This window comes from Pongo pygmaeus, chromosome 17 (genome assembly GCF_028885625.2).
Source record: "Pongo pygmaeus isolate AG05252 chromosome 17, NHGRI_mPonPyg2-v2.0_pri, whole genome shotgun sequence".
NCBI lineage: Eukaryota > Metazoa > Chordata > Mammalia > Primates > Hominidae > Pongo > Pongo pygmaeus.
The window spans coordinates 87,695,834-87,840,012 of record NC_072390.2 but is presented as its reverse complement, the minus strand read 5'-3'; the positions used below and the strand labels follow the sequence as shown (position 1 = coordinate 87,840,012).

At 38.0% G+C, this 144,179-nt stretch overlaps 1 protein-coding gene across 7 annotated transcripts; it reads left to right on the top strand.

Moving 5' to 3' along the window:
* Positions 1-26,501: 26,501 nt before the first annotated feature.
* Positions 26,502-127,793, top strand: CBLN2 (cerebellin 2 precursor). Of its 7 annotated transcripts, none has more exons than XR_010124199.1 (7): positions 26,502-26,614; positions 112,867-112,932; positions 120,929-121,561; positions 122,008-122,052; positions 123,209-123,731; positions 126,743-126,862; positions 127,141-127,267. XR_010124199.1 is itself a non-coding variant. In XM_054461362.2 (3 exons), the coding sequence occupies exons 1-3, from the start codon at positions 123,375-123,377 to the stop codon at positions 127,336-127,338; spliced, it is 675 nt and encodes a 224-aa protein (XP_054317337.2). In that variant the 5' UTR covers positions 123,233-123,374; the 3' UTR covers positions 127,339-127,793. The 7 variants fall into 7 exon arrangements, 1 of the variants encoding a protein (XP_054317337.2); XR_010124202.1 differs by having other exon boundaries at positions 122,005-122,052; XR_010124200.1 differs by having other exon boundaries at positions 26,505-26,587.
* Positions 127,794-144,179: the final 16,386 nt, after the last annotated feature.

The window sequence follows — 144,179 nt, the reverse complement described above, 5'->3', positions numbered from 1 at the left end:
ACGCTGGGACGGCCAAGGTCAAAGTGCTGGCAGATTCAGCTTCTGGTGAGGTCCACTTCCTGGTTCATCAATGGCTCCTTCTTGGTTCATCAATGGCTCCTCCTTGGTTCATCAATGCCTCCTTCTTGCTGCATCCTCACATGGTAGACAGGGAGAGGCAGCCCTCTGGGGCCTCTCTCACAAGACACCAATTCAATTATAAGGTCTCTGCCCTCATGACCTAATCACATCCCCAAATCCCCACCTTCTAATTCTGTCACATGAGAGATTAGGCTTCAACATCTTTTGGGGAGAACAAACATTCAACCCAAAGCAAGAGGGTAGCAGAATCACTCTGCTGCTAGTGCTCTTAGAAGACTGAATGAGGAACTGTGGGCTTTGGACCAAGCGATTAAGTAGCTGAGTTATTCAGATTGTCTCTCTTAAAGGGAGATTTAAGTGGAGGGTTGGAGTGAGGAACAGCATACTAAGGCATCTCATAAGAACAGTTTTTGAATCGGATGCCAAACCAAACTGGATTTTTATCTTAACTTCATCACTATCTCTTTTGTGACTTTGGAGATTTAATTACCTCTCTGAGCTTCAGTTTTACAATGTATAAAATAAAAAGGAGTGAGATCCCATAACTATAGAAAAGAAAAAAAGAAAAGAAAAAGGATAAAAATAGCTGAGCATAGTGGCTTGTGCCTACAGTCCCAGCTACTCAGGGGGCTGATGGAGGAGGATTGCTTCAGCCTGGAAGGTTGAGGCTGTAGTGAGCCATGATCTTGCACTCAAGCCTGGGCAAGAGAGGGAGACCCTGTTTCAAAAAAAAAAAAAAAAAAAAGAGAGAGAGAGAGAGAAAAATAATATATTTTTAAAAAGATTTTTAACATTTAGAAATTTCATATTGTTCCTGTGTCCCTGGCACATAATAGGTGCTTAATAATTTGCAGGTAATAGCTGCCTGGAACTTTCCTAGAATCTGGATCAAAAGGAGCTATTTCAAAACAAAAACAAAAACAAACAAACAAACAAAAAAACAAAAATCGCCTTCTGTCTCATCCTCTTTGAAACTGCCCTAAATTTCTCAGGAGGGGTGACAAAGATATGTTACACATAAAAGAAAGAATTCAAACTAGTCTGCAGGGGGAAGTAAAAGGAAATGCATTGGGAGATGATTGGACAAGCTCATGAATTGAGAGCAGAGGGAAAAGACAGTGACAGAACGGAGTCCCAGGAAGATCCTGACGGCATTCCCAGAGGACTCCTCTTCATGCCTCTTTTCTGAATCTCTCTGTGTGATGTTTCTCATTAAGACAGGATTTCCTACACTGTGGAAAACACTACCAATAACTCCTAACGTCTACATCTTAGAGATTCAGCTACCAGAGAGACTTTACCCATCTCTCCATGTACAAAGTAATGACAATAGTAATAGTAATGATAATAATAATAATAATAATAATAATAATAATAATAATAATAAACCTCAGGAAAGGTTCCCAATGTCCAGCCTCTGCCAATGGACCAGGAAGACATGGATTACAGGTAATATAGCATCTGTTTGACAGCCGTGTGAACTGGCAGTAGAGGTGGGGTCTCCTAGCAGAAAAAAATTAACAATATTCATCATTCTGGAAAGCAATAAAAGCAATACGGCTCAAGAGAGCAGAAGCAGTGACTGATAAAAGCAAACGCTGAATACCTTGTGCCTTAACCTCTCCACTTCACCCACCAGACACTGATAATAAAGAACAGCGCTGACTTTTTCATTTTGCTACTGGAGAAGAAGACATCTGTGTGAACCATTTAGGTTAAGGATGTAGAAATACTTAATTAATGTATTAGAACAAAAATGGAGGATGAAAATCATTAGTGTATATTGCATAAAGGGTTTATGGTTTAGTGAGAGTTTATTTGCTATGAGTTACCAAAAAAACGAGTAAACCCTTCTATATTTTAAAATATAATATCCCTCACTATAGTCCTAGAATATTTTTTTCTTCAGTCTATTGATGAGTATAGAAGAGTTCCTCCAAAAATTTCCAACAAATGGCTTTAGATTTGCATAGAAATCTATACTGCACAGACCATCGTGCTGAAGCAAACAAGTGGATTCAGTGAAGACACACAATTTAAATGTAAGACTACAATGAATGCAGGACATATGAATCATATGTGTTAGTATCCAGCAAACATCCATCCACATTGCTCTATGCTTAGGAAAAAACTATCAGACAAACCTATTGCATTTCCAGGCTGTGTCCCTTAAGATGCTCCTGAATAGAGTATTCATTTTCTGAACCCATCAAGGGGAGAAAGTGAAATGGATTAGCTACAAATTTCCACATATAGAGGGACTGATCACCTACTAAGTAACTAGCAATCAAAGTGGGCAGTCAAGGTGGGAACTTCCCACCAGGGCATGGGGTTGTACTTCAGAAAGAGTAATTTGCTGTGCTCATCTAACAGCAAACTTAGACATTACCCAATATCTGAGCATGCTGGGAAAACATTAACTCACATTTGGTAAGGCACCCATTACTTCATTACACTTAGTAAATCCTCACCTCTTCTTAGGGTTTGGCTGTGTCCACACCCAAATCTCATCTTGAATTGTAGCTCCCATTATTCCCGTGTGTTGTGGGAGGGACCTGGTGGGAGATAATTGAATCATGGGGGCAGTTTCCCACATACTGTTCTCATGGTAGTGAATAAGTCTCATGAGAGCTGATGGTTTTATAACAGGTTCCCCCTTACCCTTGCTCTCATTCTTTCTTGCCTGCTGCCATGTAAGATGTGCCTTTTGCCTTCCACCCTGATTGTGAGGCCTCGCCAGCCAGGTGGAACTGTGAGTCCATTAAACCTTTTTTCTTTACAAATTACCCAGTCTGAGGTAAGTCTTTATCAGCAGCATGAAAACGAACTAATACACTACTTTTTCTTGATTTTTTTCTCCTTGAAACCATTTGCTGCAGTTGCCATCTATATAGTATCAGCCAGAGTGTTTATCTATGATAAACGTACCTAAGGTTTTTATAAAGTTAAGGAAATTGTACTCACATTAGTGGTTTCTTTAAGGTCTTTCAATCAAGTGAGCAAACTATTCTTAAAAAGGAATTATTTTGTGCCTAGTCACAGAATTCAATACATAGGCCTACAAAAATCAAAGCACGAAAACTAATCTGCAAAAGAGTTTGTGGTTTTCTAAGAACATTTCTGTCACCTGTGGGGCAAACAGGAAGATGAGAGCTAATGTTAATAATGTCCCAGGGATAACTGAGTTGGTTTCCTTCTGTTGTAAGACTTGTGTACAGCAAACAATGGTTTTTCTTCTTTCTTCTTAAAGCAGAGGGCATAGTTTTCAATGAGAAAAGACAAAATTCTTCATGGAAGTTAGGGATGAAAAAAGTTTTTTTGTTTTTTTTTGTCTATTATTGCTCAGTGGTTTGAGTTTTCAAAAGATAGTTTGGAAGAATTCAGACTTCTGCAGCCTTGAGTGTGGAAAGAATTAAGTCCACAGACTCAATTGTGCTCATGTCACCCCTACTGACCTGCTGGTCAGAAGTACCAGCCACATATCCTGGCAGCTCAATATCAGACACCGCTAGACCCAATGAGAAAAGCAGTGCAGCCACCACTTCCTCAGTTCCTGTCCTTCCACCTCGTGGACGGTCAGTATGCTTTCCACTTTTATGTGTCAACTTGATGGATCATAGGGATCCCAGATATGCAATAAACATTATTTTGCGTGTGTCCATGTGGGTGTTCATGGATGATATTTTTCAGTTTTGTTTTGTGTTGCATTGCATTGCATTGTATTGTGTTGTATTGTATTGTATTTTTTTGAGACAGAGTCTCACTTTGTCACCCAGGCTGCAGTGCTGTGGTGCAATCTCGGCTCACTGCAACCTCTGCCTCCTGGGTTCAAGTGATTCTCCTGCCTCAGCCTCCCGAGGAGCTGGGATTACAGGCATGCACTCATGGATGATATTTACATTTAAACGAGTAGATGGAGTAAAGCAGGCTATCCTCCCCAATGTCGGTGGGCCGCATCCAATCAGTTAAAAGTCCAGATAGAACAAAAGTCTGTCCCTCTGCCAAATAAAAGGGAATTTCTCTTACTTGACTGACAAAAAGCTGGTACATCAGTTATTTTCTACTTTATGACTGGAACTGAAACACATTGACTCACCTGGGTCTCCTGCTTGCCAAATGCAGAGTATGGGACTTTTCAGCTTCTGTGATCATGTAAGACAATTCCTTATATTAAACCTCTTTTTTCTTTCTTTCTCTGTCTACGTCTTCCTGGTTCTGTTTCTCTGGAGAACTGTACCTAAGAGAGTGAACAAGTGACTCAAGGGTCTGCTGTTCTTTTATCTTCTCTAAGTTAGTTGCTTTCTTTTAATTTTATATAAATTCCCTGCGTCGATTTAAATTTGTTGACTAGTGAATGAGCAATATAGACACCCTTCTCTTCTCATAAACTGACAAAAAGACTTAATTTTTGTTTTGTCTCCAGAAGAATAAATTGTCATTATTAGTAGCAAGGATATGCATAGTTAGCAATAGATAAATTATTTTGTGTATTTTTCTTTCTTTCTTTCTCTTTTTTTTTTTTTTTGAGATGAATTCTTGCTCTGTCGCCCAGGCTGGAGTGCAGTGGTGTGATCTCGGCTCACTGCAATCTCCACCTCCCGGGTTCAAGCAATTCTTGTGCATCAGCCTTCCGAGTAGCTAGGATCTGGGACTACAGGCACTAGCCACCACGCCCGGTGAATTTTTTGTATTTTTAGTAGAGACGGGGTTTCACCATATTAGCCAGGATGGTCTCAATCTCCTGACATCGTGATCCACCCACCTTGGCCTCCCAAAGTGCTGGCATTACAGGCATGAGCCACCGCGCCTGGCCTATTTTGTATATTTCTTAAACACGATGATTCTATTTCAAATTGTTCTGTAAACACTGTGGTGGGAATAAATGTCCCCCAACAGCTTAAAAGGCAACAGGAGGTGATTCTAGCTCTAGTTAAGGATGGCTTTTCATTTTGCTCAAATTATCTCCATGCAGTTGGACAGGATTTTAGAAAGGAATGTGGGAAAGAGATTTGAGTTAGTGTAGTTACTGAACAGTCAAACAGTTGGAAAGAGGGAGAAAGAAGAATGTGGTGTCTTCTGATGGAAGAGAAATCCTAAGGGGGAAAAATAAAGGGGATATTTAGGAGAATTAACCCATCAGTGGATGCTGTAAGGACCTTCTTCTATATCTCTAAGTTGAAATTTGTAAAATTGAAGGTTACTGTGTGTTCCTTTTGGATTCAGACTTAATTTTCTTCTGAACATTATTTGAGAGGTCTGAGAGCCACAGGTAATCTTTAGATGAAGACAGAATCATTTGAACTAAAGCCTGAAGGTCATTGAAATATAACTGTAAAACAAGATTAGTTCCATTAATAAGAGAGGTAGAGCTGACCATTGGTGCATCTGTATTCCCAGCTACTCTGGAGGCTGAGGTAAGAGGATTCCCTTGTACCCAGGACTTTGAGGTCACCTTGAGCAATAGGACATCCATCTGCCAAAAAAAAAGGGAAAGAAATAAGAGAGAACCCTTCACTTCCTGTTTAAAGTGATGATAATTCTACTTATGTCAAGGCCAAGACCTTTGCCCTCTCCATTAAAAAAATCAATTATTGTTTACCATACACTAAAAAATAATATTCAGTCCTTTTATGTATCATCCATCTTATTGTCACATTGATACTAGTCTCCTTGAAATGTTGCTACCAAAACCAGGTGAGTAGTTACTTATTCTTTAATCTTGGGTTTTCAAGTAGAGAACAAATTTTGTCTTTACAATAATTTCTTATTTTATTTTTGAAATATATTTTGTGAACTGGCTTCTGGCAACGTAGAGATAAAAGTAGAAATACGTGCCATTTAGATGCTCAAATTGTGTTAGCATTTTTTGTCCTATGAATTTCTTATCAGTTCGCAGAAGAAAGTGTATATGCAAATAATCTTCGGAAATTGGTGTCTGTATTTTATTAAAGTGCATGATTTCAAAATTATTTTTAAAAGTTTAGAAAAATTTTATAGAAGGAATACAATACCTATAAATAATCATCAGCCACAAAAGCTATTGAAGGTCTCCTAGATTTAGTGAAAAGCATGTATTCAATGTTAATTCAGCCTGACAGCATGTGGCAGCATGTTGCAGAGATACAGCAAGGCAAAGACCATTGAAGATAATCACTTCGTTCAGCAGTAATTGGACAAGGGCTTGAAATCAGGTTTCAGTGCAGATACGGATTCGTGAGAATGTCAGAGAAGCAATGATAGGTATCAATCTCAAAATATACACATTATATTTTAATGATTTTTTTGTCTTTATTTTTAAAAGATGAAATTAGCTTCCTTGGCAGTTCCTATTTTTACAACATTGCAAAACATTTTTCACTTCATTATTATTATCATTATTTTTTAGGTCTTTCTTTTTTAGTCTTCTTTCTCTGTGTTTTTATTTTTTTATTTTTAATTTATATATATTTTATTATACTTTAAGTTTTATGGTACATGTGCAAAACGTGCAGGTTTGTTACATATGTATACATGTGCCATGTTGGTGTGCTGCACCCATTAACTCATCATTTGCATTAGGTATATCTCCTAATGCTATCCCTCCCCCCTCCCCCCACCCTATGATTATTATTATTATTTGAGAATTCATAGCCCGTCTCAAGTTACTCAGCCATTTTATGACTTAAGTTCAGGTAAGTGAAAGTTTGAACTTTTCTGTCATGGCTTCTCTCCCCTCTCAGATTTCTCCCTTTCCCCTTTTCTATCCTGAGGTGAAATCTATGGGCAAGGCTGATCAAGCCTGTGGACGTCAGGAGAAGGGCATCCGATACGGTTAGGCTTTGTGTCCCCACCCAAAACTCATCTTGAATTGTAATCCTCATAATCCTCATGTGTTAAGGGAGAGACCAGGTGGCAGTGATTCAATCACAGGGGCAGTTTCCGCCATGCTGTTCTTGTGATAGTGAGGGAGTTCTCACAAGATCTGACGGTTTTATAAAGGGCTCTTACCCCTTCGCTTGGCACTTCTCCTTCCTGCTGCCTTGTGAGGAAGGTGCCTTGCTTCCTCCTTGCCTTCTGCCATAATTGTAAGTTACCTGAGGCTTCCCCAGCCATGCTGAACTGTGAGTCAATTACACATTTTCCTTTATAAATTACTCAGTCTTGAGCAGTTCTTTACAGCAAAATGAAAATGGACTAATGTCGCATATTATTTGAATCTCTCCAGGTACTTCAATTTGTGATCTCTTGGGACAGTTAAGCAGGAGTAGCTCACATTCAGACGTGGAATTCATGATCAGCATCCACCGAGACTCAGTTACCTCCTCCTCTATCCATCCCTGAGTGCTTTGGGCGCTGCTCCACAGCCTCAACTATGGAAATCCTAACGTTTCACCTGGGTGAACCCCATGAGAGGCACACGGTGACTTTAATTCCTTCTCATCCTGATGCCCAATTGGAGTCATGATCATTAACAGATTATACAAGGTCCTAGAGATAGTGATGCATTTGCTGGAGGAAGCTAGGAGTCTTATCTTAACTTCAATGCACAGATGCTAAGCTATGGTTTTAGGATTGTAAGCCACCCTTTGTCACTTAACGTGGAACAGAGTATAGAGTAAGGCTCCAGGTGAATGATACTTATCCCTTCCAGTATCTACACCTAATGCCCACCAAAGGCAATGAGAGTGAAACAAGGACACACTTCTCTCAATGGCTTGGCTCTTTTCATCTCACAGTCCTTGGGTTCTTCTCCTTAATTCTAGAATGGCTTTTTTGGTTTCTTCCTGTGAGGTGGTATCTTAGTCCACTTTCTACTGCTGTAATAGAATAGCACAGACTTGGTAACTAATCAAGAAAGGAAGTTTATTTGGCTTACAGTTCTGGAAGTTGAGAAGTCAAATATTGAGGATGCAGAAATGCATCCTTAACATGGCAGAAAACATCACATGGTGAGGAAGCTGCACATGAGATTGAGAAAGAAAGCTGAACATATATATATATATATATATATATATATATATATATATATAAATGGAGTCTCACTCTATCACCAGGCTGGAGTGCAGTGGTGCCATCTGGGCTCACTGCAACCTCTGCCTCCTGGGTTTAAGCAATTCTCATGCCTCAGCCTCCCGAGCAGCTGCCACCACGCCCAACTAATTTTTGTAGTTTTAGTAGAGACAGGGTTTCACCATGTTGGCCAGGATGGTCTCGAACTCTTGACCTCCTGATCTGCCTGCCTCAGCCTCCCAAAGTGCTGGGATTACAGGTGCCAGCCACACGACTGGCCTGCTGAACTCATTTAAATCATGACTCCACTCTGGAGAAAACTCACTTTCGTTATAATGACATTATTTCATTCATGAGGAAAGAGCCCTCATGGCCTAATCACCTCTTGAAAGCTCCACCTCTTAATACTGTTGCATTAGTGATTAAGGTTCCCAACACATGAAATTTTGGGGGACACATTCCACATTCAAACAATAGCAGGCGGGATGTTAGGGTTAGATTATACACTGGATTATCCTAAACAATAACTTATATTATTAAAATTATAGCTTTAGATGCTCTCTGTCTGTCTTTCTCTCTGTGTACAGTTCTGTCTGTCTGTCTGTCTGTCTCTCTCTCTCTCTTCTGTATACAATTCTCTTTACCCATCCCAATAGAAGTACAGGCTTTGAATGCCTATCCTCACTATTATAAATTTTTAAACACACCTTTTGAAAGTCAAAGGTCAGCAGCAATAGATTCTTTATGTAAGTAGCATCTACTTTTCCTTTAAAACAAGGCATAGCTCATCATCAATAGGTGGAGAGAATCAAAACAACAATATACAAGGCAATTTAGAAATTCTGAAAAATAATTCAAATAATTATTTCTGCCACATAGAAGTCAAGGATTGAAAAGGGAGTATCTTGATAGTGACATGAAACTGTAGGAAACAAAGAGAAGAAAAAATCAGTTGTGTTTTCGTCTTTTTACTCTTTTGAGTTAGAAAAATGAGGCCAACATAATAAGAACAAGGAACAATATAATGAAGTCAAATTGCTCTTGATATTTGTATTAGTCAAGGTTTTCTAGATGGACACAACCAATAGGATAGATGTATATATGAAGGGGAGTTTATCAGAAAATTGACTCACATGATCCCAAGGTAAAGTCCCACAATAGGCCACCTGCAAGCTGAAGAGTCAGGAAGCCAGTCCAGGCCCGAAAACCTTGAAAGTAGGGAAGCCAACAGTGCAGTCTTCAGTTTGTGGCTGAAGGCCCAAGAGCCCCTGGCAAACCGCTGGTGTAAGTCTAAAAGCTGAAGAATTTGGAGTCCGATGTTGGAGGGCAGGAAGCATCCAGCACAGGAGAAAGATGGAGGCCAGAAGATGCAGGTACTCTAGCCTTCCACATTCCTCTCCCTGTTTTTATCCTAGTTGCACTGGCAGCTGATTAGGTGGTGCCCACCCAGATTGTGGCTGGGTCTGAGTCTCCCAGTTCACTGAAACAAATGTTAATCTCCTTTGGCAACACCCTCACAGACACACCCAGGAACAATACTTTCCATCCCCCAATCCAATCAAGTTGACACTCAAAGTTAACCATCACAATATTACTAAACAGTTTTTATTTGTTTGTTTTTACTCTCGAACTAAAGTGTTTTTGAGAAGGGATGACGGAAGTTTCTCTCTCTAAAAGCAGGAGGCTGAGAGAAACAAATAAAATAAGCCCAGAATTATGGATGCTTCATGGTAGTTTTGAGCTGTTCTGCTTATTGTCTGTGCTATGGTTTTTAGACCCATGTAAACATAGTCCTTTGGAAGTGAGTATTAATCAGGGGAAATAAAAAAGGAGGGAGAAAGGGCTCTCTCCTGATGGAGAGGACTCTCATATAAATACTTGGCTTGACATTCCTTTAAATTTCCTCCTTATGCCATTTTAATTTTCTAAAATTTTGGTATTTGATTCACAGCATACTTGACAGTTTAGTAGTTCTTTTGCATTTCACACAATGTAATTCATACTCTTCTAGGTATTGGGGAGTGCATATTCCAAAACAAAATGGAGATGCCATCCCTTGAGGATCTTACATTCTTACTCATGATAGTAGTAATAATTAATGAGTAAATCACAGAGAAATTCAGAGGCTGATCAATGCTTTGAAAAAAATCAAATGTAGAGTAAAGAGGATTTGGGGAGAGGGTTGCAATTTTCAAAATCGTGGGGAAAGTAGACCTTATGAAGTTGTAGAAACTGGAAGGAATTGACCAACTGGACACTGGAGGAGTGAGCATTTCATTCAGAGAAACAGAGGATGCTGAAGCCCTAGGGTGGGAAATTTCCTGTAGTGCTCCATGGATTGCAAGGGTACTGTAGAGTAGGAGAAATGGGTGAGGACTGGAGTAGCCAGAAAGGCCAGAGCCAGGTTATGGGCATTCTAATAGTGTATTAGTCCCTTTTCACGCTGCTGATAAAGACATACCTGAGACTGGACAATTTACAACAGAGGTTTAATTGGACTTACAGTTCTACATGGCTGGGAAAGTCTCATGGTGGAAGGCAAGGAGGAGCAAGTCATGTGTTACATGGATGACAGCAGGAAAAGAGATAGAGATTATGCAGGGGAACTCCTCTTTTTAAAACCACCAGATCTCGTAAGACTTATTCACTACCATGAGAAAAGCACCAGAAAGACTTTGCCACCATGATTCAATTACCTCCCACTGGGTCCCTCCCACAACATGTGGGAATTCAAGATGAGATTTGGGTGGGGACACAGCTAAACCATGTCAAATAGCTCCCTGTAAAGAGCATGACTTTTGAATAGAATCAGAGGCAGTGAAGTGACATAATGCAATATTTGAAAGGATTGTTTTGACTATTATTTTAAGAGTAGACAAAAGAGAGCAGAGGAACAGAGCTTCTAGAAGGCTTTTGCAGTAATCTAAGCTGGCTTGAAACAGCATGATACTTGTGAGTGTAGCAAGAAATTATTGGATTCCGGATACATTTCAAAGACAGAGCCAAAAATAATTTCTACTTTTTAATAGGCAGAGCAACAATGTTGTCAGGGTTTTCTACCAGTTTCATTGGATAAAAAGTATAAGAGAGTGAGGGTAATAAAAGAAGCCTCCAAGGACTTTGGCTTGAGCAAATGAAAGCAAGAATTTGACATTAACAAAGTTGAGAAAGCCAGTGTAGAGCAGGTTTATTGAAACATGCAGGGGCTGCGTGTGCATATATTGTACTTGGAATATCATTGGACATCGAAGGTGATATATCATGTTTTCAGTGGATATATGAGTCTGGATTTTAGGAGAAGGGCTGAGGCTTAATATGCATATAAAGAAAATCCAGGCCGGGCGCGGTGGCTCACGCCTGTAATCCCAGCACTTTGGGAGTCCGAGGCGGGCAGATCACAAGTTCAGGAGATCGAGACCATCCTGGCTAACACGGTGAAACCCCGTCTCTACTAAAAAAAATACAAAAAATTAGCCGGGCGTCGTAGCGGGTGCCTGTAGTCCCAGCTACTCCGGAGGCTGAGGCAGGAGAATGGCGTGAACCCGGGAGGCGGAGCTTGCAGTGAGCCGAGATCGCGCCACTGCACTCCAGACTGGGCGAAAGAGCGAGACTACGGCTCAAAAAAAAAAAAAAAAAAAAAAGTTCAGAGAGAAAGTGGAATACAAATAAAGTCATGATTGTACCTGACTTAGTTTTTAATGCATGGGGGATGTGCGATTCTATATTAATACGTGGGTAAATTAAGTCGAATTTTAAGCCCTTGGTCCATTGGGACCCGCCAGCCTAGGCTATCTCATCTTCCAAATCACTAACATGTTTTGTGTAACTTTTTGTTCTAATCTACCATATATTGAAAAGAACTGCCTCTGAGATTATTATATGAGAACTAAATTTCCGGATCTTTTCATGATCAGTAAAGATCAGTTCTTATATTTCATTGTTTTCTATTTCTCAGCAGCACTTGACAGTGTTGCTATTTCTCTTTCCTGAGACTGTTACTTCTTTCTTTCTTTCTTTCTTGTTTTGTGTGTGTGACATGACACTGGCCTGGCATTTTTCCTTGCTCAATGGCTGTACCTCCTCAGTGTCTCTCCCCAATGTATTTCCTCTTCCGAACTGTGGGTGCTGCAGAACCCCAGGGCTTAGAGTCCATCTCTACTCCTCTCCCCAGGTTAACACAACTTGTCCCTGGCTGTAGAGACTGGACCATCAGCAACGAAGTCCACAGCGCTTTCCAGGTCTAGCCTCTTTCCTAAACCCCAGCATTGTATATCTGACAGCACACTGGACATTGCCACTTGGGTGGCTAAAGGGCACCTCAAACTTAAATTGCCCAAAACTGTACTGTAATTTGTTTTATGAACAAATTTTCACAGGTCGTGCTCCCTTATTTTCTGTAGCCAAATGCTAAAATACCTTCAGGGAACCCTTCTCTCTACACCCTAGCTAAAAACCACACCTTTGTCAATGTCAAATTTCTTATATTTACGTTTGTTCACATAATATATCAGTACCTGCTATATAATATGTGTATCCATCTTTCTATTCATGATGTCTTTTTCCATAAAATATAAGTCTCATGAGGACAGGGGTTATGAGACCATATTCCCCTCTTGATTTCTAGATCTGGAGAAATGCCTGCAACATAATCAGTATTGGCAAAATATTTTTGACTGAATGAATAAGTAGGGATATAAAGCAATGAGTGTACGTAAAAATGAATACATGAATCAATCAATCCAAGTTCTGAGATTGTTTTTAATTTACTTATAATAATCATGGTCTTTCTAACTCATATCTGTCTATGCAAACTTAACTGTACAGTACTATGTTTGGGAGCACAGAGAATCATACCAAGAGGTGAGATATTTCTATGCTTAATACTCATTCTTGCTGGGGCTTACTTCACCAGTGAGAATATCTCTCTACTTTTTTTTTCTATAACATCTTATTTTTCATGAAGCATTTCTGATTGTCAGACACGATCATCACTGTCTCAGTATCCAGTACATAACTTGAATGTTGTACTTATCCCTAAATTATAATGATTTGTCGATATCTTTTATCTCTACATATTTAAAGATACTTACTTATTTTTGGAAATTATGTTATTTATTTTTATCAGAAACCCTAGCAGAGTTCCTGTTATAAATGTTGAATTAACCTCATTCCTCCAAGTCCCTGCGTCCATAGTCTCCTAGGTGGAGAGGTTCATGCCAAAGATTGTGTAGAATGATATATTGGAGTTGGGGAAAGTATTAGAATGTTTCTCACTATTTTTTTCCACCTCATCATTTTTACAATTTCCATTTTGTGTGTAATCTGTCTTATATAAATATATCACTACAGTAGTAGATGTATTTCATTCATACTTTGTAAATGCATTTTGTGAGTGGTTGCTTGATCCTTCTTTTCTGATAGGGGTGTGAACATGATCAAAGCGTTTGGAGGCTGCTAGTACAGGTTCTTGCAATGACTACACACAGGCTTCATTTCACACCTGTGAATATGGGATGGGGTCTTAATAAGTGCAATACCCAAACTGCATGAAATTGAGCCCTGGCTGTCTTTGGGGGTATGACTTAGCCCCTCTTCTTTGCCTTTCAAAATGCCTTTCTTTTATTTTCCTGTGTGCCACTTGCTAAGGCTATCAGACACTCACATCCATATGTGAGATCTGACTCTGTTAAGTGCAGCAGAACTTCAACATAATAGGTGCTGGCCATCTCCCCTATATTTTGCATAGTGAGTGTAAAAAGGACAACATATACCTCTCTCAAGTAGCTCTTCATAAATCTAGCCCATTCAGCTTTTTAATGTGTGTTTTATTTTTTTGCAAGCCACCCTGCCTGTTTCCCCATATTCGCCACATTCCTACCAGTGATACCCAGGTCCACGAAAATGGAAATAATTAGAGCTCAATTTATATATTGCTCAGGGACAAAGTCTCTGGGTGCCAGCTCTGATGAAAAAAAAAAAGGAGAAAAGAAAAAAAACAACATAGAACAACTTACTTTAACTGAATTAAACGGTGTGTGTGTGTGTGTGTGTGTGTGTGTGTGTGTGTTAAAATTTCCATCTCTAGTTAAATAAAATGCTAGCAATCAAGAAATTTAAAAGGCAAAGCAAAGCAAACAAACAAACAAAATACATAGTAGTGAGTTTTATTGGGTTCTTATCATTTGGCTTTTGGTGTTGGTTTTGGTTTTTCATTTGGTTGGTTTGGTGCAAGTTTGTGTTGTAGGAGTTCCTCCTCATCAAGTTTCCTAAAGCTTACTGCAGAATATTACGTGGTCACTCTGCTATGATGTAACTCTGAGTACAGAGAAATTTCAGACTGTACTTGTTTTCCCCAAAAGGCAATAATAAAATTGAAGAGAGAAACAGATATTTTTAACTTCCACATCAGTGCTCTTTGTGTTAAATTTTACAAAATGTGTATTTTTATTCCATTGCATTATGAAGACTGAATTGGAAAATGAATCCAGCCAGTGAATGGAGAAAAAACATGTTTTAGGGAAGAAATGGAAGTCCTTCCTTAGACAGTAAACACCAGAGGGGCTTGAATGGCTGCTCCACCAACAAGCTGGGAAAGCTGCCCTGTTGGAGAGTAGAGAAGAGAGATGTTCACACTTCCAAAGTGTTAAAGCAAGAGTGGGTTTTATACATTTTTAACAGTGCATCTCTTTAAAATGCTGCAAGATGTAGCCAAAAAGTGGAACCTATCCAAATCCAACAACTGATGAATGAATTAAAAAAATGTGGTATATCCATACAATGGTACATTTTTTTTTTGCAATAAATTAAATGAAAAATGGATTCATCCTACAATTTAGGTGAACTGTGAAAACATTATGCTGAGAACAGGATGCAAAGCAAAAGAGAGACTGTATAGGGTATGAGTCCAGTGATCCGAAATGTCCAAGATAGGCAATCTTTGGAGACTAGGTGGAGGAGCTACAAGGTTGTGTAGGGCTGGGGGTTAGGAAAAATGGGGAGTGACAGCCACTAAGTACAGGGTTTCATTTTGGAGTAATGAAAATGTTTCAGTCTTGGACTGTGATGAAGGTTGCACAATGCTGAGTACACTAAAGAACATGGAATTGTATGTTGTTAAATGGGTGTATTTTATGGTATATGAATTATTTCTCAATTAAGACATTAAAATGGGGAGAATGCAGACAAGAAATATTTTTAAACATTGTGAGGCTAACTTTTTGTAATAAACATTTTTTTCTTCCCATGTCAAAAATGAATTGACTCTAATTTTTTATGTGAAACTTATGTAAGATGACTACAAAGCAGTGATATCGCTGACCACATTTAACCATAGATGTTATGCAAACTCGCTAAATGTGTGATTGCAAGATGACATGACAAATCTTTTCCTAAGGAATAACAAGTCCATTTTAAAATAACATGCTTAATTTGAGGGGTGTCTTTTTAAGGGTTAAGGACCAAAACTCAAGTTAGCCTAAATGTGCATGAGGTAGCACAAATAGAAACGTATTTATATAAGCTATGTATGAATTATTCAGTGTTCAGACACCAATCTGATTTTGCATTAAATTACATTGATAGAGGCTACTCGATCCTGACACAAATTAAACATTTGCAGAGTTCTACCCTCTCTTCTTTCCCTGCCCTGAATGTGTATTGGGGGGTGACCTTCATTATGCACAGACATTCTTTCAATTTTTCCAAAAACTGACAGGTACTAAATTCTGCCTGAGGCTACTACTTTAAATAAAATCAACAGAATATGATTATGTATATTTGTAAGACAGTCTTCTGGTCATCGTGGGGAATACAAACAAGTGAAAATCCCCTACTCTCAAAGACTTTAACTGCTAGTTGGAGAGAGGCTGTTGACCAATAAGAAGTTAATAAAACTATTATCAGGAGACAACCCCTTAGATGACAACCATGTAAATCTATAAGGCAGCTTGATGTTTATTATATGATTTATTATATAATTTTACCTGAAAATATATAAAAGGAGTTAAGCTTGAGGATTCTGTAAGATAGAAAATCACATTATTTGCATATATAAAGGTGTTGACATTTGCCATTTAGCATTGTCTGCTGTTCTTCCTATTACATCTGTACATTTAAAAAAAAATAGTCTATATGGCTTCTACCTAGAACCCAAGCAATGGAAACAGTATTTTGGAGAATAATTTCCACTTTCCTTCAACTCTCCAATTCTTCCTGTCATTAGGCTCCTTATCATAGCGTTGATCTCACAAATAATAATTTATAGGACACTGGTCAGATAGTCTAGCCCCAACTCTTGGATTTTCGCTCAAACCTCTATTAGTGTACAAGTTCCCACACCAGGGCATCCTGTTCTCTCTCTCTTTTTTTTTTCTTTCTGATCATAAACACAAACTCTCTAGCTGTTTGTCCTTGGGTCTCATACATTTGGTGACATTCCCTCTGCTCACTTGTCCTCTTTTCATAGATCCTTTTTGGGGAGGGGAGTGTCCTCACTTTCTCAAGCCTCCTTCTTTATATAATTACCATTCTTCCCATCAGACCAACCTAAGAGATGCTCCATATTTCCCCCTCTTGCTCCTTTCTCCCCATCATAACAATCTACACTCTGTTATATCCATTTTGGTTTCAAAGCTTATACAAAATTATCCACACATAAATCCTCCCTGATATTTATTGCAACTTTGAACATACACATTGAGTCAATCAGGTGAAGTCTGAGCTTATTAGCCATGTCAAAAATCCTGTAATGTCAACGTAGCCCAGAAACCCAGTACTGTGAGAAATGAAATGCAAAAAGTCATTGTGATTTATAAATCAATATGGCACAGCAAACAGGATGAACCCAGGATCGTGGATTAAGTCTGGATGGTGTGGCTGATGTGGCCCCTGCAGCTGCAGAAAAAGAATCAAAACCTCTGGACTAGGTGCACAATTCTTTACTTTGTTTCAGAGGCTCGAGGATAGCTCAAGCCCTAGCACAAAGAAGCTAGGGCTTCACTTGGACCAACACACAGCTTCAGCACATTCAACCTTGTGAATATTGCTATTGGAAATCACTGATAGTGAATGAAAGTGGGAGAACCTTAACCGAATGATCATTTTTGCCAGTTTTTCAAACCTCCATCAGCCTTTGACATCCTTGCCCCGTTCAGAGATCAGTAGGGTCCCTTTACCTGAAAATTAAGAGCAATCCTGTCTGATTTTTTTTTTTTAAAGGGAGACAAGGGGGGTTTAGAACTGGTGACTAGATCCCTAAAAAGGAAAGGTCTATGATGTACAGTGGGTAGTTATCTTGATAGTCTATGGGCATAATATACACAGAGAGCTAGGACTCTTCTTTGAGTTTAGAGAGTGCTGAAAATATTTCCAGGCTTTTAGACACCAGGCCGGCTTCAGGACTGGAAAGGTGGTGTTACACTGATCATTCCTAACTCAGTCTGTGATTAACATAAAATAAGATTAAGACTTCTTTAATGAGGGTGAAAAAGATATTAACAACTTTGAAGTTAAATCAGCTAGAATCCAGGCAGGAGATGCTGGGAAGCTCAGCCTTGCATTTGTAGCTGTGAGGCCTTGTGGCCCGGTGATCAAGGAAGCGAGGAGACGGCAGCAAAAGCAAAGGAGCGGAGCTGGTGGGCAGGAGGCCGGGAGTCAGCTGCCAACAGCGGTAGCACCTGAACCTCCATGCCATAGGTAGCGATAGCCAAGGGACGCTGCTCATCCATGCTCATTGCCACACCAAGTATCTAAGATGCGGAGCATTTGGTCATCTGAAACTGGAAGGCTTGTCTGGTGCCCTACCTAAACACTTCTTGGTGTTGGTTACTCTTGAAACGTATTTACCCTTGGAATATTCTGAAATTCTCTGCATTTGCAAAATCCTTTAAGGACCAACTTCATACATATGTATTGAATCTAGCCTGTATGCAAGACATTTATAGCATGTTGTAATGTAGATATAATCATACCAGTGTCAAAAGTCTACTTACATTAAGATGTACAAAGGAAATACAGTATACATTTTTATTTATATTCTACATTTTATCAGGTCTACACCCCCATCCCACTGCATCCTAGGAAAATTAAGGCAGCTTCTCTGTCTCCTCTGGTTTTAACTGTTTCCTTTCCATAAATAATTTGCAACTATTTGAAGCTTAGTTTCTGTCCCAAACTGACATAAGTCCTATGACCTGGTTGCTCAGGAAATCATCAGTCTTTGAGAGTGCTTTTTTCCTTCTCCTGATAATGAGTCTGAGTAAAAACGTGGGTGTTATTGGGTACTCATGATACTTGTTGTTGCATCTCTGGGGTGAGATTCACTAAGTGGTTCCTCTGAGACCCTAGTTCTGCAGGTGTCCTCTGGTGAAGACCAGAATGCAATCAGGATCTATTTACACTGACCTTGTCAGGACCTACTGGTCCTTCTTCTTGTCTTGTCCGCACCATGCCTTATCTCTTACAGGTGAGGACATGTGGTTACAGGTGTCATTTGATCTCTGGCCTGCGGGCAGCCTGGCAGCCCTTTCTCTCTCTCGGGCTACTTGCTGTATCAATGCAAGGCTGTGGAAAGTTCAGAATCCTTTGTGTCCTACATGGAACTGGATACGGTTCAGGAGTGTTTTTTCTCTGCCCAGCCAGGCTGCCCTGTCATTTTTATACAGATGCTGCTTCATCTTCACCTGCATCAGGCAAATTCTACCTGGGATGGTGTCTCCTGCAAGCTTCCCACATGGGCAGTGGTCCAAGGGTGTTTCTCTTATTTTCGCATTTTCATTCAAACTACATAACATGGCATGATGGTTTTTAAGGGTTTTAAGGGAGATCTGCAGATTCTTTGACACTCCTTCACAAACCGTGGTGTTACACTTCCTCCCACTGAATATGACCTATCTCCAATGACTTGTGTCTAATGAGTTGATGAAGCCATGCATTAATTTTCCGGCTAGCCAGGCCAGGAGGAAACTGTTTCCGTATAGTCTCTGTCTCTCATTTGGTCTCTAAGTGGTGAACCACCATGTGAGAAGTCCAGCTACCTTGATTTATCTGCTCGAGGGACAAGGGGAAGAGGTCACAGAGAGTTAGAGACATTCCCGAGGAGCCTCCCCTACCCCATCCCCAGATGGCAGAGATGCCAGTGTCTTCCCAGCCTAGGTGCCAAGCCTGTGAATGAATGAGCGAGGGAGCCTTCTGATGATTTCAACTCTCGTTTACAGTAGCCCTGGGTGACGGTGTGCAGCAGAGCCTGCCCAGGCTACAGAGTCAAGTTCTTCTAACGCACACATTATGTTAAAAAGCCATAGTAACTGCACGACACCTTCAGCCTTCCCTCTAAGATGTGAGCTGGAGAGGGGAGGGCAGGATCTCGGTGTCCCAATCCTGCTCCTTCTTGATCAGTCTGTCATTCCCAACCACCAAGGATCTGAAGGTATAGGCTTTCCATCTCCTTCCCAAGTCTGGTTGAAGTTTTTCCTTCTTAAAGTCTGTGATTAAGTTAGCAAAACCTGCCTCTTGATATGTAAAAGGGGAGCTAAAGAACTTGAGACTTATGGGTAGTTTCATCTCAACAGAGCTGGGCTTTCAAGACTATTATTGGCTGTAGAATTCAAGGCAGTCCTCTTTGAGGTTCAAAGCTGATCTGGGTCTCATACTTCTGGAAAAGGTCTGTGTTCTCTTTTCATATAATCTTCTGCCTCTTTGCTTAGCCAAGGAGAGAGAAGGCAGCAAGGAAAGGCAACCTAAGGATGAAATGACGATGTGTCATTTTGTCATTCTTAAAATAGTTTCTTCGTTATACAAGGAAGCATAAAACATGTTCCTTGTCCTTGAGAAGCTTTTGAGTTATTTGTAGAGGCAAGAAACAAATACAAAGAACACATTGAAAACTCCCTGCATTGTTAGGTTCCAAATAAGTGATGCCAGCAGCGCTTGCATATTTCATGACATCATTTGGGATTAGAGCTATTAAAGACAGCTTCAGGAGGGTGGTAAGACTTGACATAGCCCTAATGACAGAAAGAGTAAAGAAGTAGGGAGGGTGTCTAGGTAGGAGAAGTGGTATGGGCAGAGGCATAGCAACAGGAAAGCAAGGAGGATGTGCAGGAAGGTGCATGGCTCCAACTGCGACAAGCGCTGTGTCCAAGGGGTGAAAAGAAGATCGGAGCAGTGAGGAGCAATGGATCAAATTAGCACCTGGGTAATTCCAGCATTATCCTTTTGGGTGTAATTAGAATCCAGGAAAAGACTTTTGGGCAGAGAGATGACATAATCAGAACAGTGATTTATACTGTGATTCTGCCCATAGTACATAAGAGGAGTTTGAGCTATCACAATGCAACGAGAATCCAGGGGAAGGAGGCTATGTTGCAATATATATAAAGCTCTTCAGACACAGTGTGGCAGGTTGCAGTTGTTCAATTATTATTAGTTCTCATTATGGATATCATTTTTATCCTGTCTGAGGGTGATGAAGAGAGAAGTTGTGTTCTTGAAGGTAATGGCAATCAATCTGGATTTAAAATAACAAGTAGAATTAGGTAAGTAGACATCTAGAGTTTAAATTCTAAAAATGGAATAACAAGAGAAAAATGGAAACAGGAAAGTGAAATGATTGCTGAGAACCTATGTGTGGGTCAGTTTGGTGAAAACATCGATCGAGAGTTTGGAGAAAAATTACCCTCAATATTCTGCTAAAGAATATATATAATAATGATAGCTTAATATGCTATGTGTACACTAAAGTCTCATATTTGTTTTTCCAGTGTAATCCTCACAACCACCAAGGGATAAGTAACACTATTACACCAGTGTTACAGAGGAGGAAATCCAGTCCAGTCACATGTTTAACAGGTGGCATTGTTAGTATAAAAACCCAGCTTAGTGTCATTGAGCCTGAGTTTTAATTATTCTCTTCATATGGCTTAGGTTTTAGTAAGTCCAGTAAAGGCTTTAGTGTAGGAAAGTAATATAAATAGGACTGTATTTTAGGATGATTCTGCTAGCTGTAGTGCATTGGATAGATTTATTACAGATAATTAGAAACTGGAGCACAATGAAGAGGTTATTGCAAGTATTGGAGATTTGAACCGTGATAGATGTCCTGGGGTTAGAAATATTTCCAAGGTAGATACACACAGGAGAGCGGATATTGAGTTAGTGAGAAATCAAAGACAATAATAGTGATATTTCAGAGCATGTAGGATTTTTTTTTTTTTTTTTGAGACAGAGTCTTGCTCTGTCGCCCAGGCTGGAGTGCAGTGGTGCAATCTCGGCTCACTGCAAGCTCCGCCTCCCAGGTTCACGCCATTCTCCTGCCTCAGCCTCCCAAGTAGCTGGGACTACAGGCACCCACCACCAAGTCTGGCTAATTTTTTGTATTTTTTAGTAGAGACGGGGTTTCACCGTGTTAGCCAGGATGGTCTCGATCTCCTGACCTCGTGATCCGCCTGCCTCGACCTCCCAAAGTGCTGGGATCACAGGCGTGAGCCATGGCGCCCAGCCAGGATATTGATATCAATATCCAATAGGAAATTAAGTAGGCAAATCTATGTTGCTAAGGGCCTGGGAAGGAAGAGGTGGAGAGGACAGGGAGTGGTGATGAACTTGACCTTGAATGTGTCTTAGTTTAAGTTGTTACTTATGAAAATGTAACAGAAATGTTCTACACGTTTTTGTTTTTTTTTTTTAAATCTTGAACTAAAAAGTCAGGAAAAACACTAGAGAGTATTCTACACAGAGCCTGTGAGAAACAAATGTGCAGCAACATTTGAGATAAAGAGAAAATACATAACTTCAGACTAATAAAAATCAACACAAGATGAATGATGTGAGCTACTTGCAGAATAGTTCCCAAAAATAACCCATTTGAAAAGTGATCACTCAGTGTTCTGGTGATAGAACGAGGTCATTTTCTGCATCTTAGTGGAAAGTCAGAGGTCTCTTATAACAGAAGTGCATCTCAAATCCAAATGTAACTAAAGTGACATAAGGCGGTGGTGTTGGTGATAGACCTAGCACAGGGAAGTGTTATAAAGATGGACACCTACCAGGTGGCTGTAGGAAACTCTGCATTAGGAGACTGGAGAGTGAGGTTGTCAGTGTCATTCTTGTACTGTCTGGCAGGAAGAATTCTCTGATGCTGATAACTAGTCCTGATTATCCAGATAAAAATCACCATCAAAGAGAGAAATGCAATTCATCCAACCATCATGGCTTGATCAAAATTTCACTGAAAAAATGTTTAACTCTTTTTTTTCTTTTCTCTGACAGCAACCTCCTGGTCATTATTTTGTTTTCAGCAGCAGGAAAGGGCCTTTGACAGCCACTTGGCTCTCAAACATCTCATGAGCTCACAAGGAAGGTTTCTTCCTTGGGTTGTCTTTATCACTGAGAAGTAGGTAAAAACAAATTTAAGAAATACCAATACAGCAGAGAAGCTACTGGATTTAGAGTGGCTACATCAAAAAGCAGACGTCCCTTAAGGAAAATCCTAAAAAAAAAAAATCTGGCCCTCTCCTTGTGGCTCTTCTTTAAACATAGCAAAGATAGGATAGAGTTAAATTCCTGGAGTAGATGAGATTGCCAGCGGGGTGGAGTGGAAAGTATGAAGATAAGAGACAGAGACAGAGGCAGAGAGAAATACAGAGCCAGACAATGGAGTTTAAATGTGGAACCTTGGAAAATACTGGTAATGGAATATTAAGAGGTGGAAATGGGAAAGGATGTGTACAAGGGTAGAGAGAAGGAACAATCATGAAGGGCAAGAAAACTGCCACATCCTAGTAGCCAAGGAGAGAAATGGTTTGCCCAGAGGCCAGGCACAGTGGCTTCTGACTGTAATCCCAGTACTTTGGGAGGCTGAGTTGGGAGGATTGCTTGAGACCAGGAGTTTGAGAACAGCCTGGACAACATAGCAAGACCCTGTCTCAATAAAACTAAAATAAAAATTATCCAGACATGGTGACTCACACCTGTAGTTTTAGCTACTCAGAAGGCTGAGGCAGGAGGATCACTTGAGTTAGGAGATCAAGATCCTGTCTCAAAAAAAAAAAAAAGTTTGGTGGCCAAATGCAGAAGATAATGTTAGATATGTGAAAATAAGTTCACTGAATTCATTGAATAAACACCTGAGAAACTCATACAGAATGGTTTGGGTGGGGGTCAGAGGTATAAGTCAGATTGGAAAGGCATGTAGTGAGGCAAGGACATGAAGAGTGGTGATGGCAGCCAGTTGTTTTTCAGAAGCTTGATGTTTAGACATAGATAAAAAATGAGACAGTGGCTTGTGGCTTGAGACAGACTTTTGTATGCTTTTGTAAGAGGGGTTTTGCATGGTGGAGGCGCACACGTACATGCATAACTCAGCGGACTGGCATGGAAAGCACCGATTGAGTCTCTTCCCCAGGGTGGATAGCCACAGTGCTTTCCCAAACAGAAACTGTACTTTACAACGGAGGCTGTTAAAGGAGATGTCCTTATGCTGGGACAATGCTTCTTGAAATTGCATTTTTAAAAGTAGATATCTATACCATGTGATGACAACTTTTTGAATCAATGTCACATTTTGAACTTTCATAGCCAGTGTTCATATTTCCACAATCTTCCCAATGCCAGGACATTGTATATTAGCAAATTCTTCATTGTGGTGAATGGAGTGATAAATGTCAGTTTCTTAGTTCTATTAAATGGGATGTTCCCCATATCTCTGTTGTGTTGTAGATGATACCTGGAGTCATTAACTAGGGCTTATCAAGGAAGTACTGGATAATTTGAGTGGCAGATGAGGGTTTTACAAATAGCAGATAAATTCAAGTGCCTTCTTTTCAATCTTTGTTTTTCTTGACAGCTCTGCATTATCTAACATTCCTAATGGCTTTCTTCTTGAATGCCCTCCTCCTAGGAATTTTACTTTCACATTGTGCTGACCTTATCTCTTTTTCCTGAATCAAATGCTCCTTTTTGTTTTTCTAAATTGTCTCTTTTCCCCTTTGCTTCCTCACTCATTTGGGTTTATGTCAATTTTCATCTTATTTCCTCTTTCCTCTCAAGATAGTTTTTCTCAATATCTCATCCAGTCTTACATCTATCTCATTAATATAATTTGTCCTTTTGTTGTATCAGCACTTTTTTTTGGGTGCAGCTTTCCAAATTTGATTGCAAAGTCCATCGTCCTTTTAACGTGTACATGCATAAAACTCAAATGTGTCATCTTTCCTGATTTAAAAAAGGAGAAGAAAAAAGCTGTTTGACCACATAAAAATATTAAAACATCTATGGTTCAATAATATCATAAGCAAATGAAAAATTAACATAAAATATTTTTATTAAAAATGACCAGGAAAAGAATTCATTCTTAAGAAGTTTTATAAACTTTTTTTTTCTTCTTTTTTGAGACGGAGTCTTGCTCTGTAGCCCAGGCTGGAGTGCAGTGGCATGATCTTGGCTCACTGTAACCTCCGCCTCCTGGGTTCAAGCAGTTCTCTGCCGCAGCCTCCCGAATACCTGGGATTACAGGCACCTGCCACCATACCCAGCTATTTTTTAATTTTTTTTTTTAGTAGAGATGGGGTTTCACCGTCTGGCCAGGCTGGTCTTGAACTCCTGACCTTGTGATCCACCCAACTCAGCTTCCCGAAGTGCTGGGATTACAGGTGTGAGCCACCACGCCCAGCCTTATAAACATATTTTTTAACCAACAACCCAGTAAAAAGAATGGACATGAGCTTATAATTTATAAAAGAAAACTATAAATGGCATTAAATGAATAAAAATTATCAATATTCATTTTCATTAGTAAAAAGTGCATAATTTAAATGTAATAAAAATATTTACTCTAAATAAGCAAGTATGAATAAGATAATACTTAATGTGATCAAAAATACAAAAGAACACTATTATTTAACATATATTAAATTTAGTGTAATTTTTTTCCTAAAGAAAATAATTATCAAGAGACTTAAAAACACTGATAATTATTGACTTGGTTTTTCTATTTCTAGGTTTTGTGTGGTTAAGTATAATCATATATATGCACCAAGACATAGACACAATCATTCCCACTTCAATAATGATACATCAGTGTGAACCATCCCTCAGAAAACATTTACCATGATCTTACCATAAATGCTAAGAGACCAAGTCTCACCCACCTGAACTGAGGTTGACAATTACATCATCTGTATGATACTCATATACCTCAATATTAAAATATCTTAGCATTGGTCCTATTAATTCCACAAGAGGCATAAACCTGGACATTCCAGGGAGATGTGTGGTAACCCAACTAGTCCAAAGCCCTAAATTATGTGTGTGTTTGTTCTGATTTGGGTGGATCCTCTACCTCTATCCTAATCCATGAGGTAGCTGACTTTGAACAAAGACACTGCATGATCATGACAGACATAGCTAAAAGTGTCTAGATTGTCTAAAAATAAACAATGAAAGTATATAAATGTCTGATTATTCCAAACTATTTTGTTTTGATTCCATGATTTTGAAATATCAAGTTTCGTGTAGAGTCAGTAAGAGTCTATTCAATGGGTTTCCATCCTGTATGATTAGAATAAAGCCTGACTAGCAACGTCTTACTTGTTGGTAGTCTTCAGCATACTTCATCCGAATATGCCATGCTTGTCGCCTACCCATCTGAAGACATACATTGTTATATACACACGTACACACACGTGAACAATATAAACTAAAGATTACAAAAGCACTCATTTGGGCCCAAAGTAGTATTTTTCTAATTAAAACCACTCCGCCTTAAGAAAAATTTGCAAATTCATGATTTGCATACCAGGATTCATTCCTGAAAGCTTTAATTGCTTAAAACTAATTTCTTGAGTACTCATTTCTGCAAAAACAAAAAAAGGAGCTTGCCTGCCTGAAACTGAACCTTCAAAATAAGATGAGGTCTCTGGAAATTCTTGCAGTCTGATCTGAGAGCTTGGCCTTTTTCTAAGTGGTCTGATAATGTGGTGTCAACACACAGGAGACTCGATCTAGCCAGGAAGCATCCATCAGACAGTCTCACATTGGGAAAAGTTGTCTGTTCTCTCTCAAATTCTCAAAATACTACTGGATTTTGTTTCTGGCTCACAATACTGCTTGCTTTTGGGTAGCGTAATATCCCGTTGCCAAATATTACACTGGCAACTCTACTGATAGCAGTGGATGTGACTTTGACAGAGAAACTGCCCAGGATGTTCTGTTGTAGCGTGAGGAGCTATGTGGCATATGTCATTTGAAAAAAAGCACTGCTTGAACAACATATTTCATAACTGTTTTTCCCTTGGCAAGTCTAAAATAGATATGTGGGAAATAGCAGATGAATCACGGGCAGCTTGAAATTTAGTCATAAGCATAAATGTTCTAAGAGTGTACAACAGGACTTTGTGTCTGTCAGTGAGGATAACAAGTCTGTCATTGGATAGATCCTAAGTGAAATTAGATATAAAAGAGAAATGAATTGAATTTACTGGACAACATTCTTCAGATCTGCCGGGACATATTTTCATTTTCTGTGAGTACTGGAATGGATTGGGACAAGGTACGTGTTAAAACTTTAGGCTAGACAGAACGTGAGCATTTTATCCTAGCAAAGGTCAGCTCCCAAAGACTGTGGAATGAACAACAAGGAGATGTGATAAATAATTAAGGACTAAATGTAATGCAAAGTACTTACTTCTGCTTTCTTAATAACAAGTATTCCTTTAGAACTTACTGGAAGCCACAGGCTCTTTTGCAAACCAATTATTTCAGTGGGCGTTTCATTTTCTTACATGTACGATACATTATGCAGGTAGAAATAGCAGGGCCCTCACTCTAAACTTGCGATTTCCACAACCCCTCCAAGCTTTCCTACCACAGTCTTGGGATGCTCACTTCCTTGGTGTTCACATTCTGCTCCGTCGTATCCTTCAAGTCTCGTCTCAGCGGCTGGCTCCTCATCAGAGCTCCGCTGTCTTCTTCAGCGCCTGCCAGTGAATCTGCCTCCTTGCCCCGTTGATTGTTTCCATTATTCATACCATATACTACTCTTGGAAATTATCTTTTTTATGGCTTTAGTTTCTGCTTACTGCTTTTCTCCCCTATTTCTCTCAGGGAATGAAAGATCCAGGAGAGGTGGGATGGGGGTTCCCCTGTCAATCTCTGGGTAATCGTGGTGCCTGTCAATGGTAGACACTGAATACATATGTTTTGATTTCACTGAATGAAGTCTTTACTTATCAGGTACCAGTTTCCCTCCAGGGGAAAATAGCACGTAACTCGGGCACTCACAGAGCCACAGTGATTGTGTTGACAAGAAAAGTCTTCCTGTCACAGTAGCTGTTCATTCACATGTGACATGGAGCACACTGCTGTCGCTTTCTATTCACGCCTGCATCTGTGCCCAGAAAAACCACCAGCTGCTGGGGTGTCAGGGCTGTGGCTCTGCTCAGAAAATGTAATCAGAGTCTTAGAGGCTTGCATTTGCTGTCACCAAGTTGACTGCTTAACAATCTGATTCTTTGCAATTCATTCTTCAGGGACTGGTCACTGGTAACCAGTTTATACCATGTAGATATGTACAAGGGCCATTTTTTACTTGTTCTGTGGCACAATCGCCCAACTTTGAGCTGTCTGCAAGTATATAAACTCATCAAAAATAATTTTTGTCTTTAATAAAATAGAAACATATGTGGAAAATACAATACAATTGTTTCTCAGAGTTGCTAAGTTTCAAAATTCATATAAGAGGAAAATAAAATTCCCCTTGCTTTCCATTCCCTACCTCATTGCTGCGTCAGCTGTTTTCTCATTGCAACTGGGTTTTTTTTGCAGTTTTGTTTTTAATAAACACTGATTATGATCATGATTACTTGCCTAAATGGGATAAACATTTAAGTTTTTTTTCATGTGTATTGAGCTTCTGCATGACTGAAACTGAAGTTTAAATGTGAAAATCCAAGGCCAATTTTGTTGTCAATAGTAAGAATGACAAGAGCTATAAAATTTCAAGTCATGAATGTTTCATACCAGGGTGTTACAAATGTATCTTTACTCCTTACAACAACCATGCCAAGTAGAAACAATTTTCATTCTACATGTGAGAAACCCAGACTCACGGTAGGACTGTGCCATGGAATTTCTTCTAAATTGGTTTCATTGTATATAGTTTCTCAATCTAAATATAAAGCCAGAGTTGGGTGTTATCTATTGCTTTTGAAGGGAATGAGAAGATAAGCTACCAAAAAATTTTACATGTACCACAGGGAACAGGAGACTTCTAGGGGAGGGTCATTGCCATGTGCATATCCACGTATTGTGGATGCTTAGAAAATATTTGTGCCCAGCTAGTGAAATGACCCAACTTTGATGAAGATACAACCATCCCTCACCCTGGACGCTTTTCATGCAGGGAAAGGTGCCCAGACCACTCTGCCATAAAGAACAGAATCATCTGTTTGGCACTTAATAATTAATTTCGTTTATCATTTTATTGGCTGTGTTTCGTTAACTTACTGTGTTGTGACTTGCTAAATAGTCAGTTGTGCTGTGTTGTATAAGGTGTACTGAGTGAAGAAAATAGATGCTTGCTTATGTAAAAATACAATTAAATAAAAATGTGAGGTCATTTTCAAGACCTATGTAACTAGTATTTGAATATTTTCAGTAAAGTGTTATTTAGATAATGTTCCATTTTATAAAGAAAATTAAATTTGAATTTGGATAATGTAAATGTCCAAAGATTAACACTATAAATATCACCGGGTATTTTTGACATAGATCATTTATTTGGAAATTTCTAAAATGAAGAAAAGGGTGATTTTTCTTTTTAACCGTGAACATCAAACTTTAAAAATAAATAAATTTGATTCAGGGTAAATTGATGTATCTCCCTCTATATTTATACCTTAAAAGAATTTGCAGGTAGGCAGATGTTGCAATCCTTTATAGAAACATTTATACTGTTTTTTATTTTTACTTCCCCAATGATGTGCATGAAGATAATTACATATGATCCCTAACACTTTATTTACTAATATGGCGGAATTAAGTATGGTTTGATAATTTGTTTCTTTTAAATGATAATCTAATGGATTCATTTTTCAATAAGGTATTTCCATCAAATCTAGTTGGACTTTTGAAGATAGATAAATATCTGAGTCTCTCTTGAATTTTGAATAATTTTGGTGTTTTTGAACTCTTGAAATATTTTACTTGATTTTAAAATAATATTTTTTTCATAAAAATGATGTTTTTCTTAAAAGGTTAATGTTTTTTCTAAAAATGTCTGCTCCACAGTCTTTTATAAAACATTGTTATAAATCAGTTGACCTAAGGAAATAAGATAAAATACGAATATGGAACAGAAAGCCATAATGTGCTGAAGTCGTAGATTTACAACTTTACTTTGAAAGGCATTCTTCATAGCACTTAACACCGCGTAACATTCATTCTTGTGCTTGTTAACTCTAGCCTCCATCCTATAGAATATAAGAAAATAAAAACAAATTTTTGTGTGTTTTGTTCCATTTTGCATTCATCACTTTGAACAATTAGAACATTTTAGATGCTCAGTAAATTGTCAAAAAAAAATTTGTTGACCAAAGTTAGGGACCTTACCTTGCTTTTCAAATACGAACAGTGAATAAACTGCATTAGAGCGGTTGAAGCTGATTTTGTTTTGAGACTGAAATTAATGCTACTTGAGTCCAGTACTGAAGCAGCTTATTTAACTAATTTAATATTAATTGAGCTCAATTGAGTGTTTAACAATTTTCCAAGTGGGAACTCTGTGCAGAAAAATATGAGTAAAGGCATTGCTCAGACAACCCATGCCCTCAGAAAAGCACTAACACTAACAAATATAAGCCGTGGAAGAAATGGCGGAAAAGGAAGGAAACATGTCTTTGGTCAATTTGATCAAAGAAGAGTGAGTTCATCTAGAAAACAAAAACTGCGTGGTTCATTTTGCCTGTTTGACTGCATTGGATTTTCCAAATCTCCAAAAGCAAACAGGCTTGCAGAAGAGAAGTGTTAAAGAAGAGTGTTTATCTGGACAACTTGTCACTCTTCTTATGCTTCGGGACTTGCAAAATCTGTATGAATAAGCTGTAAAATTTTATTTGAGCATCACTAAAGATTATTACTTTGTAGAAATATCTCCTGGCCACAGGAGGCCACTGTGGCTGCAATTATAAATCCCTGACACCAGCCTGCCATGCAGAATAGTGTAACTAATTTTTAATATTAATACCACTTGTCTAACACTTAGCATGTTATATTATAGAATACTTATCTGCATGTCCATCGCGTCCTTTGTATTGTAATTCCCTCAGGCCTTATGTGTTCCTACATTCCCAGGAAAGATACACTTTATATTATAATTTTAATAATTATTAGGATCGTATCCAATTTATCTAGGTCAACTCAGTATCGTATGTATCACATAGATTATTTTATAAGGAATAAACAATATTTAATTGAATTAAATTATATCATTGGCCATAATGGAAAGGTTAGTAAATAGATTGAAAAAGAAAGAAGAAATACTAAATCTCCTTCAACGTATTTGGGTAGATTCATAGGCTCCTACAGTAGTAACTTTCTACAAACTTACTGTTTACAGAACTTCTTAAAAACCCTTGTATATTCTGGAATGATGAACTTAAGGCATCTGTAAAATCAGTTCTAAAATCACAAAGGGATACATTTTGTTTATGTCTAAATCTTTATTGTGCATACCATATAAACATTTCCTTCTTTCAGATTATTAAATTGTTGGTTATTGTTTTAAAAATGAATTTTTAATTTTTTATTTAACATAACTTAAAGAGAAGTTTGTATATTACAATAAAAGAAAATTTCTCTAAAACAGGATTCATGAGTAATTTAGTTTGTCCCCTGTGTGATTGCTCTTTAAGAGTTTTATTTGTATTTTTGAGCAATCTAGATTATTTATTTTACTCTCATCAAGATTCATAAACAGTAGAATTGTTGACTGATTTGATTGCTTTTACAATATTTATTAATCTATGATTTTACAAGAAATGAATTTTGAAGTAAAGAAGAGGTCAGATGTGTGTTTATATATAAAATTCAATTTGCAGTTTAAATCCGCTTAATTAAAATGTTTAAGTACACAAGTTTAGATTATTTGGAAGTGTTCTGTGAAAGCTGAATCAACAAAACAGAGGATAAGGCATGTTTAAAATTGTTATCTTTACACAATAACTGTTCTGATTACTTTTCATTAGTTTATTATAGCAGAATGTTTAGAAATTATTTCAGTTGTGTATTCAGGAAAATACCTTTCTACCTATGCATGTCCTTCTTTGCTCTGTGAGTTCTCCTGCTGCTCCAGCTATTATAGATACAGTAATAAGCTGGTGATGTTTTAAGCTAGCTACTATCCTGTTACTACTGTGTTTTTGTATTCAACTCAAAAGGAGCATTTCTTATAAGTAACAAATGTAGCCGTGTGTTGGGAAAGTGGTGAGTAACACAGGGCTCTGGTCCTAGGAATAGTCATACCACAGTGGAGGAGAAATCCTATAAACGTAGACATGCAACACAATGTGTTAAAAACTACATTAAAGGTATGCCCACAATGTTTTAACAACACAGATGCTGAATGAAGTAAGTCTGCTTTGCAAAATTTGAGCAACTCTTTGTAAAATAGGTTGATTTCAGTAGATGGAGAGAAAAATTCTAAGGAGAGAAAAGGTGATAATGAAATATCAATGACAAAAGTAACAATCGCCGTTGATTTTTTGAATACTTAGTACATACCCGACTTTTTATACTATTACTCAAAATTAGGTAATGAAACCATCAAAGCGACTTTTTCATTTAACAAACAAGGAAATTGAGCTATAGTTACACTAAGTGAATTGTTTAAAATCACATTGCATTCATTTCTTCATTTATTCATTAATTTATTCAAAATTTATGTCAAGCACTGTACTAATTACCAGGGATGTGGGACCTGCCTGCAAGGAGCTTCCTATCCTGTAGATACAGCTACAAAACAGCAGAACCAGCTCTTTGGGGGTTCTCTGGATACCAGTCTGTGGTCTTGATCTGCATGGGCAAAGAGAGTTTGAAGTAAACTAGTGGTCACAAGTGTGACTGAATATGAATACCAGTCTATAAATAATAGTGCCTAGAGGGTAACATTTGAAAGAGATATCTGAGCTAAGTTTATTTCTATCATGTTAATGAGTTTGGACTTCACCTGGTAATCTGATACTGTAAAAAGTCTAAAGCAGGTGTGTGACATTATCAGGTAGAGTCCTAAGAAGACAGTCATGGCCACATTGTACAAGAGTGATTAAATGGAGGAGAGCTGGGAGACAAAGTTTACAGCATGAAGGCAGCAAATGAAAACATAATCACAGATGATTAAGTTATTTATAAAGCATATACATACACCCATCAGTGGAGTTTGAGGTATTTAAACTTGTTCTGTGTTTGGAATGAAAGCTTGCTTGATTTATTTTTGACTTCAATTAAAAAATACTTTTAAATCACTAATTTTTTCCTGGGGCAGTCTTATATATTGAAAACAAACAAACAAGGTAAAACATTACCTTATCAAAAAACAGAGACCTCATTTAAAATTTTCAATCTGTCTTTTATAATTTGTATGAATGATGTTAAACTAGTTACCCTTCAGGGCTTCCCATATTGATTAATTACACACACCTTACATATATAAATATTGAAAATGCTTAACAAAGAGTAAGTAAATTATTATTGTTCTTGATCATTACTATTTTTCAACTATGAAAAATACTAATTTAACTCTTGATTGTTTTCATTTATAATATTAACTAAAAAATAGTTTCTAACTTAGAAATGGATTGAGATGAGAGGATAAGAAAAAAGCAAATAGCCTAAACTAGAGATAAGTCTAATTTTAATTCAAAAAGGCATATTTTAGTACTGTCAAAATCGTCTATCAGATGATGATATTAAATTTCCTGTAAATTACATATGTCAATATTTGTAAGCTACTGATTCAGACTGCATCCCTGCTACATTGTGTAGTGCCTAAATTTGTGCATGTTTGAACTGTATTTCCTGAGTGTATTTCAGATGAATTTTTGCAGCTCTACTGCTAGTGAGGTGTTTTGAGAAAATTTGGTGTAAGGCAGGAGTGTCAAGCTTTATGAGGGTTGGGTTTTGGCAAACAATGGTCCTGAGATTCTAATTCCGTGACTTCTATCCCCAGATTTGCCTAACTCAGTTGAGATGTGACACTGTTATTTTCCATTCCCTGATTCCTTTAGAGATACTGATGTGTGGGAGATAAAGAGTCACCCCGTGTTTTCCAAGCACCCAATTCCAGAAAGTGCTTTGTGGATTTGGAATAGATTTTAAAATGAATAATTGTATTAGTTGAGATTAAGCAAAATAGGGAAAGTTTTTTTTTTTTTTTTAATACACACTAGCCTTTTCCATTTAATAGCTACAGAGCACCTATAGAATCAGGCTTCAATGTTGTAATTTGCGGCCCCAAGAAAGTCAAACTGGGACCATATAATTTGAACCAACAATAGGGATCAAAACAAAGTGAAACAAGCTTTCCCTCTTGTCTTCTTTCCAGAGCTTAACTGCCATAAATAGCACCTGAGTTGATATATTCCCATAAGAAGGCCAGTATAGATTGCTTTAGAACGTTCCCGTTGCTAGGAAACAAAAAATGCCCATTAAAAAAAGAATGGAGCAGTCTCTTTACTAAAAAAGTTTGCGAAGCATCTAATCTCCTTGTTAGTATGTTTGTGTCGCTGAGGCCCTCCACAGGAAAGTGTATTCCACCCATTTTCTTAGAGAGAGAGAGACAAGCATCCTATTATTAGACAGGTAACAATTTTTCTTCGTTACCATAAAGATTTTAGTTTTAAGGCAGAAACAATTTAATAACAGCTCTTACACTTCTGTGCTTGAGAATTCAATAAGGCCTATTTTCACACAGCAGGCATATATGGCTTGTATTAATTTCAGAGTAAGAATGGATACATTATTATGTGTTTGAGTAAAGTAGGGGAAAAAATTGTAGTGCAAGAATGTTGATGTCCTTCAGTTCCACAGGAAGGAAACCAGCAAAGAATTCAACAGATATTAAAATGATTGCAGAGGAAGAAAGAGTTAGTACCTATGAAAGGACATTGGACTACAAATCAAGAGGTTTCATGTTATAATCATATCTGTCAACAGGCTAAGTGTCCTTGTATGTCAGTTAAACGGCTTGGATCTCAATTTTCTTGTCTAAATACAGAAAGCCTCTCTCTCTCTCTCTCTGCATGTGTGTGTGTGTGTGGGGGGGGGGGGGATTGTGAGTGTTGTGAAGGGAGTGTGTGTGTGTGTGTGTTGGAGCAGTAGATATTACCAATTTAATCATCTCTTCTTTCCATAATTATTCATTGACAGTTTATTTCATCACTGTGCTAGAGAGATTAAACAAATCGCTGACTTTAGGAAGTCCACAGTGTAATGACAGAGATAGACAAATAACGTATCAAAAGACAATTATAATGCTAAAAGTAAGAACAGGACTAATCACAATATTTCACTTGGGTTTTCATGCATGAATCCTTTCTATGACCCACTTAAGCTTCCTGTCCACCTTTATACCCCCAGTGCTGCTATCTGGACATCGAATGATAATTCATTTTGTGATATAAAAAGTGATACCATGCTGGTATATAGTCTTCCAGGGGATTGACAGTTTTATGGGCACAAAATCTTAAGCATATGAAGCTAATAGAATTCATACATTTTCAGCTAGTGTAGTCAGATACTTCTACCATATCTAAAATTATATAATGTAAGATTTTGTTTTCCCTTTTTAAGCAATAACAATTTAGCTGTTAATTTTATAACTTCCACTTTGGTATCTTTGGGTTAAGAGACAGGTTGGCTGGTTCAAATGGATTTCCAGTATCTCTGGAATATGAAAAATATAAATATAAAAATTGTGGTATCAGAAATATTTAGAGATCCTTGGAATTGTTTATTTGAAATATTAAGAATAATGAAAATATCTATACAATATTTTTTACATTGTCTTTTCTGTTCTTTAAATAAAGTTACCATCCAGCATTTATGTAATCCTAAGGAAAAAGAAGTCAAGTTACTAGAGAAATATTGCCATCTAGGCTTTCCGAGAGTCCAAACATTATATTTGCAAATAATAAGATGTTTTGAGGGGCCTTCAATTTAAAAGAATTAGCAATAAATCCAGTCAATATAAATCATGAATTCAAAATTAAAGTTAGATTTCTTCTTTTTGCTCTACCCAGCATCTCTGAAATGTTTTCATAAAACACTTGTAATCTGCCTTCTTCTTCTTTCTACCTAGAAGTCACTAGGCTATTGCTTTTTTTTTTTTTTTTTTAATTAATGAACTGCCTTTTTATCATCTTCTTTGTTTTCTTTATCTTAATTCCTTTACTCTTATAAAGGATACTAATACTATACATAAGTTTGGGAGTTTTAGTTTCTAGGACATGCTTTTAAATTTTTGATTGTGTTTGTGTGCTTCTTCAATGTTCTCTCTGGTTTTATAAAGCAAACCAAGTAGAACAATTATCTTGCACTTCAAATTCTGCTACGTTGTTAGTGTAGTTGAAACACTTAAGCACTTGTTTTTTATTAATCAATAACAAAAATGGATTTCATTATTCTTAAAAGAAGACCAGTGGACTCTAAATTTCTACCTGTAAATACAGCAGATGGTTGGGAAGTCCTCGCTTCTTTGTCTGGGACTGGAACAGCTTAGTTTAGTAAGGTAAATGAGGTCATTTTGTTTGGTCTACAAGGGCATATTTAATAGGGTCAAGGTCATAGATTCCATTCCACTTCAATTAGCTTTGCCCCTTTTCATTTCCATGGGCTGAATTTCTAAGTACAGATATCCATCCAACAAATAAATCTATGCACAGGCCAAAGGGGAAATAATGAGAATATGGAGAGGGATCCGTAAAAACTTGTCACAACTTAAGAAAAACAAAAACAGCTTATAAGCCAGCAGCTAGGAAATGATTGAATAGTGGCAAACTGACTGATTCCTAATGCCAAGAGGATATTTGAAGATGATGCATAAGTGCCTTCAAAAGTCAAACATTTGTCCATAAATGTAGAAGACTGTAGGGGACGAAGAAATGTGTGAAACAGTTCCCCCTTCAATGAAGGACTGTGGTCTGAGATGATTCAAATGCTGTTGACATGTCCCTTCGGCTCTCAGCCCTTTCAGAGACTGCCTCACCCCTTTCTCTTGCGGGAGCAGCCCAAATCCATTACCTGATTACTGTGAGGCGGGAAGGAGTATAAAGGCCAGGCCATCTCCGTCCAATGCTGGACAATTCAGACAGGCCAGTCTAGCCCTTGAGCTCCCTGAGAGGTCAGCTGGGGCTGTGATTGGTCCTGAATGACAGCTCAGTTTCTCCCTCTGTCAGTTTTTTTGTCCTTCCCATCCTTCCCACACATATGGATCCCAAGAGCCCTCCTTAATAAACATCCTATGTACTAAACTCCAGTGCAGAGCCTGCCTCCTGGAAAACCTGACTGTTGCAAATAGTTTTTCAGTTTCTATTTAATGTCAGAACTGGCTCCATAATTTGCAAGTTCCAATGCAAAATGAACACACAGGGGATCTCTTAAAAATTTGTAAGACTCTAGATGGTGATGCAGAACATTAAACCAAGTGTGGAGTCTTCTACAGGCAGGACCAATATGATGAGACTGATTGCATGCCCACCAAGGCAGCCCTATTGAGGTAGAAATCACTGTTGTCATCAAGAATTCAGAGACTATATAATCATATTTCTGATGATTTACCACAGGAGATAATACAAAGACATAAGAAAATGCAAAGAATGGGACAGTTTTAGAGCCATGCAAATAAATTCCTGGTAATAAAATTTGGCCATAGGCATTCTATTAAACACATTGACAAGAAACATAATTTTGTAAATTACTGCATGAAATAGAACAACAATATCTGAAGCTATAAATATAAGAAATAGAACAAATTTTATTTAAAATTTTGAACTTTTAACACTTGTAGCACAAAAGACAGTGAAATTACTTAAAATTTTAGAAAGGCTCTGATCTTATGTGAGCTAATGTCATGATTAGTAATATGTGCAATCACCATTCAAAAGGTTTTAGGATCGTGCTTGCGCATATTTTGATCACTCCCTCTTAATCTATTCTCTTGCTATAAATACAGTGTCCTCAAAGTATCTGCCCCTCGGCCTCATGGCCCATATAATTGTTACAAATAATTACTGGGATTTGGTGAAGCACAACCAACTGTGGTGATCAAGATGCCGGTATTCAAAGCAGTAGACAGTATTCAAAGCAAGCAGGGCTCCCCATTCAAAGAGTATTTGAGCAACGCATAGTCCTATTAGGGCCTGCCATGCAGCAACATCTTCTTACACAAATTATTATTATTATATTACTAACAAAAATAGCAACGCAATTATGAAGCCTTCATATAGATATCAAATGTTTCCTGACACATTTCCTTTTTAAAGAAACTCCTCGAATAACATATGTTCTGTACTGTGTGCTATGCTACATTTGCTGAAGAAAAGCAAACAGTCAAAATAGCATCCCGAATATATTTATTTATCCATTCTGCTATTGATTGCCATTTGGGTAAATTTTAGTTTGTGTCTATTAGTGATCCAATGCATATTTCTCCACTTGAATATTCAATGAATATGCAATAGATACTCATTTTTTTTAATATTCTGTGTTTTTACACATGGAGTATCACACAACAGTAAAAATAAATCAACTCCAACTGCCTGACACGATATGGATGTCTCACAAAAATAATGTTGAGTGGGAAAGGCAACATGAAAGAGTACACGCTGCATGTGTCCATTTATATAAAGTTCAAACACGGGCAAACAAACCTGCAGCATTAGCAGCCAAAATATTGAAATGAGGTGAAAAATCCTTGGGTTCGGTTTGGATCACTCAAAAAGAGAGGCTGAGCAGAAGGTTAGATGAAAGCCACAATTCAGTTTCAAGACTTTCTGCCTGAGCTAGTGGTCATCAAATCAGAGAATCACCATTTGTTGTTTTGTCTTCCTTTTGGCTCCTTCTGGGTCATGAAATGGACTTCTTTTTGTTGTTGTTTTTCTTTTTTTGAGGCAGAGTCTCGCTCTGTCGCCAAGGCTGGAGTGCAGTGGTGCAATCTCGGCTCACTGCTACTTCTGTCTCCTGGGTTCAAGCAATTCTCCTACCTCAGCCTCCTGAGTAGCTGGGATTACAGGCGCCTGCCACCACACCCAGCTAATTTTTGCATTTTTAGTAGAGACGGGGTTTTACCATGTTGGCCAGGCTGGTCTCGAACTCCTGACCTCAGGTGATCTACCCGCCTCAACTTCCCAAAGTGGACTTCTTTTTTACACATCAAGGATTTGTGACTGTTTTTCAAGTGAGTGTATGGCTAAGGGAATACTTTTCATTGATGTCACCAAAAGAACTCCAAACTAACCTGACTCTTATTTGAAATTCTACTAATACCAATATTGTAAAGAGTCAGATTTTTTATGACATTGTCCCCTACTGATTAAAAAAAAATATTCCCAGGGAAAGTAATAAATTACAACTTCTTCTTTAAGAGAGAGATCATTTCTTATTCTTCTTTGTAAACCCAGTGCCTTGTACCAATTTTTGACAAAAAAATAAAAATGAAAAACGTTTGCTGAACGGGAGATAACCCTTCAGTCATTACATGCTGCCATGAATGAATCCCAGATTCTTTCCTCAGGAATATTTTCTGTTATGGAGACGTTGCTCTAACTGGACCACAAAGCTGGGGAGTGGTGGTCAGCTGGGAAGCTGTGATAAATGACTGGAAATGGACACTGAAAATATGAAAACAAATTGTGCTTTCTGCACAACTTTGCCAAGGAGTAGCCTCAATCACAACACATCCAAAATAGTATAAGAACATCTTCAGCATTTGGTCTAACAGACAAGAGTGTATATATATATATATATATAATATATATATAGAGAGAGTCATATATATATATAGTCATATATATATAGAGTCATATATATATAGTCATATATATATAGTCATATATATATAGAGTCATATATATATAGTCATATATATATAGTCATATATATATATATACTCTTCAGCATTTGGTCTAACAGACAAGAGTGTATATATATCTATATATATAGTAATACTATATATAATAATACTATAATAATATAATCCTATAATAACAATAGAGTAATACTGTATATTTATATATATATAGTATTACTCTTAGACTCATTTACTTACACATTCATTCATTCATGTAACAAATAGTTGCTATGGTGTGTCATGCATTGTGTTGGTGCAACTGATACAAGAATGAACAGAAAAAATATCATGGTTGATGCACTCCTAGAACTTAAAATCTAGGGATAGAGATAAAATTTTAAGAATCACACCAATAACATAAAACTACGAAAGTGGTAAACATTAAGAAGAAACAAGGAGGGTCCCAATTTAGAGAGATGGGGAGGAGGACGGGGAGAAAGGCTTGATTGTTTGTCCTCCTGAGCATCCACAGCCCGAGTTACTCTCAGAGTTAACTGGACAGAGACATGAAACTTAGCCTTAAATACACAAAGTAGTTGTGGCTCAGCCGGCTGCTATTTTTCAGATTCTCAGTGTGCCTCTCACCCCTCTGACATTCGGACTCCTGGGTGTTATTTTCCAGAAGATTTTGAGGTAAGCTCTCTGTATGAGTTAGAAAATACGCTTCCCAAATCACCATATCCTTAACAAAGGGTGGTAAAAACCTATCTGATGATAAGACTTTATGGAAAGAGGCTCACTAAAGCACCTTCACTTACTTGTAATAATTCTAAAGTTGGGAAAACAATTTCGTTTTTTTCTTTACTTTTCCTAAATTTTTTATTTTTTCTAAAGCTGCTTCCAATTATCATTTTCCCCATACATTGGTATAACAGGATTTAATACCAGCCTCTTTTAGTATTTGACAATTTTAAAAAACTTTTTATTAAAGTCTTCTTCTCCCCATATTTAAATAGTATGTAAAGTAAAAAGAAATTGCAAGGTGCATTGAGCACTAATTGTCAGACCAATTATTCAATACACACACACATAATTATGTAAGGAAAACATAAGCTATCTCAGCAAAATTAAGCATTTTTAATTGTTATATGATGTGCCAAAGACAGGAATGAAAAAGATAATTAAGATGATAGGTTTTTGGTTTTCTTTTTGAGACAGTCTTGCTCTGTCACCCAGGATTGAGTGCAGTGGCACAATCTTGACTCACTGCAAATTCTGCCTCCTGGGTTCAAGTAATTATTGTGCCTCAGCCTCCTGAGTAGCTGGGATTATGGGCATGTGCCACCACACCTAGATAATTTTTGTATTTTTAGTAGAGATGGGGTTTTACCATGTTGGCAAAGCTGGTCTTGAACTCCCTACCTCAAGTGATCCGCCCGCCTCGGCTTCCCAAAGTGCTGGCATTACAGGAAGATAGTTTTAATTAGGGTAATTGCAATAGTAAGTGAAACATCTCAAAGAAGAAGGAAAAAACATGAGGTTTTACAAAGGAAAGGTTGTTAAGAGGGAGGGTGGAGATGGGTCTGGAGTATGCAAGGGCAGGATGGTCCTTTGTGGTTAGCCATTTTCCTAAATTTAAAAAAAAAGAGGGGGTTGGATTTCTTAACCCTCATTGATCTCTGAAAGTGCTGGACTTAGACAAATTCAGCATTGTCAGTCCTCCTATGTGTCCACTGTGAGTCACTGAGCAATATTGAGCATGTCATAGACTTCCTGAATGAGACGAAGAGTTTAAGAAATAATCACTGAAAGGCTCTTGTTGAGGATGTTTCTAAAAAATTCAACTGGTTTGCAGAAACCTCTCGTGAAGGTCCCAGGTGACTTTAGCTCCCAGAGAGCAAGTTATTTACATAAAGGAGGGATTCCTGAAATAAAAAGCAGAAGTATTTTTAAGGGCTATACTAAAGATCCAGGAGTTGAACTCCGAGAGCGATCAGTCCAGTGAATTCTAGAAGATTGGTGTAAGCAGATCCCTTGTCATGCTGCAGCACTTCTTGAGTTTCTTGAAGCTCTCAGGCTGGGATGCTGATGCCCTTGGTAATGTTGTTCACAATCCAAGTCCCCTCTCATATGAGGGCATGCATGTCCTGAGCATTTCTTCAAACTACATTAGTAGTTTATAGACAAGCAGCTTGTCCAGGGCGAACTCAGGCCAGTGGTGGTCTGCAGCATGATGAGGTATCTGAGGTTTATACAAAGTCATCAGGCTTCAGCTCTTAGGGCTTCTTCAGATCCAGAGACAGCTTCCAGGCCACAAAGAGACCCAGTAAGGGATCTGGACAGCTCGGTTTTAGTCTTCAGTGACTTCAAATCAAGTACAAATGAGAAAAACTGGAAAAGGTCATTTGGAGGATAGTCACCTGATATTAAAGAAAATACAGAAAAAGGGAGAATTTTATAAGGATTGTCAGTTTGGGAAAGGTAACATGTTCCAGCCCAATTTGCAGTTAAGTACCAACGCTCCTTTTTTCCATAGGGAGGGTAGAAATCAATTAAGTGTTTACCAGGTCATGTGGTTTGGATTTGTGTCCCCGCCCAAGTCTCATGTCAAATTGTAATCTCCAGTGTTGAAGGAGGGGACTCGTGGGAGGTGGTTGGATGATGGGGGTGAATTTCCCCACGATGTTCTCATGATAGTGAGTGAGTTCTCACTAGATGTGGTTGTTTAAAAGTGTGTAGCACCTCCCCCTTTGCTCTCGTCCTCCTGCTCCTGTCATGTAAGATGTGCCTCTGATCATGATTGTAAGTTTCCTGAGGCTTCCCCAGCCATGCCTGTACAGTCTGTGGAACTATGAGTCAGTTCAACCTTTTTCCTTATAAATTACCCAGTCCCAGGTAGTTCTTTATAGCAATGCAGGAACAGACTAATACACCAGGCAAAATAGAGTGTACATATATGTAAGTTATATTTAATTTATAAAGAAGTAGAACATAGCTCAAAGACAATGAGCAGGGATAAAATCTGATAATACGGAGGGGTGTACTGCATGTGATACACGGTTTTCCATTGAGACCTGTCATTTTTCACTACAGCATTTTGATCAAAAGTAACCTCAAAGACAGTGCATTCTTAATCACAAAATAAGGCTGGTCTCTTTAGATTTGGCCTGATTATGTACACAGGTACAGCAAGAATGGTAATTTACCACACAGGCATTCTTATGTTTGCTGTGCTGGAAATTTTTATAAGGGATCTCAGATCGGATATTCGGGAAGCCTGGGAATCTAAGGCAACAATTCAGCACTAGAAATTTGAGCAAATTTCTCTCCTTTCTAGTTTTCAAAATATCCTGATTTCTGGACTTGCCAGTAAGTCACTTTTCTTACTCACTCATAAGGGTGAGAATCTTATAAACTGAGTGCCAGGCCAGGTTTCCAAGAGGGCATTGTAAGCATTGGCCCCATAAAGTCAACCTTAGCTTAAAGTATCTAGTTGCATCTGATTAAATGAGCATCATTCTCAAATATGACATTCCAAGCAAGATCTTGGTTGCATAAGCAATGTTTCTAATTGTGTTCTTTTGACAAGGACATGCAAATAACTATATTATATAATGTGAATGTATGCACAGAACTATATTGCTATGAAAATAAGAACATTCAAGAGGTTCACAATTCTGAGAGTGTTGGGCAAAGAGAAAAATATTTCGTTTAAAAATGTTTCATTTGAGTTTACAAAAGCAAAATCTACTGCATTGTTCTGAGTTACAGATAAGGAGAAAAGTCTTCCTATATATCTATAAAAATAGAAAATTAAAACGCCAATGATACCACAAACAAAACCCACAGCCATCCCTTTTCAGTATCTTAATCCAATGTAATTAATGTGTGTTCCACTCGATCTTGGGTTGACAGTCTCATGAATATGAATCTATCAGTTTCTCAGCTGTTTTCTCAACTGAAAAACTGTTTTTTTCCATCAGTTTTGGAAATCTTGGCTCACTCCACTGGTAGGTTCTCATTTAAGCAATGATACCATTGGAAACCTATGCCCAAACATACATGACATAGTCCTATTTTGCAGGGCTCTGATACAGTCTCCTTAGTTGAGGATGGAAAATTCTGAGCTGTAGTAGATTACCAGAGCTTTCACGGAAGCTTCAGGGTAAAACAAACAATATCTGGAAATGACCAAAGACTTAAAATGGCTGTGGTTAATTTCTTACTTATAAGGCTAAAAAGTGCAAGGCCTGATGAGATTTGTTTTAAAAAATAATTCAATAGGCAAAGAAATTTTGTTGTTTTTGTTGTTTACAACACAAGGTAATAAAGTCAATCCAAAAAGGTTTTAGACAGAATATTTATAAACATAACAATTAATTATTGTCAAAAAGAGGAGATATTCTATGTAATCTTTACAAAGAAAAAGCTCAGATATTACATATACTAATCTTGATACATAATATAACACAAATATATCAAGCTTATAGTTCTATCAAAAATATCACGTAAAATATTATAGAAGTCTAGACTAGATCCTCAACACCTGAGCATTACTAAAACGTCATAAGTAAGTCATGTAAATTCTTAGTCCAAAACCACTGGTCTAGAAGATACTAGATTCAAATTAAAGAGGTAAAATTGTGACCAAGTCAATACTTAAATACCTAGAATTATTAATGATAATGCTACGGTGCTGTTGTCTAAGCCAGGCAAAGCAACACCAGACTCTAACAAATAAAAACATATGAAAAGAAAGGGCACTGGCAAATTTCCATGTAATTCCAATCCAGCGTCCATTTTCTGAGATATTTATATTAACAATATTTTATCCATAAAAACTTCACCTAGGGAAAGCTCAGGATCTCTTCTAACTTTCTAGCACTTCCTATACACTTATCAGTCGTAAAGTATCAAATAGATTTGATTATTTATAGCACTTTTCTTTTTATAATGTGAAAAAAACACGTTTATGACTGGGGCCATCTGGGTGGTTTTTAAGACAGATTTCCTAGAGAAAATAATAATCCAATTTTGGAAAGGCAAAATATCAAAAGTTGTTGGAAGATCTGAACACTTGAACAAGTTCATATTGATACAATGATAGAGGCAGGAAGCAGAGAAATTCTAGGCAGATGAGGGTGGGTCCCTGGCAAAACCCTGCCTTCAAGCAGAAAATCCTGAAACCCATGGCCCAAAGTGAGAACTTCCATCCCTGTTTTTCTGCTCCAATGTTGCCTTTTCCTATACTACCGACAGCCCACTCTGCCCCCAATCCTGTGCCTATAAAGACCCCAGACTCAGTCAGAGAGAAAGGGAGAAGCAGCTGGACATCTGAAAGAAGGAACTTGACTTCAGAGGGAAGGCTTGATGGCTTGATTTAGAAGAAGAGTCCTGCCAGAGATGGCCAGACTTGAGGGGAAGATTACCTGCCCAACCCATTTCCTTTCCAGCTCCCCTTCCTGCTGAGAGCCACTTTTTCATCATTCAATAAAATTCTCTACATTTACCATCCTTCAATTCGTTCCTGCTACCTCATTTTTCCTGGATGCCAGACAAGAGCACGGGAGCCACAAGTGTGGATACTCAAAAAAAGGCTGTCACACTGGCCCTTTGCCCTCGGTAGTGGAAGGCAGCCACCCCATGCAAGAAGGCAAAGGGCTTACTGAGCTGTTAACATTTAAGCTGTCCATGGATGGCAGAGCTGAAAGAACATTCTAGCACGCGCTCTGGGGTTTCAGAGTTGAACATCCCTACCTGAACACTGCCGTGGGGCCTGCATGGAGTTTGCTCCTGCTGGTGCCCAAAAGCAGACAGCTGGGTCCCTTACTTGCTCACCCATGTGTTCCCCCAACAAGGGGTGGTGAGCTGAGTAAATGAAGTTTGTTCCTGCCAGTGCCTAAAAGTGCTCACTTCAGTTCCTGTACTCATTTGCTTGCACACTCCCTCCCATGAGGGTTAGACATGGGTGGACTGAGGAAACAAGGCACCTCTGTCACAAATACCATTAAGGGATCAAGAAAATATTCTGCTTCAATATGTTACTAAGAAATAATAATTGGTTATCTATTTAACCTAGGGACAACAAACATATTTTAAAAGTAAAACTAGGAGTTAAGATGATCATAATGATACTTAGCTCTTCTATAAATGAGAAACCTTTGTTTTCATAAATTATCAAGGGCAAAAACAATCGTACAAACCATGGAAGGTTACTTTGGTAAGATGGAATCTTAGCTATCCAGGTGGATTACACAGAAGTTACAGAAGAGAATTTTCTTTTTTTAAGATGCATTTATTCAGCATCGTGATCAGATTATTACATTTAGCAATCAACAGCATGGGTATAAAAAATCATCTATATTAAAACCCTTTGTTGGAATGCTTTGTACTTTCCACAGAACAGAAACTAAAACACCCTGTTATACAATCAATCACAAATACAGTCCTTGAGATTTTGCCCATACACATGAGTATTGGTGGAAAACATGTCTTCTTTGTAGCAGCTAGGCCCTGCCACCACTGTGCTTGGCTGAGTTCACAATTCTGTTGTAACCTGTAGCTTCCCCATCACTTCTCTGGCTCTCCTCTCCTGCTAAGCTTTGTTTCCTGACTGTAATTAAAATCTTCTGCCACTGCCATAGCTACTGCTGCTACTGGAACCACCCCAGCCACCTTGGTTTTGTGGTTTGGCAAAGTACTGGCCTCCACCACCATAGGGGCTGGAGCTTCTGCCTCCAAAATTTGCTCTCTTCATAGGTCCAAAATTTGAAGACTGTTGTAATTGCCAAAATCACTGTAGCTTCCACCACCTCCAAAATTGCTTCCATCATTACCAAATCCATGATGACCATCCCCGCTGCCACCATATCCACCACCACCACCATGGCTGCCACCAAAGCCACCATGACTGCCACCAAAGCCACCATGACCACTGAAGTTTCCTCCATGACCAAAGTTGTCATTCCTACCAAAGCCACCTCCATGGCCACCGCTAAAGCTTCCAGAACCACTTCAATCTCTTTGGCTGAATGAAGCACTCGCCATCTCTTGCTTTGACAGGACTTTCCTGACTTTACAGTTGTGGCCATTTACAGAATGGCATTTCTGAATGACAATCTCATCCACAGAGTCATGGTCATCAAAGATTATGAAGGAAAAGCACCTTTTCTTGCCACTGCCTCAGTTGGTCATGATTTCAATCACTTAGATTTTTCTAAACCGTTCAAAATAATCTCTTAGGTGATGTTCTTCAGTGTCTTCTTTAATGCCACCAACACATATCTTTTTCACAATTAAGTGGACACCTGGTCTTTGAGAATTTTTCTTGAGACAGCTCTTTGGTTCCACAGCTCTTCCATCCACCTTGTGTGGCCTTGCTTTCGTGGCTGCATCCACCTCCTCCACAGTGGTGCATGTGACAAACCCAAAGCTCCTGGAGCTCTTGGTGTTTGGATCTCTCATGACCACACAGTCTGTGAGTATTCCGCACTGCTCACAATGGCCCTTCAGGCTCTCATCGGTTGTTTCAGGGCTCAGCCCTCCAATGAAGAGCTCCCATAGCTAATCGGGCTCTTTAGGAGACTCCGACTTAGACATGACAGCAGGGGGAAGAGAGACCTTAACAATGCTTCCTTGGCAGCGTCCACGGGCAGAAAGGAGTAAGCTGGCAAAGAGATCTCATAAAAAGGAAACTTTTATAGCCTGTTTTAAAAAGACCAATAATATAAGAAAATTTCAGTAGAACAGAGAGAAAACCAAAATCTAGTTTTACAGCACTAGAATGTTTGATACTCAAACTCTACTTGAAAATCTTATAAATAAACCCATCAAACCTTAACCGGTTTAACCATAACAGCCAAAATTCCCTTTCTGATAACTTTCTAAAATTTTTTCTTCCATTTAATTTTTCTTCCTATAATTTTCTTTCTCTCGTCCTGGAATAAGCAGTCATTTTATTTTACAACATAATTACTCTCTTTTTTCTTAACAAAAACTCATCCAGTATATTTTGCATACCAGATTGTGCCTCCTTTCCACTATTACTACTAACTGAGTCTCATTCACATATATAGATAATACGTTTTCACAACATTGACTTCTACTTCATAGAGAAAAACAGGAGGAAAATAATTGTGAACTATCTGTACTCACACCAGCATTTCACAGCATCCTATATGGTACAACTCCTCAAAGTGGCAAAACTGAACAGGTTCATCAGCATTTGCAAATAAATTTCACCTTTCTATACCATGTAAAACATGCGAGGCAAAATGTCTACATACTTAAAATTATGTTTAGTAATTAATGGTTTAATGTTTTATCTTTCTTAAGATGATCTTGATATCTAATAAAATTCCATTAATTGACTCAATTCAGTATCATTCCAAGGCTTTAGAAATTATCTTGTAACTGATATACTATAAAACATGCTTACTATTAAAATAAAGTTTGTCAGAATAATGATCTGATTTGCTTATATAACATACATACTTACTTTTTTTCATAATTTTAACTATTTAGTAGAATTCATGGTAATTCATTCAATCAGTAAACACGTATAAGTTTATGAAGAGCATGCCCAAGGAGAATAAGAATGTAAGCTTGTATTATACTTAACACTGGTAATTCAGAGAATACATAGATGTCTCTATTGAACCAACAATGTTATACTAATCTATCTTGCCAAAGGTTTACTTACATATGTGAGCTGGAATTTGTAAGATGTATTAAGATGTGTGAGTTTGTTTCTGTAAGAATGTGTTTTTAAAGTATATTGAAAGTCAGCCAGGTGTGGTGGGAAAGTATTTGAAGTTCAATTTTCTTAATTTCTGAGAAATTAGGAATATACCATTTAAATAAGCATTTATTTATCTCTAAGCCAATCAGATTAGGACTGTGTTAAGAGGTTTAATGATTTAATTCGACAATACCATTTAGGAATATATTGCATACATACCATAAGAGATAAAGGTATTTCTGAATTTTAGAAATATAAACACACAGACACACACAGAAATTCAGCAGTGGGTTAAACATAAACACAGAAACACAAAACGAATTGCTCTATATTAAGCAGTTATTCTCTTCATAGAAGGTATGAATTTTTAATTGATTGGAGCTCAAGATAGATGAAATAGATAAACAGAAAAGACTAACAAATTAGATTATCTGTCATTCTTTACTCCACAGAGAAAAGATCTTTATAAACCATTAATCCATTTATAGAGATTGCCACATGCTCACACAATAATGGAAAAATATTGCAGCATCCATACTCAAACAAATACTCAAAAGGAATCAAAATCGTATCCTTTCCACACTACCAGTGGGCAAGAGTCCAGAACAAAGACCAAGAATCAGACTCACCATTGTGTTCCCTCATCGTGTTCCAATGAGAAACAGAGCACAAAGCACACCAAAAGCCTCCAGACCTGGACAGAGCAAAGGGGGACCCAAAGGCGATTTCCTATATGACCCAAGCCACGGCACCCAAATAGTGAAAGAAAAAATGCACCAAATAAGGAAATGTTTTTGTTCAGGCAATGGTATTAGGAACATATTCATTAAGGAATATCATCTCTACATATAGGGAGGAAACACTGGGCCTTATAAAACAAGGGATTTCTGGAGGAAGACTAAAGCAGGTCTTATCTTGGTATGAAAGAGCAGAGTGGTCAGATATTAGAAGCCACTTTCTGAAATGCAAAACATTGACTGATTTCAAAAGGACAGGGGGGTTTCTTAACCTTGATTATTTTCCAGGAACATAAGACTCGGGTAAAATTCAACATTATCAGGAACACAGTGGTGTTTGAAACAAGAGGAAACTAAAAATGTAATTCTTAGAAAACTTCTGAAAGCTTTTTTTACTGTTAAAAGTTGACAGGAGTCCTTAGAATTGAAGGTTAATTCATAGAGGAGGAAGAAAGTTAGAAACCCTTGTAAGATTTATTCTCTCAGATATTTAAAAACTAATACAAGTGGATCTCACATTTCAGAAGACAACTTCACAGAATAGTCAGCCCCTGAAAGTGAGCCGAAGTCTTCTAATTTCATTCTAGAATGATCGGTTAGAGCGCATCATTTGTTATATTGCAGAAATTCTCTTCACATCATGAAATAAGTATGTTTGTTGCTGGTCACGTTTCATAGATAATCATAAAAAACAAAGCAAACAAAACAAATGCTTAATATATATATAGTGCAAGAGAAACTTGTATTTCAATATTAGTAAAAGCAAATCAATAAAAAGCATTTTCTATACCTTCTAATTCACATCTTATAAGATTTTACTTGGGCCATGCGTGGTGGCTCACGCCTGCAATCCCAGCACTTTGGGAGGCCAAGGCGGGCGGATCACCTGAGGTCAAGAGTTTGAGACCAGCCTGACCAACATGGAGAAACCCCGTCTCTACTAAAAATAGAAAGTTAGCTGGGCATGGTGGCGCATGGCTGTAATCCCAGCTACTCTGGAGGCTGAGGCAGGAGAATCGCTTGAACCCGGGAGGAGGAGGTTGCAGTGAGCCAAGGTTCTGCCTTGCACTCCAGCCTGGGCAATAAAGAGCAAAACTCTGTCTCAAAAAAAAATGTATAGAATATTTAAATTTATATAAATATAGAAATTTAAAATATATTTAATATATATTTAATATATAATAAATATTATATATTATATTTAATATATTATGTATATTATATATTATATTTAATATTATATAATATATTATATTTAATATATAATATATTATATTTAATATATAATATATTATATTTAATATATAATATATATTAAATATAATATTTAACATATATTTAACGTATGATATATAATATTTATATATAAATTTTTATATATTATATATAATTATATATAAATTTCTATATTATAAATATATATAAATTTATATATTTATATATTATATATAAGTTTATATATATTTATAATATATAAATATATAATTATATATAATATATAAAAATTTATATATAAATAGTATATATCATATATTAAATATATGTTAAATATTACATGACATATATAATATTTGTATATAAATTTTTATATATAAATTTATATAAAAATATTACATATTATATATTTATATATTGATATATATTATATATGTTATATATTTATATATACTTATATATTTATATGTTATATATTTATATATATTTATATATTTATATATGTATATATTTATATATATTTATATATGTATATATTCATATACATATTTATATATGTATATATTTATATATATTTATATATATATATATATATATATATGTATATTTACTTGATCTTCTTAAGTTGCTAAGTGACGAACAGCCAACCTATGATATGTGTATAGTCAGTATTGTCAGGCTCAGGCCAATAGACATACATTATGCTGAAAAGCAGTGGAAGTATTCTTGTAATCCATAACTATGTTAATTTAAATGAAGTGTTTATTATTGAAAAGACTTTTAAAACTCAGAAAAGATAGATCTTCCTGAAACAATTTTATTAGCTTGGTGAGTGTATATTTTAGTTATCAAAAAAAAAATTACCAAACTCTACCAAAGGGAATGAATTTAATAATACATTTAACTATGTAGTAATTTTCGAAGCCCCAAATCTTTTTACATTTAATATCATGTTAAATCAGTGATTTGTTTTTACATTTGACAACCTAGAATTTAACACAGGCTACATTGTAATACCAATGGTTAGATGAATGTTGGTATAGTATATGAACATTGTACTTAGAAATAAGTCTGGCACTTTTAAATCACACCTGCAATTCTCAAACCACCAAATCCAATGGAATAAATCTTTCCACATAATTTGTTCTGTAAAGAAGTCCTAATATACACCAAAAAATTTGAAAAATTATTTTGCAATTCTGTTGAATTAAATAAAAGAAGAAATCACACCTCAGAATTAATAACAATATTACCTGATGAACTCTTAAGAATCTGTCGTGATACTTTCATTAAATTGTTTAATAATATACATAAATAGAGACTACAGAAGTTCAATGTGCTACTTATTTTAATTCTGAAATTTGGTTAATTTATTTAAATCAATTTGTTTTTATGTTGAAATGTATCAATAGCTTTTAAGAGAAATGCATATTTTCATTTGTTTATAAAGTTGTTGCTCCTCTCCCAAAGGTAAAGGTACCACTTTATCTGTAAATCTCATTCATAGTTGACTCAGGTGAATGTTCCTTTGAGGATATCAGTTATGCAGCAAACTGAGAGTTGTACCAAGGGCTATTAAAAATTATGTAACAAAGAAAACATGATCTTGGAGGACATTTAGAAAATCTCTTTGACAGGGAATAACAGAGGGAACTATCTTACAAAGGAATTTCAAAACACATCGCTGGGCTAGAGGGATATATTGTCTTAGAAGACGTTTTGAATACAAATTGCATATACCACAAGACACTGAAAAGGAAGTCGATAATATGAATTTGAAAGGCAACAGTGTACAGGAATAAATCTGATGCTTCACTTCCTGAGTCAACAAGCATGGAATCTATGAGGTTTTCAAAGAAATGGATGAGCAATAGCTTGAGGACAACATGTAAATAAATGAGTCCCCGGGGCCCTGTGTAGACATACTGTTCAAATAGGTGATTTTCTGCATTCTGAGCAGGCTGAAGTCCTGAGAAGAGTCCTATTTTCTCCCCTTTGTCATTTCATCTTCTTTGACACTCCCTCACTCACAGCCTGCCTCCTTCTGATCCCAGCATTGTTCAGTATTAGGTTATTGCAAATAGCAAAGCTTGTACCAAGGTTTGTATCACCAGGGCATGCCACATTAAGGCAGAAATGGAATTGCTGGTTAATCTTTCAACTAAAGTGTGTAAGAAAAAAAGATACCTATTACTAATAATAACTTAAAAATAAATTGTGAAATGCTAGCTATGTTCCAGATATTGGGAAAGACACTCTTGAGACAGAGTAAGTGGCGTACTTCAATCCAACAAAATATTTATGAAGTCACTGTAATGTGAAACCCACTGGTCTGGGTACTATAGACAGACCTACAAAGACAGAAAAGAGAGACCCTTTTTTAAGAAGCTTATTATTTGCCCCCCTTAAATTCATAAGTTAAAGTCCTAACCTCCTCTACCATATCAATGTGATCACATATGGAAATAGATTGTTTTACATGTATTAGTTAAGATGGGATAATAGTGGAGTAGGATGGGCCCTCATTCAAAATGACTGTGTCCTTATAAAAAGAGGAAATGTGAACACAGAGACACACAGAGAAAGAGAAGAAGGCACAGATCAGGGTGATGCTTCCCCAAAACAAGGAGCTCCAATGATTGCTGGAAAATTGCCAGCAATTTTACGGTCCCTCCCAGCCCTCGGCAAGAACCAACCCTACTGACACCTTGGTCTTGGACTTCTGGCCTGCAGACCCATGAAATGATAAACTTCTATTTTTTGGGCACCCAGTTTATGGCACTTTGTTACAGCAGCCCCAGCAAACTCATACAGAGCTTGACAATTGTTCTGGGAGAAATAAAATACAAACACACATCCATAAAATATAAAACAAGAATACAAGTTAGAAGAGAAGAATAAACAAAATCATGTAGGATTTTAAACTTCTGGATAAAGGTAAGTGGGTGTTTCAGATCAGACAAATCTCCGCAGAGTAGACATTTAAGCTAAACCTTAAAGCAATTGACAGAATTGAAGCAGGTGCAGTAAGATTGTGTGTATTGCAGAGAGGCGATGTTTTTTATTAGAGGAAGACATTAAGTACAGAAAAACACAGAAAATATGCATCCAACAGAGCAAGATAAGACCCCAGAGGAAAGGAGGGAGGGAGGTAAGGGGGCCATTCTGCAAAGAGCTTTGAAGGTAAGGCTGGGGAGCCTGCACTTAGTTTGAGGGAAGTAAACATTTATGTTTCTTAAACACAGAAAGCAGACACACAACAAATGTGAGTGTTCATGTGCACTTGCACTTGCACACACACAGGCACATACACACATAAAAACGAACAACTTGAATCTACAGATTCAACATTATTCCTATCAAATTATTAATGTCATTTTTCAAAGAACTAGAAAAAAACTATTCTAAAATTCATATGAAACCAAAAAACAGCCTGACAAACCAAAGTGATCCTAAGCAAAAAGAGCAAAGCTGGATCATGCTACCTGATTTAAATTATACTACAGAGCTACAGTAATCAAAACAGCATGGTACTAGTACAAAAACAGACACATATAACAATGCAACAGAATAGAGAACCCCCAAAATAAAGCCACACACAGCCATCTATCTTCAACAAAATTGATAAAAAATAAACAATGAAAAAAGGATTCCCTATTCAATAAATAGTGCGGAATAACTGGCTAGCCATATATATAGAAGAATGAAACTGGATCTTTATCTTTCACCATATCCCAAAGTTAACTCAGGATGGATTAGAGAGTTAAATGTGAGACCTCAGACTATAAGAATTCTAGAAGAAAACCTAGGAGACATTCTAGACGTTGGTGTTGGGAAATGATTTATGACTAAGTCCTCCAAAACAATTGCCACAAAAACAAAGATTGGAAAGTGGGACCTAATTAAACTAAAGAGCTTCTGCCCAGCAAAAGAAACCATCAACAGAGTAAACAGACAAGCTATAGAATGGGAGAAAATATTTGCAAACTATGCATCCAACAAAGGTCTAATATCCATAATCTATAAGGAACTTAAGCAATTGAACAAGCAAAAAACAAATAACCCATTAAAAAGCAGTTTAAAGACATGAACAGCCACTTCCCAAAAGAAGACATATGAGCAGCCAACAAACATGAAAAAATGCTCCACATCACTAATCACTGGAGAAATGTAAACAAAAACCACAGTTAAATACTATCTCATGCCAGTCAGATGGCTATTATTGAAAAGCCAAAAAAAAAAAAAAAAAGTACATGCTGGTGAGGCTGCAGAGAAAGGAGAATGCTTATACACTACTGGTGGGAATGTCAATTGGTTCAGACCATGTTGAAAGCATTTTGGAGATTTCTCAAATAATTTAAAACAAAACTAACATTTGACCCAGAAATTGCATGACATTAGATTCATACCCAAAGGAATATAAATCCTTCTACCAGGAAGACACATGCACTCATATGTTCATCACAGCACTAGTCACAATAGCAAGGATATGGAATCAACCTACGTGTCCATCAATGGTGGATTGGATAAAGAAAATATGGTACATATACACCATGAAATACTATGCAGCTGAAAAAAAGTATGAAATCATGTTCTTTGCAGCAACATGGATGCAGCTGGAGGTCATTTTCCTAAGCAAATTAACACAGGAACAGAAAATCAGAAACAGCATGTTCTCACTTATAAGTGGAAGATAAATAGGGGGTACTCATAGACATAAAGATAATAATAACAGAAACTGGGGATTACTAGAGGTGGAAGGGAGGTAAGGGTTGAAATACTAACTATTGGGTACTATGCTCAGTGCCCGAGTAACCAACTGTATTCCAAACCTCATCATCATGCAATATACCCAGTTAACAAACCTGCACATGTACCCCCAATCTAAAATAAAAGTTTTAAATTCTATTTTTAAATAAGCCATTTGATGGTTTAAGCCAGATTTACAACCACTGGGTTTGTGTCTTGGAATTACTTGGAACTGCTATAAAGGAGGGATGCTCCTTATTGATTTCTACCTTGTTTCAGAGGAGTAACATTCTGAAGCATTTATGAGTCAATATTATTCTAGGTGCTGGGATTACAGCAGTGGACAGGACATACAGAGTCCCTTCCCTCATGTAGTATACATTCCAATTGAGGTAAATGCACAATAACAGATACATAGATATTTGGTGTAGCATCAGAGTAGTGAAAAAGAGTATTACACAAAAATAAATCTAGATGAAAAAAAGAAAATGACAGTGATGTGTTTTAAGTTAAGATAATCAGGAAAGTGTATAAGAAGGGAAACATTTTGAGCAAAGACCTGAAGAAAGGAAGAGAAAGAGCCATTGTTTTCCCAGGTGTGGGTACCCTAGAGAACAGCACTGCACACATGTTCAGAATGGAGTGTGCTTGGTATTGAAGGGACAGGGGTGGCCAGGGTGGAAGAGAGATGGGGGAGAGGAGCACGCTGAGGCTCAGGCTAAAAACAACAACAACTCATCTCAGAACAGCCATAAATAGAGTCTACATCATTTATTTCTAAAAGAAAGAAACATTAGCATGGTCATGGTGGGAAGAGCTGAGTATGTCCTATTTCAGCCTGCAAAAGTGTGGGTGGCCCTGGGTTGACAACCAGCTGAGGGAGGCTGTGGAACATTAGGGAACATTAATGGTCCTGGCTGTACACACAGAATGGCAACAAGTGTCAGTGAGACAGGTGCAGAGGTGGCAAGACAACCCAGGGAATATCATCCCCAGATGACAGCTGTGAGCAAAGCAGAACTGCCCAATGTACCTAATGGCATCAAGTAGGAAGCAGAAGCTTTGTACACCAGCTAGTGACAACAATTTCCAGTCATGGGAAGACAATCAAGAAGCAGACACTTCTGAAGTTTGCTGTCAAATGGAGTTACGTAAATGCTTACTCATCCCATCCAACCTACAGGAAGTGATTAGGAGTGACAGGGATGGCACCTGGGAATGGCAAATTGAAACCTCCTTTGAAACTGATATGTGACATGTTGAAGAAACTTGCTATTTTACAGCTTCGCATAGCTGTAGGTAGAGGTTATGCAGGATGGCTTTCAGACTGCTAGGGCTGCCATAACAAAGTACCACAGTCTGGGTGGTTTAAGCGAAATAAAGTTTTTTCTTGCAGTTCTGGAGGCTAGAGTCTGAGATGAAGGTGTCAGCATGCCTGCTTTCTTCTGAGACCTCTCTTGGCTGGTGAATGGCCATCTTCTTCTTGTGTCTTCAAATGGTGTTTCCTCTGTGTGTGTCTAATGCCCTCTTCTTTTAAGGACACAAGTCATGTTGCATTAGTGACCACCCCTATAACCTCATTTTACCACAATTATATCTTTAAAGACCCTGTTTATAATTATAGTCATATTTGAGGTACTGTGGATTTGGATACAACATATAAATTATGGGAGGCCCATAAAAATTTCTATTAATTCAGCCCATAACCCTTTTTATTTATGCAAATGCATTAGTAAGTTATAAAAGAGTCAGTCAAATTTACCTTATTGGCCTCTGCTGAGATACAGACACCTTCTCTCCATCCTTTCTGTTGCAGCCTGATATGGGTTGGCTGTGTCCCCACCCAAATCTCACCTTGAATAATACCCATGCCAAAGGTGAGGGCCGAGTGAAGATAATCGAATCATGGGGGTGGATTCTCCCATATTGTTCTTATGGTAGTGAATAAGTCTCATCACATCTGATGGTTTTATAAATGGGAGTTCCCCTGCACAAGCTCCCTTGCCTGCCACCATGTAGGATGTGACTTTGCTCCTCATTCACCTTGCACCATGACTGTGAGGTCTCCCCAGCCATGTGGAACTGTGAGCCCATTAAACCTCTTCCCTTTATAAGTTACCCAGTTTCAGATATGTTTTTATTAGCAGCATAAGGACAGACTAATATACTGCCCCTCAGCCCCAACACCTGTGCTCCTAGGCACGTGGGAGCAAATCTTTCTTACAATCACTTCCCACTGTGAAAATGATTCCTTATACATGAACATGAGAAGATGGGGTTTATATCATTTCAACAGAGGATGAAGGCTTGCTTGATTCACTTTCAGGCTCAACTTGCTGCTCGCTAATAAAATACTAATCAGAAATTTAGAAAAATGTGAAATCCATAAGATCAGGAAATGTGAGACTGAATTTATCAAGGTTTAAGTGCAGCCAGGTGCCTGTTGAGTGTCAGCACCCCAGGAAAAGAAGGCAGCTGGCAGGCAAGGGCTTCAGAAAGAAGCCAACGATGTGAGACACTGTTCATGGGAGCCCCAAAGGAAGAACAGAGTGGGGAGGGAAAGTATGAAAAGACAGGAACTTCTGACTCTTTTATTCTCCCTGCACTTATCCCCCCAGGAGAAAAGAAGTCAGAGGCTAAAACAGAAATGTACAGTGTTTCAAAAGCTATGAAGGAAAGGAATGGATTCTTACGAAGGAGTTTTCTTTCTAGGATTTGTTTACAAGGAATAAAGCAGTTGTCGTATGAAAAGTAGTGTGGGAACTGTTATTACAAATTCACCACGTATAATTCTAAGATATTTTTGCAGTCATATGAACCTTGGGGAGAAAAAAAAACCTTACAGATGTATGAATGGCTCATTTTGGTGGAAAATAGATAAGAAGTTGCAAGCGTGTTGAAAGAGTTCAGGGAATATGCCTTTAAATATGCCTGTGCTAAATACAATTCTCTTTGGAAATAAAACAGCTGCCAGAAAGGTACTGATTAGACTACTGCTGGATGTGGCTAGAAAAAAAGCTTGTTATGTGTTTCATGCTCTCAATAAAAGTGACATGTGATGAGGGGAATGGATCGCTGATTAGGGGTGTAGACTAAAAAAATGGAATTCAAAATCTGAATTGAAAAGGAAAGAAGGTACCCAATCCTCCACTCAGTCTTTTAAATTTAGAGGAAAAGAGAGAGAGAGAGAAAGAGAGAAAGAGAGAGACAGAAAGAGAGAAAGAGAGAGAGAGAGAGGTATCTACATAGCTCCTATAAATGTTATTTTGGCTAACACTTCAGTTTGGTGATACACTTAAGGAAAATGTTACAGAATAAAGTGTAATTAGCATAGCATGTCAGAAAAGAAGCCATGAAATCTGTGTTTGGTGGGGTGCTCTAGAAGCAACAAGGAAAAGAGCTTTTAGACTTTGTGTTTAACAGCTTGAATAAAAGAAAGTAGCCACAACCGATCCTGCAGGAGAAAGGGAACAGTTGCTATTCTTTCTCCTTAGAAAAGATGCTCATTAACTCCTGAGTGAGAAATGAATACATGTGCATTTCCAAGTGGGGCGGATATGCCTTCCCAGGTGCTAACCTAGGAGATCCTCAAGGGATTTGTGTGCATCTGCTAAGGCTGCCTTAGCAAAGTACCACAAACTGGATGGCTTAGACAAAAGGCATTTATCTCACAGTTCTGGAGGCTGGAAATCCAAAACAAGGGTGTTGGCAGTGTTGGTTCCTTCTGAGGGCTGTGAGGGAGAATCTGTTTCAGGACTTCCTCTTGCTTCACAGATGATCATGTTCACAGGGCATTCTCCTGTAACCATGCCTGTGCCCAAGCTTCCTCATTTATTGAGGACACCAATAATATTGGGTTAAGGCGCACCCCAATGAACTCATTTTAACCTATGACCTCTGTGGTGACTATTTTCAAATAATTTCACATTCCAAGGTTCTGGGGATTAGGACTTCACCATTTGAATTTACAGGGATACAGTTCTACCCCCAAGAGGGAGACATACTGTGTGCATGAAAGATCGCAGTCCATGGCCTCATCTTTGGAATCTTCCAGTTTCTTCCTCCCTGCTCTTGACCCTCTGTGTGATGGCTTTTGCCAAGTACTTTACTGGCCAGACCGTGTGAGACCTGTAGCTTTCTGTCCCGCTTATCCTCACTGAGGCCTTGGATGGAGGTCCCCACACTCCTGGCCGAGCTGGTGTCTTCTCCCGTCCAGATGTGTTCTGTTGTACCCTGTTTCTTAAGCAGCTAAGGTTCTTCTATGCTCAATAAAGAAGTCATTAGTAACCACTAAAGAAGACTAAAAGATATTTTGCCCTTTGATTTTAGTTTCTCTGAGAGATTTTAGATTTTACACTATGATATGATTCTAAGGGACCTGACATAAGGAAATACCTTGTTGTACTCAGAATATCATTTTCAAAACATTCTACAGATAACACAGACATGCCCAAATATGTCTGTAACTTAGGGCATATGTAGGGGAGTTGACAGGTTACTACTATAACCCCAAAGGAAAAAATCATACAGATTCTTATACAGGAAAACTATTTCCATATTGGTTAATAGGCCAATCTGTCATTAACCTGTTCTACATTAGTGGAAGAGAAAATGTATAGTAGTAATAACAGTGGCTTTGGAGAGCTATTGTATTGAAATGGTACAATAATTATGAAGATTGTGGCCAGATAAAAGCGTTGCAATTGTACTGGATTTGGGTCTTGGAATAAAAGGCAAAAAAAGAAGGTAGAAAAAACAACATACCTATTCTGTCTGAAGGTATCCTAAGGAATAGGAAAAGCTTTCTACTTTGGGAAGAATCTCAAGGATGTGGTGACAGCAAATGCAGCAGGCAGCCTCGATCCCAAAGGGACTGGCTGCTTAACTCCACACCATCAACCACATTGGCACTGGAGTGATTGAATGCTTTGAGACTTGACCAAAAGGAAATGAGGCTCTGGTATTCTTTAAATACATTTAGGGTACGGTCACAGAGGTGCCATTGTAGTGTTTGGTTGCACAACAAATTATTCTGTGTGTGCACCGATGTGTAGACAAGATAGAAATAAAAGTAACATCTAAAATCAGAGTAAGAAAGAAGGCTGGGGCTGTGAGGCCCATCTTTAAGTTGACTTTGTTTTTTTATTTTCTTAGTAGTAACTCTCCTAAGGAGGGAAAATTACATATTAGAAAACTCTTATGTAGTGCATCAGTTTTTGTTCTACCCACATGTAATATGAACTTGAAGTAGCCCCAGACATAGATATCACCAGGGTCAGACCCTTGGAAAACATTCCCTAAATTCTTCCATTGTTTGACTTATCTTTCTTGTCACCAGCTACGTCAGTATGAAGTGATATCATTGGTATAAAATTTTAAAAAGCACTTTACTAAAGTTAGAAAAATGCATTAATAAAAATTTGTTACTTTATGTTTCAAATTATTTATTGTATTATCCCCTTGCATCTATTATAAGAAGTGGAAAAAACTTTAGCAAAGGCCAGTTGGGTTTAGTTTCTAAACTTGCCTGGCGCTGTTAACAGAATATCAGTAATTAACTTCTGAATTTTGTTTAAAAAACCATTAAGTATCTCTACCAAGGGGAGAAGTAAAAGTGAAGAACATATAGAGTCATAAATTAAATACAACAATGCCTGTATTTCCACAGCGTGTTCAAGTGTTACTTTAGAGCAATAAAGTAAAATAAAAAAAGATGTGCATGTGAGGAAGTTGGTAAGGGCACCATATTTTGGTTGACTGTAAATTCAATTCAATTGGAAAGTTTTAAGACAGGAAGAAGGAAAAGGTGCTAATTCATTGTGAAAGGCAGGGTCAAGTGTTTAGATATGACAAGAACCAAATTAGATACAAAATGGAGGGACATTTCTCCTAGAAATTTTGTCTAATCCACCAGTTTTTCTTCTGTGACAGGCTGAGGTCTAAAGGAATAGTCTTTTATACTTGGGTTATAATTACACGCTTGCCATTCCTCCTGGTCTAGCCAGATTGAAAATATTTCTAAGGAAAAATGTCTTAGTCCATTTTTGGTTGCTTATAACATAGGTAATTTGCAAGGATTTATTTCTTATAGTTATGGAGGCTGTGAAGTCCAAGGTTGAGGGCCTGCATCTGGTGAGGGCCTTAGAACTCTGCAGAGGGCATCACATGGCAAGGAGGCTGAGAATCCTAGCTCAGGTTCATCTTATTCTTATAAAGCCACCAGTCCTACTCCTTTGGTAACTCATTAATCCATTAATCCACTAATCAACAAATGGATTAGCCCATTCATGAGGAAAGAGCTCTCATGATTCAATCATCTCTAAAAGGCCCCCCCCATACTGCCACATTGGGTATTAAATTACAAATGAGTTTTGCAGAGGACAAACACTCAAATCATGGCAACAGAATATGACTGTTTAATAAATTGTGTGTTGCTTAAAACACAGAATATTCCATCTTAAAAAGCTAGCCGGTCAGGTAAATAGACACTTTGATAAAATAAAAACTGTGAATTTTGCAACATCAATATGACAAAAACAGTGATTTCTTAGAATACTGGAGAATCTAAACCCACTCCTTATTGTGCAGGAAATTAAAAAAAAATTATGAAAAGCCTTTGAGCAAAACAAGTAGAGGAATGAGGCATTGCTTTAATTAGAGCAGTGCATCACCTATGAGTCTTGTTAAAAAGCAGACTGTTTCAACAGGTCTGAGGAGGAGCCCGTGTTTCTGCAAGTCTCCAGTGCTGGTGGGCCTTGAACCACTGAACCACACACTTTGAGGAAGAAGAGATCAGTGTAAATCAGATTCTCAAATTCCGTTGTACCTTTTGAGAAGTACTGTCTCCTAGACCCCACCCTCAGGGATGCTGATGTAATTGGTGCTGGATGCAAGTTGAGAGTCAAGATGTTTCCAGCCTAGTGGGATTCCATGTGTAGCCACCTCCAAGAGCTCCTATTGTAGACTGTGCTCCACATTTTAGGAAATAACAGGATTATTACTTAGAGCAAGTGAGTTCCAGAGGCCATTTTCTTCCCATTGAAAGATGAAGCATTATGCTACTTTACATGTGTATTCCATGTATTTTTTCTGTTTTTGATTTCCTATTGAAATTATTTAGGCAATCTATAATTAAGTTTAGGTTGTATGGTTTTATTTTCTTTGATGATACACTGGATGGAGCATTTGGGATTAGATGCTGAGTTCCTGAAATATTTCAAAGAGAACGTCCAGCAGTGAAGTGCTCAAACTGATGACGAATGAAAGGAGGTTGCAGGCGGACTTGAGGAGGGAAAGGCACACTCTACGAAAAGGAAGAAATATGTGATTTTGACTACCAAGAATCCATTATTCTGAGCCAGGCAAGAGCAGAAAAACAATGAAATATGAATGCTTGAATGAGCATTTTAAGGGAATGTTGAAAAGCTTTGACTGTTTCAAGAATATATAGTGACTACTTTTCACCTATTCATCTCCACTGTGCTGCCTGTTTAGTAATCTACACTCTGAATCCTTTGTTAGGAGAAAAAAAAGGGACCCGCAGCTTTCACTTATTGAATTAAAACCTGAAAAATGAAGAGGTCTGCTTACAAATTCTGATGATTTCAGTTATTTCAAGTGCTAATAGTCCCATGCCATTGAAAAGATACTTTATTATTTATGGATATTGGAGATTTAAATGAGAAAGGTTTTTATAAAATCAAATACACATTGTAAAAGATGTTACTAGAAGAGGAAGAATGTAAATAAGAGGAAAAAGAAACAGGACAGAGGAAGGAAATGGAACTAAAGGATTGTGATTTTGCCTTGCAGCATGGCATATACATGTAACACACCATTTAATCCTCTCAGTGAGCCTTGAAGACAAGCTTTCATATGCTGGTTTTTTACAGATGATGGAATCGCTTAGGCAACCTGTCCCGCTAGTAAATGGTGTTCTGTTTGCCTCCAGCACACCATGGAGGGAGAAAACAAAAAAGTGGAATCAGGTAGGGTTCAAGCAGAGAAACAAAGCCAGTAAGAGATAAGTATTAACAGATTTACTGCAAGGAACGGGTTCCTTGATTAGGAAGCTGGCTAGGCAAGACCAAAATCCCTAGAGCAGGCTGTCAGTCAGGAAGAGAACTGCTGGACTGGAAACTCCAACAGGAGCTGAAGCTGCTGTCTCCAGGAACAATTTTTTCTTCTGTGGCAAATCTCAGCTCTTCCCTTACGTTCTTTCAAGGGAATGAATCAGCCCTACCCAGATTATCTAGGAAAATCTCACTTACACATAAACTGAATATGGGCTTCAACCACATCTGCACAACACCTTCACAGCAGCACCCTGACAACTGCTGTATTGATTGGCTGGGGACTACCACCAAGATGAGCTGGCATCCAACTGACCATCACAGCGTGTTTTCATGCAGGGCTGAGTTGGGGATGAGGGGTTAAAAAGAGGCCTCAGTAATAATTAGAAACAAAGGTAGAAAAGAATGTTGAAAGAAAAAAGAGAAACTGTTGAAACAAAGTGAAAATAATACTGGAATGGGATACCAGAAGCATAGTGAGAGCACGGGGATGCTGAGAAGAGAGGCCTTCTCCTCACCAGACCCAGAGCACAGCCGCCAGCAACAGGCTTTGCCGTCCACCATCCCCGCCCTTATTGCAGTGGCCTGTGTGATCCCAGGACGTCCTTGAAGGAAGATGTTATCTAAACTGTGAAATGAATAGTGTTTCCACAAGAATTGAACCAACATCTAAAAGTCCCACTAACACCACTTCTGAGGGGACCAGAAGGGGATGTCTTTGTTCTGCTTTAAACAATGGAGCCAAACAAGCCTGGTGCAGTCAGCCTGCAGTCTCATCTGCCAGTGAGCCCAGATGTGGCTCAGCAGCGGCTAGAGCAGGGCCACAGGCCCTCCAGGCTTCGGTGCACTTCCAGGGAAGGCATCTTCAGGTACAGGAGCTTCTGAGGGGCTGTAAACTGGCTGCTCTGGTAGGGTATGATGGAGGAAGGCACTGCAGGGCTGACTGGGTACTGTTAGAGCCAAAGGGAGAAGGAACGGAATAGAAGCAGCTCAACGGTAACACAGGTTTATTGGATGAAAGAGTCTATGGAGGAGGAGCACCAGTGAGTGCTGGAGCCCCCCCACCCCCCGCTTACAGGCTGGGGCAGTTATAGGCCCAGGCAGAAGAGGCCTGGGATTGTTGCAAAATGGAGTGGGGACACTGTCTTGGGCTGCTGATAAGGAAGGAATTTACTTCAGTCAGGGGTTAGGCCTGGGACCTGTCCCCTGTCCAACAGGATGTTTCTCAAGGCCCACGCCCTGGTGGAATTTTCCACTCTGACCCAAGTTTGTAAAATGGTGAGGGTCTGCAAAATGGCGTGACTTGGGCTAACAGGCACCTCCACTCCTTTATTTATGTGGGAAACCTTCCCCTCTGCATGGAGACCCCTGCTTGCTGTGTAAGGGGAATCTATTTCCTTCTTGGACACATCTATTCATGGAATTGCTGGTACCTGGCATACACCTCCCTCTACCCTCAACCTTTCTATCTACCTGAGAGAATCCTACATTCTTACAGAAATAGTACATCCCAACCTTTGAAATCACCTTTGCAAAATTGTGACAGTAAGAGTAATATGACATAGTTGACTCCATCCTACTTCTGACCTCCAAGCTGTCCTTGGTCAATCCTGGGCATAGGTCAAGCTAACTTTGGGAGGAAATTGAGTTTGTACTTGAACCTTAAAGCAAGGATGATAATAGCCCTTACAACGGTGATAATGAGCCACCTTTGTAAAACCAATGAAAAGCCACAAGGTTCAGATTATGAGAAGGGCCTGAATTCTATTAAGATATAGGCATAGTTAAATGATAACCAGCCAGTTACAGAGGTCACAAGATACGTGACTTCCCCGTTTACTCCTGTGGGTAACATAACTATTGTAGAAACTAAGATTGGCCTTTTGAGATGCCTTTTCAGACTTGAATTTCTGATGACTGCAGACTCTGCTGGGCCCCCTGACTTGTGACTCAATAGGTCATGTGACCCCACCCAGAGGGTGACTCAGCACACAAGAACTGTTTTCCACACCCTTATGATTTCATTCCCAACCAATCAACGTTCCCAGTTCTTTAGCCCCCACCCACCAAACCATCCTTGCAAAACCCTAACCTCCAAGCCTTTGGGGAGACTGATTTGAGTAATAACCCCTTCTCCTATGTGACTGGCCTCATGTCAATTTAACTCTTTCTTCACTGCAGTGTTGCAGTCTCAGTGAATTGATTTTGTCTGTGTAGTGGGTAGGAAGACCCCATCAGGCGATTACACCTTTTCCCTCCATATCCTTCCAGGCCCTTAACTGTCATCATTATTATCTCCACGACTTCTCCAGCCATGCCAAGGACTTTGTCTGCAAAAGGAAATAGTTTATTTGTGAAACACTAATAAACTACACTTGGTCTCACATTTAGCCTTGCCATTCTTTCACACCCAAATTCCCATAGTATTTATTCCTGTGCCTTACAGAGCTACATGTTTCTTGATTCCTCTGACTTTCTTCACTGCCCCATTCCTATATGAATCATATATTGAGCACAGGAACTACTTCCTCTTCCATCTCAAATTCCTTTCCCACTGTACTTTCCAAAAACCTACTCGACATACCCCAATTTTAGGATCAAGTTTATAATCATACGGATTCCTTCTTTTTGAGTAATTTTGGTAACTAAAATTTATAATTCCAAATGATTGATCTATTGTAGCAATAGGAAGATCAACTCACATTACCAAAATTTGTTTACCCAACATATTCCAACTGGAAACCTGGGTTTCTCTGTGATGCTAGGGAAACAGGTGTGGCCACAAGTGCTTCTACAGTGACAAATGAGCAGGCTCTAACCACAGGTGGGGCTTGGCTGTCATTCCAACCTGCGCAGGTCAAGTCCCTCTCAGGGACAGCCACGGCAGTCCCACTCTCCAAGCTTCCCATAGAATCCCAGCTCACTCAGCCTTGGCCCTCAGGCCATCACCTCTCACTGGGAAAAATGAGACACTGAGGAGCTAACTCTCAGCTCTCAAACTGTTTCACGGGCTCTTATCACCTGCCTTCCTTGTAATCTCACAAGATGCAGGGCATCCCTACTTGGATTGAAAGCCAGATCCATCATTTATGCTCTTGACCCTTTTCTCTCAGATTGTTCCAGACCTTGATTTATCAATTATTCCTTCTTTTTCCAGTATCTTATGCTGTTCTTTTTTTCTACTAGATCTTTCTCACAGCTTTATAAAAATGGGCTCTGGTATGAATGTCCCATGTTAACCACAAAGAATTTATTTGCCCCATATAAATATCTAATTTGGTTAATCAGCAAGTAATATACTTTTTTAAAAACTCCACAAAATTAGTTCTATAAATGGAAGTGAAAAGTTCAAATCTAAATTAAAATAAGATAGTGTCATAAGAAGATTATATCCTTTATATACACATATATTTTCATGTTTTAAGTTATCCTAGAGTCCTTTGCATTAGTAAAATCATGGACAAATATGGGTACATCCATTTTTGTATTACCACCCATGAATTATTCTGTTGAAAAGTTTTAACTCCATTCTTATCCAATACTGTCTTTTAAATTATTTTTAATTACGAAGTAACAAACTTTAAGGACAAATTTGTAAAGAATGTACTTCATTAAAAATTAAAAAATTAATAATGACATGGAATTTCACAGTGTTACCACATAAAATTTATTCATAACTTTGAGTTTAAAAAAATTAAAAGTGAGGGGGAAGTGGAGCACCATGGCCAAATAAAAGCCTCCAGAAATTGTTCCCCCAACAGGAGCACCAAAATGAATCCTATTTACAGAAAAAAAGCACCTTCATAAGAACCCAAAATCCGGTGAGTGATCACAGTACCTGGTTTTAACATCACGTTAAGGAACCAGGCACTAAACAGGGTAGGAAAGGCAGCCTTGAATCGCCTACAACACCCTTCTCTCATTCCCCGAAAGTGACCATGTGGCATGGAGAAAATCTGTGCACTTAGAGGAGAGAGAGTGCAGCAATTTTGGGACTTTGCACTGGAACTCAGCGCTGCCCTATATCAGTGGAAAGTGACACAGGACAGAACTCAGCTGATGTCCATGCAAGAAGCATTTAGATCAGCTATAGCCAGAGGCAAATTGTCCATCTGAGTGGTCAGAACCTGAGTTAGAGCACCCTGCCACCATGACCTAAAATGCTCTGGGTTCCAAAACGAACTAGAAAGACAGGCTAGGACACAAGGACTACAACTCCTAGATGAGTCCTAGTGCTGAACTGGGCTCAAAGCCAGTGGATTTGGGGGGCATGTGACCTACTGAGACACCAGCCAGGGTGGCCAAGGGAGTGCTTGCATCACCCCTGCCCCAATCCCAGGTAATGCAGCTCACTGCTCCAGGAGAAGCCTCTTTTCTAGGCTTAAGGAGAGGAAAGAGGACAGGAAAGAGGACTTTGTCTTGAAACTTGGATACCAGCTTAGCCACAGTAGAATAGGCCAGCAGGCAGAGTCCCGAGGCCCTCCTTCTAGACCCTAGCTTCCAGATGATAGTTCTAGACACAACCTGGGCCAGAAGGGAACCCATTTCCTTGGTAGGAAGGATGCAGTCCTGGCAGGATTCATCACCTGCTGACTAAAGAGCCCTTGGGCCCTGAATAATGAGCAGTGGGAGCCAGGGAGTACCTACTTTGGACCTTGGATGAAACTCAGAGCCATGCTGGTTTCATGTGTGACCTAGCACATTCCAAGATATGGTGGCTATGGGGAAAGACTATTACTGCTTGAGGAAAGGAGAAGGAACAGTGAAGGGGGCTCTGTCTTGACGCTTGGGTACTAGATCAGCCACGGTGGTGTAGAGCACCAAGTGGGCAGCTGGGATCTGCAATTCCCGGCCTTGGCTCCTGGATGGCATCTTTGGATTTGCCCTGGGCCAAAGGGGAATCCAAGTCTGTAAAGGAAGAGACTCAGGCCTGGCAGCATTCATTGCAAGATGACTGAAGAACCCTTGGGCCTTGACTGAACATTGGTGACAGCCAGGCAGTACTTGCTGTGGGCCTGGGGCAGTTCTGGCCGTAGGGAGAGACTCCTTTGCTTGTGTAAAGGAGAAGGAAGAGTGGGAAAACTTCGTCTTGTGACTTGGGTGCCAGCTCAGCCTCAGTAGAATAGAACACCAGGTAGATCCCAAAGGTTTCCAACTAGAAGCCCTTGTTCACAGACAGCATCTCTGGACCTTGTCAGGGACAGGGGGAACTTGTCTCCCTGAAGAGAAGGACACGAGCCTGGATGGATTCACCACTTGCTGATTATGGACTCCTTGGGCCTTGAGTGAACATAGGCTGTGGCTAGACAATGGTTACCATGGGGCTTGGGCAAGGCCTTGCACTATGCTGGCTTTGGGTCTGACCTAGTGTAATCTCTGTGATAGTGGCCACGAGGTTGCTTGTGCCACCGCCAGCTCAGCTCCAGGCAGCTCAGCACAGAATGAGACACTCTGTTCGTTCACATGAAGTGAGGGAAGAGAACAAGAGTATCTGCCTGGTAATTTAAGAAATTCTTGAGGAATCTTACCCAAGACCACCAAGGTAATACCTCTGCAAGCCTGCAAAAGCCACAGCTTTACTGTGTTTGGGATTTCCCCTGATGCAGATATGGCTGCAGTGACCAAAGACTTAGATCACAACATGGAGTCACTTCAAATATATGGAAAGCCTTCCTAAGAAGGATGGGTGCTGACAAGCCCAGGTTGCAAAGACTACAATAAATACCTAACTCTTCAATGCCCAGACAACAATGAACATTGACCAGATTTAGAAAATAGTCTCAAAAGGGCAAACCTAATAATTATTGGTATTAAAGTAGAGATAGAGTGAAAGATGGGGGTAGAAAATTTATTCAGAGGGATAATAACTGAGAACTTCCCAAACCTAGAGAAAGATATCAATATTCAAGTACAAGAAGGTTATAGAACACCAAGCAGCTTTAAACCAAAGAAGACTACCAAAGCATTTACTATTCAAATTCCAAAAGTCAAGGAAAAGCAAGGATCTTAAAAACAGCAGAGAAAAGAAACAAATAATATTCAACGGAGCTGCAATACATCTGGCAGCAGACTTCTCAGTGGAAACCATACAGGCCAGGAGAGAATGGTGTGACATACTTAAAGCGTTGAAATAAAACAACTTTTATTCTACAATAGTATATCCAGTAAAAATATCCTTCAAACACGAAGAAGAAATGAAGATCTTCACAGACAAACAAAAGCTAAGGGCTTTCATCAACAACAGACTCATCCTACAAGAAATGCTAAAAGAAATTCTTCAATCTGAAAGAAGAGGACATTCCTGGGCAAGAAATCATCTGAAGGTAAAAAATTCACTGGTAATAGTAAGTACACAGAAAACACAGAATATTATAACACTGAAATTGTGGTGGGTAAGCTACTCATATCTTAAGTAGAAAGATGAAAAGATGAACTGATCAAAAATGATTGCAACTTTTTGAAACACAGGCAGTATAATAAGATACAAACAGAAACAACAAAAAGTTAAGAAGCAGGAGGATAAAGTTAAAGTGCAGAGTTTTTATTAATTTTTTCTTTGTTTGTTTATGCAGTGTTAAGTTGTCATCAGTTTCAAATCATGGGTAATAAAATATTATTTGCAAGCCTCATGTAACCTCAAATCAAAAAACATACAACATATCCACAAAAAATAAAAAGCATAACAGAAAATTACCTTCAGTAAAAGGAAGACTGGAAGCAAAGAAAGAAGGAAGAGAAGACCACAAAACAACCAGTAAAAAACTAACAAAATTGCAGGGGTAAGCCCTTACTTATCAATAATCACATTGCATATAAATAGATTAAACTCTCCAATCAAAAGACATGTAGTGGCTGAATGGATACAAAAATAAGACCCAACAATCTGTCGCCTACAAGGAACACACTTCACCTATAAAGACACACATAGACTGAAAATAAGGGAATGGAAAAAGATATTCCATGCCAATTGAAACTTAAAAAAAGCAGTAGTAGCCATACTTATATCAGACAAAATAGATTTCCAGACAAAATCTACGAAAAGGGAAAAAGAAGGTCATTATTTAACAATAAAGGAGCCAATTCAATAAGAGAATATTACAATTGTAAATATATATGCACTCAACATTGGAGCACTGACATATATAAAGCAAGTAATATTTGGGCTAAAGAGAGCGTTAAAGCCCAGTACGACAACAGCCCTAGATGCCAACATTCCACTTTGAGCACTGGACAGATCATCCAGACAGAACATCTATAAAGAAACATCAGACTTAATTTCCACTATAGACCTAGTGGAACTAATAGATATTTACAGAGCACTTCATCCAATGGTGGCAGAATACACATTTTTCTCTTCAGCACATGGATTATTCTCAAGGATAAACTATATGTTAGACCACGAAACAAGTCTTCAAAAATGATAACATTATGTTAATTATCTTCTTTCATCACAATGGAATAAAACTAGAAATCCATAACAAGAGGAATTTTGAAAACTATGCAAACACACAGAAATTAAAGAATATGCTCCTGAATGACCAGCTGGTCAATAAAAAAATTAAGACAGAAATTTCAAAATTTCTTGGAATAAATGAAAATGGAAACACAATGTACCAAAACCTTGGGATACAGAGAAAGCACTCCTAAAAGAGTAGTTTATAGCAATAAGCACCTATGAGAAAAAAGGAGTAAACTTCAAATAAATAACCTAATTATGCATCTTAAAGAATTAGAAAAGCAAGAGCAAACCAAACCCAAAATTAGTAGAAGAAAAGAAATAATAAAGATCAGAGCAGAAATCAATGAAATTGAATTGAAAAAAACACAATACAAAAAAGTCTATAAAGTGAAAAATTGAGTTTTTCAAAAGATAAACAAAACCAGCAAACCTTTAGCAAGACTAACAAGTGAAGAAAGAAGTCCCAAATAAATAAAATCAGTATGGATAAAGGAGACATTACAACTGATACCACAGAAATTCAAAGGATCAATAGAGGTTACTATGAGCAACTATATGCCAATGAATTGGAAAACCTAGAAGTGGATAAATTCCTAGACACATACAACCTACCAAGATTGAAACAAGAAAAAATCTAAAACCTAAGTAGGCAAACAACAAGTAATGTGATCAAAGCCATAATAAAAAGAATCCCAACAAAGAAAACCCCAGGACTCCGCAGCTTCACTGCTGAATTTTACCAAACATTTAAAGAACTAATACCAATCCTACTTAAACTATTCCAAAATACAGAATAAACAAATAATACTAATCCTACTCAAACTATTCCAAGATACAGAATAGGAGAAAATATTTCGAGATTCATTTTGCAAGGACAGTATTACCTTGATACCAAAACCAGACAAAGACACATCAAAAAAAAGGAGAACTACGGGCCAATATCCATGATGAACATTGATGCAAAACTACTTAACAAAATACTAGCAAACTGAATTCAACAAAACATAAAAAAGATCATTCATCTTGACAAAATAGGATTTATCCTAGGTATGCAGGTATGATTTGACACATGCGATTTTTTTTATTATTATACTTTAAGTTCTGGGATACATGTGCAGAATGTGCAGGTTTGTTACATAGGTATACACATGCTATGGCGGTTTGCTGCACCCATCAACCTATCATCTACATTAGGTATTTTTCTTAATGTTATCCCTCCCCTAGCCCCTCAACCCCTGACAGGCCCCAATGTGTGATGTTCCTCTATATGTGTCCGTGTGTCCTCATTGTTCAACTCCCACTTATGAGTGAGAATGTGTGGTATTTGGTTTTCTGTTCCTGTGTTAGTTTGCTGAGAATGATGGTTTCCAGCTTCATCCATGTCCCTGCAAAGGACATGAACTCATCCTTTTTTATGGCTGCATAATATTCCATGGTGTATATGTGCCACACATTTGGGTTGGTTCCTAGTCTTTGTTGTTGTGAACAGTGCTGCAGTAAACTTATGCATGCATGACACATGCAAATTAATCCATGTGATACATCATCTCAACAGAATGAAGGACAAAAACTATATGATCATTTCAATTGATACTAAAAAATTTGATAAAATTCAACATGCCTTCATAATAAAAATGCTCAAAGAACTGGGTATAGAAGGAACATATCTCAACATGATAAAACCCATATATGACAGACCAAGAGCTAGTATCATACTCAAAGGCAAAAAAACTGAAAGCCAGTCCTCTAAGATCTGGAACAAGACAGGAATGCCTGTTTTATCACTGTTATTCAACACTGACTGGAAGTCCCACCTACAGCAATCACACAAGAGAAAGAAATAGAGTACATCTAAATTGGAAAGGAAGAAGTCAAATTATACTTTTTTGTAAATGTTATAATTTTATATTTGGAAAAATCTAAAGATTCCACCAAAAAACCCTGTTAGAACTGATAAACAAATTCAGAAAATTTTCAAGATACAAAGTCAAGATACAAAAATTGGTATCATTTCTGTATGCCGACAGTGAAAAATCTGCATAATAAATCAAGAAAGTAATCGCATTTATAATAGCTACAATAATAGCTACAAATAAATATAATAGCTACAAACAAAATAAAATACCAAGGAAGAAACTTAACCAAAGAAGTGCAAGATCTCTACAGTGAAAGCTATAAAACATTGATGCAAGAAATTAAGGAAGACAGCAAAAAAGAAAAAGATATTGCATATTCATGAATTGCAATAATCAATATTGTTAAAATACCCCTACTACCCAAAGCAGTCTACAGATTCAATGCAATCCACGCCAAAATACCAATGACATTTTTCGTGAAAATAGGGAAAAAGAATCCTAAAAATTTATATGAAACCACCAAAGACCCATAATAGACAAAGTCATCCTGAGCAAAAAGTATAAAACTGGAGAAATTACATTACCTGACTTCAAATTATACTACAGAGCTGTTGTAACCAAAACAACATGGTACTGGTATAAAAACAGATAAATAGACCAATAGAACAGAATAGAGAAGCCAGAAATACCACACACCTGCAGTGAACTCATTTTTGACAAAGATACCAAGAACATACACTGGTAAAAATACAGTCTCTGCATTAAATGGTGCCGGGAAAACTGGTAACCATATGCAGAAGAGTGAAACTAGACCCCTATCTCTCACCATATAGAAAAATCAAATCAAAATGTATTAAAGACTTAAATATAATACCTCAAACTATGAAACTCGTATAAGAAAAAATTGGAGAAAATCTCCAGGACATTGGAGTGGGCAAAGATTTCCTGACTAATACCCGACAAGCACAGGCAACCAAAACAAAAATGGACAAATGAGATCACATCAAATTAAAAAGCCCTTGCATAACATAGGAAACAATCAACAGACAACTCACAGAATGAGAGAAAATAATTGCAAACTATTCATCTGATAAATGATCAATAACCAGAATATATAAGGAGCTCAAACAACTCAATAGGGAGAAATGCAATAATTCTATTAAAAAATGGGCCAAAGATCTGGATGGATATTTTCAAAAAAAAAAGACATACAGATGGCAAACAGTTATAGGAAAAGTTGCTCAACATCACTGATGATCAGAGAAATGCAAATGAAAACTACAATGAGATATCATTTCTCCCCAGCTAAAATGGCTTATGTCCAAAAGGCAGGCAATAACAAATGCTGATGAGAATGTAAAGAAAAAGCAATCTTTGTACACTACTTTTCAGAATATAAATTAGTACATGTTGGTGAGAATGTAAATTAGAATGAAGAACAGTAAAGAGGCTCTTCAAAAAACTAAAAACAGAGCTTCCAATTCCACTGGTATATACTTTAAGGAAAGGGAATTAGTATGTTGAAGAGATATCTATACCCCTATGTTTATTGCAGCAGTATTCACAATAGACAGTATTTGGAAGGAAACTATGTGTCCATCAGCAGATAAATGGATAAAGAAAATGTGGTACATATACACAATGGAGTACTATTCTGCCATAAACAAAGAATGAGATTCTGTCATTTGCAACAACATAGATGGAACTGGAGAAGATTATGTTAAGTGAAATAAACCAGGCACAGAAAGAAAAACTTTGTATGTTCTCACTTATTTGTGGGAGCTAAAAATGAAAACAATTGAACTCATGGAGATAGAGAGTAGAATGATGGTTACCAAAGGCTGGGAAGGATAGTGGGGACATGGGGAAATAAGGATGGTTAATAGGTACAAATATACAAAGAAAGAGCAAGATCTAGTAGTTGATAGCACAGTGGGGTGACTACAATCAGCAATAATTTATTGTGCATTTCAAAATAACGAAAGAGTTTAATTGGCTTATTTGTAACACAAAGAATAGTTAAGTGCTTTATGTAATGGATACCTTATTTACAGTGATGTGATTATTACACTTTGTATGCCTGTATCAAAATATCTCATGTACACCATAAATATATACACTTACCACATACCTACATAAATTTTTTAAAAATTTATGCAAAGCAATAATTATATTGATAAAGATTCTGATAGATTTGTTAGGAATTTCCTTTTTCCCCTTTATTCTTTTCACAATGTAATATTCATCACTTTAAATTAATTGAGTTAGAATTAGATAAGTTAATAAGTCAGCAACTGTACTTGGTGTTTTAAAACTTATGACTAGCTGGGTAGTCAGTGTAACAATTACATGGTGAAAACTGATTTTAATCCCTTTTTCCTCGACTCTGCTGAAGATAAACACCAGTCACACTGGCTCTTGGTATATTGATGATTAGATTCAGGAAAAACACCCTTACAGCTAGAGATGGGCTGAATATATGAAAGCTATCAAATATAGCAGCAGCCCTTTATCTTAGGCAATGCCCCAAAGACAGAGAAACAAATGGTCAAGCAATGTCATTGGAGAAATAGTTTAAATTATCCAAGATAAATGTGACAACGCAGTAATCTATTAGAATATTGTTTACATGCTTGTTTTTGTATTTATTTCATTTAGTATTCTATGACTTGGTCTTCTAGCTGCTCAGGTAATTAGTAATGAGAAGGATAGGACTTAGACATCACTATTCACCTGAAGGAATCAATGATTTTATTATCACACTATAGGTTATTTGACCTGAAAATAAAATGTGCAGGAACATTTATGGAATTTCAGTTACTCTATTATCATAGATATCTAGTCCAAGATAAAAATCTGTACACTAGTGACATAATTCTATAGTCATATTTTTTATTTTTGTTTTATGTGTTGCTGTTTTGTTGTTTTTAAGAAAAACCCAGTCATTATCACGATAGATTCTAAAACAAATACAATTTCAGTGATTGTATTAATTTCTATTACTTTTCATATCCATTTACCGCAACCACTTTTTTTTTTTTTTTTTTTTTTGAGTTGGAGTCTCATTTGCTCTGTGGTCCAGGCTGGAGTGCAATAGTGCAATCATGGCTAACTACAACCTCCACCTCCCGGTTCACATGATTCTCCTGCCTCAGCCTCCCAAGTAGCTGGGATTAAAGGTGGCTGCCACCATGCCCGGCTAATTTTTGTTTTTGTTTTTGTTTTTGTTTTTTTTGAGACGGAGTCTTGCTCTGTCACCCAGGCTGGAGTGCAGTGGCATGATCTTGGCTCACTGCAAGCTCCACTTCCCAGGTTCATGCCATTCTCCTGCCTCAGCCTCCCGAGTAGCTGGGACTACAGGTGCCTGCCACCACACCCAGCTAATTTTTTGTATTTAGTAGAGACGAGGTTTCACCGTGTTAGCCAGGGTGGTCTCGATCTCCTGACCTCGTGATCTGCCCGCCTCGGCCTCCCAAAGTGCTGGGATTACAGGCGTGAGCCACTGCGCCTGGCTAATTTTGTATTTTTAGTAGAGATAGGGTTTCACCATGTTGACCAGGCTGTTGAACTCCTGACCTCAAGTGATCTGCTCACCTCGGCCTCCCCAAGTGCTGGGATTCTAGGCATGAGCCACTGCAGCTGACCTCCACAACCACCATTATTGAAACTTTTAAGTAACTATGATCTCAGATCACCTGTGGCCCTCACTATGGCAGGTCTCACAATAGCTTTTTGTTTCTACTATTTCTAATTTTCTCAGACATGGATTCCAAGATAATTGGATTATGTGTTGTCTCTACCTCATTATACAAAATGCATGTGTCAACTCGTATCTTAAATGTGAAATTGTTCTCATAGAGTCATCCAGTAGTATGCTAGTTGCTAAATGTTCATTTTTAATCTTTATTTAATATCTCTAGGCTGTGACCTTGTTTTGATTTTTACGGAGTTACTTAGTTTACATTATCTCCTGATACTATCTCATCCATGCCTGAGATTGAGTTTAACCACAGCCCATATGTGGTATGCTAACTGTATCCGTGGCCCACCTCTATCCCAAACTCCAGGGTTACACCACTGGAGGGACCACAGACATTGCAAATACAGTGTATCTCAACAGAACTCATTACAAATGAAATTAACTCATTTTATACTTGAATTTACTTTTGAATTTGTCGGTATGAGCTTTTCTCCTGTCAATCAACTTAGGAACCTGGGTACTACTTCAGCAAACATATCTAAAATTTCCATGTTTCACAGATTTTACTCCCCAATTATTAATTAAATGCTCTTTTTCTCCTTCTGTGGCTGCCGTTGGCCATCCAGGATTTCAGTAACAGCTGCAATTGACGTTATTGAGGCCATCCTTGCCTCCACGCTTGCCTCCCACCGATGAGTGAATTATACCGCAAAGAGGTGATCTATGCAAAATGAACATCTGACCAGAGCAGCTATAATGGTTCAGTATTTGCTTATTTCATGCCAAATAATGTTTTCTAGCTCCCAAGAAGAGTGCTTTTCACTGCGTTTCATGATCTGCTTCTGCCCACGCGTTAGTCCCATCTCCGCGCACTTTTCCTTCCTGCCTTCCAAATATTACGCTCCAGCTTGAGCGAAGTACTTAATGTTCCCTACACGGTGCTGTTCCAAGCTTCCATAGTTTCATCTCTGCATTCTCTCAGCCTGGAAAATGTTTTCCTTTCCTCTTTGGGATGGATAATTCTTTTCTAGCCTTTAAAGATCTAATCAGATGTGATAAGCTTCACTTTTGCCAACACTTTCCCTACCCTAAGAGGAGCTTTCCCTTCCCATCCAAGAGGGTTCTGTTTTCTCCTCTGTCCTGGCACCAACACAGAGCACTGGAAACGGTCCTGTCGAAGTCTGTCTTCCCCACTAGTCTGGGAGTTTCTTGAGCTCAGAAATGATGTCTCTTCAGCCTTCAGTCAGCATTAGCACAGTGAGTGGAACACAGTCAAAACTGAAAATACAAAATGTGTTTGAACTAGATAAAGATGGTGGTTTCGCAGCATTGTGAATGTACAAAATGCCACTGAGTTTTTCACTTTAAGGTGGTCAATTTCATGTTATACAAATTTCACCTGAATAAAAAAGAAAAAGAGAAGATGTATATTTGTTTAGAGGTTCATTCAAAACATTTGGATTCAGTGGGCGAATAAACCTTATTTAGAAGACACTGAAATGTTTTGGAGGTCAGCATCAACTGATTTGGAGTGGGGATTCTTGCTGAATAAACATAACCTCCTCACACTTGTTTGAATTTCCAAAGACTGTTACCACAGATGCCCTGGAAAGCTTTAGCTCTGAATAAGTGATAGGATGGAAATTTTCCTATGTGAATTGGGATGAGGTCATATAGCAAATGACTAAGCCATACATTTGGTTATAGCTAAATGAGCCAACTTACATAATAGTGATTTGTAAACCCTAAAGCCTTATTCAAATACAATGCAATCTCATGATAATTATTATAAGAATATTAGGTAATACCAAATATCGACTTGGCTAATGTTCAGGGACCCTATAAATTACATTAACCAATGTATATACTTGCAAGGAAGGCATAATTTATTATTTAAAAAGATTATCTATTTCATTGTTATTTCAGAAGCAGTTTATACTGCATATATTCAGAAGCAGTATTATACTGGATGTAATACAGAAGTAGAAGTTTACACTTCGCTTTGTGTCTCAGTAATTCTTACTTAACTTTAGACACTAGCTATATTGCATATGCTCATTGAGCATTAATTTCCTTGCAGAGTTATTATCAGTTCTACATAATTTAAATTGATTTTGTGAAATATGAGACATTATTCAAATATAAATGATCGTTGTCTTTGAAGTCAAACAGAAAGAGTAACTTGTATCTTCAACAAATATGCAAAAATTGTAGGATTTTCAAAATATAAACAACAGATATTAGAAACAAAGGACAGAGAAAAATCTTTCCTAACTTTGTAGTCTTTTTTTAAAACCTACTTTCTTTATAGTTAAATAAACTTAATTCACTTTTTGGGGAGATTACAGAAAAATATATTTGAACATATATGTAAAAAGAATAAACAGTCCCTACAATAAATTATTCTTTCTTTTAAAAAATTTATTTTATTGTGTAACAACTTTAATTCACTTTTTAGATAAACAAAGTAAAGGAATAACTTATATTTCAAGTTGCATATTAAGTTAATGGCAAAGCAAATCAATACAGGTATTCAAATTCCATAAGGACTTAGATTCAAAAGGTTTCATATTCTCTTGTATTTTCTATTTATCTTGAAAATATCACCACCTCATGCCAAACTGATTTCAGGAAACTCCTCTATAACCCTTAAAAACTGACAAAAAATAAATTAAAACTTTGAGTATTCTTAATCTGCATTTTATTAAACCTCCATAATATGTTTGTTATATGTTATTAGAATGTTGATGATATGCTATTTTGATTTCCATATAAAAAATTATAGCAGTGTTTCTAACTTTGTACCCTTTTATACACTATAACTGGATAACATGTTTATATACATATATCATAGTTATAGTATGAACATTTGAAAATTTTAACCTTAGGATTTTCTCCCTCTGCTAATGCCAAAGAGAGAGAGAATGTGTTAAAATAGCATTTCAACTTGAAATCTCAGAAATAACACCCCAAAAGGCCTATTTCACTTATTTTGTGTTGGAGAATTCTCTTAGATAGTTAATGTCTATTTATATGGTAATTGCTCCCCAATATATGGCTCCTTTTTCTCTTTTCAGTTAGATTTCCATTTTCACCTAATAACACCAGTCACTAACGTACTGTGTGAGTACAAATGATCTTCATGAATAGTACTGAACGAATCAATAAAATGTTCAAGTTTGGCTTAAGCTGAATGCTTAACCGTTCATGAATTAAAATGAGATGAGAGAATACTTGTGAAGCATGGGGCATGACTTTTCTTTCGGTGATTCTTTGAGAAAACTAGCCCACATGACAGTTATGTTCTTTTCACTGTCACTGTTTCACTCTCTTCTAGCCTCAGCAGACCTCTTGGTTCCATTTAAGAAGTTTTGGACATAACAGTGTTGGTAAAGAAATTTATGGCAAATTCCCCACCTTTAGTGTATAGAACTTATATATTCCACCTGCAGCATACATATTACATTAAAGAAAAGGAGTAGAAAAAGCCAGCCACAGTTATACAATGGAGGAATAATGTGAAAAGGAAAAGGGAGAGAGGAAACAAGAATAATTTTGATGGCCACAACAGCCCATCTGGAACACTGCTGCCGTGTTGCTGGCTGCAGCAGAGGAGGCATGGCCAGGGCTGCATGCTCCAGGGAGCAAGTGGGGAGCCAGGAACAGGCAGAAGCCCCACCCCTTCTGAGTTGGAGGGTTGGGAGCCCCGCCCTCCCAGGCACAGCTGCAGCCACCCAGCTGCAGCTGCAGACCTGGGTATCCCTGCACTCTGGGAAACCTGGGAAGCCCTCCTGCCCCCACAGGCAGCTCCTGCTGCCTGGCATCTTCACATTCCTGGTGCTCACTCTGACTTTGGAGCAAAGTTGGGGCTGAGCCCCAGCACTGTTGCAAGCTGGCCATGTGGGCACACACTTCGGGTGGTGCTGACATGCCAGCTCCCTGATGTCTTGGCCATCTCCGGATTTTGGGTGCCAATGGGCATGAGAGGGAGGCCAAGGGGGGTGCTGAGGGTGGCTTGGCATGTGTCTTCAGGTGTCCATTGGTATGAATAGCCTGGGCACCCTGGAGGTTGATGGCAGCAGGAGGCAGACAGGCTCCTGGAAGGAAAGGGGTGGGTCCTTGGTGAAGTCCCACTTTCAAGCCAGGGATGGCCTGAGGCCTGGTGGCTGGGCTGTCAGTTCCACAAACTGGAGTGAGAACTTATCACCACCCATGGACTAATCAGTATGCACTTCCTCCCCTCTGAAGCCCATAAAAACCCTAGACTCAGCCACACTCAGACAGATGATGGGATGACCTTCCTGCAGCTAGGAGCTACCCACTCTGGGTTTCCTCTACCCTGAGTGCTGCAGAGACAATGGTGTGACCTGCCTGTGGAAAGGAGCTACCCACTTCAGATCTTCTGAGAGCTGTACTGTCCTCAGTAAAGCACCTTTTCACCTTGCTCGACCTCCAGTTGTTTGCTTACCTCATTCTTCCTGGATGCAAGACAGGAACTCAGGACATGCCAAATTGTGGGACTAAAAGAGCTTTAACACAAATGGGTCTGAAACACGTCCACCTCCACTCACCATGTTGTGGGTGATGAGAGGGAGAGAAGACAGAAGGAGAGGAGAGCTGCAGCCCTTTGGGGAGCCCAAATCTAGGAGCTCTGTGAGCCAGGGCTGTGACACCCTTTTTGGGGTTCTGTGGTTCCTGTTGTCTCCAAGCTTTTGGGCACCATTGCATTCCCTGGTACCTGCAGTGGAAGCTGCTTGTGGCATACCTGGTCCAGACACAGCATCGCAGGGAGCTTGTGTGTGTGGCTGTGCACAGTGACAAGACCCTGTGCTCACTTGCTCACACACCCTTCACTGCTCTGTGCCTGGCTCACCTTTGGCAGATGTGGGATCCAGGCTGGTAGTATCAGCTGAGCACAGCCTGCCAGCCCTAGTGGGCAGAATGAGCCCAGTAGGCCCTATCAAAACTCAGGCAAAGATGCCACTTCCCACAGAGGTTTCTGACTGGTGAAGTGACACTCCAAGGATCCTGTGACACTTTAAGGTTTATATATTCAATCTTTATTTAACAAATATTTATTATGTACCTATTATGTCCCAAGCAGTCTTTTTTCTACTGTCAGTGTAACAAATAAAATAAGCAATTTTAATTCTCTCCCTATAAAAGAATGTATAAGCAGTTTATATACGTAAACAATAAGATTGTAGGCTGGGCATGGTGGCTCATGCATGTAATCCCAGCACTTTGGGAGGCTGAGGTGGGCAGATCACGAGGTCAAAAGATCGAGACCACCCTGACCAACATGGTGAAACCCTATCTCTACTAAAAAAATACAAAAATTAACTGGGCGTGGTGGCATGCACCTGTAGTTGGGAGGCTGAGGCTGGAGAATCACTTGAATCTGGGAGGCAGAGGTTCCAGTGAGCTGAGATTGCACCACTGCACTCCAGCCTGGTGACAGAGCAAGACTTCGCCTCGGGAAAAAAAAAGGATTGGTAATTTTTTTTTCTGAAGAGGGCCAAGAGGATGGCGTGGTATGATAAAGAGTGACAGGAGGAAGGCCAATGACTAAGAGTTCATGAAAGCCTATTTGAGGAGAAGGCTTTTGAACTGCGACCTGAATGAGAATCAAGCAGCAACTGTGACTATGTGCAGGACAAGTGACCTAGGCACAGGCAGTGTGTGTGCGCCCTTCTGTCTGCAGCTGGTGCTTTGAATTCACAAACAGAAACTAGAGGTCCTGGAGAAAACTGAGTGAGGAAAGAGGCAGGAGCCAGGTCCTTCCGGCCCTCCAGGTCATGATAACAAAGTGACGATGAAGTTTTATTACAGAAAAAAAAGGAAAATGTATTCAAGGAGTGTAGCGGTGTCCTGCACAGAACAGGAGCTTAATGAACATGAGATCAATGCCTTTCAAGTGTGCCTGTGCAATCACATTGCCGGGGCGACTTTTAAAAGAGCCTGAGTCTCAAAGATGAAAAATGCCAGGAGTGAGATGGCCAGGCCATGATTCCAACATGTAGCAGAGGTTTTGCACAAGGTATTTTGCAGAGTACTTTATTACATTTCATTATTACTGTAAGTGGTAAGAATGCCCACTTGGTTGCTTTAGAGACAAGGGTTTCTGAGAGATAATAGAATTCTGGGCCGTTTTCATTTTTTAAAGCTTCTGGTATATTTTTTTTTTAAGAATACATGTCAAAATAAGGTTATAAATTTTATGACACTTAATCTACGAAATTAATGTTTTTAAGTTGAAAAGATAGCTGAAATGCAATGGTTTCTACAATGTCCAGGATAAATGGAATTCATTTACACCTGCTTTGGGAAACTTCCAGATTTGGTAACACTCTGGGAGCAGTATTGAGCCCCCAGATTATAGCATGAGTGTGTGATTGTGTTTGCAAGGAGGGACTGGGCGTGGGTGAGAGGGAATAACAGGCTCTGCTCTAGAAAACCAAGAAAGAGCCGCTGCTTTTGTTCAACATGAGCTGCTCCAAAGTCCAGGTAGATGAGGTATCCCAGATAGCTGCGCTTCTTCCCTCCTCTCTTTTCAAGGATTTAGCTCTGCCTGGGGCTTAGAAAAACGATTGGAAATTTTCAGGTGAACATGTGTGGTTTAAGGAGAAACTTGCCTGCCAGGCAACCTGGGAGTCTTAATCTGATCAGACCTCACGCTCGTCCTGGCAGGTCTAGTCTCTGCCCTGGAGGCCTGGGCCCAGGCCCAGCTTCCATTCTTCACTTCAGTTCTGCAAATTCTCACCCCCACTCATGTTGGAAGGGAGAAAGCTAGTCCATCTCACAGAGTGAACCTCAGCAGAGGGTGCAAGAAGACCCTGCAATGGAAGGCAGGCTGAGATACCAGAGTTTTGATGGGAAACATTTAAATATTTAGACATAGCATGGAACATAAGATGTAGGTCTAAATTAAGCATTGTAATTCCAAGTAAGATCATGGTATTTCCTTAAGGACTGTTTGCTGCCTAACTCTAGGTCTCATGTTTCCACTAGGGTTTAATCTGAGCATGATCCACAAATCCCAGGGAAACTGCTTTTCCAATCTGTTTAAGTATATTGGCTTTAGACTTGGGTATGTGGGCCCCTGCTCTTAAACAGTCCCGGATATCTCATGCACATGTTATATGCATTTATTAAAGGGTGCGTGAGCACCTGTTTTACTCAAGGTTTGGTTCCCAGAGAGTGCAGGAGGCACAGCACAACTCATGCATTCTCTCCTATTAATCTTGTCCTCAGACCCCAGGAAAAAGCTTCCTCACATCTCTCGCCTCATATCAGAAACAGTATGTTTCTGCTCCCCAGAACCAGGAAGTTTTATGGCAAGTGTGCCTGTCTGCTGACATCCGAATGAACAAGCCTTAGAGTATGGGGAAGCTTGAGTGATAGAAGCCAATTACCTTAAAAGATGTTATCTTCCTACAAACTCCATACTGTTCCCGGATGCTCCACCACACTCAGATCATGTCAGTTAGGAGACACTAAAAGGCTTCTGCCTGCAAATTAAATCATTCATTCACAATATTTTATATGAAACTTGGCAAGATATATCTAAAATTGACATGGAAATGCAAAGACCCAAAAATAGCCAAAGCACTCTTAGAGAAAAATGTGGGAGGACTTGCACTGCCATATATAAAGCCAAGTTTCAAAGCATATGGTTCTGATGCAAGGGTAGATGACAGAACAGGGAAAAAATAGAGTGCTTCAAATAGCCCTGTGGAGATTTGGACACTTGATTTACAACAGAAATGTCACATCGAAGTGGTGGAGGAAAGGCAGTCCTTTCATAAATGGTGCGAAGACAAGAGAAGCTCCTCACAAACAAAACCCCAAAACTTTGAATGTTATTGCATATTGGACACAAAAAATCTGAAACCCACAGAGATTGAACATAGACATGCAAAACACACTCACAAACATACACGAACTAACCAATTAAACAGGCAAATAAATGAATTTAATTTAACTAATAGAATATGACTTCAGGCTAGAAAAATATTTAAGCAGAATACAAAAAACACTCATCATAGAGGAAAAATTTACAAACAAAATGGCATTAAATGTAACATCTCTAAATGTAAACCAAAATTCAAAATTAAAGAGGGGAAAAGATGTTATGTGCAACACATGTAATCACAAAGACTTATTTTGAGAAGATACAGATAACTTCATGTAAACAAGAAAAAGAGAGAAAACTCATGAGAACATAAGCTAAAGCTCCAAACAGGTGTAAGTTAACATATACAAGACACAAAGTGGGATATTCTAATGATTTAAATGGTCAGTACGCATAAAGAAATGTACTTCACCTTATCAGTAACCAGGGAAACAGAAATTAAACAGTAATAAAAATTATTATAACATCCATAAGAATGGCTAGAATTTAAAGAACCAGAGGATGGCACACAAGGAGAAATCATAAAATTCTCATATATTGATAGTAGATATATAAATTGTTATAATCATTGCAGAAGATAGGAACTCTTGATTAATTTTACGATGCATATGTCATATGACTAAGCAATTTATTCCTCGAGGTATACAATTAAAAATATTCTGACACACATTAAAAAAGTTAGGAAGACATTATTCAAGACTGCTGTGAAGGGAAAAGAGACTGGGCTCCTGATACAGGAGAGATATCTGAGGATTTGTATCAAACAGCAGAGTGAGGTGGTCAGTGGATAGAAAATTACTAAGGGTAGGGGAATTCTCGACAAACTGACCTAACAGGTTTCTTGCAAAAGGCAAGCCAAGGACTTAAACATAAAACGTGGTCAGATATCAAGGGTGGGAGGATTCTCAAACTGGCTTAGCTGGATACTGGCTAATACTGGACTAAGGAGGCTGAAGGCAGGATGGGGCCAAGATGGAAGCTTTATTGAGAAGAGGGCTCAAAGGAGCCTGACTGAAGTTTGGTTAAGAAGAGAGTCTGTCATTACTCAACAAAAATATAGGTGTATGTGTTCCAGGAGAGATATAATGTGAATGTTCATAGGGTCATTATTCATAATTGACATAATTTCAAAATAATCTAAATGTTGATCAGCAGAAGCATGAATAAATAAAATGTGGTATATTTACACAATAAAATACTTCGAAATGCATGACATATAATTATACAACATAATACAAATGAATTCAAAAGCATCATGTTTAATGTGAACAAATGATGAAAGGCAAATATATATATATATGTGTGTGTGTGTGTGTGTGTGTGTGTGATTCCAATTCTATAAAGTTAAAAATTAGCCACAGTTATACTATAGTATGTAAGAATGTAAACTTGGGTAGTGAAAAGGCAAACAATGAATTGATGCTGTAATATTCAGATAACTAGTCATATTTTAGAGGTTAAAGGGAGGGTTATGATAGAAACAAACCTCTGAGGGTATGCTGGCTTTCTGTCAATATTCTAGTCCTTGCTCTAGGTAGTAGTTATGTATGTGTTTGCAATGGAATAAGTCAATAGCTGAATAGTTTTCCTTAATGTATTTTTCGGCATGAGTTAGTATTTTATAATAAAAAGAGTTGACGCCTCTATTCAAATGAATTTTTAAGCATTTTTATAAAGTATAATATTTAGAGTTGAGTTTCCTGTTAGCTTTTAAGAACATTTCTAGTCATTTTTCATATAAAAATCAGAAATATCATTAATTATAATGTCACCCATGACATTTTTTCCTACTATTTTTTCTTGTATATATATTATGCTATAATTTGGAAAAAAGTAGTTGCACTGCTACAATCATATCTTCTTTTGAAAAAGGAGAATAAAACCCCAGTTTTCATATTTCTCTTCAGAAGTGTTAATTATTTACCTATTTAAATTTCAAAATACTTTATTTTTATTATCCCCTAAATTCTCCATTTCCTTAATGCAAGGCCAACTTTGCGTTAAGACTCAGAGACTAAATGACTAAGCCTTGGAGACAAACATAATATGAACAAAAATCTTCATGTCAATCAATTTAGTGGTTCTGGGAAGGCCTTGAAAAAAATTGAGTAGACTTATTTTTTTATGACTAGTTTTCTTTTGGTTTTTTTTTGTTTTTTGTTTTTTGTTTTTTGCGAGACAGAGTCTTACTCTGTCACCCAGGCTGGAGTGTAGTGGCATGATCTTGGCTGACTGTAACCTCTGCCTCCCAAGTTCAAGCAATTCTCCTGCCTCAGCCTCCCAAGTAGCTGGGATTACAGGTGCCCACTGCCACACCCGGCTAATTTTTGTATTTTTAGTAGAGATGGGGGTTTCACCATGTTGACCAGGCTGGTCTCCAACCCCTGACCTTGTGATCCACCCACCTCGGCCTCCCAAAGTGCTGGGATTATAGGCGTGGTATTACTAGTTCTTAGAATACGCCTAAATTCTTCCAGCTCAATAGTACATTGTGTTTTTGAAATTGGAAATTGCTAGACCTCTTACTTTGATTTAGTAATATTAAAAGCTTATCTAAAAGCATTAAATCAAGCAAATAAATCATTTTAATTATGGCGAGTTATATATGTATATATTTATGATTGATACTTTCATTATGCTTTTGAGAATTTGAAAACATTAGTGGGAATTCTTATTCACGTCAGAGTGATTTATACTTCAAATTTTGGAGAAGATTTTACTATCTTATTTAGTGATACTTCATTAAAAGGCAGTAATATATTGTGTTACTCCAGCAGTTCAATTAGTGGTGTCATTCAATGTCTTGCTTCTCTTACTCAAAAACAACAAATGGATGTCTACCATAGACCACAGTGCATTAGATATTGAGCATCATTTGTAATTGACCAAGCTTAGACTAAGACTTGGTGACAGTAGGACAGCTCCATCTCAGAGAGATAGTGACACAGATTGTGACACAGAGAGCGACACGGATAGCGACACAGTGTCACTGTTTAGAAGAAATGAAAGGTGAAGGGCGCTTTCAGGAGGAAAAAGGAAAGTTATTTCCATCATGAATATTGATTTTACTTTATGCCGTGCAACTGAATATAGTTTAGAAAAGCATGTTTTTCTTAAACCTTCATCATTATTGCATTTTTCTAGGCAGGTAACACACTAAAGAGTGTCTACAGGAGACAAGAATGAAAAATCAATGGATTGAGAGTTCTTTCCACATTACTGCATAGTAAATACCACAGACTCTAATAGCCTGGTAATAAGGATTTACACAAATAAAAAACCAAATGGCTTAATGTGAAATATTGTAAGCCTTTTAAAAAAACAAAACTTCATAAGCATACTTAGTAGAAAAAGGAGGGCACAAAGAGTATGCCAGACAATAGAAATGATGATCTTCACCAGTGGTTTTGACTTTGTCTTAGATAGTTATTCTCATCCTTGTTTTTTTCCTTATTGAATGACTTCAGGCCATACAGCTCACAACTGTTCTGTGATGGTGGTGTCTCCATTACCTCAATATAAGTGGAATATATTTTTATGTATACATCATGTTATCTTTGAATACAAATTAAGTGTTCAAACACTTCTAGTAGTAATTTCCAGGTAGACAGTTTTAAACAGTAAATTGATCACTGGCTTGGTAGGGTTATGGGAATTGTTAAAATGGTAACACTTGTATGATGACTTTGCTAATTAAATTTTAAACGCTTTAAGATTACACCTACCATTTATTGAATGTTTATAGTATACCAGGTACTTGTCCCTATAACAATACTCTGGGTAGTAAAATTCCTATTTTAGAAATGAGTGAATCGAAGCTTCAAAAGGTGAACTTAGTCACTGATTCCCTCAGCAAAGAGTACGCAGAGCTGACCTAGCAACCCCAATCTGTCTGACTGCAGAATCTGTATGCCAACTACAGAAAAATGAAATAATATGGTCTTTGAAGCATAACATATCATTATTCATCGATGATCAGAATGAGATTTGAAAGTGGTCTTATTATGCTTTATTCACTTCACAATGCTCTAATGCTGATGGCAATGGTCTAATTCTTAGTACAAACTATTACGCTACAAATGCTCATCACATTCAGTGAACAACATTTATGCCTACATATTGAAATGTGCAACTCACGAGATGAACATGAAATCAGTTGTGATGGATCCATCTGTGTTATTGCACCAAAGCACATTAGAAATAAAAGGACACCAATTAGCACCAGGCCAGAGCGTACCCAGGAAACTGCATGCACTGGCTCTTGCCCATGGAGACCAATTGTATTTGAGAAATAGTTAATACCCAGGTGTTAATTTCACAAGATAGGATGGCGTCATTTAGACAATTAAAATCACTGCAATTGTTTTTCTCAATTGCTGAAGCTCACATTCAAATGGGATGCTTTGCTGTGGAGAAGAGCGGTCAGCATAGACTTATTAAGAATTCTGACATCTTGTCCTCAGATACTCCCCTTTATTTAGCTTAAGTCACCATACAATAAAAATATGGAATAAACTAGAATAAAATGATACACTTGTGAGAAAGCTTCTCCTCATCTATACACTTTAAAATGTGTTTTTTTAAAAATAATTATAAAACTAATTGTGGAAAATTAGTTTTTAAAAGAAAAATTATATATAAGAAAATAAAAATGCCCTACAGATAACCATTGTTAATATATTAGCACAATATTTTTTCTTTCATATTCATATATATTTATGTTTATATAGTATTGAAACTGCATTTTAAAGCCTATATTTTATTACAAACATTTCTATTGCCATCAACATTCTTTGTACATATAATTTTTAAGGACCGAGTTCTTTTTATAATTCAAAATATTCACATTTATATATATATAATTTATACATTATATATATCACATTGTATATATAAATTATCACATTTATAATTCTAAATATTCACATTTATATATATTTATATATATCACATTTATATATAAAATTCTAGAATGAAAATAAATATATATATACACTAATTTTATATATATATTTATCACTAATTTTCTAAAGTTAACAGCCAGGTAGTTTTTTACATATGGAGCTTTGTGTCAGGATAAATGGTGATTGTTAAAACTCTTAAAATGTGTTTTTAATTTTCCAAAATACTAAAATATCCTTGAAAAAACCCTTTAGTATTTATTTTTGTGCTCTCATATCCCAGCACAGACTCTTGCACAGAACAGGTACTAAATAAAAGGATTTTAGAACTGAACTGACTGGTATTGTTTGGGCAAATGGAACCAATTTATACCCTTGACAGCAGTATATGAAAACAATGTTATAATAGCATTGAGGGTACATATTATAAAACATTTATAAGTTTTAAAACCACTACCTTTTCATTTCATTTTGTATAACCTTTGATTAGAGAGTGCTCCTTTTAACTTATTTGTTATTTTATCTGTGCTTTCATTATGATATAACCTGCTGTGCACTTTTTAAGTATTGGCAAAATTTGAGGTGGACAAGCTGTGACCTCTATTTGGTGCAATGTTTTCGCCTTGGTGATAACACTCGTTTGGACTGGATGTGAAGTTGCTTTAAGCATTCTAAGGCAAAAAATGTGTGCTTACTTCATAACTCTTCTGCATAGTCTGTTATGTGTCAGAAGGCTCACATTCTAAACAAAATAGGAAGCAAAGTCACCATTAATAAACCACGTGTACTAAGGCCAGCAGAGAAAACAACAAAGAGCTGCATAGAAATACCTGCCGTTGTAAACGTGCAAACTGCGGAGTTTTAGCTTAATGTTAGTTTTAGCTAACAAATTTCTCTCCATTCCCTAACATCTACTCACTTCCTGACTTATAGTATATTCTCAGTAAATATTATTGAATGAATAACATAACTGATAGCTTACAAAATGGAAGGATTGGGTTCAGGTTTAGGGTGATAAGGGCTAAAGGGTGCTACACTCCAGGAAAAACCTGTTTTCCTCTGACTTGCCTCATTTATTTTTATTCCAGTGGTCAGAGTCTAATGGTTTTACTCCAGCAACTGGCAAACAAAATTAACCTTCTAGGGATGATTACTCAGCCAATCAGGTCACCGCACATCTCCCATTCTCTTTCCTTGTTTCATTCCTTCCAAACCCCAAGTCCTACCCTTGGCCCTTTTAGAATCCCAGTCCAGCATCAACAAAATCGCCTGCATCCTCAGCCTCTCCAGAGACTAGCCCTTCATCCTCTGGCTCCCATGGACTCTGCCCAGTCGCCTCCTGAGGGCCCGGCTTCGCCGGCAGCCCTCTGAAACAGAGGCTCTTCTTTCTCCCACAGGGCTTTTACTACAGGACCTGGAGACATGGACCTCCGTTCTCACTGCTGCTCTCAGATCAGACCACGCCCCCCTTCCTAAAAACCTTCCCATTTGAATCCCGTCTCAGCAGATTGTGTCAGCCACTGTTCCTTACAGTTGTTGTCATATGCATATCCCGTAGCGGTTCTCCCTCATTTTGATGTTTTTAGCTCCTTACTCATTGCCACTCTGTCCAAAATAATCCCTGTCTTAACATGGATGATCCTTCCCACATCCTATCCTCAAGGTATTTAAAATCCTCTCTTCTGATGATCTTGACAGGCACACACCCGACCTCACTCACTCACAGCCATGGCCAATCTCTGACTTTGCCATCAGCAACAGTGCCAGACCCTCCATTATCTCAGCACCTGCATCACATTCTCCAACCACCACTTCCCATACTTTCAGCTCCATCCCTTTAGCAGCCCAGTTCCAACCCTAATTCTACCCTTCCAGGTTCTCTAATCTGTTGGTTCTACATCTGAAAGCCTCCTTTCTTTAACTACTTCATTTAACCCTCTGCTTACTCAGTATAATCACTTCCACCCATACACTCTCAACTCCCTTGCCCCGACATGTTTCATCGTCCTCACTGGAGAACACCACAACCTGAGATAATCCACAAGCCTTGCTTGCATTTCCATAGTTCACATAGCTGGAGAAATATATGCAACCATGATGACTGAATTTGCCCTTCAAATTTATCACTGGGGACTTCAAAAGTGTCGTTAGCGATTCATGGTAATCATGACATACTTTCCTAGCTCATTTACTCCCTTTTTTTTCTGCTCCTCTCTTCCCAGACACCCAGCACCACTTTCCCATTTTTGTTCTCTATTTTCTTTTCACTGAGAAAATTAAGCCTTTAGAATATAACTTTGCAGACTCTCACTATCACATCCATTCACTTTCTAGCATCTGCACCCATATACTTTGCATTCCTGCTGTTCACACAGATGAATGAGCCATGATCCCATCTAAGACAATCCCCTCCATCTGTACACTGGATTCCATCACCTCTCACATACACAAGGATATCCTTCAGCAACCCCCTGCTTTCGATATAATTATTTTAGTTAATGTTGTTCTTGGCCACAGCCCCCTTCTCCTGGTACCACCCCATTTCTTTGTTCCTGTGGCAGCAAAAGTGTTCAGAACAGTTGTCTAAACTCTAAAACTCCTAAAAGAAAACATGGGAGAAAATTGAAATGACCTCATAAGTGGTGATGATTTCTTTAGATATGACACCAAATGCACAATCCATAAAACTTGATTAAAATTTTAAAAATTCTGATCTGTGAAGACACTATCAAGAGAATATAAAGACCAGATTGAAAGAAAATATTTACAAAAGGCATATCTAATAAATAGCCATTATCAAAAAATATAAAGAACTCTTAAAACACAACAATAAACAAAATGAACAACTCAAGTAAAAAATGAGTGAAAAACCTGAACAGACGCCTCATCAAAGAAAATATACAGATGGCAAATAGGGATATGAAAAGAGGCTCAACTTCACATTCCTTTAGGGAATTGCACATTAAAACAGCTTGAGATACTACTACACACTTATAAGAATGGCGAAAATCGAAAATAAAGAAAACAGCAAATGCTGGCAAGGATGTGGTGCAACAAGAACTCTTATTTATTGCTGATTGGAATGAAAAATGGTCCAAACACTTCAGAAGATAGTGTTGCAGTTTCTTACCAAACTACTTACCATAAAATGCAACAGTTGTACCCACCTGTATTTACCCAAATTATTTGAAAAGGTAGATCTACATGAAAACCTTCACACAGATGCTTATAGCAGCTTTATCCATAATTTCCAAAACTTGAAAGTAACCAAGATATTTCAGTAGTTGAATGGATAAATAAACTATGGTACAACACACAATGGAATATTATTCAGTGCTAAAAAGAAATGATCTATGAAGCCAGGAATAGACATAGGAAATGTAAATTCCTATTACTGAGTAAAAGAGGCCAATCTGAAAAGGTTACATACTGTTACATACATATGCTTCCAACTATATAACAATCTAATAAAAGACAAAATGTAGAGACAGTAAAAAGATCAGTGGTTGCCAGGGCTTAGGGGAGAAGGAGGGAGGAGAGGACAGATGAATAGGCAGAGCACGGAAGGTTTACAGGGAAATGGAACTATTCTGTGTGACACTCCTACTGTTTTATTTAATAATTCCCTTTTAATTGGATGTCAGATTTAAATGTTAAAATTTTACATTTCAGTTGTGATAGATACGTCTACCTTCCCTCCAAGATATTTATTTCAAATAACAAATATTTCTTGCTAGATCCCAGCAACAAAACTTGCGTCTGTCTCCAGCTGCTCTTGAAATTCTGTAGGGCCATCTGAGCAGATTTTAACAACAGGATCTGAGCAGAAGTGATGTGTGTTTGCCCTGAGTTTTACAATGTTGATATCTTTCCTATGCTTTTATCATCCCATGATTTATTGAAAACAAGTATGGCAACTTTATAGAAAATCTCAAAGCCACAAAATAAATAGAAAATTCTGGGTCTTTGAACTACCTTTTAGAGAAAAGCTCCTTCACTAATCAAGATAATCTGTTTTGGAATTTATATGAGAGATTGTACAATTATCAATACAAATTACTCTTTCTTATTCTTTAGCATACTTAAATTTTAAAAAATTATTTTATTTTTGTTTTTTCATATATAATAAAAATAACAATCATTTTTTGTCTTATAATGAACGCATAAAACTTGTTAAATTAAAAAACTATGATAATATTCTATTCATGAAGCTCTCTTAAAAATAGAATTTGTTAAGATTTATCTCATCAAAAGCAAGCTGGACGTGATGACATGCACTTGTAATCCCAGCTACTTAGGAGGCTGAGGTGGATGGATTCCTTGAGGCTAGGAGTTGAAGACCAGCCTAGGCAATATAGTGAGACCCAATCTCAAAAAAAGGCAGTAAAACTGATTATAATTCAAGTTAAAATCAATTTGTTGATTACTGCCATGGACAAATTTGACAATCATTCAGAAACAGGAGAGATAAATGGACATTTGAAAACTTTAACAGTCACATTATGGTAAGAAATACTTTTCTTAAAAAAATTCTAAATTATTTTAAATTTTGTAGTTTTCTAATTATACTTTAAAAGATTCCACTAGTCATCTGTCGCTACAGAATGACTATGAAATGCCAAAGCCACAGTTCTGAAAATATATTCGTATTTTTGCATAAAACTCCTTTGATTCATGTTTTTGCATAAAACTCTTTTGTAAAAAAAAAAAAAAAATCAATGATTCTGCCAGATAATGGATCCTTAGTTCTTATAAATAAATGGAAAATCTCAGCTGAGCCACATGGATGATACAACAATGACCACGAGCTTCATATAACGCAGAAGATGGGGAGGAATGACCAGCTGAAGTTTCTGTCTTCAGAGCCCAAACACTAGTAATAGTCAATGCAAAAGCCTCTATGGTAAGATTTAGAGAGCACAGTCTCAATGTTAAAATTAGCAGTGCATGTTCTAGCAAATTATGTATGATAAATTGTATTGTATATTCAAGGTGTTATATAATCTAATAAAATATGAGAGATTCATTTTTAATGATATAGAAGGTTATTCCTGGTTTTGATATCTTGCGATGATGTTACTCTTACATTAATCAATAATATATCAAAAAAATACATCTCTCTAGATTAAGATGTCAGTGCTCTCATTTAAGTTTGACACTGCTTTCGTATATATGTTTCTTTGTCTTTGCAGTTTACTGGAAGATTCCATATGGCTAACATTCAGCTCAAATACACTTAGATCTGTCCTAACATTTCTCTGCGTATAACTGAATAGGTTTAGTTTGCTGTTATTCTCTTACTGAATCACCACAGACAGTGGTGGAATCAAGTAGTTAATGGGCCTGTTCACATCAGAATTAAATCTCATCATGTTCTTAGAATATGTACAGCTAATTGTCAAAGCACCAATGATTCCACTCATTTCCTTTCACTGCACTTAATAGGCTGATTTATTTACTTACTCCATAAATTTCTCCATGTCTTTCGCCACTTTTGCTCTTTTCAGCTGCTTGCCACCTTCTAGGCAATGCTCTTTCTCTTTTTTTTTCTTTTTCTTTTTTTCTGGCTTCTCCATCTGTCACCAGTTTGTCCTCTGTGTCCATTTTTAGCCAATGAGCATGTGACATGACTGATTGAAGAACTGTCCAATCACATTGCACTCTCGTTTAGTAAAACTAATTTTTAATCATTTCGTAATCCTTATGTGTTTAGGATTTCTTGTTAAGATTTGTGCTCAAAAAATTGATATTGCAGACTTTAAAATAAGTATTAATTTAGACAAACAACATCCTTGAAATTATGCTTCACTCTCTCTTATTTTAAGAAATTGGAAGTGCCCTGGTACTCTCTATCATCTATCAATATAAAATATTTATCTTCTATTTTCTTAAAATGTAGTGTATAAATATACATACATAATATATAAATATACATATATATGATAAACATCCAAACAAATATAATATATAGAGAGAGATATAAGGTATACAGACACAGAGTCAATCCTCATTATTCATAAATTATATATTTGTGAATTTGCCTAATCACTAAAATTTGTTTATGACCCTCAAATCAATACTTGGTGGCTCCATTGCAGTCATTCATGGATGTGCTCGGAGCAGTAAGAAAGTTAGTAGCCAATCTCAGCTGAGGTTGAACAAGGGCACACTCTGCCTTCTTGTTGCAGCTCTCTTACTGGAAACCTGTCTCCTTTTCTGCAGTTTACTTTGTGTCATGAGTTTCATGAAATTGTGGGGTTTGTGTTGATGATTTTGATGCTTGGATATCCTACAAGTATAGTGTTGATGTGCTCTCTAGTCTTCCCAAGCACAAGAAGGCTGTGAGGTGCTTTATGGAAAAAAAATGCATGTATTAGATAAGCCTCATTCAGGCATGAGTTACAATGTTGTTGGCTGGCTGGGCACAGTGGCTCACGCTTGTAATCCCAGCCCTTCAGGAGTCTGAGATGAGTGGGCTGCTTAAGCCCAGGAGTTCGAGACTTGCCTGGGCAACGTGGTGAAACCCATCTCCACAAAAAAAAAAAAAAATACAAATATTAGCCAGGCATGGTGGCATACACCTGTAGTTCCAGCTACCTGGGAGGCTGAGGTGGGCCTATTGCCTGAGCCCAGGAGGGAAAGACTGCAGTAAGCCGTGAAAAAAAAAAAAAAAAAAAAAAAAAAAAAAATAGAAAGAAAGAAAGAAAAAGAAGAGTGCTGTTGGCCACAAGTGCTAAGTTAATGAATCAAAAATACATATTAAATAGGTGTGTTTAAACAGAAACACATAGAAGATTAAGTATCAATCAGTTTGTAAAAATGTAACCATAGATTCACAAAATGTATAATTCCTCTAGGATTTGATGAGTCAATGTTCACAGTGACTTCATAAAACATAACCACCACCAATAATGAGAATCAATTGTATGTATACACTCGCTGGAAATTTAATGTCACCCTCTAAGCTTTAAATGTGACAAATGTAATGTAAGGACTCTTCTCAGTCTCTGAGTCATTTCTGTGGATCTGTGAGTCTCCCATTTAAACTATACATCTCTATGACACTGTACTGATGATATGCTTTGGATGTTTGTTCCCTCCAAATCTCTCGCTGAAATGTAACCCCCAGTGTTGGACGTGTTGGAGGTGGGCCTGGTGCGGGGTGTGCAGATCACAGGGAGAATCCCTCATGAATTGCTTATCGTCTTCCCCTTGGTGATGAGTGAGTGAGTTCCCACTCTGGTAGTTCACACGAGATCTGGCCATTTAAAGGGGTGTGGCACCTGCTCCCTCTCTCTCTTGCTCTGCCCTTCGCCATGTGTGGAGCCTGATCCCCCTTCATCTTCTGCCATGATTGGAAGCTTCCTGAGGCCTCCCCAGAATCAGGTGCTGGCACCACATTGCCTGTACAGCCTGCCAAACCATGAGCCAAATTAAACCTCTTTCCTTCATAAATTACTCATTCTCAGGTATTCCTTTATTGTAACACAGAATAAGATAATTGTTTTCATATATTAAATCAAAATAATTTATCATAACTGATTGGTTCCAGAGGGAGATGTAAAAATCTAGCTATCTTTTATTAAACCAGATACTGAAAAGATTTGGAAAAATGTAAAATAATATCATTATTTTCATTAAATTGTTTTTTGTTTTAGTAAATACAGCTATCTTAAAATGATGTCTATATTACAATTTTAGTGGTTATAAATTATTGTTATATCAACATCTAAAAAATTTACTATTATTATTTTTAAAAAGAATAAAATTTTGTCTGAAATGTCAATGGTATCACTAGTGGCATGCTGGTAAACTGGTTCTCTTAAAAAGATAAAAAGTCCTGATTTCCTGTGCTAACGACTCCGGCAGTATCAGAGTAAATATTTAACAACTAGTTTTCCAAAAGAAGTTTCAACATGAATGTCTGCATTAACAAGTGGGAAACAGCAGATCCACAAATTGGAACTTCACTCATTCATAGGGATTGACTTTTAAGCTGAATTTGATAATATGTTTTGAATATTAGATTATTTCCTCAGATTTTTTTTCACTCTTCCTAACATAACTGTTAGAAACTGGAAACACTTTAAATATAATCTGCCTAATATACATTTTCTTAAATCGACAAAACAACAAATCAAGCCCTGCATTGTAGCACTTGCCAATTTCGTGGTATAAATATTACCATGACTGATTTCAAGCCATGGACCTAACATCACAGAACAGGGAGTCTTAAAGGGATGCACAATAACACAATGTTAAATAGCATTGCCACTGTGCAAATATAGTAGAAATTAACCTCAAAAGAATAGGTAATAGTGCAATAATAAGAAATGTTTATTACATTTGTTTTTAATTTTTTTTTAGTTTATTATTTTTATTTTTTATTTCAGTTTTTTTAGTTTATGTAATTTAATTTTTAATAATAATTACTTTAAAGACTGGCTTGCAAAATTCATGAAAATCTAATAAGTAATCATTTTTGCTAGCTGACTCCATTACACTATTGAAATATGCCTGCCATGGTCATTTGGAAGCTACCGACATGAAGTCACAGCAAGCACAGCTGAGAGATGTTCAGAATCAGTTTTGGCTGATGATGCTTCTTGGCTCCAGCACATCGATGGATGTAACCTTAATAAACAGAAACTATTTGATTATGAAGGTTAAAGGATCCTGAGACCAAAGTTTGAGAATTACCCTGTTAGAGTATAGAGAGGTCATTCATTTTAACCCTGGAGCCAGTGCATGGATGATAGTGATCCTGGAGAGTCCCAGTGGCTTAGAACGTGACTGGTTATACACAACAGGTCAAACTTACAGAATGAATAATGGATATAGCGGCATTTGACAGAGGAACTGAGTACTGAAACAAAATAAAAAGTGACAAGAAATGAAATCAAAGCTTCTGAGTGAGAAAAGAGGTGAAAATGAGTATGTAAACAACAACAACAAAAAAGAACTGTGATGTCATGTTAATCCTAACAATAATTTTATTATAGGCTTTTATTTCTAATGGAAAATTATTGCTTCTTGTGTGATTTTAACTTGTGCAATAGATAAATATAAAGGCAATGTATACTTGCAACTGCTTTCTAAGATCTTATTACAAGAAAGGCCTTTTGATCTGTTAAACTTCTTGAGGGGTCTGATGTGCAAAATAAGCATAAGCTAAGCCTGAAGGCATGGGAGAGCATCTGTGTAATAGGAATTTTGGAGTTCGGAGAGTAATCCAGGAGAAAGAAGAAGAGAAAGAGAAAAGGAAAGAGGGAAGACGAGAACTCATCTTAGAGGCTGGAGACTTTGTGAAATAATGCATAAGAATATGAAATATTTCATCTGAAATTGACTTGTCTATGTAACCCTCGACTTCTCCATATTCTGTATCTTTATATTGCATGTGCATTTGTGTGCAGGTATCAGCTAACGTGCTTGAGTATGTGTATGGACATGCCTGAGAGAGAAAACTCAGATAACAGCATCCCGATGACATATAACAGAAATAATAATTCTGGACAGGCAGTAATTTAGAACAAGAGGTGACTGACAGAATGCTAGCTTCCAAACCACTCACATACATTTTAGGAAGAGCTTTGGACTTTCATAGAATACATAATGGATTTTTTTAAAAGAATTCACATTTTAATCTCCAGAAACAGAAATATCCTAGTTTAGTTCTTCTTATTATTATTTTTGATTGACATATGATAATCATACATATTTATGGAATACGGTATGATGTTTCAGTGCATGCACACACTGTGCGATGATCAAATCAGCATAATCAGCATATCCAACACCTTAAACATTTAACATTTCTTGGCCAGGCGCGATGGCTCACGTCTGTAATCCTAGCATTTTGAGAGGCTGAGGCAGGTGGATTGCTTGAGCCTGGGAGTTCCAGACGAGCTTGGACAACATGGCGAAACTCTGTCTCTACAAAAAGTACAGAATTAGCGGGGCAGGGTGGCAAGCATCTGAAATCCCAGTTACTCAGGTAGCTGAGGTAGGAGGATAACTTGAGCCAGAAGGTGGAAGCTGCAGTGTGCTGTGATTGCACTCCAGCCTGGGTGACAGAGCGAGACTCTGTCTCAGTTAAAGTAATAATAATAATAATAATAATAATAACAACAACATTTCTTTTTGGTGCAAATGTTCAAATTCCTCTCTTTCAGTTATTTTGAATTATACATCGTTAACTACCCTTCTGTGGAATAGAATACCAGAACGTATTCTTCCTATCTAACTGTAACATTGTACTCAGTAACAAATGTCTTCTCTTGTCCTTGCTCCTACCCTCCACAGCCTTGGTAACCACCACTCTATTGAATTCTATGAGATCGACCTTTTTAGATTCCACACATGAGTGACAACACGCAGTATTTGTTTTTCTGCGCCTGACATTTCACTTAACATAATGTCTTCTAGGCTTATCCATGTTGTCACAAATGACAGGATTTCATCCTGTTTATGGCTGAATTTGTGTATGTATACCACATTTTCCTTATCTATTCATCTGTTGATGGACACTTAAGTTGATTCTCTACTTTGACTACCGTAAATAATGCCACAATAAACATGAGAGTGCAAATGTCTCTGACATACTTATTTTATTTCATTTGATGATATACCTAGAAGTGGGATTGCTAGATCATCTGGTAGTTCTATTTTTAATATTTTGAGGACGTTCCATACTGTTTTTCATAATGGCTGCACTAATTTACATTCCCACCAACAGTGTGCAAGTGTTCCCTTCCCTCCATATCCTGGCCAACACCTGTGATCGTTTGTCTTTTTAATTTTAGCTGTTCTAATAGACATGAGGTGATATATCAGTATGTTTTTGATTTGTATTTCCCTGATGATTTGTGACTTTTAGCATTTTTTTGTATACCTGCAGACCATTTGTATGTCTTCTGAGAAATGTCTACTTAGCTCTTTTGCTCATTTAAAAAATCTGGTTGTGTGTTTTCCTACTATTGAATTATTTGAGTTGCTTATGTATATTGGATATTAACTCCTTATAAAATGTATAGTTTGTAAATATATTCTCCCATTCTATAGGTTGTTTCTTGTTCTCTATTAATTGTTTCCTCTGCTGTGCAGGAGCTTTTGAGTTCAATGTAAATTTAATTGTCTATTTTTGCTTTTGGCACTCGTGCCTTTGAGGACTTACCCAAAAAAATCTTTGCTCAGACCAAGTTCATGCAACCATGAATCTCTCATCCTCTTTTGTTATTTACCTTTGTGTTCTGGTGATTTTCTGTAGCAGTAAGCTTTGATTCCCTTCTCTTTCTTATTTGTGTAACTACTGTACCTTTTATGTGTGGTTACTATGGGGCTTACATAAAAATTCTCATATAGACTTTCTAAAGTTGATAACAACTTAACTTTGGTTGCATACAAATATTCTAGACATCAGCCCTTGCCCCACAATTTATAATTTTCATTTCTTTACATCTTTTTATGTTATATTTTCCTCAACAAGTTTTTTAGCTACAGTTATTGTTGACCATTTTTATTTTTAACCTTCATACTAGAAATCTGATTTTTAACCTTCATACTAGAAATATTTATACTAGAAATACTGTAATGGTGGTACTACATACTGTAATATGTTATACTGTAGTAATATTAAATACTGTAATGGTAGTATTACCATACTGTAATGGTAATATGTATTACTACCATGACAGTAATAGACGATTGTGAATTTGTCTATGAATTTATCTCTGCCAGTGAATTTTATACTTCAATATGTTTTCAGAATAGTAACTATCATCCTTTCTCCTTCAGTTAAAGTACTTCCTTAAACACTTTTTGGAATGCTGGTCTTTGCTGATGAATTCCTTCAGCTTTTGCTTGTCTGGGGAAGACTATTTCTGCTTCATTTATGAAGGATAGCTTTGCTGGGTGCTATTCTTGGCTGACAGATTTTTTCTCTCAACACTTTATGTCTTCTCATTCTCTCCTAACTGCTCCTGCTGAGAAATCTGCTGATAGTCTATTGAAAATCTTATATGTGACTTAGTGTTTTTCTCTTCCTGCTTTTAGAGTTCTCTGTCTGACTTTGGGTTTTGACAGCTTGATTATAATGTGCTTTGGAGAGTATCTTTTTGGGTTGAATCTATTTGAAAACTTTTGAACTTCATGGATCTGGATGTTCATATCTCTCCCAAAACTTGGGAAGTTTTCAGCTGTCATTTTATTAATTAAGGTTTCTATGCCTTTCTTCATTTCTTCTCCCTCTGAAATTCTCACAATGCAAATATTTGTTCACATAATGGTATCTCATAAATATTGTAGATTTTCTTCTCTTCCATTCTTTTTTGTATCTCTGACTAATATGCAAATATTAATAACTCATTAAATCAGTTGTTTTGAGAAAATTTGACCATTTAGTATATGTTTTTTAATTTAATTGTATCTCTGATGATCTGACTAGGTTATTTCAAAAGACTTGTCTTCAAAATCAAAATCAGAAATTCTTTCTTCTGCTTTATCTTTTGTTGCTGAAGCTCTCGATTGTATTTTTATTTCATTCATTGAATTCTGCAGCTCCAAAATTTATGTTTGGTTCCTTTTTATGATATCCCTTTGTTGGATTTTTCACTGAAATAATAAGTTATTTTCCTGATTTCATTGAACTGTCCATGTGCATTCTCTTACATCTCACTGAGTTTTCTTAAGATTATGATTCTGAATTTCTTTTCAGATGATTTCTAAATTTCCATTTCTTTGGGATCAGTCACTGGAGAATTGTGTTTCTTTTATGGTATCACGTCGCCTTGTTTTTAATTTTGTGTGTGTGTCCAGGCATTGATTTCCGCATATCTGGTGAAACAGTCACCTTTTCTAGTTTTATAAGATGGATTTCATAATGCAAGTCTTCCACCTGCAGGTACGTTTTACAGTGTCAGTTGGGTAACGTGTGTTGGCTTTGGTTTTGAGTAGACATGATTTCAATGCAATTTCTTTAGAATGTCATAGAATTACATTCATAGAATGTCAGAAATGCCTGTGAGTGCCTCAGTAGCCTAGGCTGTAGGAGTTTGTATGGCTGGTCTGCTGGATCAGTCATAGCTCCATTGGGAGTGAGTTTCTGGGTTTGTATGGATGTTGAGAGAGTGCAAGGCTGGCCCACCGGCTTGGACACTGCTCCCTTTTCAGTGAATTGCTGGACTTGTTCATGTGTAGAGGGGAGCAGACCTGGCCCACCAGATGGCCACAGCTACTCTTGGTTGGTTTACAAACAAATGGAGCATGTGAATGGCCTATTGAATTGTGGGTGGTGCACTTGGAACTCCCTTGTTTCCAAGCTGATCTTGACTGAGAAGATGAGGTGGCAGGAGCAGAGTCTTTTTTTCTTTTCTCTATGTGGCCATCCTGAGTCTTCACCACTTCCCTGCTGTACACCAGTGCTCTCGTCCAGATACTCAAGTCAAAACACTTATTTTATTCATTCCTCCTTGTGTTATGGGATGGGGGGAAGTTAGGCATCTCTAGTCAGCTATCTTATTGATGTCCTAGAGACAGACTAGTTTAAATAAAGCTACATTTTTGACAAGTCTTCCTTCAGAACCATTTGCACTCATCTTATAGATGAATAAAACTTATATGAATAATGCAAATATGAATAACTCATTAAATTGGTTGTTTTGAGAAAACTTTGACCATATAGTATTTTTTAAATTTAATTGTAAAAACATAATCTAAGTTTACTGCATCTTTTAAGTTTCCCTTTTTATAATGTAAATCTGGCTTTACCCCATTGTGATTTATCTGTGGATTCATAGCACATGCTCATTATTTTCTATAGGTGTGTCTCTGTGTGAGAGAGCATCGCGTATGTAAGTCTATGTCTGTATCTAAATCTATGTAACTATCTATATGTGCTGATTATAATGAGAGGCTTATGTAAATATTAAGACAAAGTTTTACAATGGTATTACTTCCACTATTTGAGCACCACTTGCTAAAATAGAAAAGGAATTCTAGGTTCAACATCCTAGAAGCAACTTGCTTTCAATTTCCTGTAGTTTAAAACTAGCAACTGCCAGCAGGTGTATCCAAGCACATTTCAACTGTCAGACGGTATCAGAGAGATAAATAAAATCACTAAGGTAACCAACTTCTAAAAACCCCGTGAATCATGAAGACATTTTTACATAACATCAAACCTAAATTATACTTGGCAGACTAACATTTTAAACTGCCTCCTTAAAAGTAGGATTCATTTTCCACTATTGTCTGTTTCCAAAGACTCTAAATATGCATTCAGCATTTGTGCTATCCGGGTTTAAAATAAAAGTAAAACAAAATAGTGAGACAAAATAATCTTCCACAATTTTTATACCAAAGCTAGTCAAAGAGACTCGTCTAACCACATCAGTCAAATTAGGTCAAATGTGTTCCTATCACTTTAGTACAATAAATGATATACTGAGAAATCCTACTTAAATGGGTCATTTGGACCATATCTTACCTCTGGAGGGGAGAAAACATTCTTCCCAAACCGAATGTTTTGTTTTTCTTCTTATACGATTTCATTCCTGTGCTTGAGATATACTTTATCCTCTTTTCTGTCTTATCTAAATGTTTTACTTTTCTTCCTATATGATTTCATTCCTGTGCTTGATATATATTTTATCCGCTTTTCCGCCATCTCTCAATTATAATTTTGTCCCTGTATGGCCTACATTGTCATCCCTACTGCTACTCATGCTCCTCACACCCCATATCAGTCCTCACCAATCACACATATACATTCAATTTATGTGATACATAGCTGGCTTCAAATAGCTGTCATTTGTTGTAAATGAAGTCCCAAACGTGTGCATGGCTTACTGCTCCCTACAGGGTAGTAGCAGACACATAAAACAATAAATTTGGAGGTACTGTTCTGTGAGTTAGTTCTGTTTATATTCAATTATCACAGGGGAATTGTGTAACCTAACAATGATTCTGTTACATGATAAGGTGACTTATCATATAGACCACCTGCCAAAGTTTACAAAATCACACCTAGTGTCTTGAGATATCTTTTATTTACCCCTGACATATAATAATTCACAGGAGCCTCCAGAACACTCTGAGATTAATGTTTACATACTTTTAAGCCTTCACGCTAATGCACAAGTTATTGCCGCACAGACAGAGGGAAAATTGTGCATGAAATAAGCAATACTTTATAGTTTCCATATCCAACTCTCAGAAAAGAAGGCTGCCTTTTAAATGTTTTTATCTGTCATAAAGTGCTGAGAAGTAATACACACTATAGTGGTGGTGTGATAATTTCTGCTGCTTTCTGAAGCTTGCCAATTGCAAAATTACTCCTGATGCAAGTTAATAAATAATGTATGCACTGTTAATAGATCTAAAATCTTAAGTTCCTGTCAGAGAGAGAAATTGTGCCAAATCTTCAGAGGAATGCTATATTGAATTGGAGGGGACACAGGGAAGAGAGAGGAAAGAGAGAGAGGGGGATAAAATAAAGATGTGTTAAAGTCATGGATGCTGTTTACTGTAAGGCCCTAAAACTAACATGGTTTAAGTAATCAGAACATTTTGTTTCATGCATTGAGTATTCTCATGTAATATTGTGTTTTATTTTTCTTCTGGTTTGAAAATTAACTTCTCATATTCTTTATAGTTTTATGGAGATAAATGTCAAGCATCTTTTTTTTTTTTTGGTTGTTGTTTTTATTTTGGTTTCCTGGGAGTGATTTCAAGTTTACCGTTTTTTTAACTTAATGAAAATAAATGCTAATGTGTGTGTGTTTGTGTGTATGTGTATGTGTATATATATATATATAGCTTTTATCACAGCTATCTATATGTTTTATCTAAGTACCACTTACACCTATCACAACATTATTCACAGTCATTTGATTTATTTATTTTTATTTTTATTTATTTATTTATTTATTTATTTATTTATTTTTGAGATGGAGTCTTGCTCTGTCGCCCAGGCTGGAGTGCAGTGGCACGATCTTGGCTCACTGCAAGCTCCGCCTCCTGGGTTCACGCCATTCTCCTGCCTCAGCCTCCCAAGTAGCTGGGACTACAGGCGCCCACCACCACGCCTGGCTAATTTTTTGTATTTTTTAGTAGAGACAAGGTTTCATCGTGTTAGCCAGGATGGTCTCGATCTCCTGACCTCGTGATCTGCCCACCTTGGCCTCCCAAAATGCTGGGATTACAGGCGTGAGCTACCACGCCCGGCCTATTTTTATTTTTTAAACTCATACCAATGTAAGCCTTTGGAATCTATGTATGTATCATAGAATAGAGATCAGCGAACTTTTTCTATAAAAGACCAGAGAGTAGCTATTTCAGGATTTGCAGGCCATGCGGTCTCTGTCACAGCCACTCAACTCTGCTGCTGTATTGAAATCAGAGAGCAATTTGTGAATGAGTCTGGCTTTGTTCTATTGGTCATAGTTTGCAAACCCCTGTCCCAAGGAAAAATTGATCCAAAAGCAAGTTGATTCTAACGTTTTTCTATAATTCTCTAGGTTGTCTTAACAGGCTTTGAAGGCTTTGGAAATTCTCCATTGTAGGCTGATAAAGCTGTTCACTTTTCTACTTAAGAGGCACACAGAAGCCTGCCCCTTTTCCTGAAGCCATGTGATCGCTCATGCACCTTATTAAACACAGAAGAGTTATCTTCCTATGTGCACAGACGATCTCTGTCCATGACTGGCCTGCATCTGGGTGCAAGAAGGAACCCAGCCATCCCACGCTCTCCCTCTTTAGACCCACAAGGGGCAGGAGCAGCTGCATCTGTGTAGACACAGCCCTTGTACTTACAAAGAACAATGGCTTTCTTAAGGCCTGTCAGTGAGCAGCACATAAACAGTGAAAAATTGGGAGCTCAGGAAATACACAAACTCCTCTGCCTGTTCCCTGTTTGATGAGCTCCTTCCTGGGTTCAGTGAGAAGAGAGCTGATATTATTATTCCTATGGAAAGAAAGGATAAAAATAATAGATATTTGACCAATGGATATATAAAAAATTAACAAATGTCACCGAGGTGAGTGCCTTGGGGCTGACTACAAAATCAAGGTGCTCTGTGTCTTTCTTTGCTACTTTTCATTGCACTTTATTTGATTTCAGAAACCCCAAGAGACTGCATTTCAAAATGGCTTTTTATCTCCAATGCCATATGAAGTGCCCCTTAGAAGTCTAAACACAATAATGTCATCTGTGTCCATGTCACTCAACATTGCCTTATCCTCAAAAAAATCAAATGGATGTGTCAGTGGTGAATTCATTTTAAATGCAGGCCAACGTCTGGCATTGAAAAGTGCTTTCTTCAAATCTCTTTTCAAATACACAATCAACCCAATATTGATCAAGATGTTTTATCTAATTGCATTTCATTTCATACTCTGCTGTGATTATCAATAAAATATTTTATTTAATATAAATATTTGATAATAAGTTATGCTTTCTATGAAAATGAAAGCAAGCCATAAACTCACCAACAGAGTCAAATCCAAAATGGCACGACTTGGATGTGTGCTCTGAGCCCGGCACAGGCCTTTCTTGAAGCCCCTAATAGGTTAGGGAACACGATACTTCTCAGTCAAATTCATCAAATGTTGACTTCACATGGACTCCACAGCTACAGAGAAATTGTTCTTTTCACCTCTGAAGAGGGAACTTGCAAATCCTGAAGGGAAGTCAGTGGTTGCCCCACTGCTGATTGGTTAATTGTATTGCAGGTCACAAAACATCAAGTGCATTGCTGCCTGAGACCCAGAGCAATCACATCAAAGATGCTTAACTTTGCCAGACCTGGGGAGTGCTGGTGGGCTGTGGGATGCCACATTGCTTCAGGGTGTATTTTATATCCTTTATTTCTAGTAATATATTTTCTTATTTATTAATTGAGACAGGGTCTCACTCCCATTGCCCAGGCTGGAGTGTAGTGGTACTATCACAGCTTACTGCAGCCTTGGCTTCCTGGCCTCAGGTGATTCTCCCCACCCCTGCCTCCAGAGTAGCTGGGATTAGAGATGTGTGCCACCATGCTTGGCTAATGTTTTGTATTTTTAGTAGAAACAGGGTTTTTCCATGTTGGCCAGGTTGGTCTTGAACTCCCGGGCTCAAGTGATCTTCTGCATCATCCTTCCAAAGTGCTGGGATTAGAGGAGTGAGGCACCATGCCTGGCCTCTAGTGATCTTTTAAAACCTCATATGCTTGTACAATAGAAAATATTTATAAAGTTACCTACAAAGTGATTTGTGGTCCTGGAATGTTCTGTGCTTTTCGTGTCGACCCTTTCCTCAAACAGGTGCTTCTCCCTTCTTACTCCTACAAAAAGCAGTATTGTCACAATATATGGGGAGTGAAGTAATGGAATTACTTCCAGAGAAAAGAACAGAAGCTTTGCACACCCTTTCTTTAGAACAACTGCACGTTTTGAGATCCCCAAGATAACCCTCAGGTTCAAGAATCCACTAGAAGGGTTTGCAGTGCTCAGCTAACCTGTTAGACTCACAGTGAAAGGACACAGGTTAAGATGAGCAATGGGAAAAGGCGCATCGAACAGGGGCAGGACAGACCCAGTGTGGAGCTTCCGGGTGCCCAGAGTATTATGTCTCCTAGCTATGATGTGTGACAACACCCGGGGGTAGCCCCCATCAGTGACAAGCACCAAACCCAGAGTGTCCAGAGATGTTATGGGGTGTAGGTCACATAGACATGACTGAGCCCCAGTGTGCCTAACCTTAGTCTCTAGCCCCTCCAGAGTCAAGCTGATACCACATGGCCCAAGGTGCCACACTAAGTCACATGGTCAGCATAGATCCTCTCTAGGAGGCTCCTAAAAGTTGTTTACATCCTACATTCATTAGGGAAGACCTGGGTGTTCACCTCTGTATGACTCTGCTCCTTTAGGAAACCTTCCGTGACATATTTCATGAGAACCATTCATTTCTGCCATCACTCTGTGCTGGAAAAGCCCATCCAGCCTACCTATTTTTCTTATGCTTGGACTCTTGTGCTTACTTTTTTAAAAAACATATTTTTATTTTAAGTTCCAGGGTACATGTGCAAGATGTGCAGGATGTGCAGGTTTGTTACGTAGGTAAACGTGCCACGGTGGCTTGTTGTACCTATCAACCCATCACCTAGCTATTAAGTTGAGCATGCATTCGCTATTTTTTCCTAATGCTCTCTCCCTGCACCCCAACCCTGGAAAGGCTGTAGTATGTATTCTTCCCCCTCCCTGTGTCCATGTGTTCTCATTTTTCAGTTCCCACGTACTAGTGAGAACATGTGGTGTTTGGTTTTCTGTTCCTGCATTAGTTTGCTGAGGATAATGGCTTCTAGCTCCATCCACGTGCCTTCAAAGGACGTGATCTCATTCTGTTTTATAGCTGCATAGTATTCCGTGGTGTAGATGTGCCACGTTTGGCAAGGTTACAGATAAACAGGAACATTTTTACATTGTTGGTAGGAATGAAAATTACTTCAACCACTGTGGAAGATGGTGTGGCAATTCCTCAGAGATCTAGAACAAAAATACCATTTGACTCAGCAATCCCATTACTGGGCATATAGCCAAAGAATATAAATCATTATATCACAAAGATACATGCACACGTATGTTCATTGCCACACTGTTCATGACAGCAAAGACACGGAATCCACCCAAATGCCCTCAATAAGAGACTGGATAAAGAAAATGTGGTACATACACATCTTATTTTGCTTTATCATTTTCATTCAGTTTGAGTTCCTTTTATGAGAAAATCAAAGATTTAAAATTCAAATTAAATTAAAGCAAATTAAATAGCATATACTGTATTTGTCATATTTTTACTTGTTTGCATGGTACATTGGTAAACAATGGTAAGCACTGCTTTCGAGATATTGTAGGAGAAAAACTGTAGATTTCAAAGCACTTGACATGATAGAAGATAGAAAATAATATATTTCTCTTCTTCAATTACTCTTTAGATGTCAGCGTAAGAATGATGAAAACATTTTCAGTTTTTATGAGGTGGTTTAAAAGCATATGTCTGCATATAATTTGGTGCTTTTTTCTCATATCCTTAGCTATTACTCTGTTGGTTTTAAGAGTTTTTTTTTCCTGACCCCTGGTTCTTGTTTCAAGCTTTTCATTATGGTTCTATACTTTCCATTCCTGGGCATCATAATACACTGAGAATCTACCTATCAGTAATTTGCTTTAAGTTGGTTTGATTTCCACTTTTCTTATTTTTTTCAAGATAAGCTAAAGAAACACCCTCATTTACCTTTAGTCTTAGAACCAGTAGTCCACTAGTAAAGTCTTTTCATTGCTCCATAACTCTCCTGCACGTTTACTGCTGTGCAGCAGAAATAGAGACAGGAAAGGACTGTTTCATGCTGAGCAATTACCACCTCTTCCTCCAACCACACCAAATACAGTCAACAGGCCTTCTAAGCATGCAGGAGGAATTTTCTTTTCTCTTTCTTTCTATCTGTGTTTTTTCTTCCTTCCTTCTGCTCTTTCTTTCAGATAATAGTAAACAGCTATTGCTAACTGAAATTTCACACGTATGTGGCAGAAAATTCACTGATAGACACATAGAAGATGGATGATATTGATGCCAGGTTTAGAATTGCAGACCAGACATTCTTATTTATTTATTTGGAAGAGTTATCCTATCTCCCTAAGCGTTTTCTTTTTCTTTTTTGTGTCTGCATTATTACAATTAGTAAAAGAATTCCACATTTATTAGCTGGTTAAAAAGAGGAAGTGAAGTAACGTGTGTGTGTTCTAGTCAGCATGGAGTGGGGTGTGCAGCAATTTAGCAACTCATAATGAAAAAAACTTGTGTTTTCTTCATGCTACATGCACAGGACAGGTAATTAGGGGTCCTATCCCCTACCTCTTCAGCCTGGGACTCAGACTAATGGGGCACCTGCCATCCCAAACATTGCCAGTGGGTGTGGTAGGAAGAATGGCTCAACTGGGAGGTGTTTGTCACCAGCCCATAGCCACAGAAACAAGAAGCACTTCTCTCAAGGCTCACCTGAAGCCATCCTGCCCCACATAACCACCAGGATGCCCCCACAGTGCAAATACCTTGCACTCAGAGGGAACTTGTTCAGGGACTAGAATTACTGACTTTCTCTGTAAGGTGCTTATCTAAAGTGCTGAGCTCATAGAAGGCGTTCGTTGAATTTTAGAAAACATGGTTATCACTTTGCTACAAGGTCATGAACAAGTCACATTATTTTGCTTAAGTTCCAGTTTCTGTAGAGAGAGGGAATTTTCAAGTTGTTACTGTTTAATTTCAGATTTGAACATAAAGTACATTTTTAAAATGCTTATGATAAATTAAATGGAAAAAGTAGATTACTGTATACAAAATTCTATAATTCATAAATTAAGATGGTATTAGGTTGGTGCAAAAATAATTGCTGTTTTGCCGTTACTTTCAATGGCAACAACTCAACCTAATATTTATACGTTTTCCACTTCCCTGACACACACACACACACACACACGCACACCCACACACATAGTCAAACACGTATTCACAGTGAATTTCTTTCATTTTCATCAATAGGAAATTCTCCCTCCCCCTCAAAAACTATCTAGTTTCTTTAAGCTGAATACCTTAACAACCATGACAGATTTTTGAACACAAATTGAAAGTAGGTGCCTGCACTCTTAGTTCTCTGACCACCAGCAGGCTTTCCAGCCGAGGGCACCTTTAGAATAAAGCCCTCTCCCTATTTTAAACATGGCATTGTGCCTTCAGTTATTTGCTTTTCTCTCTCTCTCTCTCTCTCTCTGTGTATGTCTTTTCTTTTCTTTTTTTTTTAGGACGGAATCTCGCTCTGTCACCCAGGCTGGAGTGCAATGGCATGATCTCGGCTCACTGCAACCTCCGCCTCCTGGGTTCAAGTGATTCTCCTGCCTCAGCCACCCAAGTAGCTGGGATTACAGGCACGTGCCACCATGCTGGCTAATTTTTGTATTTTTAAGAGAGATGGGTTTTCATCACGTTGGCTAGACTGGTCTGGAACTCCCGACCTCAAGCGTTCCACCTAGGCCTCCCAAAGTGTTGGGATTACAGGCATGAGCCACCGCACCTGGCCACTAATTTTTTTTCTTTTTAATCAATATCAACAAGGGGGAAATGAATAGGGGTTGCAATGGTAAGAGATGAACTTTTATACATTTAAATTTTATTTTCTTTAACGTTTTTATTGAGGACTTTGCCTGAAATTTTGGCTAAGGGTATTTAGAGATCGTATGTAACGTTTTGTCACTGAATTTTTAGTTTTTTTTCCTTTACAGGCATTCAATTATTTTTTACTTTGTGTTATTTAAGCTGAGTTTTTTTATGTCAATCTTCTCATTTAATATACTCAGGTTATTGGGAACAATTATTTAATATGAACCACTTTAAAGATGTTTAATTGACAAATATAGGATATAATATGGTGTTATGATACATGTATATGCTGTGGAATGATTACATTAGGCTAATTAACATAATGTATACCATTTTAAAATAGTAATTCTAAACTCCAGAACTTAATTCCAATACTTGAAATTTGAAAGGAAAGGGAACAATGTCTCTAGTTCGAATAACTTCAAAAATCACCATCAAAAAACCCCTTTTTCATATACTTTATTATTTTTGTTTTGCAGAAGTTTAAAAGGCTGGCTAAAGAAAATGTTTATTTTTCTCTTAAAAATTATTCTTGTCACTTTCTTGCAAACATCCTCTAGGTAAATCAGGCATAATAGATTACAAATTTTATAATACATTTCAATTTGACTGCTTTAAACAGAGTCAAACCAAAACAAAAAAAGGGTAATGAAAACAGCAAATAATAATAATCTTATAATTTTCAATTCGTTAAACATTCTTCATCATATTACACTCTAAGGATTATGAAAAATAAATTATAGAAGAGATTAAGTGATTAGTTATGAATTCTTTCCCTGCAGGATTGAGAACCAAAAGATGCTACACTAGTTCTTCATTATGGAAATATGCACTTCATGTAATATGATCAGATTGCACCCAGGCATGGCAATGAAGTCTAGGCATAAGCTGAAAAACGAATCTGACAGTTGTCTTCAAATCTCGTTTTAGCCAAATGTTTCAAATTTCTCCCAGTTCAGACCTTTGATCAGAGTTTATAACATCAATCAGAGTTAATAGTCTGATGATTTTTGTCACTCTGTAATGTTTTCAGCTTTCGAGGCATGAATTATGGCCTTTAACCCTGTCCTCTTTTCATCGCTCCGCGGTTTCCCCAATTCTAAGACCAGGATTAGGAAATTTCCTACAGTTAGATTGTGTATCAACCAAATGATGAATTAGCTCTTTTGCTGAAATTATCTAAACATAAGGATTTGTCTGAGCTTTCCAATCACTAAAATTATATTTTCTACTTATTTATTTAAAGTAAGGTTTTGTTGAGTAACCTAACCAAAAATATGCACACGTGTTTGTAATATATATGTACATGTATAATCTGTTCTGATATCTATCTATCTATCTATCTATCTATCTATCTATCTATCTGTCTATCACAAATTGTTAGTCTATGTAGTAACCTTTGTCTGTTGGGATATTTACTATTTTTCCTGAGCTATGTTTCTTATTTTCCGTTTATGCCTACAAAAAGAAGTTCATGGCTCCTTCCCTCATTGACATGTTGGACAAAGCCCCTGAAGGACCGGGGCAGATCCCCACTCCACACGTGCACTTGTCGTTGTATTTCCCAAAGTCCTCTTTGGAGTTGCTGGGCCCTGAGATCCAGCTCAGTGTTTTGTTCGTGAACACGTAAATCACGTAAATCAGAGTAGTGAAGCCCACGGAGAGGCAAGCACCGAGACAGTTTCTCCCCTCTGGTCTCCTGTTGTGTGTCCTCTTTTCTGCTGCTGTGAAATCCATTCTGTAAAATCCAATGTTTTCTCCTTAGCAGCATTTTGCACAAACTTCACATATGCACATATATCAGAAAATAATTTTATGTCATTTAAAAAAATATTTCCAAAGTAGGGCATCCATATGGTGGAAAATTTAAAAATACAGAGACACATAGGATTAAATAATAGTAATAACAATCTCTTGCCTAACACTTTCCTAATTCCAGTAGTAGCCTCTTCTGAAACAATTTTCGCCATGTTTCCCTTTCTCCTACTATTTCCTAAAGTCAGAATCAAACGATTATATGCCTACTTACAAACATGCCAGCTTTATTCAATGTCTATTTTCTGCTTAAAAGATGGGGATTTAGCTCACTATCGCTAGCCTTCTTTATTTCTTTTTCCTCCAGTAATTTAAAAAGAAATACATTATTTAAAATTATATTATTAATTCGCTATGTACCTGGAAATGATGTACTTCTTTTTCATAATTTCAGTAAGCATCTCAACATCTTTTGTGAAAAGGGAGAATGTGGATGTCACTGGCTTTCACTTCACGTTTTGTGAGTTCCACTTTTATTTTTATCTGTTACCAAGATTGTTAGCTTTTGTATTACAGAAAGGGTTGTTTTGAATGACATGTTTAAGGAAAGAGTTTGTTGATTTTTATGTATTTTGAAAAAATATAAATATTAGATATTTGTATGATAAGCTGATTTAAATCTATTTCTTCTATTAAAAAAAAAAGTATTTTGGCTGGGCTCGGTGGCTTATGCCTGTAATCCTAGCATTTTGGGAGGTCAAGGCAGGTGGATCACCTGAGGTCAGGAGTTCGAGATCAGCCTGATCAACATGACTAAACCCTGTCTCTACTAAAAGATACAAAATTAGCTGGGCTTGGTGGTGCATGCCTGTAATCCCAGCTACTTGGGAGGCTGAGGTAGAATTGCTTGAACACAGGAGGCAGAGGTTGCAGTGAGCCGAGATCGTGCCAGCCTGGGCAAAAAGAGCGAAAGTCTGTCTCAAAAAAAAAAAAAAAGTATCTTGCTCTGCTGGACATTTTAATAAACAGTGAAATTCAGAAAACACTGACAAAACAGATTAGATAAATGAGAAAGAAAAGGCTAAGAGAACATAGGAACTGGGTAACACAGTCACATACACAAAGAAACAACCAGTAGTTAACTTTTTGATATGAAAGGTCAACACAACTGTACAATCTCAAAATCATAAAAGAAAAAGTTGGCCTTCTAAGTTTAAAGCTTCAGATGAGCATTCACATTCCCTAAGGTGAGTCAAGAAGGTAAGGACAATTTATTTCTTTAATGAAATATTAAGCCGTGCTGATTAATATTAACCTAAATGATAAATATGTGTTTATATGTATAATGGTGTTCATATAATTTCATGTAATGTATGCATCTGAATAATCTCAGCATGGTTACAGTATTAATGCTGGGTACTTTTTGACTTATTTCTCTGAAACAGATCTCTCACCTGTGTATACACACAGAGACCCACACATCAATCCAGCTCCATGCAGACGTATAGCCTTCAGTGATGAGATGTGTTCAAGGAGCGCAAGGATGGTAGATCTTCCATTTCTGAAGACTTAGTGACACTTTTAGTCTACCCAATTCTGTTATTTTTTAGTTAATTCTATTTCAAGCAAGATTTAGATCTCTCAGAAATATGAAAGCCAACAAAGGGAAGCACAGTTTTAAAATGTGTCCAGTCTTCTGGCTATACCCCAGAATCTCCCAGACCAGTCTAGAGAATGTGAAACCTCTATAAACCAAAACATACACCAATAAAATAAAGGTATCTTCAATCTGGTAGGGTAACTAAAAAAACAATTTTATCTTCATTTCATATATATGTATAGATGTGTATATATATAAACATTTTACCGGTTAGACATGTCTGAAAGTGAGTATGAAGATACATGGTAGAAACACCTAAAATTTCTATTTAATAAGCATCAGAATCAATTTATCAATGTTTAAATAGAGGACTCTCAAAAAGTAAAGATGCTATACTAGATGTGTTGAAAAACAGCAAAACAAAATGTCACGGTACTTGTTTGCAATGAATGAAATTACAGTTTATGGGTGTGAAAGACATGTATATGTGTTACTCTTACACTGTGCCCTGCATTACCCATCAGCATACAGGACACAGTATAAGCACCATAGCAGAGCTGCAAACAACATGAGGTACCTATTAAGAATATAGCCATATATCATTTTAGGGGAATATTTAATGCATAAAAATAAATCATGGAATAGGTTAATATTAGTCTATCATTTAAAAGCTATTCTGTGCAGAACATCTCAAGTAACATTTTGAATTAAACCAAAACTTGATTTAATACTTAATATTCACTGAAATCTCCCTAAAGGCACATAGAGGATTTACAAAATTTAAAAAAAGAAGAAAAAGAAAAATTTCTCTTTCAAATAAGGCAATGTGTGTTATGTTATTTTCCAGGATACAAACTTTTTATTTTAGTATTTTTGAAAGGTAGGTAAAATATTTCTAGTTGCTTAGGGTTCAACGTCTAGGAAATTTAACATGAATATCATTTCACTAATGAAAGTGCTTTTCTTTCCCCTGCCCCCATAGCCCATCTTCTCCATAAACTCCGTACAACAATATCAGCTCTGAAACTGAGCTATCTCTCCACCCTCTGACTTATCAGCACTGATTGCTCTCAGCTGTTTCTGGGCCTTCCTGCATTTTGATTCATTGAGGTTTTTCCTTACCTCCCTGTATGGTTCAAGTTTACTCAAGAGAAATGATGGTGCAATGTAATCTATTCCTCAGATATATCAGAAATTTCACAAATGTTTAGGCTTATTGGAGAGGATGAGATCCTGAGGGGAAATCCATATACTTCCTTGTAGATTACAATGAAATAGCAGTTCCATGATTTATCAAACATACATTCAGAAAACCTGCCAAGGGATGAACTTTGTTTCTCATTTTCCTTATTTTAAAGTCAAATTTTAACTTCCTAACATTTCTGGCAGTGAGCAAGAAAAGCCCAAGTTTCATATGAAGAAGAAGAATATGTTGATATTACAACCAGGAGAACATTTGCTTTTGTATATGTGTATAGGCTTTCTATGTCTACCAGTTTTTAGCAGATCCAAATATAAATCTCACCATTCCCTCTGCTATTGCTGTTAGGAATCGCAATACCTTTGACCCAGGAGCCAGAGGGTTTTCATTTTTTTCACAAAAACATGTAAAATCTTCAACCCTAGGTAAGCATTTGCCCAGTAATATGCAGATGAACTGAAACTCCATCCATGACAATTACAGAGTAACCCCTGGTAGAATAATCTTACACAGGATGATAAAATCCCCTAGCTGCCAATTAAAAATGCCTTTAGAAAGCCGTTTCTCCTGTTTTCTCAGTAATGCTTCATTTGTCTTGCCCAAATTGGGTTTTAGAAAGGTGAAAAAAAGTATGACATTTTAACACAATCATGATTTCTTTTCTTTTTGGAATAATTGTATGGAATATAGCACATTCAACTTGAGAAAGTAGCTATAAAACACCAGATGCTAATGAAAAAGAACAGCTGTATAATCATACTGTTGGATACCGGCTTCCATGTTTATTTATATGATCACTAGACCATTTTCTGATGTGAGTTTAACATAGTATATCTAATGACACTTTTCCTCCTATATGTCTGCAGTAAACCTTCAGAATATTTTTCAGGTATTAATATTCCCACAAGAATAGAAAAAAACAGATCTTTGCTACTCAATGTGTGGCCTATAGATCAGCAGCATCAGCATCAGCTGCAAGCTTGTTAGAAATGTTGCTGGCCACGGTGGCTCACGCCTGTAATCCCAGCACTTTGGGAGGCCAAAGCGGGCAGATCACTTGAGGTCAGGACCTCCAGACCAGCCTGGCAAACATGGTGATACCCCGTCCCTACTAAAAACACAAAAATTAGCCAAGCATGGTAGTGCACACCTGTAATCCCAGCTACTAGGAAGGCTGAGGCAGGAGAATCTGTTGAATCCAGGAGGCAGAGGCTGCAGTGAGCTGAGATTATGTCATTGCCCTCCAGTCTGGGTGACAGAGTGAGACTCAATTAAAAAAATAAAAAATAAATAAATAAATAAAAAGAAAGAAAGAAAGAAAGGCAGACATGTGAAATTTCAGGCTCCACCCAGCATTTTTAATAGGATTTCCCAATAATTCATGTGCTCATTACAGTTTGGATCCCCTTCCTCAATTTCACTACCTTTTTATCATATGTGAATCTGGTGTTAATACATATCTTCACAGCCTGGGTGCATTTATGGTGCAGGAAGCTAGGACAGAGTGTGCAGAGGATGCCCATGGAAAACAGATGCTGCGTGCACAAGGTCAGAAATAAAATTCAGCCATTGCTGACTTGTGGCTTTGCTCAAATGACCAGGCTGCACGGGCTTCATTTTCAGATCAATAATCATTTCTTAAATGTATGTGGTCCTGGACTCTGATCTCTGTGCAGGGGATAACCATATTTCTCTTAAAAACTTATGATCAGTATAAAATGGCTTTTATAGTGGATTACATCAGAAGAATGGATCCTGAGCGATAACCAGGTATTCTTAGTTTGGGCAATGAGCAACTCTATGAAACACTAGCCTTACAGTAGCTCAGTTTAAAAACAAAATAGTCCTATGAATCTTTCCTTAATATTCCCTTTGGATGTTCTACTTTCAAAGAATAGTCTCAAGATCAAGAATTAATATGAAGTATAAAATAACTAGTTAGTGCTAGCGAATAGTTTTGGAAACAATAAAAAGGTCCTATTCAGATCTAGATCTAGGCAATATTTGAGTTACATTTCTTCTGACTTGGATTAACAGTCACATCTGTAATCTGGTTTGTGGCTGCAGCACAGTCAGAATACATTCTGATGGCAGATCCCTAAGGCAATGGAAGGCAGCTTAGTGGCACGCACTGAGGACATGGTGACAAGGAGTCCTCTCAACTCTGCTGACTCCAGATCAACAACTCCAGACACCAATACCACACTCAGATCTCTAAGCTTTTTCAGAAACAGAGCCTCTTAGATGGTTCTTTCCTAAACCTTCAGCTTTTCATTCCTTTAATTCATCAGACCCTATGATCTGTTGCTTCGTGAGGATGTAGGTACGTCTTCTGGTAAGAGCGAACAGAACAATCGCCTCGATGATAAAGGACAATTTGAAAAGAAAACATATTTTGGAAAGCCGAAATGGTTATGTATGTGCTTAAAGTTTGCTTCCAACTGTTGGACTTAAAACTTTACTAAACGATCAAAAATACAACATACCTTTATATTTTATTTCTACGGTAGAACACTTGAGGGGGAAATACACATTGATATATCACCTCATATAAATTTTTTCAGATACAAAAGCACAAGTTTTTTCCTTAAATCATGCATTTTCTTTTTTCTGAAATTCACTTCTAGATAAAAATATATTATTTATGTATATTATCTGTACTCAAAATATTCCAAATATAAAAAGCCTTAAAATCATACCTGTAGCTCATTCTAAAACTAAAGCTATACAATTACATTAAAAGAAAAAATAAATTAAAATTAGAAATTGCTTTAGCTACATATTACTGATTTTCTACTACCTCCTGGATCAATAGAATTTTTTAAATTTTTAATTATAAAAATAGATTTAGTGGGTACATGTGCCATTTTCTTACATGGATACCCAAATAGTGTACATTGTACCCACTAAGTAATTTCTTATCCTTAACCATCCTCCTGCCCTCCTGCCCTTCTGAGCTTCCAATATCTGTTATTCCGCTCTCTTTGTTCATGTGTGCACATTCTTTACCTCCCACTCATAACTCGAAACATGCAGTATTTGACTTTCTGAGTTATTTCACTTAAGATAAAGGCCTCCAGTTCCATCTATGTTGCTGCAAAAGACATGATTTCATTCTTTTCATTCCTTTTATGGCTGAGTAGTATTCCAATTGTGTGTGTGTGTGTGTGTGTGTGTGTGTATGTGTGTGACATTTTCTTTATCTAATCATCTGTTAATGGACACTTAGATTTATTCCATATTTTTGCTATTGTGAATAGTACTGCAATAAACCTACCAGTGTAGGTATTCTTTTCGATACAATGATTTTTTTCCTTTGAGTAGATACTCAGTGGTGGAATTGATGAATCCAACAGTAAATCTATAATGCATGCTGAAGATGCATTTCAGAGATAGATTATATCCAAAGAACTCAAATTTAAGTTCTATGAGAGACAGATACTTAGAACAAATGAGAGGAAGGGTACTTGAATTATCCAAGCCTCTCCCCTTCCCACATTTTTCCCTAATATTAGAATATGTTCCTCTTCAGCTCTATGTGAACACCTGTCTTTATCACAGGGTGTTTGTGGGTGTTAAATCGTGTTATATCCTAGACAAAAGACATGGTGCAATATCTGATACACTACAGGTGTTCAATAAATGGCTGTCATTGTTATTGTCTGTGGGAATGTCCTACTATTAATATTCTAGTAGTAACAGCAACAATTATTAACATGGAAAAAGGAGAGAAAAAGGAATCCCTGAGATAACTAGAAAAATTTTTGCTTTTAAATCTTAGACATTTTCTGAAAAATTTTCTAAGCATATTTACAAGCTAAAATTCCAACACTTGACTTAAATATCTTCTTTTTTTTTTTTTTTTTTTTGAGAGAGTGTCTCGCTCTGTCACCCAGGTTGGAGTGCAGTGGCCCGATCTCGGCTTACTGCAAGCTCCGCCTCCCAGGTTCACACCATTCTCCTGCCTCAGCTTCCCAAGTAGCTGGGACTACAGGCGCCCACCACCACGCCCAGCTAATTTTTTGTATTTTTAGTAGAGACAAGGTTTCACCGTGTTAGCCAGGATTATCTCAATCTCCTGACCTCGTGATCTGCCCGCCTCGGCCTCCCAAAGTGCTGGGATTACAGGCGTGAGCCACCGTGCCCGGCCGACTTTAATATCTTCTTATGTGAAACAACTAATTAATCAATGAATAAATAATCTGCTTCTCTGTCAATTTGCTATCTTCTATGGTTATGAACTTTTTTCTAAAATAATCTCTAGTCTAAATTAAACCTAACCTGTTTATTGTATAAGAATGCTTATAGCTTTTTTTCAATAATTTAGTCCAGTAAGTCAGATAGATTAAAGGTGTCTACATATATATAATTTAAACATTTACATTGCCACATAGAAAGTGGTTTTCTTTTTTCCTCCAGTGTTGGTGATGATAGTTCATGTGTGCTTGCATTTATATTAGTCAAAAGAAATGCTTACAGTATTAAGGCAAGTTGCTGAGTAGAGTTGCTATTTAAAGATTTATAGATGTGTGAGAGGTATTGCTATAAATTAGCATCCCCAAATTGGTCTAATTATGTCTGTGCCTCACATGTCTTTCAAATATCTAGTGTTCTTTGCTGTCTATGCTTACACATAAATCAGTTCTCTCTATGGTGGAATGATGAATAGGGGCTTATTTTGACAGTAAGACACCATCAAATGGATGAAATATTGGAATAAAATAACTATCTGAAAGTAAGAATGCATTATTTCCACTCTGTTAAACTCACAAAAATGGTAACAAAACATGGAAAACTGTGGTGGATTTGAAAAAGCTTCCTGGCAAATGCCAGTACCTATCTCCAGCATGGTACAAAAGTGTTGAAGTATGACATTTACTTTACAGTGAGTATAGCTTAGGAGGATGAGAGATTTTGGAAGTATCGTATATTTTCTACTATTTTGCATGCTAGGTTAACCAGGAAGCATTTGGCTCAGAGGTACTTTTAATCACATCCTTACACCCATACTAAATATTTTGTCTCACCTAGCAGTGTGCAATGACTTTCTGCACATCCATTCCAGTTGAACTGATTATGAATTTCATCTCCAGTGCTTGGAGATGATACCTTGGCAGTTCTGTTCTAAATGGGGAGAATAGCGGTGAGAGGGCCTACGGGAAAATAAGGCCTTCAAAACCCCCTACCTGAAAAGACCTCCGTTTGTCAAGATGGAATCAGACACTGCTGAAATCTTCAAAGGGAAGAGGGTTCAGTGTGAAGTCTGGAGGAATAAGAAATACAGATGCTCTAATGAACAGCAATGGCTAACTTTTATTATTATTATTATTATTATTATTATTAGCCTATCAGAAAAGGTATGTCATGCATGTCAAAGGACAAAGTATTTTTTAACCATGTTTAAAAAAAAATCAGGCTATAGAGTGTAGATTTAAATATTGATTTTTTTTAGACCGGCACAAACTATACGGCCCAGTTGTCTGTGCAAACGTTGTGCCGACGATAATAACCGATGATAACCTCACCGCAGCATCTATCATCTTGGCAGAGTTGTTTGTTAGATCAGCGAAGATCCGGAAAATCAGGCGGCGTGCTGCTTGGTTTTGCCAGGAGTAAAAGTACTGAAGGATACCGGGAAGACTGGTCATTATTGTTCTTCTTGTGGTTGCTATTATTATTATATTATTATTATTATTATTATTATTATTATTGCAGAGGTCAGCGCTGCTTTTGGGGTGAAAGAAGACCATCAGTAAACCTCAGCCTTGCCGCCAGGACTCCCCCGTCTTCTGCCGGAGTCCGCCGGTCCGCAGCCTGCGGCAGGGAGGCCCGGGCACCCGCAGGTGGCGCCCCACGTCCGTGTTTGCGCCCTCAGCCGCGCTCCAGGCGCAGCTGGGAAACCCAGAGCGTCTCCCCGGGTCGTTTGAGCGAGCGCGGACACTGCAGTTTAATAAATAAGCGCGAGCGCCAGCCGCTCCACCAGTCCGAGGTCCAGAGGAGCAGACACACAGACCCGGGCCGGAGGCCCCTCTTCCAGCCCTGCGGGAACCGGACAGTTCCCCAACTGGGGACTCTGGAAACACAGATCCTAAATCATCAAATTCTCAAGCTTTTTTTTCCTCTCTTCGTCCCAGCCATCGCAGTCTTCTTCCTCTTTTTTTTTTTTTTTTAACTTATTGTTTTTTTCGCCCCTTTCATTATGAAAGTGGTCACGCCATTCAATATTAAGACTTGGAGGGAATTGGGGAAAGAAAAGAAAGAATCTAAAAGAAGAGAAGCGACCGGTGCTTTTAAGGGCGCCTAATTTTCAAAAGAGACGTCTGGGAGTATTTTGCTCTGGGCGTTTGGGTGAGCAGGACCAGGGCGTTGGAGGGTGCGGCGGGCTTGGGAGCAGGGAAGGTTCCGAGTCCTAGGGCGGCGGCAGCGCTCGGCTATGCCCTCTGGAGACTGGCGGGGCTGCGGGGCCGGGGGGACCTGCGAGGGAGCCGCGCTGCGAGCGCGCTGAGCGCGGGAGCGCGAGGGGCCCCAGGCAGTGGTGCGGGCGCGAAGCCCAGGGGTTGGAGGCACCTGGGCGCACAGCGCGGGGCGCTGAGCCGGGCGAGACGCGGGGTTCCCGGTCCCGGGTGCGGCGTCTAAGCGGGCGCGCGGGGCGTGGTGCACCCCTGAAGCGGCGCGGGCTGGCGCGGGAAAGCGGCAGGGCGGGGCGGCGCGGTTATTGGCCACGCGCTGGGAGCAGGGTCGCGCTCCGTGTCCTCCTCCCGACAGCTCCCGCTCGCCTCATTTTCTCTAAGCAGAGCAACTTCGCGGACAGCGGAGCTCGCCGAGCATGGATGTTCCAGGTAACCACCCCCGACCTGCCCTCCCCTCCGCATGCAAGCGCCTTCTGCGTGGATTTTAACCAAGACTCTCCCTGGTCCAGATCGAGGGGTGGGGGAGGTGGAGAGACAGAAGGGAAATCATGCAGGATCGAGGCTGCGGACAGCGGATATTTATCAAGAGCCAACTTCTCCGTTCTTAGAAAGAATATTGGAAGAGTTAATGGGAGGCTGTGGGCGGCGAGGGGGCAGCTTCTCTGCGTGTCTCTGGGCTGGTATTGAAATGGCCTGTCTGCTTTCCTGGGAGGAGCGGGGACAGGGCAAAAGTGCAGACGGGCGCGTAAGTTCGCAGAAACCTGCAGGGGCTGCCGCCCAGCTGAGAAAGAGAGAATACCCGTGGTCTGGAAACCAGAGCTGGAGAATAAGCCAAGCCTGGGATTCCGTCGTTGGAATCGGTCCTTCGCCCAAGAGAGGAATCCCAGGGGTTTCACCAAGGGGGCTGGCTCGCTAGTGGCTGCAGGGACCTTGGAAGTGGGTGTTTGGTTTTACTGCCCGTGTGTGTGTGTGTGTGTGTGTGTGTGTGTGTGTGTGTGTGTGGTGTCATTTGCCCCCTATTAATCTTATTCGCCCTAAGGAGATTCCTGGGGTTTGTTCTTTGGGTGGAAAATAGATAAAATCTGTACCAAAGGGACTTAAATGGACTTTAAAAACATCTCGAGGATTGAAAAATAGAGGATAGCAGGGAAACAAGGGAAAAGAAAAGGGTTCCTTGGTGCTGCTCCAAGGAAATGCTGTGAGATGAAGGCGAGAAGGCAAGCATTCGTAGGTTTTTCTTTGCCTGCGTCTTAGCCCCCTCCGCGCTGGTGAATGGGCGGGGTGGCGGTGACGCCTTCTGAGGGTCTCGGGGCCCGTCTTAGCGATGAGGACCTGCAGAAGCGCGGCCCCCTCCCTCGTCGCAGCCCCGCGCGCCGCTCGGGAGCCTTCAGGGATGCGCTGCCAGCTGCGCCCGGGCGTTTCTCCGGACCTGTTGTGCCAGATCGGAAAGCGGGTTGGCTGTGCGCGGGACCAAGGGGGTGGCCTTCGGGGAGAGCCCCGGAGCCGCAGGCACCTGCTCCCAGTCCCCCTTCTTCCCGGTGGCTCCACCTCCCGGTGTAAGGCTTTGGGTTCTGTGCCCTGACAGGTTCACGGGCGCCTTTCTTCTGAGAACGACCCTGGCCTTGAACGTCAGAGCGGGGGACGAAGGCCCGCGGAGGCTGCTGCGGGCCCCGCGCGTTCCTTCGCGCCCTTGCGCGCCGCTCGCGCCCCCGCCGGCCTCCACCCCCACGCGCCGCCTCCCACCAGCCCCGATGCAGACGCCCGGCCGGGGGCCACTCGGGCTGCGGCTGATGATGCCCGGGCGCCGGGGGGCGCTGCGCGAGCCGGGCGACTGCGGATCCTGCCTGGGGGTGGCGCTGGCCCTGCTGTTGCTGCTACTGCCCGCCTGCTGCCCCGTGCGGGCGCAGAACGACACGGAGCCCATCGTGCTGGAGGGCAAGTGCCTGGTGGTGTGCGACTCCAGCCCGTCGGCGGACGGCGCCGTCACCTCCTCCCTAGGCATCTCCGTGCGCTCCGGCAGCGCCAAGGTGGCCTTCTCCGCCACGCGGAGCACCAACCACGAGCCGTCCGAGATGAGCAACCGCACCATGACCATCTATTTCGACCAGGTCAGCCGCCGGCCTGCCCATCCCGCCCCCAGCCCGGGGAGAGGGGCGGGGACCTGCGCGCGCGGGCTGGGGTTCAGGCTTCTTGGACGTGGAGTTCCCAGGCTCTGTCCTCCCCCTCTGCCCTGCTACTCTCTTTCCTCCCGTTTCATAGAACGCACTCCTACTCTTTCCCTTTTCCACATTTTGGCTTTTTAAAAACTTTTAAATGATCAGCTAACTTGGCACTTGGATGACTGAGATTCCCTTAAGGCTGTCTAAGCTTTCTAAGAGTTCCGTAAACCTAAAGATTTGAAATATGTTTCCCAAAAGGAAGCATTGCACGTTTTACTTTTCACGGCGGTGTGGTTGATGGTCTTCAGTCACCCAGGTGGCCACCTGAAGGATTGAGTGCATTTAAAACTCTCCACGCTCAGGAAAGGAGTCTTCCCAAGTCTCTGCCAGCATTTGGAAAATACATTCCTATTGCTTATTTTGAGGAATGGATTGGGGAAGGGATGTTTATCTTAAAAAAAAAAAGTGAGGAAGAGCAGGGATGGATATAGAAATACAAAACAAAATATTATGATTATGTAAGTAAAATATATAGTAAATGAAATATATACCATAAGCAAATGCAATATATACAATGTATACATGAACAGTGTGTTGGTACAAATTTTTTAAAAGAGCAGTGACTTACGTCACCTTAAGCCACTTAACTTATGCCATTTGGTTCAATGCAGAAGGTTCAGAGATATGATCAGGCCTTTCTAAACCCTTCTCTGGGTTATTGGTGCTCAGGGTTAAAGGCTATGACCTTCTTTTTGTGTCCCGCTTGCCTGGTTTCTGTTCCTTTTCAGAAAAAAATTAAAAACATTAAAGAGGTTTCCAAGCTTTAGCTAATTAGCTAATTACCTAATCATTTTACCAAAGTGTTTCCTACAGAATGGGGCGCCTGGCAGTCACTGACAACCTACCAGGGCTTACTGTACGTGTTTAATTGACTTTCCTTTGGTCTGTTAGGCAACTCTTAAACTTATTAACCATAAACCTGCAGACACACACTCTTGACTCTATTTAAGTCAGCGTATTTATTTCTTAATTATTGTTAAGCATCGAGTATTTGAGGTTTTTTTTTTTTTTTGGCGGGGGGAGGCATGTGTCTCTTTAATTTATTTTTTATTTACAAAACGTAAAATTATTTATTTTGATTATGTCCAAATGAGACAGCAATGGAATAGGCATTTGGGAACTAATACTCTATTAGTAAGGTTTCCTTTACGTGCAGTTATTGTTATATTATTATTATTCACTTAACAATGTCTTGCAAAGTTTTCATAGCATTTTTATATCCACCTTTGCATTTGTGTAACAAGAAAGCTCTGTGATGTAGGGCAGGATAAGTAGTAGCAGGATTCTAATTTTATACATGAGCAAACTATGGCAGGGTGCATTTAATGTTTCTCTGGCTCCCCAGTTAATGAGGAGCTGAGGTCTGCTTTTCAGGGTCTGGTTGGGTGTTCTTTCATCTACAGCAGGGCTAAATTCTACCTGAATTTATCAGTTTCCAGAATGTAAAATTGAGGTGAAGGAGTTGAGGTGAAAGGAAGAAGCAGCTCCGGAGGCTTAAATGGAGAATGCTTTATTCTTTTCTAAAGCTTTGTAAGGAAGACAGCAAGCATAGCCTTGTGAGACTGAGAATAGGCATCCCGAGGTGCTTGTCTTCACAATGGAGCCCAGAGTGTCTGTCTCAGTCCTGCCCTTGAGTGGAGCTGAAGTGGTGCTCACAGCTGGGTTGAAGAAGCTGAAACAGGCATATTTCACAAGTCATTTCGGCGATCGTCATTGGCAGCATTTCACATTGCGTTGGGAATTGCATGTTATTCATCTATAATGAGCGTGTAAGAAGTAACAGCAAAGGTATTCCGGTAGAAGTTTGTATTCCCATTAGGTAACAAAATCTTAAACCCAGGATTTTGATGTTGTTGTTGGCTGTTTGTTTTAAAAGGCAGGCCATCTTGTTATTATAAAGCAGTTGTGCATTTATGCATGAGGAGGATGGAGACAGCAGCCAGACAAAGTGGCCAGAGTCTGTGTTGAGCATCTGAAAGAAATTGGGTCATCACGGGGGTCCCGCCACTCTTGAAATTCTGCTTATGAAACACTCACCCCTGCCCTTTTATCTGAGGAAAGCCATCTGCAGGGTCATGCGCTCATTCCAGGTGGCTAATTTTGTCATTGTTTTGCATGTTGTAGAGTTCCCATTAGCTTAAGCTAAGGATGTCCAAGCTGCCCGTTCTCTATTTATTCAAGCTCATTTATAGGGCACCATGGCTCAGGCAAGGGAGCAGCACACTGCTCAGGGAAAATTAAGGAAAAACAAGAGTAGCAAATGTTTTTCTACGAAGGTCTTTCATTCACCACCCATCATCGACCACCTACTGTGTGCGTCCAGAGTGTGCCAGGCACTGAGAAACACTGGAGATCCAAACCTCACAGAGCCCATTGTCTCTGGGAGCACATGAAGTTAGGTCCCAAGCTCAAACTTACAGAAGTGATCTCCTTTAATTGGCCTCTTGCTCCATAGCCGCTTCTCTACCCACTCAGAATGGAACTTTTTTTTTTTTTTTGGTCAAACAAGGCATCATGTTGATGCCTCCATAATCCCACAGACCTCCCTGGACTCAATTTAGGATTTGTTTAACAAGCTTACCATCTTCGATTCCTTTCTCTCTGCCCTGCCCCCCTAACTTACAAAATTCACAGCCAGTTTTTGAATGCATAATTAAAATATGCTTTAGAAATCTTGATTAGTTACAATTTATTAAAATACCTTTGAGATTACTTCCTGCTGTAGGATCTTTTAACTTCAGCACTGCCTCCTTCCTGGGGAGGCCAGAATGCTGAGAATGCTGAATTTGTGTTCCCAGCCGCTAATGAAGGAGGCAGTGTTGCTGGTTATCCAAGGATGATGAAAACATACACCGAGGAGGGGCTTGCTATTGTGTGCTGTGTTCCCTCTTCTTTTTCAGGTATTAGTAAATATTGGCAACCACTTTGATCTTGCTTCCAGTATATTTGTAGCACCAAGAAAAGGGATTTATAGCTTCAGCTTCCACGTGGTCAAAGTGTATAACAGACAAACCATCCAGGTGGGTAGATTTGAAACTGGATCCTTTCAGGTTTGGGTTAATAGTTCCCCATTGCTAAAGGCCCCTTCACCTGGTCTCTGAGGCTGAGGGAAACAGGGTACTGGGCTGTCCAGGGGTGATGTGGCTCTGAACTAGCTGGGAGTGCTCACTGTCAGGCTCCCCTGATGTGTACTCTAAGGGAAGGATGGGGGTGGGAGTGGGGATATTGGCAAAGGAGAGAACAGTGTGTGGGAGTTGGGTGCTTTATAGTCTGCTGAGCTCTACTCTCTGCATTTTAGGTCAGTTTAATGCAGAATGGCTACCCAGTGATCTCGGCCTTTGCAGGAGACCAGGATGTCACCAGAGAAGCTGCTAGCAATGGTGTGTTGCTGCTCATGGAAAGGGAAGACAAAGTGCATCTCAAACTTGAGAGAGGCAACCTCATGGGGGGCTGGAAATACTCCACATTCTCGGGCTTCTTGGTGTTTCCTCTATAAACACAGAGCCCCCTAGATGGTGGGGGAATGGCAAACTGGACCCAGGAATCCGCCCTTTAAAACACCCTGAACTTGCTGGAATTGGACACCTTGTTTCCAACCTCCGTCAGACTGTTGCAGTAGAAGAATGATTTCCTTTGAAACCTCCAGTACTTTTGTTTTTGTTTTTTGGAATACTGACAATTCCTCGGGAACCTGGCCTCTAATTAGTTTTAGATGACGAGGTCTTAAGGAGAAATGAAATTATCGATTTGAGCAATTTGTACCTGTGATTGTAAAGTCAATATCGAATTTTATTGTTGGGACCATGGACCTCTTTTGTTTGTATGTTGTATTGTTGTCCCAATGGAAGGAGAGCTCCTGACTCCAGGATGGGCTGCAGGTTGCAGTCAGGGCTTAAAGCAGGAGCCCAGCAAAGAACCAACTGCTGGACAGTCCTCGACATGTGTTCTGTGTGTGTCTGTATAGCCTTAAGAAAAAGAATGGCTTCACTTTCATTCTGTATTCTTCCCCCACCGTGTGGATGGGAGGACTTGGGAGGGGGATGGGGACATTGTGAACCTGTCAAGAAGTGCTTTATCCAGAGAAGCAAATTTTGCACGATTGGACTGCAACTTTTGTTTTGTAATGTTTGTGTTTTTTCTTGAAAAGCTTTACTTTTCTTTCCACACTCAGCTCTCCCTCCTCAAACCCACTTTTATTTTTCTTGCAGGGGTTGGAGAGAGAAAATATAGAATTCCTGGATAAGACCAAACAAAACAAAACATTAAAATACCTGTATGTTTTGTTTTAGACGAGACCAAACTAAGCAAAAAGTATCTGTTTATCAAAGTAAAAGTAACACAATGGACAATTCTGCTTATTCTCTCAAAGAGATTCTAAGATGCACCTTTAGAACTATTAACGGCAACCTGCATTTTTTTTTAATTTATACTTCAGAATCCTTTAAGAACCTGGTGTTCCTGAGTGGTCCTGAATCGTATAAGTTGGGAATGGAAGCTGTAATGACCAAGTCCCCTAAACATACTGTTTCTTTGCCACGTGTGCTGTGACTTCTCAGTGGGTGATTTAATTTATTTGGATCCACCTCTGAGTGAGCGCACAGTGATCAGGTGCTTCAAAGCCAACAGACCAGCTCCTCTTCCTCCGGATCCTCTTTTGATCTGCCCAGGAAAGGGATGCATTGACACTCTCCTGCATGCACCTGGCGAGAAGCCACCTGGAAGTCACTGTGGTTAAAGATATTGGTGGAGGTACCCCAGGAGCACTGTTACAAATCCTTCTTGTTTTGGAATCTCGTACAACAACATTATTAAGACACAGCTGAGAGTTGATGGGTGTGTAATTCATATGCCAAGGAAATGTCACTAATCCCAAAGCAATCAAAAAGGAGACCTCAAACCAGATGTTAATTTGTTCTTTGTGTAACAATGTAACCAAAATATTGATGATAAAAGTCATAATTTAAGATTCAGAATAAATGGGTTTGATGTCTGGCTTGCTGTCATCCTCCAGTTCGTCTCCCAACTCCCAAAATGTGTGGATGTAAAGGCCGACTGTCAAGGACCTGGGGAAGATAAATCTATACAGTGCCTCTGTAAAAAATGTACTCTCAAACACACGCACACCGGTATGTGCAGACCTGGCTGTGGGTCTGGATGGATATTGTACACTTAGATATATTTCAGTTTATACATATATATTTTTTGAAAAGGAAGATCTTGGGGGAGATATGTGAAAAAGACAGCTTAAGAAGATTTTAGGGATAGGTAGTCTGCTTTTATCACATGTCATCTTTGATGTGGTGCAAGTTCCAATCCAGTATTTTCATCAGTGAACACTGATATAAAAGAAACTAACATTTTAAACGCATAAGTTGTTTCCAAAAATGTGTGTGTGAGGATGGAGAGGAATTAGATTCCATTTTTGAAGAAGAAATTCAGTGGGGATTATATAAATGACAAAATATATAGTTTGACTAAGGGGCTAAGTTTTACTGTCCTCAGATGAAGAGCATAATGGGATGCAGAATTTTATTTGAATTAAAATTCTGGTGCATTTTGTGAGGGAAGAAAATCAATAAAAGAGCCTTAGGGGTACCTTGGCTCTGTGATTAGGAGACATACTTCTAAATAAGAACATTATTGATCAAGGCTGATAACATAGCGAGAAGGATGCTGGAATATGGTTTATTGCTCTTGGTTATTTTAGTCCTTTTTCCCTCATTTCCTTAAACTTATGTTCAATTTCAAACAAACAGGAAACCTCGTTAGAGGACAATATAATATGCCACAGATTGAAGCGTATACGAGTACTTGTTACTTTTGTCACTTAATCATATATAACACATGTATGTTTGTATTTACACCTTTATTACATACAGGTTTTTACTGGGCTATCCTGTCTAATAAGCTATTAAGTAGACCAATTTAAACAAGAGTATATTTCAGGAGTTTATTTTGTGTTAGAAAAAACATGATATCCTGATTATTCTACTTTAGTTATTCATCTTCCTCTTCTTTTTTTTTTTTTTTTTCTTGAGATGGATTCCAAAATCTGCCTCAGGAAGGAGCCATGCTGCTAGTGTCTCTAAAGTGGTTTTTTATCCCCTGCAGCATCTGCCAAGGTTCTATTTGGCTGAGGATCTATGAGGCATCTGAAGCTCCTGTGTTTTGTCTACAAAAATATATAGGTCAGATCAAAATGTAAAATATGTATTTTTTTAATTGGAAAAAAAAGAGAGGCTCTGTAACATCCGAAAGGCCATCTGAGCCCTGTCTCTGAACTTGGGTTTTCTCATCTGTGTGAGGGCAGTAGCCCTGCAAGGTACCCCACCTCACAAGGCAGTTCTGAGGACTGCACAGAAGTGCTTTGAAAGCTGGAAGGCACCAGGATGACATGGGGTGTGTTCTTGGCAGGGAGGGTGTTTCTGCAAAAGCATATTTTTAACATGCAATTTATGAAAAAATTTAATGTGACTGACAGAAGGACAATTTTATGAAAGTAAATATCCATATTTCTTAATAGACTATTAAAACTGTAGCACTGGGTTAGAATTTTGTCTCATTTGATTGTAGGGATGATGATAATCTCAAAGTCTATATGTTGTAATATTAACTCAGTTCTCATTTATGTTCTTTGGCTGTCCTGTGTGATTCAAGTTCAGCTCTCTGCTTCCGTGTGGAATGCCAACATTTTATAAAAATATACAACTGTAACATTTTTAACACAAATAAAAAATGAGGTAGTAATGTATGGCATTATAACAGTAAATTGCCTTGGCTGATAAATATTAGCCCTACTAAATTGTAAATGCTTATAAAACAACACAATTTTTTAAGTTAAATATATTATAATTTAAATCGCAACCTTGGTGAGTCAACTCCAGGTCCTGAGAAACTATGTTTACTATCTGTAATTTCTGAGCCTTCATTGCATCCTAATAATTTTGATTTATATGTTCATGCATATGTGAAATTATCTACAGTTTTAAAGTGTGTGCTTATGATAGCTGCTCAGAGTAAAGGTGATAAAAACTTATTGAATATTAGTATAAAAACTCACAGAATCCTGTAGAGACTACATAGATGCATAGATTTACCTGTTTAAATTTTAAAGCTAAATCTAATTATATTAAGCATCAGAAGAATTAGAAAATATATATAAAGCAAAAAATATTTGTTGAATCTTTAACTTTATTTGTAGTATTTTCTTACCATCAAGAAATTACAATGGTTACATACTTAGTAACTATCACATAAATACTGTTTGCTTGTAAATACATGAACTTCCCCCTCTGAATTTTTAGCATAGAAATACAAAATAAACTACAGGGGTTGGCCACATACTCCTGGAATCTAGAAATATGTGAGAGGAAAATTCGATAAATTATTTTATGCAAGCAAAACAAAAGCGCTGGTTGCTCCAGAATACTTTAGATGAAGCGAAAGGAGCAAAGAATGTTCTGTCAATTTGTAGGACCATGATTTTGCAACCTTTTATAAGGAAAAATGTTGCAATGAGATATAATGTTTGTGTGAATAAAGTAGTGAATGTTTGTTTATATTTCAACAGCATAAGAAGTGTATAGTAACCTAATGCACAGATACACATGAATGAAAGGCTCTTTTACATTATATTTAAGATGGGGAACTCATAGAAGTAGCTTACAGTGAATCCTTCTAAAGGCTTTATTGAGTACTGTGTAAAAACACTTGTAAAAATGTAGAAAGATTAACTGTAGAAGTACAATGAGTTTTGCCCTTTTGCCTTGCTTATATGGAGACTTATTTGTCATTGGGATTCTGTTTCTAAAGCTGGCACTTTGCTACTAAAATGGGATATTACAAACATATTTTTAAATTTAATATCAAAGCCTGTTAATTCTCATGAGACTCTTAAAATTATTTTCTCTTGACATTTAAAGAGCAAGCACACCAAATATACTGAAGTATGTTAAAATACAAATTTTGCTTTGGTTTTATCATTTTATGCTCTTTGTGCTCTGTATCTTTTTTCCTATGATACACTATGAAGAAGTTAGCTGATGATGTCCACAATTATTAGTCAAATGTGTTTGTGTATTTGCCCCGCATTTTGAAACTTATTTTTGCAGAGAGAACTCACCAAAAGGCATATTTACTGCCTTTGCAGATGGATGGCTACAATTTTTGAAGATATTTTAAACATCTGCTTTGTTACATAGCTATCCATGATGTGATTGGACAGACCTAGTCCCCAAATCACCAGTCCCCAAAAGAAGACATCATATTAAAAATCCTTTATAAGATCTAATAGATGTAAACTTTAAAAAATGGGCATGTATGCAAGTCTACATAATAGCATTATGCCAAAACATGAATCATAATTAAATGAGCTTTCCTTGCATTCCCGTACCCAGTGGGGTAACTTGAAATTTGTAAGGGCAAAAGCCACGTAATTTTGCCTCCTACAGATAATAGGAGTTCTGTTTTATCATCCTAAGTGGGTTTTGCTGTGGATTTCCATCACCAGAATTACTCAAGTGTCTATAGCATCATAAATCATCATCTTCATCAGCTCGCCCACATACACTCACTGTGTAGTGTAAATGAGCTCCTTGACAACTTAATTTGGAAAAGAAATCTTCATTCTCTCTTCTTAATGCCTACAGCGGGACCCCCCAGGGTTAGAATGCTGCTTTGCACTGAGGCTATCCTAACAAAATGGAAGCTACTAATTAATGAGCCACTGCTAGTCTTGCAACCTGACTAGTAATGAATGTAACTTTTATTGTTGTTCCCCCACTTTCTTCAGGAATGCTGACTTCTTTTGAATTCATATCAGGTTGCAATAAACACTGAGCTGGAGAAGAATGTTGGTAATAATCTGGAATGTGAAACTCCTGAATATTTTGCTGAAGTCTGTTTGATCTAAGTTTATTCATTTAAAAGTACTTACATTAATCTCTTACGTCTTCAAAGTCCTCTAGGATATAGGGGCATTTTCTTCACTTTATACCAAAAAGAAACATTTCCTGTGATTCTGGGTGCAGCATTATTGTGGAACTGACACAATGAAAATATTATCATGGGAAAAAGAATACATAAAAATAGCCAAACTAATTAAGTAAAAATTGGCAAATTTTTCTTACTACTAAAATCCCTCATTTGCAATATTTTTACAAGGATCTTAAAGATTCCCTCCAGTCTTAAAAGTATATTGTTCTATGTAATATTTATCTTCAAATTGCTAATTTTCTTTTATAATTCTTTCAGAGAGGAGATTATCACTGAAAAACAAATTTAGGACATGAAAATGTGATACTATCTTCTTTTCTAATTCCCAAGCACCATGTCAGGATGTCATAGCACAGTTTTTGCTCTGAAATTGTAAACACTTAAGTGGAAGGAGCAGTTATAGGACTTATAAAAAATGATCTATTCTTTTGGGAACAGAGTGTAGATATTTTCTTTTCATTTTGTAACATTTATGTATAGCAGCCTAAGGACCAGACAGTGTGCTTAAGGATGGTGATAGAAAATTGAAGATGCCCTCGATGTGCAGAAAGAGCTTGTAGTCCTTCTTAAAAAATAACATGCAGAATAATCCTGGAGGATACTCAGCTAAACTGATGGTGAGGGGGTGAGCTGGGGTGGGTGGGGTGGAAATGTAAATGCGTATTTACTGAAGTGAATAATATAATTTCGTTTTTTTACATATGAGGAGGAGAATGTTATTTTGACGTTGACATTGAATACTGAACATCAGTTGATATCCCGACTGAAACGGCCCCCCATTCTGAATATGGCCACAGGTCTAGCAAACCAATCGCAAACTAGGGCTTGTGAACCTTGGAAGCATTGAAGTGGACAGGGACAGATGCAGAGAATTCCCATCATTTTAAAACATGAGGGGTAAACTATAGTAGCCATTTTTGCAGTTTATTATTTTTTCTTGTCTTCTATCTATCTAGTGAATTGCTTCGAAAGACAGAAGGCATGCTAGAATTAGTCGAATCCTTAGAAGATAGTCATGTACCAAGATGTAAATGAGGCATGATTTGAAGGCTATCTTAAACAGAACTGAACTGGGGACCATTTTAACACATTGACTTTTTTTTTTTTTTTGCAAGATATTAACTTACTGACTAAAGAATAACTTAAGAAGAAACAAAAGATAAATGTGAGACCAAATGGCACTGGAAGAAAGTTTGAATTCTGTATGTTTTATACAGCATTTAAGTATAGCAGCCTAGGGTCCAGACACTTGGGGCCAGACACACACGTGTGAGTGTGCGTGTGTGTGTGTTTGAATATAAACAAATACTTACAGTCAAAATGTACCCACTACGAAAATGCCTCTCATGTCCCTGAAGCTGCACCGTTCCTGAAACTTGCGTTCGGCAGATGAGGAGATGATGGGCCCAAGGGCCTTTACCCATTACATACTTCTACTAACTTTTAATCCCAATTATTTGGTCCATGTTTCACATTTTATTTCTTGTGTTCAATCTTAGGAGTTTATTTCACCAGAAGGTAGAAATTACATCTGGTCTCCCTGACAGACAGAGATTGAGAACTGTTGAGAATAATTAGGCCATCTGGTGCTATAAATCCAATGGAAAGTTATGATCAGTGGATCATGGCCTAATCTGCTCTTCATCCATTGCATCTGAATTATCTTGGCACAAAAGAATGACAAGGGGCTGGATTTTTAAAGGAAATTGCCACATCTCCCCAGTCATTAGCAGGCAAAAGGCATGCGTGCATCAGACTGTGATAATTAGGGAAGACTTATTCTCCCCTAAGGCCTATTACTTTTTGATACTTATATTTTTTTAAATGTCTCAAAATGTACTGCACCAAATAGTGAATGTCATACAGTTTTTTCTTATGATTCTTACCAATTCCTGAGTATATTCATTAGAAGAAATTTTGTACTAAAATAAACTTTTCTTTTTATCTTAATGGAGAATTGAAGTGAACCTAAATTTGTTTGGTTATATTTTTTCCAAAATTGCAGAAACATTTGTTTCAGGAAAAAAAAAATCTCCCCAATAGATGGTGCTGGTGCTGTGATTTAAACCACTGCATCATTAGTATGCAAAAAAGCTCCAGAGAGAGGCCTCCGGGAATTCCCTTACATCAAGTTATAGAAAGACAAGAATGTGGCTTTATTTTTGCTAAGTGCAAATTGACATAATTGTATAATTTGAAAACTTCAGAAATATTTCTTGATGTTTTGAGGTCAAGAAATTACTCCTCGTTTCGTTGTTCATATCTCAAATATCTTTGAAACATAAACGCAAACACAATTGAATGCTGCAAAAGATGAGCTGAGAGGCCTTCCAAGTTTCTTCTTGCATATCGCTTCAAGGGTCTATTAGTGAAGCTATAATGTGAAGGTTACAGTACAAAGTATAATAGATTCTTGCTTCATATTGATGAGAAAAAAAATTGCAGATGCAAGAAGCATTTTGGCAGGATGATGCTGCCACTGATGTTGACAATGAGCACTTAATATAGCTAGACACGATACTGAGTGCTGAACAATTATCTTTTCATTTAATCATTATGACAATCATACAAGGTATATTGTTACCATTTTATAGATGATGAATATAATGCTCAAAAAGATTAAATGATATGGTAAAAGTCTCAAAGTAAATAAATTACAAAGGTGGGATTCAAATCCTGAACTTTCTAACTTCAGAACCTATTCTTTGAACTATTATATTATTGGAACATGTATTATATTACATGTCCAGTATAAAAGAAAGAGTGTGAAAAAACAATTTTGTCCAGAAATCTATATATTCTCATTATTCATAAATGTTTCTATCACAGTTATTTACATATAACACATTGTTTAAAATGGACAATTTAGATTTGCATGCTGCAAACATAAAATCTGTTCCATTGTAAGAGAAGTCTTGCAACAGGTGATATAAATTTACTAAACTGCTTATATCGGAAACACCAAAGTTTGGGCTCTCATGTTTAGTCATCAACCCCATGCAGAAAATGATAATGGAAATATTTTTTCCTCTGTTTCTGTTGCCAGCACTCTTTGCAAAGATAAACTCAAAATACTCGAAACTATAAACACAACTAGTTCATTTTTCCAACTGTAATGTATATTTTATAAAGGCCAGAGATCCCTCTCTGTTTAGAATTCTGAAGTTTAGCCTAAGAAATCAAGTGCAAGACGCAAATTAGCTATCCTTGAATTGAACAATCTGCTGTTTTAAAGCTGGTCCTGAAACTTTAAGCTTAAACTCTGGTTTGAGAAATATCTTTCAGAATCAGGAGTCAGGATGTTCCTTCAGAGATTAGATGCCTTTCCCTGAAAGCATAATTATGTATTTAAGCAAAGTTAAAACCATTTATATGAAGTAATTATAGATTTTGACGATGATTAGCAGTATTTGGTTGTATTAAATCCTTTTATTGCATTCTTATACCACAGGAAAACACATTTTTTAGTTTAGGTAGTAAATGGCAAAACAAAATGTGTCTAAAAAAGCTTTTTTGAGAATATTTTTCTTTTTTTTCTTTTTCTTTTTTTTTTTTGAGACAGAGTCCTCCTCTGTCACCCAGGCTGGAGTGCAATGGCACCATCTCAGCTCACTGCAACCTCTACCTCCCAGGTTGAAGCAATTCTCCTGCCTCATCCTCCCAAGTAGCTGGGATTACAGGTGCGTGCCATCACGTCCAGCTAATGTTCTGTATTTTTAGTAGAGACAGGTTTTTGCCATGTTGGCCAGGCTGATCTCGAACTCCTAACCTCAGATGATCTGCCTGCCTTGGCCTCCCAAAGTGCTGGGATTACAGGTGTGAGCCACCACACATGGCCAAGAATATATATATATTTTTTGTTGTTGTTGTCTTTAATTACATTTTTTTTCAGCCCACATATTAGCTTAGAGATGGGAAATGGATTACATTTAAAATTTTTAACTCTGAATTTTTACCGAGCATTTTAATCTAATACATATTTTCTTAATATTTTAAACAAAGAATAAAAGTCCTCATTTTTTTTAACTTGCACCTGAATGTACACATGAATAAGAAGGCAGATAGATAGATAGTTAGACAGACACTTTCAATATATGGTGGCTTGAACATGACAAAGACTCTCTCCTTGACCTAATGTTAGACAGGCTCCTCTGATCCCCCTTTTTATGAGGCCTTGTCCTTTGGCTTTATCCTGGAGCCTGCCCAGCCCAGTTGCAGCAAAACTCCTGTTAAGTCACTTTAATATTTAGGGAGAGGTGAGTCCAATTCCTGATCCAATCCATTGCTCCAAATTACAGTCCATGGAAGCACAGTAAGAAGGATTTTGATTTTAAGATTCTGAATGTATTCTCAAGAATGGGTTGTAATCCCAGGCTCTGAGCAAAAATCTTCATGGATGGAAATTGTCTTGTCTTTTTTTTTTTTTTTTTGATGGGGTGGGGGAGGGTAGTAAGGACCTGACATTTGAGGTGGAAACTTCTGGCTCTTTTTTGAGGCTGTGATATGGTTTGGCTGTGTCCCCACCTAAATCTCACTTTGAATTGTAGTTCCCATTATCCCCACATGCAGTGGGAGGGATCCGGTGGGAAGTAATTGAATCATTGGATGGGTCTTTCCCACGCTGTTCTCAGGATGGTGAATAAATAAGTCCCAGGGATCTGATGGTTTTATAAAGGGCAGTTCCCCTGCACATGCTTTCTTGTCTGCTGCCATATAAGATGTGCTTTCCTCCTCATTCGCCTTCCACTATGATTGTGAGGTCTCCCCAATCATGTAGAACTGTGAGTCCATTAAAACTCTTTTTCTTTATAAATTACTCAGTCTTGGGCATTTCTTCATAGCAGTATAAAAATAGACTAATACACGCCACTCTTTTAGAAGCTGGGTGAGAGTCTCAAGTTTTTCTGTTTATAAGACATAAAGGCTGGGTTAGAGTCCTAGGCTTCTTTGTAAGTCACCACTAGTTAAGAACATGGGAGCTTCTCAGTGGACTAGACCCTTCCACTCCCCATTCCTGCCCCAACATCCATCTCAAATCCCCACTGACATGCTCTACACTAAGATGCTAACTCTGTCCTCTTCCTTTCTTATTGGCATGGCTTTACTAGATATTTTGGAACTTCACTGGCTTCTTCAGGAAAATTGAGATGCCCTCTAACAGGTTCCTCTCAGACTTCTCCCTTCCCAGTGCTTAGGCTCCTCCCTCCTCTTACCAGCTTAGGTCACATTGAATCCTTTAATTTGTCCCCATCCCAACCTCTGCCTTCTCCATTCCTCCACCCACTCTTGTGAGGCTTTTCCATCCCCATTCCAGCCCCTCAACTCCTGACTATCCCGTGAACTTCAGGCCCCTGCCCCACATTTAGGATCCTCAAGGATCTTGTGGACCACCAAAGCCACTACATACCAGTGCAAAAGGCATCTTAAAGTGTTGTATTAGTCCGTTCTCACACTGCTAATAAGGACACACCTGAGACTGGGTAATTTATAAAGGAAAGAGGTTGAATTGACTTACAGTTCCACATGGCTGGGGAGGTCTCACTATCAAGGTGGAAGGCAAAGGAGGAGCAAAGTCACATCTTACATGGCCACTGGCAAGAGAGCTTCTGCAGGGGAACTCCCCTTTATAAAATCATCAGACCTTATGAGACCTATTCACTATCATGAGAACAGCATGTGAAAGACCCACCCCCATGATTCAGTTACCTCCCACTGGGTCCCTCCCATGACAAATAGGTTTTATGGGAGCTACAATTCGAGGTTTGGGTGGGGACACACCCAAACCATATCAAGTTTTTTTTTCATAAATATTGGTGAAAAACATTAGCTCTCGTAGGTGCACAAAGGCATAGAGTAGCATAACGAACACTGGAGACTCAGATGCAGGGAGAGTGGGAGGGAAGTGAAGGATTAAAAATTTCCCATTGGTTACAGTGTACACTATTGGGGTAATGGGTACACTAAAATCCCAGGCTTCTCCACTGTACAGTTCATCCATGTAACCAAAAACCACTTGCACCATGAAGCTATTGAAATAAAAAAATTATAAAAAAACATTAGCTCTCATATTGAACAAGTAACCTTAACACATTTCTTCCACCAGAAGCACAATTTAGATAAAAATTCAAAGTGAAGCAAAGAGAGAACCAATTAACTTATATCAGCTAGTGAATTTTGTATTATATTTACCTGACTCCTAGCTAGAATTTTAAAATGAAAGGCACAGAGTATCTGTATGCATCTGTATCTATATGCATCTGTCTGTATGTTTGTGTGTGTACACATATATTACGTATACATATATGTGACATCTTTCTGCATCTGGATAGTATTAGCAAATAAATTCATAAAGTCCTGTAGGAAGCTCTATTTAAATTTGTTTAGAGATAAATAAACACACACACATATATATTAAATCCTGAAACTCTCAGAAATATAGTAACTAAACCAAACGTTTTTCCAGTTCACAAGATTTGAGTAAATCTTTGATAAATAAGACTTTGTTTGGTATTACTGGTTTAATAAAAATTAGTATGTCTTCTGAATTATCAATAATTAAGTAAAATATAAACATACATTTCTATTCTGCTTTGATTTACTTGTCAAATGAGGTAATATTTATGACATGTTTAAGAGTATAAAAATTATGAATTCAACCTAAGGACAAATGTACAAAGAAGCAGTAAGAATGAATCACTTCATTCATATCAACCATAGCAGTGAAACAAAAAACCCATATACATAACTTTTTAGATTTTTTTTTCTGATACTTGCCTAATATCCATGTGTTATTAAAGACAATTGACAGGAAAACAACTTGAGATAATAGCTGGCTTAGTTTAAGTTATAATATGTCTGCCAAAAAATAGTTTCCAAAATCTTTTTTGTTAACTTTCAGCCTTAGATTTATGCAAAGTTAAGTAATGAATATTCACTAATAAGTAGGATAAATTCCGGAAGCATTAATTATTAAGCCTACATTTAAGTGTGTATAATTTTAGCTCTTATTTTTATGTGGTAATGAGAGATTAAATATATTTGGGTCTGTAAATAAGCATGTTCTTTATGCTGCATTGAAAAATTATACTATGAAGAGGCATACACCTATAAATATTATCAGATAGTATAGTCATAAAGTTTACTGTTAGGCTACAGAACTTTTATATGTAAAAGACAATCACAATTGTCTATTTCCTCATTTTCATTGTGAAAAAAAGAAAAAAATTACGAATGGTAAACATGCTAATCAAGATATAAAAACAAAACTAGTAAAAATATGGAGATGGGAAACAACATGATATGCAACATATCAAGAATGTAAGGTGTATTTTTGTTAAGGGAAAAAGTGTATAATTTTGTTCTAGGTAAAAAGCAATGAAAAATATAGGGGAAAAACTTAATGGATATATAAAGTTACAGAAAATTAATCTTGGAAAAGCAATCTTACCTCACGGATAAGGCTGGATGAATTTATTTATAAGATTTGTTTACTTTCTTTTGTTAAGGTTTCCTATTAATAGTACATGAATACAAACCAGAATTTAGTTTTCTTTGTTAAAATAACAAAGTTTTCTCAGATTATTTGTCTGTTCTTAGTAAGAGATTTTAAGATTTTTTTTTAAAAGTAATCTGCCTGAGCAACAAAGATTCTATTTCTTATCAGAATAATTTCCTGTGCTTTATATTGACTTTAACATGTTCTTGATTATTTAAGAGAACTGAGTCTTCTCACTTGTTAAAAGAATGAAAATTAAAATTTTATTATGATTATATTCCTCCTACGTTTAGTTTTGAATTTTTAAATGGACATTTTGGTTAAATAGGTAGCTAATATTGTTTCACAATGACCTAAGATCCCATTTAATCAAATGTGTCAATGTTTTAATATTATTAAAATTTTGCCTTCCCAAAATCAAATCCCAAATGAGATATTATTGATATTGAACTGACTGAGATTCCTCTGAAGCAGCCTAGAAAATCTCAAAAGATTTGTCCTTTTTAACATCCTTTAAAAAATAGTTAGGTTTGTTTGATATGTTTAATTGCTTGAAAAGGATTGTCAAAGAAGAGATGCTTAATCTTTCCTATGTTATATTTGTAAATATTATTACCATAAAAATTTCAAAAATTGTATGAAGTTCATAGAAATCTTTCAATAACCTCACTGTCCATGCTATTTCTGGTTATAATGTTATTGTCATAATTCCAGATAATATTTTAAAATATTGCATGTCACAAAAATAACCACATTTCCTTGTCAAATGAATTCTCATCAGATCTTTCACCATGGCCATTTACACTTTTTTTTAAATTCACAGATAGTTTTTGTTTTAATCTGATTATTCTCTAAAAGCATTCGCAGTCAGCTACAGGCCAGAGTGCTTATCTTAAACAAAAAGGGATTGTCTGAAAGAAACTTTGAAAGCTGTAATAGGTACTTGTGGGTACAGCCTGTTGGTGGCAGACTTTAAATTATTTTGAGACCATCCCACTAGACAAAATAAAGATTTTCAGAACTCTATTGAAGAAGCTGATGGATTTGTAAAACTTCTAACCCCAGATCATGTAGAATAATAATGAATTACATGGGACTGAATGAACTGATAAAAAATGATTATAATTTTTATGGCTTTTGTTTGGAACGTTGCTGGTTCTTCAATGTTCTATTTTCTGGATGTGACAACTCCTTTCCCTTCTGTATTAAACTATCTATAACTCATAAAGATGTAGTATAAATAGAAGAAAAACATTTATCCTTTTCTTTCTCACTAATCCCCCTAGGAAACAAGGAATATTTACATTATTAACATTTTGCCTTCCCAAAGGAAAAATTTGGTGACTCTTATTGAGTGTTCTCTGTTTCATGGCAATATAAATATTTATGTACTTCAGTAGGAGTCTGTCTTCCTCATAGCAGGGCATAATTGGACAAATTGGTTACATAACAAAGGCTTTTACTGGAAAGTCATATTTGAGAATGATGTGCATAAAATAAGGTCTGATCAGACAGTTTTAAGAAACTAAGATTGACTTTGTGGAGTCAATGCTTGCAAAGCTGTCTTGGAAAAACAAGCCTGACCCTGGCTTACAGAGTTTCCAGCTTTAGAGGTGAGTGGGAAAATCACTTTCTGGGAGATTCTGGAAAAAGGAAATTTTGGGAACCTTGAGAAGAGAGGAATTCACCCACATCTATAGGTAATGTAGGTGAAGGATGCTGGGAGGTTCTTGGCTTTTTTCTTCTGAAAGTCAAATCTGAAATTCCATATGTAAAGTTTTAGCAAAGGAAACTTGAAAAGGCCAGTGTGGTCAGTTACCATTTTTGTTGCACTTGTGTAAGTCATTTAGCCAAATGTAATGAGACCATACTTATTTTGTAAACAAGAATAACCTAACTTTGGTTATCTTTGACCAAAAATGATGGTGACTGTAGTGAGAAATTTTGTTTCCGTAGAAAACTGTCGCACATCATGTGGGTTATCAGGTTCCGGTCCCATTCACTGTCTTTGAGATTTTCTTATCCACCTCTAAATCAGAATGGATTCTGCATCTTGCACATTTTTTCAGTCCTTACAAAATTCTCAGTTCTCCAATTTCCTCAATATTTGACTACAATTGTTCAAATTAATTTTTCCAATATTTATTCCACTCTCCTAACGTGTTGTCCCTAATAACTAAAACCTGACTTTCCACAATCTTATTGGAAGGTTAGATTATCTGATAGCTCACTTTCCTCTCCCTGACCCTCCCCCACCCAACCCCAGGATATAAAGCAGCCTTCCCAGCTGCCACTGGAAGATCTTTGCGTGTGTAGCTGCTGCCGTGTGGTAATTGCCAATCAGGAAGCTTCCAGTCCAACATCTAGAAATATTCTCTGCTGACTGCTCTACCACTAAGTCTGGACAAATGGTTCACTGTTTTTTTTGTTTGTTTGTTTGTTTGTTTTTGAGACAGAGTTTCTCTCTGCTGCCCAGGCTGGAGTGCAATGGCATGATCTCAGCTCACTACAACCTCCACTCCCTGAGTTCAAGTGATTTCTGTGTCTCGGCCTCCCAAGTAGCTGGGATTACAGGTGCCCGCCACCATGCCTGGCTAATTTTTGTATTTTTAGTAGAGACAGAGTTTCGCCATGTTGGCCAGGCTGGTCTCAAACTCCTGATCTCAAGTGATCCACCCGCCTCAGCCTCCCAAAGTGCTGGGATTACAGGTGTGAGCCACTGTGCCTGGCAGCCACTGCGCAGGGCTTGTTTTTGATGAATAGAGGCAATCAAAGAGGACATGGATTTATATTGTTCAGAGGAAAAGAGAATGCCTCTTCTTTGAATAAGAAGAGAGACTTACAAAGACTCTATCTTGACCAAACTTTAGACAGGCTCTACTGAACCACTTTTTGATGAGGCCTGGTCTTCGGGCCTTGTTCTCAGTACTGCCTAGCTGGTTGTAGCAAGAATCCTGCTGAATTGGCTTAAGGGGAAGCTCCCTTCCCTTGCTACCTGATCACTTGACTTGTCTTATCACGAGTCCATTTACAATGAGAACACATGAACACAAAGAGGGGAACAACAGGATGGAGGGTCGAGGGGAAGGAGAGGATCTGAAAGAAAAAGATACTTTTTGAGTACTATGCCTATTATATCTTTTTTACAAAATAATCTGTACAACAAACCCCCATGACACAGTTCGCCTACATAACAATCCTGCACATTACCCTTAAACCTGAAATTAAAGTTTAGGAAAAAGAATCAGTTTAAATCAGTTTAGCAAGATTCCCTGCACTTGAAGTCTTCTCTCAGTAATTTTCTGTCCACTAACTCTGCTCTAAGGCTTCACATCTCTAGCTGTCGTTGTTGTATTTGGAGTCTCACCATTGTGTGATGGTCTTGACACCTAATATGATAGCCCTAAATAAAATCTCCCTTACCATTTTAACTATTGTCAGAATAATATGTTATTTGACAAATGTATGAATAAATATAATTTATATTTAGATATATAAATATAATTTATATACATTTTAACTGTGTATGTGTGTGTATGTGTGTATGTATGTATGTGTGTATATCAGATATAAAACCATAGGGATAAAAAGAGTAATGAGGAAAACTGCCATTCAAAGAAGAAATGCATCTTTTCAAAAATACTTGTGACACATATTCACCTTCCCAGAATACTTAAGTTAATCTTCTGCACGAGAACCTGCTATACATAATGTAAACTCAAGTAAGTCACACAGCTGATCAGGTGAGTGTAACAATTATGCAGCACTTACTGTGTACCAGCCAGTGTTCTGAGTGGTTTAAGTATATTTAGTCATATTAACCCTATAATGTAGGTATTATTCGTATC

Coding starts and splice junctions, on each gene's coding strand:
- CBLN2 (XM_054461362.2), top strand. CDS start 123,375: ATGCAGACGCCCGGCCGGGGGCCACTCGGGCTGCGGCTGATGATGCCC. Junction 123,732..126,742: donor TGACCATCTATTTCGACCAG/GTCAGCCGCCGG, acceptor CTTCTTTTTCAG/GTATTAGTAAATATTGGCAA. Junction 126,863..127,140: donor ATAACAGACAAACCATCCAG/GTGGGTAGATTT, acceptor TCTGCATTTTAG/GTCAGTTTAATGCAGAATGG.